The sequence below is a fragment of the Bos mutus genome, chromosome 8, assembly GCF_027580195.1.
Source record: "Bos mutus isolate GX-2022 chromosome 8, NWIPB_WYAK_1.1, whole genome shotgun sequence".
NCBI lineage: Eukaryota > Metazoa > Chordata > Mammalia > Artiodactyla > Bovidae > Bos > Bos mutus.
In genome coordinates, this window is record NC_091624.1 from 101,356,643 (window position 1) to 101,500,821 (window position 144,179).

At 47.3% G+C, this 144,179-nt stretch overlaps 2 protein-coding genes and 1 pseudogene across 6 annotated transcripts; 2 read left to right on the forward strand and 1 right to left on the reverse strand.

Annotated features, from left to right (window-relative positions):
* The first annotated feature begins 7,899 nt into the window (after positions 1–7,899).
* PNOC (prepronociceptin) lies at positions 7,900–43,424 on the forward strand. 4 transcript variants are annotated; one of them, XM_070376146.1, is made up of 6 exons: positions 7,900–8,117; positions 10,963–11,052; positions 13,993–14,069; positions 27,461–27,610; positions 38,079–38,530; positions 43,012–43,424. In XM_070376146.1, exons 1-5 carry the CDS (start codon positions 8,003–8,005, stop codon positions 38,481–38,483), a joined length of 837 nt encoding a protein of 278 aa, XP_070232247.1. In that variant the 5' UTR covers positions 7,900–8,002; the 3' UTR covers positions 38,484–38,530; positions 43,012–43,424. The 4 variants fall into 4 exon arrangements, with proteins under 4 accessions (XP_070232247.1, XP_070232245.1, XP_070232246.1 ...); XM_070376144.1 differs by having other exon boundaries at positions 38,079–38,472; XM_070376145.1 differs by having other exon boundaries at positions 7,978–8,295; positions 38,079–38,472.
* On the forward strand, positions 9,224–9,868 carry LOC102272194 (large ribosomal subunit protein uL1 pseudogene; annotated as a pseudogene).
* Positions 43,425–45,294: 1,870 nt separating the features above from the next.
* On the reverse strand, positions 45,295–94,369 carry ZNF395 (zinc finger protein 395). Of its 2 annotated transcripts, XM_005900070.3 has the most exons (11): positions 94,177–94,369; positions 93,783–93,883; positions 64,264–64,510; positions 62,114–62,346; positions 58,730–58,839; positions 53,564–53,799; positions 52,827–52,927; positions 51,869–52,151; positions 50,219–50,311; positions 49,142–49,245; positions 45,295–48,952 (listed from the first exon to the last, which is right to left on the reverse strand). In XM_005900070.3, exons 2-11 carry the CDS (start codon positions 93,818–93,820, stop codon positions 48,841–48,843), a joined length of 1,557 nt encoding a protein of 518 aa, XP_005900132.1. In that variant the 5' UTR covers positions 93,821–93,883; positions 94,177–94,369; the 3' UTR covers positions 45,295–48,840. The 2 variants fall into 2 exon arrangements, with proteins under 2 accessions (XP_005900132.1, XP_070232104.1); XM_070376003.1 differs by lacking the exons at positions 93,783–93,883; positions 94,177–94,369 and adding an exon at positions 92,961–93,198.
* Positions 94,370–144,179: the final 49,810 nt, after the last annotated feature.

Genomic DNA, 144,179 nt, shown 5'->3' on the forward strand with positions numbered 1-144,179 from the left:
GCAACTAAGCACATATAGGTGTGTAGTGGTGTCTCATCATGACATATGATGCAGAGCATCTTTTCATGTGCTTTTTTGCCATCTTATACCTGCTTGCCTGATGGCTCAGACTGCAAAGCATCTGCCGGCAATGTGGGAGACCCAGGTTCGATCCCTGGGTTGGGAAGATCCCCTGGAGAAGGAAATGGCAACCCACTCCAGTATTCTTGCCTGGAGAATCCCATGGACGGAGGAGCCTGGTGGGCTACAGTTCACGGGGTCGCAAAGAATTGGACACGACTCAATGACGTCACTTTCACCTTCTTTGGTGGAGTGTCTGTTAAAGTTTTCAACTCATTTTTTATCCCAATTGTTTCCTTATTGTTGAATTTTAAGAGTTTTTGTATATTATGGATAACACTCTTTTAACAGATGTGTCTTTTGTAAATATTTTCTTTCAGTCTGTGTCTTGTCTTCTCATTCTCTTGGCATTGTCTTTTGCAAAAACGTTTTTAGTTTGAATGAAGTCCAGGGTATCAGTGCTCCCTTTTATGGATCATTCCTCAGGTGTCTTATCTAAAGTGTCACCTTCATACTCAAGGTCATCGAAGTTCTCTCCCATGTAATCTTCTTGGAGTTTTACAGTTTTGTGCTTTACATTTAGGTCTATGATGGATTTTGAGTTAATTTTTGAGAAGAGTATAACATCTGTGACTAGATTCTGTTTTCCTTTTTTTCATTGGATGTCAAGTTGTCTCAGCACCACTTGTTGAAAAAACTGGGGCTTCGCTGGTGGCTCAGTGGCAAAGAATCCACCTGCCAATGCAGGAGACACGAGTTCAATCCCTGATCTGGGAAGATCCCACATGCCATGGGGCATCTAAGCCCATGTGCCACAACTATTGAACCTGGGCTCTGCAGCCAGGAGCCCATGAGGTCTAGCGCTGTGCTCACGACAAGGGAAGCCCCCACAGCAAGCAGCTTGTGCAGGGAACTAGAAGAAGCCCACGCAGCAACAAACCCCCGGCATGGCAAGCTCACTTACGCGTGTGCGCATTTGTTCAGCCCCACGGTGGTGCGTTCGTTTCTTAAGGCTGGGGTACAGTGGGCGTCAGGGACTTTGTTCTGAACCTGATGAGACATGTTCCTAAGGGCCCAGAACCGTTCAGCCTCCGGGAAATCATCCTCACACGGAAGAGAGGAATCAGATTTTGTTTTTTGAAATTGATTAGGATCTAAAGCCTGAAATAAATATTCATACTTTACAAAAAAAAAAAAAAAACCTGTTTAATGGGAGCAAAATACTTTATAAAAAATAAATTAAAAAAAGAAAGACTGTCTTTGCTCCTTTGTTAAAGAGAAGTTGACTATTTCTACATGGGTCTCCAGATACATTTTTATTTTTATGCTTTTTTTTGTATAGTTTAAAAATTATTTGCTACAATGAACACATATTGCTTACATAGTAAGAAGAAAAAAACTCTTTTCATTTTGGGGGGGAAGACACTGTTTTCTGTTCCATAAGTGGTCTTTCCACCCCTGGAAATTATTGGAATAACTGTGTGGTAAAACATTCATTCATTTAGCAAACATTTCAGTATGAGAAAATTCTGTATTGCCTGCAAAGACTGGCTATATCTTGAAGGTTTTTCTCATCCAAATTTAAGCTTTTTCTCCCTATTTTATTCTGTAAATATTACTGTAACAACATGAAATAAACTTCTGAAAGCAGGGGGGAAAATCTTCATGTTGATATCTTTCTTGTTTCCCCCTAACCTGTGTCCAGATAATTTTTTCAAAAGAAAGACTTCATTGAATTTGTTACAATATTGTTTCTGTTTGATGTTATGGTTTTTTGGCCTGGAGGCACGTGGGATCTCAGCTCCACAATCACAGATGGAACCTGCACCCCCTGCATTGGGAGGTGAAGTCTTACCCCTGGATACCCAAGGAAGTGCCTGTATTCATGCCATTTCATCCAGTCATACTTAATCATCTGGCCTTCCTTTGACTTCTCTCTTCACAATCTACTAACTCATTCACTTAAAACCCTCTGGAATCTTTCATATTTGGAGCATTTTCTGCTTTGTGCTAATTCTAAACGCGTTTTTCAAGCTTCAACGGTTACCCTGTGCGACAGACAGGATCTTGTCTCATTCTTGTCTGGTACCCAGCTCTGAGCATGGTGATGGGCACAGAGGAGGTCGGTAGCCCCCGTGCTTATTGAATGAATGAACCAGAGTATGGATAGCTGTGTTGGCGGGGAGGGGATGGTCTGTGTTTAGACGAAGCACACGTGCAAAGCTAGACAATGAAAATGAGAACGTCTTCCCCTCCCCAATCCTGAACCCTGACTCAGAGCCCTCTGGTGCCTTTTGTCTCCAAGCAGCAGGGAATCCAAGCAGAAAATTCACTATTAATGGTTCAATAAAACATTCAGGTCCCGGATGCAGCCCCATGGAGGCCGAGTGGCAGCCCGTAATACACATGTGCCAGCTCAGGAGGAAGCCCCAAACTCATTTAGTCTTATCTGTCATTAGGACCAAAGTCGGGGCCCCCCCGGGCCAGGCCTGGGGAACTCTTTCCCCATCGGAAGGCAAAGCGGCAGAACCAAGTTTTGGCAAGCCAGCTCAGTGTCTGGAAATTTCCCCTCCTGGAGGTCTGCACTCGGTTTTGTAATATATGACACAAGAGGCTCATCGCCTACCTTTCCCTCGGAGGAACAATGCCATTATCTTCAACCGATGATGCGACTTTGGTTTTTTTTTTTTAGGCGCTGTGCTCCTGTTATTCAACAAGATACATTTTGCAAGTGATTCTGACGGCACCAGCTCCTGTTGCTTGGGGAAAGCTCTTTGATTGTAATGATGGCAGACAGAGCTGGAGGTACCAGCTGTGTGCATGACGAGTGTGGTCCACAGACCACAGGGTGGGGAGATCCATAGGAGGGAGGGAGACCAGCAGGACAAAGTTCTTAGGTAATGTCTTTTAATTGATGGTGAAAACATGGACTCAGAGATCCATTATTTCATTTTTGCAAAGAATGAAAATGAGTTTCTTTTTTAAAAAAAATATATGTACTTATGTATGTTCATGGTGAGAGCTCATTTGCTCAGTCGTGTCTGACTTTTTTTGCGACCCCACTGGACTGTAGTCCACCAGGCTCCTCTGTCCATGGGATCACAAAAAAGTCAGACATAACTGAGCGACTGAGCATGCACCATACACATATACAAATATATATATTTTTTTGAGAAAGAAAATTGTTTTCATTCATAATAGAAAAAATATTTTATATTCTTTACCACTGCTCCACCTGGGAAGCCATATATATATACACACACACACATATATATACACATTTTATATATATATACACACACACACACACATATATATATACACACACACATATTTATATGTGTGTGTGTATATATACACACACACATATAAAATCTGTTTTGTATTCTCCTCTCCCAAAACCATGAAATAGCTTTGGGAAGATAGTCATCTTGTGTGACAAACAGCATCATTTCGTGAAATGGCATTCTGTGAACTTTGTTTGGGGAGAGGGAGGATGAATGGGCCCTCCTCCCATGCGGAGGGGCAGGCTCAGACTGGCTGTGGCTGTTTCAGGCCCCTGACTGCACTGGTGAAAGAGAGATGTGAGTTAATCTAGAAACAGGAGGTGTCATGAGATTAGGAGATTTTCATGCGACACGATTTGCTGAAAAAACAGTAAACTTTCCGTGCAGTTGCTTGACTGTTTGTATGGCTATTTCTGACAGGATTTTGAGGTTGGAGTCATCCTTGGAGGAAGAGCCTCAAGAGGAGAACCCACACACTCTCCTGCTCTCTCTGATCAGTAAGTATTTAGGGGCTTTCCTGGTGGCTCAGTGGTAAAGAATCCACCTGCCAATGCAGGAGACAGAGATTCAATCCCTGATCCAGGAATATCCGACATGCCACAGGGCCGCTGAGCCCGCACACCCTAGAGCCCAGACTCCACAACGAGAGAAGCCACTGCAATGAGAAGCCCACACACCACAACCACAGTAGCCCCCATTTGGAATCTAGAGAAAATCCCATGCGGTGATGAAGACTCAGCACAGCCAAGCATAAACAAAGTTATTTAAAAAGTAAGTAATTAGTGTTAACCCTCCCTTAACACTCCAAAGACTGCCCTGAGTCTATCACTCCTGAGCAAAAAGTCTCCAAGTCTTTCAATCACCAAGACAGAGCACAAATCATCGAGGCTACCATTCCAGGCCTTCCACTGTCTCACCCAGCTGGCTGGTCCAGCTTTCCGTCCGATCGCCCTCTTCTGCCAAGCCTCCTCCACTCCAGGTCACCTGGCCTGTGCACTACAATCCACCTTTTGGCATATACATCTGTCTGGATCTCACCCATCCTCCAAGACTCAGATCAAAAGCTTCCCTTTCAGCCAAGCCTTTCCCACCACCCAAGTGGGAGGGGATTCATCACCCTCACACAGCAACGTATCTTCTGGAACAGTTTTACACACCCTTTTCCACTCTTACAACTCGTCTTCCAAGCCAGACTGTGAGCTCTTTGAGTGCAGGGATTTTTATTATAGCTCATTGAATCTCTTGCCTATTAATATGTGCCTTGTGTGATGAAATATCTGATGTTCAATCAATATACGTGAGATTCGTTGACTTCAGGATGCTTGGCACTGTGCTCAGTTGAAGAGGAACAGGAGAGAGTATAAATGCATCCCTCAGGTGGTTTATGTGCTTCCCAGGTGGTGAAGTGAGTGAAAGTCGCTCAGTCGTGTCTGACTCTTTGCAACCCCATGGACTATACCAGGAATCAAACCAGGGTCTCCTGCGTTGCGGGCTGATTCTTTACCAACTGAGCTATCTGGGAAGCCCTCCCAGATGGTGCTAGAGGTAAAGAATGCCTGACAATGCAAGAGATGCAAGAGACTCGGGTTCAATCCCTGGGCCAGGGGAAGATCCCCTGGAACAGGAAATCACAACCTGAGCCAATATTTTTGTCTAGAAAATCCCATGGATAGAGGAACCTGGTGGACTACAGTCTATGGGGCCAAAGAGAGTCTGATATTCAGCAGCTGAGCAGGCAAGTGGTTTGCAATCCTCCTAGACAGGCAAGATGTGAAACTGGCAGGGAACAGCAGGGGGCGCACCAGGCAACGCAAACTGCAAATCTGAATACAAGCAATTGTCCTGGCAAAGGTTCTGGAAGCTCAGGAAAGGAAAAGGGCAACTTTTAATTAGTTGTAAGGCTTCCCTGGTAGTTCAAATGGTAAAGCATCTGCCTGCAATGCAGGAGACCTGGGTTCGATCCCTGGGTCTGGAAGATCCCCTAGAGAAGGAACTGGCAACGCACTCCAGTATTCCTGCCTGGAAAATCCCATGGATGGAGGAGCCTGGCAGGCTACAGTCAATGGCGTTGCAAAGAGTCGGACATGACTGAGTGACTAACACTTTAATTAGTTGTAAGACGTGGTTGTACTTAAGATGAGCTTGAGAAGCAATTATATGTCATATTATTTATGTGGTGGCTCCCCAGGTAACTCAGACAGTAAAGAACCTGCCTGTAATGTGGGAGACCTGGGTTCAATCCCTCAGTCAGGAAGATCCCCTGGAGAAGGGAAAGGTTACCCACTCCAGTTTTCTGGTCTGGAGGATTCCATGGACAGAACAGCCTGGCAGGTTATAGTCCATGGGGTCGCAAAGAGTCAGACACGACTGAGCCTCTTTCACTTTCACTTGTGGCTCAGTGGTTAAGAATCTGCCTGACAATGCAGGAGACACAGGTTCGATCCCAGGGTCAGGAAGATCCCCTGGAGCAGGTAATGGCAACCCATTCCAGTACTCTTGCCTGGGAAATCCATGGAGAGAGGAGCCTGGTGGGCTACAGTCCATAGGGTTGCAAAAGAGTTGGACACGACTAAAACAACAAGTATTTGTGTGATACCTTAGCATTTTCAAAGCCCCTTCCATTACATTGACTGAATAAATGTTATACCATGTTAGGTATTACTAGACCTATTTTAAAGAATAAGAGGACAAGGTCCTGGAAACAGGAGAGATTCAGCCAGAGTCACATGGCAGGGTAGGGGCAAAGCTGGGACTCAAACTCCGATCTTTGGAGTTCAAATTCAATGGGCCTTGCAGGGCCCCCACTGCTTCCAGCCGTTATCCACTGCCTTTAAATTTTGGATTTAAAGGATTTGGGAGTAAGATAATGAAGCAAAATGAAAATGGCATTATTGGGCACACCGGGGTAGGGGGTAGGACGGGGTAAAGGGATAATTAGGGAGTTTGGGATGGACATGCACACACTAAGTAACACACTTGTTATTTTAAATGGATAATTAAGGACCTACTGTATAACAGTGAATGAAACGCTGGGCACAGAACCAGAATCACGGACAGACTGGTGGTTGCCACGGAGGAGGGAGCTCGGGGAGGGGTGGAGTTGGGGGTTGAAGTGAGCAGACGTAAGCTTTTATACGTCGAATGGATAACAGACAAGGTCCTAGTGTATAGCCTAGGGAACTATATTTGATATCCTGTGATAAATCATAATGGAAAAGAATGGTTAAAAAAATAATGCATATGTATAAATATGTATAACTGAATCATGTTGCTGTACAGCAGAAATTAACACAACATGGTAAATCAACTGCACTTCAATTAAAGAAATTAATTTTTAAAATTAATTTAAAATATTGGGCAAGGGGCTGCATACAGGATAGATTGAAGGGGTGGGGGTGCTGGGAGCCCTGACAAATGGCAATAAAGATGAAATGATGACACTTGATAACTCTCCGAATACAGAGGATAGGGAGAGAGAGAGGAGGGAAACACTCAGTTATAGAGCTGAGCAGCTGTGATGATGAGGTTGTGACGCTGGCAGTGTGGGCGGGGTGCGTTAATGTCCCTGTGGGTATCGAGGTGACATGAGTGAGAATTCCTGAAGGCAGTGAAAACGTGGCAGGCGAGCTGAGGCCTAAGGGCCTCCCCACCTTCGCACCTTGTGCCTAGTTTGGGACTTCCTTGGTAGTCCAGTGGCTGAGACTCTGAACTCCCAAAGCAGGGGGCCAGGGTTCAAACCCTGGCTGGGAAATTAGATCCCACATGTCACAACTAAGAGTTCACATGCCTGCAACAAAATGCAGCACAGCCATCTTCTTATTATTATAATAAATAATACATTATTATATTAAATTATAATAAATCCATCTTTATTATTTATTAATAAATAAGTAAACAACTTGTGCCGAATTTAACAGAGGGACCAGCTCCAGACCTGGAGAAGGAAATGGCAACCCACTCCAGTACTCTTGCCTGGGAAATCCTACAGGCAGAGGAGCCTGATGGGCTACAGTCCATGAGGTTGCAGAGAGTCGGATGCGACTGAGTCTGAGCAGCAGCTCCAGAGGGGGTTTGTAGCATTTATTTATAGAAAGTGATGGAACATAAGCATATGAGAGCCCCCCGCCCCCAGTATTCATATGCTAACCCATGATCTGGAGCCTGTGAAGTGCCTGGAGGCCTTCTTCCTCCTGAGCATGGCAAGATCGCCACATCCCAAGTTCCAGGATACACCTCCTCGTGGGGATGGGACTCTAAGACATGGCCCTGAGAACTGCGCAGGCACCAGGCACATCAAGATACAGCAGAGCAGACTGTCCGATGCGCTGGCAGTTTGGTGTCTGGGCTCACCAGGGCCTGGGTAACCCCAGGGGAGGATGGAACCCACTGTGCACAGCAGTCACCCAGTGGCCCACAGTGACCCTTAGTTCCCTTTCTGGGGTTTCATCCCCCTTATCTGATGGGCACAGTATCATTTCCCCTCGTTATTAATACACATGCCCTCCCCCACACACCAAATTTGTCTGTTGAAGTGCTCATCCGCAGGACCTCAGAATGTGACTGAAGATGGAGTCTACAGGAGGAGGTGACTAAGGTTAAATAAAACGATCAGGGTGGGTAGCGATCCCGTATGACAGGTGTCCTTCTAAGAAGGGATGAAGATACAGAACACAGAGAGACCAGACCACGTGAAGACACAGGGAGGAGAAGACAGAAGGAGAGAGGCCTCTGGAGGATCCCCTAAAGCCCAGCCAGCCAGCCTCCGGAGCAGTAAGAAAACGAATGTCTGTTGTTCAGCCTCTCGGGCTGTGGTGCTTTGTCTTAGCTGCTCGGGTCGACCTATATATCCCATAATCCTGACACCGGCCCAGAATGAAGGCCAGCTGCTCCTTTCTACCCATTCAGAACCTGCTATTGACCTTCAGTATCTTAACATTTCGTTCAAAAAGTAAGAAAATATATCCCATCTCTCCCTGCTCACCCGAACGGCTCTCTCACTTTCGGGCAGATCTGCAGTTAGCACCAGATTATGTACTTCTTCATTCTCTCATTTCTAAGCCACCAGAGTGTGTCCTGTCCCCAAGGCTAGCTTCTCGAGGGCGGGACACCTGAGTTCACCTCCTTTTGGCTCTCCAGTCCCAGCACTTGGCCAGATGTTCTGGATTGTAAGACCACCACAACAGGCTACTTTGCCTTGAAACTGGATTTGCCTAACTCTTATTTTTATTTATTGTGCCAGGTCTTAGTTGCAGGATCTCTGATCTTCTTTATGGCAGGTGGGATCTAGTTCCCCAACCTGGGATGGAACCCTGGCTCCCCTGCATTTTGGAAGCATAGCCCCAGAGCCACTGAACCACCAGGGAAGTCCCCTAACTCTTCATTTAAAACAGTCACTACCACTCAGCCTTCCCTGGAAAACCCTCAAATCCCACTGCTGGGGAAAAGAGGCTGGAGAGAGACAGGAGAGTCTCTTGATTTTCAAAATCCATTTGTGTTTTGATTGAAGGTGTTTGACAGTGTGGAGAGGGTTTGCCCTCTTTGAAAATAGGAAACAGCTTCTCCGTCTGGGACCCTGCTAGCGTGGTTACTAAGGAGACCAATCGGCAGTAGGTGCCGTAATTAATCACTAAATTTCCAGCAGCCAAATCCCTGGAGATGAGAGGCTTTTTCCTTTGAGAGAGACAAGTCCTGGGTGGGTGGAAGGTCGAGGAGGTCATGGTGGGAGCCCAGTCCTGCCTGCCTGCTTCCTCCTGCAGCTCCCACGACTGAGATTTGCCAGTGATTGTTTTAAGAGCTTCTAAATCTGCCTCCAGGCTTATCTGTTAGAACCGAATGAAGAATAGAGCTCTTTTCCAGTTATTGCGGCATGGGGAACCATGAGCAGCAAAGTCTCCCCCGACACCCTCTACGAGGTGGTGCAGGAAGTCCTGCACAGGAACCAGCACAAGCGCCGGAAGTTCTTGGAGACGGTGGAGCTTCAGACCAGCCTGAAGAACTCGGACCCTCAAAGGACAAACACTTCCTGGGCCCCATCAGGCTAAAGTCCACTCCCTGCCCCAAGTTCTCTGTGTGTGTCCCAGGGAACCAGCAGCATCGTGATGAGGCCAAGGCTGTGGATATCCCCCACATGGACATCGAGGCACTGAAGAAACTCAACAAGAAGAAGCTGATCAAGAAGCTGGCCAAGAAATACGATGCCTTTTTAGCTTCAGAGTCTCTGATCAAGCAGGTCCAACGAATCCTGGGCCCAGGCCTGAACAAGGCCGGCAAGTTCCCTTCCTTGCTGACCCACAATGAGAACTTGGTGGCCGAAGTTGATGAAGTCCACGATCAAGTTCCAGATGAAGAAGGTGCTATGTCTGGCAGTGGCTGTTGGCCACATGAAGATAACAGATGATGAGTTTGTGTACAATATCCACTTAGCTGTCAACTCCCTGGTGTCATTGCTCAAGAAAAATTGGCAGAACGTCAGGGCCTTGTACATTAAGAGCACCATGGGCAAGCCCCAGCATCTATACTAACACACAACTTAATAAACCATACTCAACCATCAAAAAGAAAAAAAGATTAGATATATGTATATGTATGGAGAAGGAAACGGCAACCCACTTCAGAATTCTTGCCTGGAGAATTCCGTGGACAGAGGAGCCTGGTGGGCTGCCGTCTATGGGGTCGCACAGAGTTGGACACAACTGAAGCGACTTAGCAGCAGCAGCATACGTGAATCACTGCTGTACACCAGAAACTAACACAACATTCTTAATCAACTATACTCCAACGTGGGCTTCCCAGAAGGTGCTGTAGTAAAGGATCCACCCGCCAAGGCAGGAGAGTAGGGTTCAATCCCCGGGGCAGGAAGATCCCCTGGAGGAGGAAATGGCAACTGATTGCAGTATTCTTGCCTGGAAAAAAATTCCTATAGACAGAGGAGCCTGGTGGGCTACAGTCCATGGGGTCATGAAGAGTTGAACACAACTAAAGCAATTTAGCACATACTCCAATATGAAATTAAAATTTAAAAAAATGAACTGAATGGCTCTAAAGCTTGTAGCCACCTGGCTTGGGCCCCTTGATTGCAAGAGGATGGGGAGCTGGTACAGCCAGAGATGACCTTTCTGCTCCAATGATTTGAGTAAGTGGGTGCTGTCATTCAGAAGAGCAGAGGGCAGCTTGATGCTCCAAGACCAAGTCCCACCTCCAAGGGAAGCCCATGGGCCTCAAGGTCCCATGATTCAGCCACCAAGTGCAGAGGAGAAACCCTGTAAGTGACCCTGAGCACCCAAGTTGCACCCACAAAGTTTGCATCCCTGCTACTTGACTCCTGCTCTTCCCAGAGGCAAGGTTCACACACACACACACACACACACACACACACACTCCCACACTCCCCTCACATCCACAGACACAACTGTGACCACAAATTCCTCTGGGCTCATTCCTGCCCTCCCCTCCAGGTGGTACAGGAAACAGCCCCCCACAAAACGCAGCTTCATTCAACCCAAGGGGAACTTCCAGTTCATTCAGTTTAATTCTTCCATTTGGTAAAGAAGCAAAGAAAAATGCAGAAAAGTTAAGTGACTTTTCACTCTTGCTTTTTCTTTCTCTCCACTTCAAGGGAAGAAGAGTGTTTTGGCCACCCAACACCCAGGGAATAGGAAGATGCTCAAAAGTAAGATGGACCATGGAAGATGTTTTTCAACTTCAGGTAACAGAAAACCCAAGAAAGTGGCTGAAACCATTAGCAATGGTTCCAGTGAACGGCCTCTGTATAGCCACCCCTTTGTCCTCTGACCTTGGGGGTGTCCACCCAACCTGGCTCTGGACTGGCCTTATGGCAGTCCTAGGTGGCCCAGCAGTAAAGAATCCATCTGCTAATGCAGCAGACAAAAGAGACGTGAATTCAATCCCCGGGTCAGGAAGATTCCCTGTAGGAGGAGATGGCAACCCACTCTAGTATTCTGCAAAAGTTCATGGACAGAAGAGCCTGGCAGGCTACTGTCCATGGGGTCACAAAGAGTTAGATGTGACTGAGCACGCACACACAGCCAATAAATGCAGCCAAAGCAAACGGAGTGCCAGCATCAGGCGTAGGTAAACCCCCAGGAATTCTACATGCTTCTGCTTGGTGCTTGCCTGGCTGGGATATACTTACTTGAACTTGCACCCCAGACCATGCCAGACCAGCCTGCTCAGGGGATGAGAGAGACACAGGAAGGATAAGACACTTGGTAGAGAACAAAGGTGCCTCCAGCCAGCAACCAGCCAATCTATAGCCAACTGCAGAGTCATGAGGGCGCCTGAGACCAAGACTGCCCTGCTCCTCCCAGCCTAAGTAACCATTCTGCAGGATCAAGAACCAAATAAGTGGTTTGTTTAACAAATTCTCTGACTTTGGTGTGGCTTGTTAGGAACAAAGAGCAAACCGAATCCTAACATTTGAAGAAAATATCTTGAGTTTTTTCCCTTAGAAAAAGTTAGAAATTGGAAATCCAGGATTGGTATGGCAGCCCAGAGTCATATAGGACCCAGAATCCTTCCATTTTGATGCTCCATCATCTTTAGTTCCGGAGAAGGCAATGGCACCCCACTCCAGTACTCTTGCCTGGAAAATCCCATGGATGGAGGAGCCTGGTAGGCTGCAGTCCATGGGGTCACTAAGAGTCTGACACAACTGAGCGACTTCACTTTCACTTTTCATTTTCATGCACTGGAGAAGGAAATGGCAACCCACTCCAGTGTTCTTGCCTGGAGAATCCCAGGGACAGCGGAGCCTGGTGGGCTGCCGTCCATGGGGTCGCACAGAGTCGGACACGACTGAAGCGACTTAGCAGCAGCAGCAGCATCTTTAGTTCATGGCTTTCATCCTCAAAGCCATCTCATGATCCAAGATACCTGCTGAAGCTCCACTCATCACATTTGTGTTCCAGGAAGGCAGGCAGTAGGGTAAAGAAGGGGCCTCTTCTAGGTGAATTGTTCCCCTTAAAAGAGTTTGCCCTGGAAGCTCCACCCAATGACTGGCAGATTGATTCTCATTGGCTACCCTTGGCCACAAGGAAGGCTGGGAAAGCTAGGCTTTTAGCTGAGCACTTTGGACCTAGAATAAAACCAGGGGTACTGTGTAGTAAGGAAGAACAGGGAAATGGGTATTGGGTAGGCCACCAGCAACATCTGCCACAGCGTGTGTAAAATCAAGCTCCAGGCCCCAACATACATCAGGATGCAAAACTGATCACATGCCATGCTGATTTCTCAGAGCTCATAGTGGTGGCTTTGCCCTATCATAACAAAGTGTAAGATTTGGGCAATAGAAACCTAAGTGGAAAACTGCATATGCCAGTCTCCTGGGCCTTTCTATACAGATGAATGGATGCTTTATTCTTAGAACTTGTTGCTCGTAACCTGGGGCAGATGTTGCTTGCTTGCTCTCTTACTGGCTGTTTTTTTAAAAAATTGAAATATGATTCATATAACAAAGTTCACTGTTTTAAGGCACACAGTTCAGTGGAGGTTTTAGTATATACACCAGGTTGTGTAACATCAGCCCTATCTAATTCCAGAACAGTTCCATCGCCCCCAGAAGAAACCCTGTACCCATTAGCAGTCAGAGCAGATGCTTTCTTTAATGCTTCTGCATCCAGTCTCAGGTCGATGCAAGACCCAGACTCGCTACATGAGAGAGTGCTGAAGATCCTTGCAGCACTAGGCTCGAACCCTGGGATTCTGGATTATTTGTGGATCTTCTTGGGACAGCCGAGGAGGAAGCCATGGTGTAATTCACCTGCAGCTGGGAAAGGAGGGCTGCACACTGGCCTGCAGAATTGAAACATTCCCTGCCTAGGCTGCTATTGTCATTCAGTCTGTAATTCTTTGCAACCCCATGGACTACAGCAGACCAGGCTCCCCTGTCCTTCACAATCTTCTTTCCTGGCAGCAGGTGAATTACACCATGACCTCCTTCTTGCCCGAGGAGCCCTCATGGGCTGACCATGAGCTCTTTTCACACAGAGAAGGGAAAGAAGCTGCATGCTGCAGGGCAGGTGCTCGGGTGGCAACACCCTTATGTGTAGCAGCAGGTTTAAAAGCACTCTGTTGTGAGAGTAAGCTGTTGGCAGAGGGAGTTTCAGATTCAGTTGGTCTGATTCCATGGGAAGAGATGAAGAGTGTGCAGAACTTGCCTTTATTAAAGGTGTCTTAGATTCCGAATACAAAGAGAATCGTGTTTTTCTACCCGCACAGCCATCCTGGGAGGTATTTGACTTTCCCCCTTCATAGGAGGAAACCTGAGGTTCACAGAGAGAACTCGCTCTAATCAGAATCTCAGGCATGAAGTGCTGAGTCTCGTATCTCAGCACCTTCCACTGTGAGCACCTGGAAGGCACCCTTGGGCCCCCCCTCAAAGCAGGTGTGGCCATTCCCTCCAGCGGCCTAGTTGTGGCTGCCTGCGGGGCAGTGACAGCAGGAGGGGACTCATCTGAACTCAGCTCTGGGCTTGTCTTTGTCAGTGGGAGCTCCCCCGACTTCTGCCCACTCCAGCTTCTTCATTCTTCAGGAGAAAAGGTTGCTCAAGGAGACTCCAGGACTGGGGTCTGCCTCGTCACTGTCACCAGGAGGCTTTTTTTTTTTTTTTTTCTTCCTGACTTGCCAGAGCTCCCCGTCAGTCCTCCCAGCGCCTCTGGAAGCAGAGCAGAAGCAGCTGTGGGATCCTGGCTGAGCAGCGTCCAGGTAAAGCAGTGGGGGGGTGGCCTGATGGGGAGCCTGAGATGTCACAGGTCTGAGCACAGAGCCAAGGCGGGCGGGGAACAGCCAGGAGGGACTGTAGGTTCTGCTGCTCGCTTGATTAAGGGGGTCAGCCGTGTGTATGTGTCATCGAGGTGGGCAGGGAAGGGGAGGGCTGTGCGTGTTGGGGGAGGATATATATGCCGGTGTGGCTGACACAGCGGAGCCTCACACCCGGAGGAGCCCGGTTACTGACAGCTCGCAGGTAGGCGACTGCGCGCGAAGCCCTCCGCCCCAAGACACGCTGCTGGGAGCCTGGGGAAGTGGCGGACTGGCGGGCGGGCGGCAAGGCTGTCTCCCCAGCCCCTCTCCTTTGTCCAGTGTAGATGCTGCTGGCCTCCCTTTAGATTATTCATTCATCTTTTCCGTGCTCTCATGGGGGTGAGGGCAGAGGGTAGAGGTGGAGGGGAGGGCTAAGGCTTTTATTCTGAAGAGAGATGCAGAAGAAGAGCTGAACTTGGAAAGGATTGGAAAAGTTTCCATTCTCCAGGTGTGGTCCTCACTTTGTCACTTGTCTGCGGCGAAGAGGTGGTTGTAGAAGTGAGGTTAGGGGAGCGGCAGGCACTGGCGGGGTGGGGCGGGGGCTTGCCTTGCAAGGCAACCCTTCGAAAGCGCCCCCCACTCCCGACCTACCCCTCCAGGCACACTTTAGGAGGGGTTTCTCTCTTTGATGACTTCCTTTCACAGTGAGTGCAGGCTGCTTTTCAACATATCACTGAACTCGATTGCGATTTGGCTTTTTCATCCCGAGGGAACCCTGCTCCCCTCGGCACCGAATACAAATCGCTAGTGGTGATGTGGGGAAGAGTCGGAGCCTGCCCTGGGCTTGACCGGTACCCAGCCGATCACGGTCGCTGTGTGTGAATTCCGCTGTGTATTTCCGAAGGGTTGACCTTGGTCTCCAGTCCCTCATTCTTTCGGAAGTCTGTTCTCTTTTTTGCATCTTTCCTCCTCCTACCCATCTCTGCCACCTAAAGGTTTCTGCTGGGGTCCTGCGAAAATGACGTTCAGAACTCATCCAAACTCTGGCTCTCGCTCAGCCTCCTTTTCCTCTGTCTTTGTGCGTCTCTCTCCCTGTGGGTCTGGCTTTCCCCTCCCACCGCTACCCATCTTTATCCTCCCGCATCTCATTCTGAACATGGCCAAGTTCTGGGGGAATTTCAAGTAAGTCAGGATGATTCGGGAAATGGACTATTTAAAGCAAGCAGCTTTGGACTTGAATACCCTGATCCTGGGTTTCAACATCTGTGTTTCGCTTCCTCGAGCAGCCCATAATTGCCCCAATTATAACCAATAACATTGTTCGGCAGACTAACAAAAGATGAGCTTTGCATGGCATTTGCCAGCAAGCCGAAACTGGAGTTTTCAACATAGAAGGTTTGGGGCTGGGGGGCGGGGGGTGGGAAACGGGTGACTGCCTGGCTTCTCCTCAAAACCTCCCAAGGAAATTGCTGCTCTCTGCCTGCCTGTGGGTGGCTGCTGCAGGCACGCTCCTCTTTCTCAATTATAAAGTGTGGCAGGGAAAAAGGTCTGCACCCTTCCACCGATGATGCTGCAATACCTTTCACAAAAAGCATAAGCGTTCCTTTGGACTAGCTGAGTCTTCTGTGGGGGAGGGTCCCTGGAAAGACTGTCCCCCCAGCCATCACCTTGGTAGAAGGAACAGCTTCCACGGTTCCATGTGCTGCCTGTTGAGGGCGCTCTGGTGCAGCTGCAGGGTCCTTGGGTGCAGTTCCGTCCTCCCTGGCTTTATCAGCTGAAGGCTGAGGGTACAGGGGATTTAGAGGATGCAGATTTAGCATTATCAAAAAAAGGGAGTAATTGCAGGATCAGGTGCAAAGCAGTGTTTCTGGAGCCCAAGACAGGAGCTGTCGCGAAGCTATTCTGTATTCAATCAATCAGGTATTTATTATGCTCCACCAAGCAGGGGTCGATCCATCAGAGGTGATAATAACAGCCTTTACATTCACACAGCGATTTACATCTTAACGCTTTCACACCCATTATCCTCGGCAACAGCAATGAGAGATGGTGTCATTATCTCCATGGCTCAGACGAAGAAACTGAAGCTGAGAGGTTAAATAATCTGTTTCAGGATGTGGCCGAGAGAGGACCGAGCCAGCCTTGCTGGCTCCAGTGCACGGCTCTCTACGAACCTGGGGTGCTCACAAACTAAGGGGGTGGGGATGAAGCAACACACAGTGAAAGAATTCGAGGACGATGCAAGGCTGGGTGTAATTAAGTCCTAAATTTCGTAGTCCAGACAGCAAGCGCTGTAGGAATTTGGAGGAAGGAGCGCTTTCTCAGAGAGTCCAGGATTTCAAGCCGGTCAGGGAAGGAGATAGAATCTGGATGACCCAAGGGGAGAGGGATGTGGAGGTGGCTGCCAGGACAAAGGCACAAAAAGAGGGCAAAGGAATGTACATGTATTGAAACCTACTGTATGCCAGACAGTGAGCTAAACTTATCTATGTCTATTTCATGCTAATGTGCACACACACACACAGTAGGGATGGGAGATCTGGGATGAGTTTTCTATACTTTTATCCATACACAGCGAGACCCACACACACCCCACAAGCTCCAGCTCCCATGAAGGAAATCTACCTGATAAGAATCTGGCTAGAGAATAGGAGTAACAACAGCTTTCATGGCTTGAATGGCTGGGAGCTCATCACACTTCTATTTGAATGCCTTTAGGTCCTCCTAGTCACCAACATGCCACTTTCCTTCTAAACACAAACTAGCTGTGAGATTTATGGCATGCCTATTCGGGGGGCAAGCCGGTTTTCTGGGCATCTTCCTAGATAGTCTATGATCACGTTCGGTGTTGATTTTCTATGATCCCGAGATTTTTCAAATACTGGATGATGCCTCAGTGTTGCAGATACACAGCATCACCAGCTCTGATGGGACTGACTGGGTGAGTGACGTGTGGAGCTGGCCCCCAAGGAGTCTGGGTCTTGGTGAAAATGTCAGCGGATCACCCGCACACACCCAGGGCTCTGCCTAGCCACCCAGGCTTGGAGCCAGCCTCCCCGTAGCTCACTCTCCACCCCTCCACCCAGTCCCCATTCATCCTTTCATTCATTCAGCCGAGAAACGTGCCTGGATTCCTGATGCAAGCCCGCAGTGCTGAGTGCCTGGGAAAACAGACCAGGCAGCTTGTCCTCAGCTCCTGGCCAATGTCACTCACTATTAATGGGTCCAGGCTGGTGGTCTCTGAAAGGGGTGTGTGTGCCCAACAGTCCAGCAGGCTTTGGAAAACACATTGAATTTTTTTATGTGGCTATCTTATCTTTCTTAATTTGCACTTTAGTGGGTATTATAATGTAGGTAACAAATAAATTGGGAAGATTTGCTCAAAACGGTTTGATTGCTTGAGGTATAAAGTTAAAGACATTTGAAGATTATTGGTCTTGGGACTTCCCTGGTGGTGTAGTAGCTGAGACTCCAGGCTCCCCCTCCCAATGCAGGGGGCCTGGGTTCAACCCCTGGTCAGGGAAATATATCCTGAATGTATGCCACAACTAAAAGTCTGCATGCTGCAAATAAGACCTGGTACAGCCAAATAAATACTGGGAGGAAAAAAAGGGTACTAGGCTTCCCCTGTAGCTCAGTGGTAAAGAATCCACCTCTACCTGCAATTCAGGAGATGCAGGAGACAGGGGTTAGATTCCTGGGTGGGGAAGAAAACTTGGAGGAGGAAATGGCAACCCACTCCAGTATTCTTGCCTGGAAAATCCCATAGACAGAGGAGCCTGGTGGGTGCAGACCATGGGGTCGCAAAGAGACACAAGTGGGCACACATGCACACTGATCTGTATCCATTGTTCTTTTGCTGATCTGTATTTTCTAATGTTTTTGAAAGGAAGATTAAGTGATTTTATTGTAAAAGCGATGGGGGAGAAAACATTTATTTTTTATATAGGGAACCACAGGCCAGAATCAGGAAGATCCAAGACAAGAGTGATGACACCTTTCCACCTCTGCGACACCACTGACAGTAAATGCTCCTCTTAGGAATTCCCTGGTGGTCCAGTGATTAGGACTCGGCATTTTCACTTCTGGGACCTGGGTTCAATCCCTGGTCAGGGGGCAGCCAAAATATTTTAAAATAATATAAATAAAATTAAATTTAAAAAATAAAAAACTTTAAAAAAAGAAAAGAGGGGCTTCCCTGGTGGCTCAGTGGTAAAGAATCTACTTGCCAATGCAGGAGACACAGGTTTGATCCCTTATCAGGGAAGTTCCCACATGTTGAAGAGCAGCTAAGCCAGTGTGCCACAACTGCTGAGCCTGTGCTCTGGAGCCTGGGAGCAGCAGCTACTGAAGCCTGCAAGCCCTAGAGCCCGAGCTTCCCAACAGAAGCCACTGCAACATGAAACTCGCAATCGCAACTAGGCGGTGGCCCCCCTGCTGGCCGCAACTAGAAAAAAGCCCTCAAAGCAATGAAGACCTGGCACAGCCAAAAATAAACAAGCAACATTTAAAAAGAAAAAAGAAAATGGGTCCATCTCTGCTCTGAGCCCCAGGTGGGCTGTTGTAACAAATATCTGGCCACTTATAAAATCAAAAATATTAATATTGACCATCTAATCCAACTGCCTCTTTTTGGAGAAGGGTAAACAGAGCCCCAGAGAAAGAAAGGGCCTTGCTCAAGATCCCATAAGAGGAGTTTGGTGGGCTACAGTCTACGGGGTCACAAAGAATCAGACATGACTAAGCACTCAAAGCTCAAGATCCCAAAGGTGAGTGCAGAGCTGGAGCTGGAACCCAGGCCTCTTCCTCCCAAGGCACAGGGCTCTTGTTCATTCATTGCCCACCAGCTCCAGCACACCCGGTCTGTGTGGGGTGGGGACATGCTTAGCCCTCCACCTTCTCTACACCCACCTCCCACTCTCTTTCCAGGTGAGAATTTAGAAGCAGAGGAGGAACCTTTTTGGATGTAAGTCTATTAGAGGAAGAAAAGAAATAAAAGGGATTCAGTCATAACTGGTGAATAAGCAAAAGCTCAATGTAGGAGTCGGGGTTGCTATGGGTTAAAGAAATGAGACGACAAACCCTCATGCTGGTGGGCAATGAAAAACCCCTTCAGGAACTGGGGACAGGCAGCAATAAAGAGGGTGTCAGTGGCAATGACATATTTACACTACCATGTGTAAAATAGATAATTAGTAGGAAGCTGCTGAATAGCACAGGGAGCCCAGCCTGGTGCTCGGTGACGACATAGAGGGGTGGGACGGGGTGGGGGAGAACAGAAGAGACACTCAAGAGAGAGAGGAGATATAAATAATTACGACTGATTAGAGTGTGCCGCAGAAACCAATGTAACATTTAAAGCAATTATCCTCCAATTAGAAAAACAAAAAACAAAAAAAGGTGTATCATGAGAGAGGGACACCCAGAGTTCAGGACAAATGGAGCTCCTTGCAACGAATTTACCTGCAGGAAAAGACAGAAAACCACCAAAATCCTGTTTCTTTTCTTATTTTGGTCACGCAACTTGTGTAGCATGTGAGATCTTAATCGCCCAACCAGAGATCAAACCCATGCCCTTGTGATGGAATCACAGTGTCCTAACCACTGGACCACCAGGGAAGTCCCCTTGCCAAGATCATTGAAACGTCTGATGAGAGGATGAGCTTGGAAATCAGATGGGTTGGGGTCTCAGTTCTGCCACTTCAAGTTATTTCGCCTCTTCAAGCCTCAGTCTTCTCAATTGTAAAATGGGGGCAATAACATTTACCCCATAGGATGGATGCTTACAAAGCCATCAAGACAGTGCCTGGCACAGAGGAGTGTGCTAAATATAATAATAATAATATGATTACTGTTAAATACAAACGGAGACCATCCCAATAAATGCCACCAGAATTTGTCAACCTTCCCAAAGCAGGACCAGCATGTGGAGTTTATGGTTTCCCAGAACATGTTGTAGAGTCAAAATACCTGAGTTTAAGTCCTGGCTTTTTTATAAGCTGGATTATCTTAAGTAAGTTGTTAACCTCTATAAACATATGTTCCTCTCAAAGAGGGGATAATATTAACCCTAGATTATAGGATTGTATTGGGCTTCCCTGGTGGCTCAGATGGTAAAGAATATGCCTGCAATGCAGGAGACCCAGGTTTGATCCCTAGGTCATCCCTAGGTCAGGAAGATCCCCTGGAAAAGGGAATGGCAACCCACTCCAGTATTCTTGCCTGGGAAATCCCATGGACAGAGAAGCCTGGTGGGCTATAAAGTCCACAGGGTGGCAAAGAGTCAGACACGACTGAGCAACTAATGCTTTACAGGACTGTGTAAGAATATAAAACTTTTGTTACCAGCAAGAACATTCATACATGTGGCTGATGAGAAGGATGGGGGGAGATATGCCTCTAGCAGAAAACCTAGTCCCTCTTGCCTTCTCCACTAAAAGCACTAAAATTACAGGCTTTCTCATAGGTCATAAGACAAAACTCAATTAGCTTTTAGCTTCCGCTAAAGCTTCATACGTAATCCTCCAAACAGATAAGCAACTAATTATATTGCCCTTGGAATCATGATTACAAACAAATAGATTAAATAGATTAAAGCTAAACACAGTGGTATTTTATCTTTATAAAGAGTGCTGTGGCTGAAATAAAAGGTAATTAAACATTTCTTTACTCAATACAAGATGTTCAGATGCATACCATCCCCACAAGGAAGTGTTAGCTGAGTTTGGTTCACAAAGTGAAGACAAACCATGTAAAATTTAGACACATTCAGGGAAATCTTATTTACTGACAGTCTCTATTGCACAATTAAAAACAACAATCACAACAAATCGGTTGTTCCCCCCATTTGGCAGGTGAGAAGACTGAGGCTCTCAAAGGTGAAACATGCCCAAAGTCACACAATTACAAAATGCAAAGATCAAATATAAACGTAACTCAGAAATTAATCAATTACTCGTCTACATTGCTCTTGGCATTAACTGACACACAGCTACAAAGAAAGCACACAGATGTTGTTACAATTTCTCAAAAAAGTGTTAACCTAGAACACAGTTGTACAAGGGTTGTGAGGATTACCCAAAGCAACAAAGTGCTGTCCCCTTTATGAGAATATATACTAGTTGCTCAGTTGTGTCTGACTTTTTGCAATTCCATGGGCTGTAGCCCACCAGGCTCCTCTGTTCATAGAATTCTCCAGGCAAGGATACTGGAGTGGTAGCCATTCTCTTCTCCAGGGATCTTCTCAAGGGGATCAACCCAAGGCTCAAAGCTGGGTCTCCCGCATTGCAGGCAGATTTTTTACCATCTGAGCCACCAGGGAAACAAGACCCTTTATGAGAATAATTACATATATTTTGAGCTTTTATTTATTTTAATCTCATTTAAATACCAGAAACCACCTGTAAGTTTGGACTGTGTGGTAACTCCAATTTTTAGGATTCTTTGAATTGCAGAGCAGAATGAATAGCACTGAGTAAAGATTTTTCATTAAACAGTGGCGTCACTTGTTAAAAGTAATGGGTAGCAATCTCTGGCTTTCAGCTTCTTTTACTGCTAAATGCCCACTGACATTCATCAATCTTTCTGTTTCAGTATGGATAGAACTTTGTTTTGCCACACCATACAGCCTATGGGACCTTACTTCCCTGACCAGGGCTCAAACCTACATCCCCTGCCTTGGAAGCATGGAGCCTTTAACCACTGGCCCACCAGGGAAGTCCTGGATGGAACATTGTTACAAAAAAGAAATAAAAACTTTAGCCTCCAGCATCGCTACTCTTTAAACTAATGCTAACTCATAAACAAGGATAATAACCAATCACGCCTCCCCAGCACTCAATTGCTACCAAGTGTTTTTCATTAAACTTAAGTGAAACACTTAAGTGAAACACCCAGGATGCAATTTTAAGATAATATTATTAATCACATACCTTGATTAGCCTGGGGGAGTAGAATAAGAGAACTGGCTGAATTTTAAAAAACGATTTTCTTATTTCTGAAAAATAAATTAAAATTTAAAATAAATAATAGCAAGGGATAGGACTTGGAGGGTTGAGTAGGGAGCTCAGAGATGACACACGAAAGGTTGGTGTACCAAGGATCAGAGTGAGGACTGGGCTAACCACAAGTAGATTTGATAAGGTTTCCCCAAGGGCCAAACAGTTTCCCATGCAAGAAAGGTATGGAATGGAACACATGCTCAATGTCCCAGGGGCTCATCTTTCCTTACCTCATCCTAAAAACCCATTTACCCAGAATTTGAGATAAGGAGTAACAGTCAATCCGCCAGACATTTGCTGAATGCGCAAGTTGCCACATTTAATGAAGTTCATGAAAAACCTCAGCAGGAGAGCATTTCATTAACATCTGTCACAACTTATCAGCTCAGCCTATGCAAACATTACGGATTGCAATTTTGTATTAGGAAGGAAAGGCAAAGGTCCTTTTTCTTCCGGCTTTTCCCTTCCTTCTGTGACGTACGGACACTGCCACCATGTGGCCATAGAGAACATAGCATGCTGAACAAAGTAGACTCAACTGTCTCTCCGCCCAGAATGAAACTGAGTAGAATGAGAAGCTTAAAGGCCACTACCAAATTAAACAAAGGATGTAACCAAGCAGTCCTCAGTTTGAGACCTTTGCTGATATGGTGACTGTTTGGAACTCAAAAGATATATTCTCTTCAAAAGAGCCTATAAGTGGTGATGAGTCTTCATTGCTTGTCTACCAACAGGTTGCACCACTGCAGACTTAGCACATAGCACCATCCCAACCATGCCTCCCAGACACTGGCAACTAGTCTTTTTCCAGAACATGCATGGGGTTCCAGCTTTGGATGGCATCTGGCTTTGCTCTGGAGCAAAACTTGTTCCTAGCCCTCCCACCTGGAGTGGAACAATTAACTACCAGAAACTTGTCAGGCCATGGGCTTCCCTGGTGGCTCAGACGGTAAAGAATCCTCCTGCACTGCAGGAGACCTGGGTTCAGTCCCTGGGTTGGGAAGATTCCCTGGAGGAAGGCATGGCAACCCACTCCAGTATTCTTGCCTGGAGAATCCCCATGGACAGAGGAGCCTGGCAGGCTATAGTCCATGGGGTCGCAAAGAGTAGGACAGGACTGAGTGACTCAGCACAGTGATTTGTCAGGCAGGTCCTGAAGTGGCTTCTATGCCTGAGCATCCCAGGCTCCCAGGGAAGTGGGGGAGCCTCCTAAACACTCCCCAACTCTTATTTGTGAAGAATAGGCACTCCTGAGACACTCCACTGTCATCTATCAGACTTTCTTGAGCACCTCCTAAGCACCTGGCCCTGTGCTGGGTGCTTGAAATTCAGATAACCATAGAACATGATTTCTGCCCTTCAGGAAGTCACAGCCCAGTGGGAGAAATGGACACGTAAGTCCAAGCTTACAGTGTAGAGTGCTAAGTGCCAAACGGCAGACAATAATAGTATTACAGAGTGAAGGCTATGTCCTGGGCTCCTTCTTTGACAAACTTTTATTATACTTGTTCTGTGCTGGGTGCTGTTTTAACTGTGCCAGGTTGATATTTAAAGATATCAACCCATTAATCATCCTATAAGATGGTTACTCTTACTATCCCGGTTTTACAGATGAGAACCTGAGGGGCTGAGTTGCAGATGTGGGATTTTGCAGACCCAGGCAGTCTGCAGTGATGAGAAGATGAGAAAAGACAAATCCCTCCATTAAAAAAAAACCCAAACAAAGTAGAGCTACCATATGCTCCTGCAATCCCACTCCTGGGCATGTATCCAGAAAAAAAGCATAATTCAAAAATATACATGCACCCCAATGTTCATACAGCACTATTTACAATGACCAAGACATGGAAGCAACCTGAATGTCCGCGGAAAAATGAATGGATAAACAAGCAGCGATACATATATATATAATGGAATATTACTCAATCATAAAGAATGAAATAGTGCCATTTGCAGCAACATAGATTATCATACTAAGTGAGAAAGACAAATTATATGATATCACTAATATGTGGAATCTAATAAAAAAGGATACAAAATGAATTTATTTACAAAACAGACTCACAGACACAGAAAACAAACTTATGGTTACCAAAGGGGAAAGGCTGTGGCGGGGGCGGGAGGATAAATCAGGGGGCTGGGATTAACACATACACACTATACTATATAGCACAAGGGACTCTACTCAACATTCTGTAATAACCTACATGGGGAAAAGAATCCAAAATACATATAAGTGAATCACTGTGCTGTACACCTGAAACTATCACAACATTGTTAATCAATTATAAAATTAAAGTTTTTTTTAAAAGAAAACAGGAATCCTAGCAACCCCATCTCATAGGTCTGTTGTGCCTGTTTGACGGACAGGTCTCCAGGGCTCACTTCTTCTCTCCTTGATGTACCTCACAATGCCACACAAACAGAGGAGACTCATCTAACTCAGACCAGGGAGGGCTTCCCCCAGGGGATAACTCCGTATGAAGTGTGAGCTAGAGACGGGTATTCTGGGCAGAAGGAAGAGCAGGGACCAAGACACAGAGGCATGAAGGGACCTGATAGATTTGGAAATTATGTGTGACTCACGAGGACTGGAGGAGATTCAAGGTTGAATGACAGGAGCTGAAGCCAGAGAGCTGGGTGGGAGTTGGGCTGAGTCCCATGGGGGATCAGAGAATTAAAGAATGAGGGAATCATCAGACGTGGAGATGGCTTGGTGGGAGGCTGGATCATTGGGTAGACTAATTAGAGGGTGATCACAATAACCAAAGTAATAAATCTCAACTAAGGTACTATCCCCTGAGATATAGGAGAAAGATGCATATGAGGCATATTCATTTGAAAAGACAGTCTGTTATACAACTTAGCAACTAAGCAACAACAACATTTGAATACATGTTCAAGTTCATTAGCACAGACTTCCCAACCGGTAGGGTAGAGGGTGAACCCTGTAGATGGCAAACATGACCCTGTTTCACCTGGAATGGGCCTCTCTTTCAGAAGGGGCTTCCCTTAGGAAGACAGCCCCAGCAAGGCTGCCTGCTCACCATCCCCTCCCACCCATGCTGTGTTCTCCCTTCCTCTATGTCTTTGCTTTTTGTTTGTTTATCTTTCAGCTGTGCCGTGTGGCAGGTGGGATCTTAGTTCCCTGACCAGGTATCAAATCCATACCCCCTCCATTGGCAGCGTGGACTCTTAACCACTGGACCACCGTGGAAGTCCCTATGCCTTTGGAAAGTCATTCCCTGCGTCTTCTCTGTCCTCTTGGCAGACTCTTTTTGTGATAACTGGAGTACAATTGCTCTACAATGTTGTGTCAGTCACTGCTGTACAATGAAGTGAATCAGCTATAGGTATACATATATTCCATCCCTCTTGAACTTCCCTCCCACCTCACCCCCATCCCACCCCTCTAGGTCTTCAGAGCGCTGACCTGAGCTCCCTGTGCTATACACAGGTACCACATTATCTAGCAATCCCAGTACTGGGCATATGCCCTGAGAAAAGACACATGTACCCCAATGTTCATTGCAGCACTGTTTAAAATAGCCAGGACATGGAAGCAACCTGAATGTCCATCAACAGATGAATGGATAAAGGAGATGTGGTACATATATATATGATGGAAGATTACTCAGCCATTACAAAAACTGGGTCATTTGTAGAGGTGTGGATGGACCTTGAGTCTGTCATACAGAGTGAAGTAAGTCAGAAAGAGAAAAACAAATATCCTATATTAACGCATATATGTGGAATCTAAAAAAATGGTACAGATGAACCTGTCTGCAGGGCAGAAACAGAGATGTGGATGTAGAGAGTGGACAGACAGACACAGGGGAGAAGGGGAAAGAGGGATGAATTGGGAGACTAGGATTGAATATATACACTGCCACGTGAAAAATAGACAGCTAGTGGCAACCTCACTCATTATTCAAAACCCATCTCAGATGTCACCTCAATAACTTAACAAGCATTGACCATTGATTCAGTCGCCATACTCTTGGTATGAAAAGCTTGGATGATGCCCAGGAAGAGCTGGCATGGTTTCCGTGCATGGCCAGTGGCCACGGATCACCCCCCCTCCTCCTCCCACTGACTAGCGCCATCGCACACCTATTTTCTACCTCTGCTTCTCAAACTCTAAGCATGTATACAAATCACCTGAGAATCTTACTAAAAAGACAGATCCAGATTCAGTAGATCTGGGGTAGGGACCGAAATTCTGTTTTGCTTACAAGATCCCAGGAGATGCTGCTGGTCTGCAGACTGCATTTGAATAGTAAGGCTTATACATTGTCTCAGTGTAGTCTAATTAAAAAGTAATAAAGGCCATTATTTGTTTTTCTATGCTGAATACTCAAGGTAAAATTTATATACAAGGAAACACACAGAATCTAAATGTACAATTCAGTGAATTTCTAGCAAACGTATACACCCCTGTGACCTACACCTCAATCAAGAACATTTCACATTTCCAGAAAGTCCCCTCATTCCCCTTTCCATTTAACCCTCCAAATAAAGTTGATTCTACAGGGACCCAAAGTGATGCGGTCCAAGAAAATAGCTTTCCGATGCAGGAGACTCGATCACAGGATAAGTCTAAAGGGAAACAGGAAGAACTGCATTTGTTTGAGGCAATCCTACATAAAGAATATAAATGACTGATCTAACTCATAATCATTGGTGCTATTACCTTAGAATAGTCTCTTTGGTCGTTTTTCAATAAATGACTCCATCTGCCTGGCCCTGTGCTTTGCACAGAATAACAAGGTGAACATATTAGCTCTGTGTGCAGAGAGCTGGCTCCCATCAAGGAGGAGAAACAGACAAGAAACCTAGCAGATGCTTCCCAGAAGAGTGAATTTGGGGCTGCAGGGCATTCCTGGCCAAGGCAGGGGAGGATGAGTCATTCATAAATCTCCTATGTTACACATCTCATACTCTGCAAAACATTTCTTATGGATCTCATTTTTGCAACAGCCCCGGGCCAAGGCAGGTACCAGTGTTTCCCATTAAGAGCTGTGAAAAATGAGACTGGGAGGGGCTGTCTCAAGGCCACAAGTGGGCCTTGCAAGTGGGGCCTGCGGCTCCCTGGAAGCTCTCATACACGTGGAGGCCAGTTGGATAGCAGGAGTAACAGGTGTGCCTGCTTCCCCATCCCCATCCCAGAACCCAGATGTGCCTGTGCGTGAACATCACCCCTGGCAAACAGGCTGGGCCACCTGTGCCCTTGACCATCCAACCCCCATTGGGAAGTGGAATCCAGGGCACTGTGCCCTGGACGAGGGTCTCCAGCCCCTACCGGCCCCCAGAGAAGGGCTGTGCTAACGGTGCCCACCCTCACTTATGTTTTAGCGTCTGGCTTCCAGCTCCTGCACCATGAAAATCCTGTTTTGTGACCTCCTGCTGCTCAGCCTCTTCTCCAGCGTGTCCAGCAGCTGTCAGAAGGACTGTCTGGTCTGCAGAGAGAAGCTCCGCCCCACTCTTGACAGCTTCAACCTCGAGGTAGGTCCAGGAGTTTGGACCCTGTCTTCCCCTCCCCGCCCAGGTCACGTGACTCTCCCAGTGTGGGATGGTCCCTAAGAAACAGACGTGGACTTGAGCAGCTTCTGAAATCAAACCCTGTCATTGTCCCACGTTTCCACATTTGAGTAAAGACCCACCCAGGCTGCTGTTTTGTTCCTATTATTAAAAGCATTCACACTCATTCTAGAGAATTTGGCAAATTCCAAGAACTATGAAAAGAAAAAATTAAAGTCACCTTTAATCTCACCGGTCAGAGAAAAAAATCTTAGTTTTTTCACTTGCTGTTTTATACCAAGATAAGTTTCCCATTATTAGCATTATTTTAAGTATACTTGGCTTAACCAATCCCTCCTGCTGAGCATGTAAGTTGTCCTCCAGTTTTGATGTTATAGACAATTCTACAGTGAACACCTACGTGCTGTCTTGTATTTATTTGAGCACTAAATTTCACTAAGTCAGCTGCTTTCTCCACTGCTTTTATTACTGTTTAAATAGTTATTCCTTTCCTACTAAATCCAATATAACTCGATTACTTTTTCTTTGTAGTCAAGAGAACTCCTTTCAAAAGATGTCATGTTTGGAACTCCTCAATCTTAAGAGTCACCTTTTCCCTCCTGTCCCTTGAGGCAAGTGTACAAATATAGAAACCAAGTACTCACATTGGGCTGACACACAGACATGAACAGACACAGCCCCCTGACCCACCAAAACACCACGCTCCTCCCATGCCACCTCAGTGGCTTTCGAGCCTGTTTTCTGAACAGTAATAACCATGAAATCATGAAGAAGCATCCCGAGAACCCATTCAAATTCATCCATTCTCCTCCTCCAGTCATTGTGGGTTTTCTGAGCACCTACTATGCACCAAGCACCTACTATGCGCCAAGCACTGGGCTAGACCAAGGGCCCCAAGGTGAGCAGACAGATAGTGGGAGAGAAGAACCCACAATCCTTTCCTGAGAGTAATTACTGAGCAATGGGGAAGCAAGAGCAGTGGACCCCAACCTAGTCTAGAGGGGTGGAGGGGGCTCTGGGAGGAACTGAAGCCTCTAAGGAGACCTTAAGATGGTCAAAGAGGCAGGGAGTGAGCCCAGGTAATGAGGGAGGCACAGAGTGGGGGAGGAGCGCACATGCGCAAATGCCTTTGGGGGAGGGGAGTGGCATGTAAAGAATTGAGGCAAGCTGGATTTGGCTAGAACACAGAAGACCCACATGTCTTTTCTGTGCAGGCCAGAGAGGCTTAAAATTTGACCCAAAACAAAACACTTTCCCGTGGTCTCAGTCAACAGAGCAGACCGCTAGTTCACAGGTAAACCAGTGAAGGAGCTGATAAAGGAATAATCTCATCATTGTCACACTCTTGACAAAGACTGAAAGTTGTACACAGTTCCTAAATCACAAGTTTTAACTGCAACCCTATACCTCCCACTCCAAGAAGCATGAAGATATGTGTACACCCATGTTTATGGCAGCATTACTCACGATAGTCAAAAGGTAGAAAAGACTCAAATGACCGACGAGAGACGGATGGATAAACAAAACATGGTCAATGCGGACAATGGAATATTATGCAGCTTTTAAAAAGGAAGGGAATTGTGATACAGGCTACATCATGGATGAGCCCTGAAGATGTATGCTGTCACAAAACGACAAATACTGTAGGATGGCACTTACCTGCAGTTCAAGACCAGTCAAGACTCAGAGACAGAAAGTAGAATGGGGCTGCCAAGAGCTGGGGAAACAGGGAGAGGGGAGTTAGTGTTTAATAAATACCAAGTTTCAGTTTGGGAGAACGAAAAATTTCTAGAGATGGGAGCAAGGGTTGATGGTAACCCAACAAAGTGAATGTACTTAATGCCACTGAGATGTACTCTTAAAAATGGTTCCAGTGTAAATTTGATGGTATTTGGATTTTACAATAGAAAAAAAAGTATTTGGAGCTCAGCTGTAAGGATAACACTGAGTCTGTACTAGTTTGTTTTTTCTTTTTTTCCACAAATTTAGGTAACTTGTTGAGAGCAAACATCATGCCTGACTGTGAAGCACTGTGATGTTCCGGCTCCCGGGACACCTTGACCTTGAGTGCCAATTGTGAGATGACAGAGGCCACCAGGGCAGGTTCCCTCCAGCCTCCTTATTGTCACCTCAGGATCTGTGCTTCTGCTCCTTCTTCTTCCCCCTTCCTGTGTACCACTGATTTTCCTGCTGGAAATTCGTTTTTCCCATCTCCCACTTGCTCTTTCCTTCCCTTTGTTGTCCTGTTTTTGGAAGAGTATCCCCATTTGCAACTTGGACCCCCTCACAGTTGCCTCGCCCCTTTGCTGTGCTTGAGCTCAGTTGCTCAGTGGTATCTGCCCGCATGGGCTGTAGCCCCCCAGGCTCCTCTGTCCATGGGATTCTCCAGGCAAGAATACCGGTGTGGGTTGCCATTTCCTTCTCCAGGGGACCTCCCCTACCCCGTGACTCGAACCCGTGTCTCCTGCACTGCAGGCAGATTCTTTAACGCTGCCCCACCTGGGAAGCCCGCCTTAACTCCTTAGCCAATCTCCAAGGTCACCAGCAGTTCCTAACCACAGAAACCTTCGCCAATGTGCAGGCTTCCCCTCCTCGTCCTCTCTGGTGAACCCTGCCTCTTCTCCACTCTGACTCTTCCTTTTCTGCCTCCTGTTAGAGCCCCATTTCTCTTCCTGCCCCCTCCAAACACAAGTGGTAACCAAGATTCCCTGTTCTTACCTCCATGTCCTTTCTTCTTCCCAGCGTCTGCTTTCCCCAGGCAGCAGGTACACTTTTTGCCTCCTCTCTGCTGGGATCCCATCACTTTCCATAGTTCCTGGGAAATCCGTGCTTCCCTTCCCTCCCCACAGCTCCAAGAACCTGTCCTGCCATCTTGCTCATACCTCCGACTCCTCCCCCAGCCAATAAACCCTTCAATACTACTCAGGAGAGGATGCCTTGCTGATTCCCCACCAGTCCCCAATTGAGCCAGCCCCTAGCACCTTTGTTCTCTGACAATTACTTGCATCTGCTGGGCTATCTCTTAGGTGCTTCTTTGCCAATTAATCTGGGCTTCTCCAGCACACAGTACAGTGTGGCACAGGGCAGTACTCAATAAACAGGTCCCGTGGAAACCGGAGGGCTTCCCAGATGGTGCTAGTGGGAACCCGCCTGCCAATGCAAGAGATGAAAGAGATACAGGTTCGAACCCTGGGTCTGGAATATTCCCTGGAGGAGGAAATGGCAACCCCCTCCAATATTCTTGCCGAGAGAATCCCATGGACAGAGGAGCCTGATGGGCTACAGTCCGTGGAGTCACAAAGAGTTGGACACGACGGAAATGACTTCGCATGCTAGCACAGGGAAACTGTAACATTCCAAGGCCTTTTAGTCTCCTAACAGGTGCAGATGCTTTAGAGGTTTTGCACAGGTGTCTTTCAAAGCCAGGAAGGAATTTGGAGCTAGTTTTTATTTCTCCGTAGCATCTTAAATCTCTGGGATCCGGAAAACACTAAGAAAATGGCCAGTTCCCACTTCAGAGTGATGGATGACCTCTTGCAAGTGCCTGTTGACCCCCAGAGGACCTGGTTGCCTGGGTGTTTCTAGCTTATATTCACTTTTAACCTATTTTTTTTTTTTTTTAAGTTTTATGAAATGCCTAGAATCGAGACAACCACATCTCACTTCCAAATCTTGCAACCCTTGACTATGTCCTCTCTGTGAAAGATGGGAGGACTCAGATATTTAGGCAAGGGTCACTGTCCGCCCCCACCCCAATCCTTCCACCAAATGATGGGATCCCAATATATTCCCAGGACCTTCCGGACCCTTGGCTTCATCAGGAATTTCATTTGTTCTCCCTCCAGGGCAATGGTCCAAGCATGCCTGCCTTTTTGTTAGACTATCATTTTGGTAAGTAAATGACTAGCACACAAGCCAAATGATTGGAAAGTCCTGGGCTTTCAGCTAATTGAGAATGATACTTACCCTACCAGCTTACGAAGAAAAAAGCTAGATTCACCGAGTCATTTTAGTGACCAAGAAGAAGGTAACTCCCAAGAAAGTTCTGTTTTGTTGTTGTAGTAGTTTAGTTACTCAGTCATGTCCAACTCTTTTCGACCTCACAGACTGTAGCCCAACAGGCTCCTCTGTCCATGGGATTTCCCAGGCAAGAAAACTGGAGTGGGTTGCCATTTCCTTCTCCAGGCAATCTTCCAGACCCAGGGATCAAACCCGTATCTCCTGCATTGGCAGGCAGATTCTTTACCCCTGAGCCACCAGGGAAGCCAAGAAAGATCTAGGGAAACTTATTTAAATTCCCTAAAACTCTATTAACAGCAGAAGAGTTACTACTTCTGGTAGTTTCTGTCTTCATTACACAGAAAATCTTAGTAGTTGACTTGCCCTGCTGCTGCTGCTGCTGCTGCTAAGTTGCTTCAGTCGTGTCCGACTCTGTGTGACACCATAGATGGCAGCCCACCAGGCTCCCCCGTCCCTGGAATTCTCCAGGCAAGAACACTGGAGTGGGTTGCCATTTTCTTCTCCAATGCATGAAAGTGAAAAGTGAAAATGAAGTCGCTCAGTCGTGTCTGACTCTTAGCGACCCCATGGACTGCAGCCTTCCAGGCTCCTCCGTCCATGGGATTTTCCAGGCAAGAGTACTGGAGTGGGTGCCATCGCCTTCTCCCCTGACTTGCCCTAGGAGTTCCTAACACATTTTTCTTTTGTGCTGCGCATCTGCTGGCCCACTAGCATTGGCTCTCTGATATACTGGCAGAACCTCCCAAAGCAAATAGGTCCCAAGTGTCTCTTGGTCAGAAGTGGCTGGATTCCTTAGAGGCAGAAACATGACAATCTGAATGAATTGTTTATTTTCCTTCTGTAGGGCTCACTAATCTTTGATCCTAGACATTCAGATGACCCTTTGCTCATTGACTTCCCTCCCCCATGCAAAGCCCAGCTTTACAGATCAATTTGGCATCAATCTGGGACTTTCCAGATGCTCCTCCATGCTGTGTCTGAATATAGCAATGTCATCAGAGTGGGCTGTGAAAACGTGTCCAGCTCACTTAATGGGCCATTAACCCATCTCTGCAAATAGGCTGGTGAGTCCCTCAGACCAGAGAGTGTAGTCAGTAAGCTCATATGCCCATCTGGTGCTACAAATGTTGCCATCAATTTGGATTCCTCATTTTTTTTGCCCCAAAACCTTCTCCTAAATCAGGAATCAAGATCCATTTTTTAGTACCTAATCATCTAACAGTATGTTGAGTCTCGGTAACAGCTATACATCTGGTTTGATCATAGAATTTCATTTCCTCTGATTTACATGCAATATAATTACCATCTGGGCTTAGAAACCCAGGGGCTTGCAGAAGATCTTAGAGACTCTAGGCTTAACAGTTTCCACTCGTTCCTGTAAATGGACAGAGCAGAACAAGGCAACGAGCACTTTGAGGATCCTATCCATGTGAGGACTGAACCAAGTGTGTTCAAAAGTCCTTTTGAGTCCAACAAGTCTACGCTTATGACCGCACAAGTCACGTTGGGACTTGAACCCAGCAAAACCCCAGGATGGAACTTGAACCCACTCCTTTTTTTTTTTTTAATGTGACTGCTCCAGGTCTTAGCTGCAGCACACTGGAGTTTTCATTCTCCCATGCTAGATTTTCATTGTGGCATGTGGGAGTGAGTGTGTGCTCAGTCACTCAATCAAGTCTGACTCTTTTTGGCCCCATGGACTGTAGCCCTCCAAGGCTCTTCGGTCATGGGATTCTCTAGGCAAGAATACTGAAGTGGGTTGCCATTTCCTCTTCCAGGGAATCTTCCGGACAGTTGGATCAATAGCCACGTTTCCTGTGCCTCCCGCATTGGCAGGCAGATTCTTTAGAAAGGAGCCACCTTGGAAGCCCTTAGTAGCAGGATGAGGGATCTAATTTCCTGACCAGGGATGGAACCCAAGTGTCCTGCATTGGGAGTGCAGAGTCTTAACCACTGAATGACCAGGAAAGCCACTGTCTTTTAATTGAAATTGCACACCTGGTCTCAGGACTTAATGAAGCTTAGATTCTTTATGTCTCCTTGCACAAAGAATTCCGTAAGAGAAAGTGATAGGTAAGAAGTGGATTTATTTAGAGATACACATTCCATAGACAGAATGCAATCTGTCTCAAAAGGATAGAATGGCCCTGGAAGAAATACATTTCACAGACAGAGTGTGGGCCATCTCAGAAGGCAAGAGGCCCCAGAATATGGGGTGGTTAGTTTTATGGGCTGGGTGATTTCATGGGCTAATGAGTAGATAAAAGATGGCGGAAGATTCGACTTCCAGTGAACCTTGAGCCTCTTCATATGCTGGCTGTGATATTAGCACTGTGATAAATGACACAACTACAGGCGCCATGAAAGTTCAGAGGCTGATCGTAAAAGATCAAAAAGTGGGCGGTGGCCCAATTCCAGAAAATCTCTACCCCTTTTCCAAAATAACTCGAATAATTCTACTCATTAGCCCATGAAATCACCCAGCCCATAAAAACTAACCACCAGTTTATGTCGTATCCTCTAGGGCTATGTCATTTGATTAGAGGTTTTATCCTTCCCGCTTCCCTCCTATTTCACTTCTACTGACTTTCCCGGTGTTACCCATGCTTTCTGCTTCCTCCTTGACTCTGTAGAGTAGGGTTTCTCAGACTCTGTGGATATATTAAGCTGGATAATTATTTGTTGGGGTGCGGGGTGGGCTGTCCCTTACATTACAGGTTGTTTGCCAGTGTTCTTGTGAAATGGAGCAGGACCCTGGGGGTCCTCCTGGGTACAAGTCCTTTCTGTGTCCCCCAATTCTTGTTTGTAGGAAATAGGTCTCCTTCAGTCTCCTGAACCTGCCCTGAGTTCCAAAGGGAAGTTGCTAATCAGGGAAGGTAGGGGATGCCAAGAGCAGGGAGGAGCAGTCAAACAATAGTGCAGCCATTCTTGGTTCCCCTCAAGGAATATACATAACAATACCTTTGTGTTCAAAGGGCTGACTCATTAGAAAAGACCAGGATACTGGAAAAGTTGGAGGCAGGAAAAGAAGGGGATGATGGAGGATGAGATGATTGGATGGCGGCACCGACTCAATGGACGTGAGTTTGAGAAAACTCTGGGAGGTGGTGAAGGACAGGGAAGCCTGGCGTGCTGCAGTCTGTGGGTTGCAGAGTCAGACATGACTTAGCGACTGAATGACGACAACGACCTTTGAATTCCTCTGTGGGACCTACGGCCCCCACCCAGGTGGATGATGGTAACTTCAGGCTGAGCACAAGATTCCTGGAACATCTGTTACCACCAGCCATTCAGAACAAAGTCACACACCCTGCAGCCTTCACCCCATATCTTGCCTATAAAAACTTCTCCACGAAATCCATCAGGGAGTTCGGGGCTTTTGAATAGGAGTCACCTGTTCACCTTGCTTCACAGCACCCCCAAGAGGAAATCAGGCAGAGAGGGTGGAAAGCAGACGGTGGACTCACATGCTGACCAGATGGAGAGACGGGGTCCTGAGAAGGGGGATTCTGGAGAGGTGCCCAGGGCTCTACACCTGAACCAGCTGGGGAGTAAGGTGATGTTCAGAGAGAGAGACAGAGCAAAAAGATAGACTTGGGGTGGAAAAAAGTAGGAGTGAAGTACTGATATATATGCTACAATCAGTACTTCATTCAAACCTGTTCCACACATACTGAAAAAGTATATCAGAAAAGAATTAAAGTCACCTGCTAGTAACAAACACCTGAAGTGACACCTTTAATAAGATGGAGATTTAGGAGTTCTCAGGTGGCTCAGTGGTAAAGAATCCACCTGCCAAGGTAGGAGACTCAGGTCCTATCCCTGAGTCAGGAAGATCCCCAGGAGGAGGAAAAGGCAACTCACTGCAGTGTTCCTGCCTGGGAAATCCCTCGGACAGAGAGGAGCCTGCTGGGCTACAGTCTGTGGGGTCGCAAAAGAGTTGGACGAAACTTAGCAACTAAACAACAGTACCTGGTAGTCCACCGGTAGGATTTGGGCTTTCACTGCTGTGACATGGGTTCCGTCCCTGGTTGGGGAACTGAGATCCCACAAGCTGAGCTGTGTGTCCCCCGCCCACCAAAAGATGGAGATTTGATTCCTCACACAGAAGTCAGGAGGAGAAAGTGGGAGATGCTCAAGTGGAAGCATGAGCATGACCACATCTTGGAGAAGCTTGGCAGCAACAAAAGGAGGGCAGGGTCAGGGTGGTAAAGGCAAGCAGGAGAAGTCAGACTGAAGGACACGTTTTGAGGATTTGGTGGAACAGCTGTTGAAGTCTGTGATTTAAGCTGCATGCGTATCTCACTACTCAGTTAGAGATCAAGTTGGAAACCTTGCTCATAGAGGCACGTGTACCACTCTGAACACCCGGGTGGGAGTGTTTGCTCCCCAGAGAGCCCCAATGGGGCACACACGCATCTTCTCACATCCTGCACCTGTCCAACCAGAGCAGTAACTCCTGATGCCCTGTAAGCCAGGCACGGGCTCCTTGGTTTGGGGCTGTCTTGGTAGTCCAGTGTTAAGACTCCAAGCTTCCAATGCAGTGGGTGCAGGTTTGATCCCTGGTCCAGGAACTAAGATCCCACATGATGCATGGTGCAGCCAAAAAAGTAAAAATTAAAAAAAAGACTCCAAGGTTTGATGAAGGGCTCTGCAGCTTCCTGCTCACCATGATGTCAAAGTCAGGCTGAAGTGGGGTTTTCATCTGACCCCAAAAACACAGAGAGGAGTGTTCGGGGTGAAGTGTGCTTGGGTGCTCAGTTGTTTCCGACTCTTTGCGGCCCCACAGGCTGTAGCCCGCCAGACTCCTCTGTCCATGGGATTTTCCAGGCAAGAATACTGGAGCAGGTTCCCATTTCCTTCTCCAGGGAATCTTCCTGAACCAGGGATTGAAGCTGTGTCTCCTGTGGTTCCTGCTTTACAGGTGGATTCTTTACCACTTGAGCATCCGGGAAGCCTGCAGCCAAAACAATAGGGAAAAAAAAAAACGTGGAGGCAGAGGCTTCCAGGAGATTCCAATCAGAGATAGGAATGTGGGAGGGAAGGGTTAAGGCCAGGGCCAGTCAGGAAGGTACAGGAACATCATGATCAGGCTGGTGGTCTCAGGCTGGTGGAGCTGGCAGGTCCGATTGTGTTGGACAGTCCCAGATTATCCAACCTGTTCAGGAAGGTACAGGAACATCATGATCAGGCTGGTGGTCTGGACGAGAGGTGGGAGATGCCAGGAGAGACAGAAGCTGCCGGGGTTCCTAGAGAGCTGGCAGGTCCACTGAATTGTGTTGGACAGTCCCAGATTATCCAACCTGTCTATATCTCAAAGGGTCTTAACCACCCCCCCTTTCTACTTTTTTATTGGTGTATAGTTGATTTACAATGTTGTATTAATTTCTGCTCTACAGCAAGGTGACTCAGTTATTATATATACAAATTTTTAAATATTCTTTCCCATTATGGTTTATCCTAGGACATTGAATTTAGATCCCTATGCTATAGAGTAGGACTGTGTTGTCCATTCATTCTGTATGTAATAGCTTGCATCTACTCACCCTAAACTCCCAGTCCATCCTTCCTCCACCTCCTCCTAACCCTTGGCAACCATAAGTCTGTTCTCTATTTGATCCCTATTTTCTATAACTCATGCACTGATAGTGATGATGAATGTATGCAAGGTGAAAAACGAATCACACCAAGGTTGATCTTTACCAGGTGACCTTAGAATAACCATGCAGATTTAACTGCGTGACTACATGCTTTAACATCCCCAGTTTCTTAAATCACTCTGACCTCTCCCAGGCCTGATAAGAGAACAGAATAAAATGTTTCTTTATGGATGAGCTATGATGAGCTATATTTGGCTCCAAAAACCCAACAAAGACTATAACTCTGTTTGTGCATTTTGTTAACTTGCTGGGTTACCTGGGTAACTTAACCTCACCTCTCTGAGCCCCAAATTTCTTTGTGAAATGACAGAGATGGGCCAGTTCGTTTTCTATTTCTTTCCAACTCTGAAATTCTATGAACTTAAGTAACTATATGTAAAACTGCTCCATGGTACTGAAGAGGTGCTTCAGAAGCTCTTGCATCGATTGGTACCAAAATAGATCATGCATGCATGCTCAGTCACGTCTTGACTCTTTGTGACCCCATGGATTGTAGCCTGCCAGGCTCCTCTGTCCATGGGATTATCCCAGCAAGAATACTTCAGCTGTTGCCATTTCCTCCTCCAGGGAATCTTCCCGATCCAGGGATCCAACCTGCACCTCCTGCTTCTCCTGTACTGTCAGGCGGATTCTTCACCACTGAGCAATCTGGGAAGCCCTAAAATAGACAGCAAAAGTACTTGATCTCCTCATTGCCTTGGACTAACAGATGTCCCTGGTCTTTCTCTTTCCTCCAACCTCTTTCTTGGCAGATGTGCATCCTCGAGTGTGAAGAGAAGGCCTTCACCAGCCCTCTCTGGACTCCATGCACCAAGGTCATGGCCAGGGGCTCCTGGCAGCTCAGCCCTGCTGACCCAGACCACGTGGCAGCTGCTCTGGACCAGCCCAGAGCCTCTGAGATGCAGCATCTGAAGCGAATGCCACGGGTCAGGAGCCTCTTTCAAAGGCAGAAGAGGACAGAGCCCGGCCTGGAGGAGGTGGGGGAGATTGAGCAGAAACAGCTGCAGAAGCGGTTCGGGGGCTTCACCGGGGCCCGGAAGTCGGCCCGGAAGTTGGCCAACCAGAAGCGGTTCAGTGAGTTTATGCGGCAGTACCTGGTCCTGAGCATGCAGTCCAGCCAGCGTCGGCGCACCCTGCACCAGAATGGTAATGCGTAGCTGGAAGGGGAGCCCCTCCCGGCTGCACCGTCCACTTCAACCCATGAGTGAGTGGGGCCCCAATGAGCTGGGGGCAAGAAGAAACGTCCTCTACCCTGTCTTAACCTTCCTCCCCGGCGGGGGCAAACATGTTGGCACCCAAACACAGATACATACTCCACACCACTTCCTTCAGGGGTTCAGCTCCTAGGACTGCTCCAGCCCACCTTTTTTTTTTTCTTTCTGGGAGCAAAAATTTTCCTGGGATTTCTCCGAACAGCTCACCACTGTGGTGAAGAGACTGGTTACCATGGGGATAATAGTAGTGTGTTAAGATAACTAATTCCTCTATGGCTCTTCAGGAGCTTAGTTACTATGGGGACAATGAAGTGGACCAAGCCTCCTATCAGGTTGCCATAGAAACCATTCACTCACCTTTCCCCGGAGACTTTAAGGACCCAAAGGACCTGCACTTAGCCATTTGCAGAGTCTGATCTATGTCTGTGATGTTGCTGTTTCACCTTCAAAGATGGCTTAGCTGTCCCCTCCCCTCCTCCCTCTATCTCAAGGTAACTGGCTTCCATGGCAACCTTTCAACTTTCCCACTCTCCCCCAGTCAAGGAGCTCTGGTTAGGAGCAGTTCTTGTTAGGACACTTTCTGTGTTTCTTTCTGCCACACATCACTTGTTCACCTGATCACTTTGGGCTGGTAGGCTGGTGCTTTGCAGCTGATGGCACCTGAGCAAGGTTTTGAGAATCTGGCCCTAATGACCTCAGTCACTTTTAGGAGAGGCACTAAAAGGATCATAATTTTTCCTCACTTTTTGCCTCTTTCCGGGTGCCATTTCTGGTTTTTTGTTTGTTGGTTGGTTTTAATTTTTATTTATTATTTTTGGCTGCGCAGGGTCTTTGTTGCTGCCTATGGGTTTTCTCTGGTTGTGGCGATGAGGGCTGCTCTCTAGTTGCGGTGCACAGGCTTCTCACTGTGGCGGCGTCTTTTGTTGCAGAGCACGGGTTCTAGGGTGTGAGAGCTTCAGTAGTTGTGGAGTACAGGCTTAGTCGCCACACAGCATGTGGGCTCTTCCTGTACTAGGGATTAACCCACGTCCCCTTCCTTGGCAGGCAGATTCTTAACCACTGGACCACCAGGAAAAGTGTCCAGGTGCCATTTCTGTCTTGTGTTTGCTTGCTTGCCCTTCCTCCTACCTCCCTGCCTGTCTGTTCTTACTCCCCCGGGCACTTGTTTATACATGTACCTACAATGCAGATCAGATCATAAATATCAGAGATCCTAACTTACTTCCCAGTCATGACAAACTCGGCTTTCCTCAGCCCATTAACCTACACATAACTTTGAGTGGCAGAGGGAACTAGCACAATGAACTTTTCTGAAAATCTAAGAGAATTCCAAGCATTAAGCATATGTGCCTTAATTCATATGTAGGAATATGATTATCTGCAGGATTTCATCTGAGCTTCCCTGGTGGCTCAGTGGTAAAGAATCTGCCTGGCAACGCAGGAGACATGGGTTCAATCCCTGCGTTGGGAAGATCCCCAGGAGGAGGAAATGGCAACCCACTCCAGTATTCTTGCCCGGAGAATCCCATGGACAGAGGAGCCTGGCAGGTTGCATGCAGTTCATGAGGTCAAAAAGAGTCAGACAGGCTCAGGCGCACATGCGGTATCTCATATCTCTCCTTAAAGAGAGAAGCTTCCCCTAACAGAATGAACTATTCAGTTGGTCAGAAACTTTGCACAAACATTATCACCCAAGTGGGGGCTTTTGCCTGACAGAGAGGCATAAAAGCAAAAAGTTTGTGCATGGGCTCTTTTACTTTGCTTCCTATATGTCAAAGGTAGCCAGATGTTAATAATCCTCCTTCAATGTTTATTAATCCACATGTGAGTCTTGAGCACCCACACTGCAGCAGGAAGGCAGCCCACACAACACTTTGCAGGTAGGCTAGCTTGTTTGCAAAACGCCCATTGCCAAATACGGATATATGTATTCAGTGGCGAGCCAAAGGCTGCCGTGTTTATTTTAGCAGAATGACTAATCTCTGAAGGCCCTGAATTAATCTGCACTGGTTTTGAAGTCATATTCTTGGATCCCTAATAAGCATTCATTTCTCCAAAGCCATATCTACACAGGACGTAATAAAAAATCTTTCAGAAATGGCATGGGCTGAATTCTTCCAAATCTTAAAGAAATTCTTCTTTTTAAATTTTTAATTGGAGGATAATTGCTTTACAATATTGTGTTGGTTTCTGCCACATATCAACATGAGTCAGCCATAGGTATACATATGTTTCCCCCCTACTCCCGCCCCACCGAACCTTCCTCCTAAACTTTAGAGACATTCTTTAAAGGGACCATCAAGGCACCCTGAAGACACATCTAAGTCTGATCTATGACCGTTTACCTTATAAAGAGTTTCAAATCAGTCACGTTAGCAGGAATCAATTTAGTTTTTAGAAAAACTATTTGAGCCCCTATTCAGGCAATTGGTTTTTCTAGTTTTCTATTAAGCCTCCAACTGAGAGGTACTGGAACATAACAGGTAACCAGCTTCTGCCTGTGGCTTTGCTCAAGATATAAAGTTCTTGATGGAAACGCTGGTGATATTAAGCAGCTCATCTGGGTATTATCGATTGCTCTCCTCCTGCGACCATCTTGCTGATTCTTTTTTCTACACATTCATGGCTGCTGAGTTCCCGTGTGGATGTGTATTTATGAGTCCCTTAAGCCTGTCTTTATTTGCCTGTACACACCCCAGCCAGCCCCACACATGCTTGAGATTTCTCCATGGCTCGGGGACTCCTATTGCCAGAGCTGTTCTGGACACCTGAGACACCCAACACCAGCCTATATTTAGAATGCTGGGCGGAACGGCACCACCCAACACATGCGACGTGTGTGTGTGCGCTCAATCATGTCCCACTCTGTGACCTCATGGACTGCAGCCCCCCAGGCTCCTCTATCCATGGGATTCCCCAGGCAAGAATACTGGAGTGGGTTGCCACTTCCTCCTCCAGGGGATAGGACCCATGTCTCCTGTATTGGCAGGCAGGTTCCTTACCACTGAGCCACTGGGGAAGCAAACACTTGGGATAAAGAACCCTTATTCAGAAAGTGTAATGATGTCCTAGAAGGGAGGGACACTGGTATATATGGAATCGAGAAAAATGGTACAGAGGAACCTATTTGCAGGGTGGGAATAGACACAGACTGTAGGGAATGGACTTGTGGACACAGCAGGGAGAGGCGAGAGGTGGCATGGATTGAGACAGCAGCATTGACTATACCCACTGCCATGTAAAACAGCCAGTGGGAAGCTGCTGTATGGCACAGGGAGCTCAGCTCAGCGCTCTGTGACGACCGAGAAGGGCGGGATGGGGCGAGATGGGAAGGAGAGAGGTTCAGGAGGGAGCAGATATCTGTATGCTTATAGCTGACTCACTTTGTTCTACGGCAAACACTAACAACATAATAAAGCAATGACACTCCAATAAAAAAATAACAAGTGGAATAAAAAAAGGGACACTGGGGTGCAGGACCAGTCCTAGAGAGACCTGTGAAGAGTACGCGACTGATCCCGATACCTGCCGTCCATTTTCCTGGCCCCATGCTCCCCTCCTGTCTTCCGCTGCCCCAGACTTTGACTTTCTAGATGGTGGAGAGTGAGCAGATTCATTCCTGGTGAGGAATCAGTGAAGTTAGCACTTGTAATAGAGCCACAAATGAGGGCTCTTTTTAGCCTGAAGAAATGAATTACTATACAGAGATTCCAAATACTGATACCAGGGATAAGAGAACTGTTTCCGGGCAGGAGGCTTCCCCTTTGTTCTCTTGGTTCTGACGCTAGATTATGGGCCAGGGAAACAGGTGTGTAGAGGGAGTCAGGGACCCCTTCTTGCTGCTTTTGGGGATAATTATGTGGCTTATAAAGCTTTTTTAAAAAAACATAATTTACTTGGCCGCACTGTACAACATGTGGGATCCTAGTTCCCTGACCAGGCCCTCTACATTTAGGGCTTCCCTGGTAGCTCAGCTGGTAAAGAATTCACCTGCAAGGCAAGAGACCCCCGTTCGATTCCTGGGTTGGGAAGATCCACTGGAGATGGGATAAACTACCCACTCCAGTATTCTTGGGCTTCCCTGGTGGCTCAGACGGTAAAGAATCCACCTGCAATGCAGGAGACCTGGGTTCGATTCCTGAGCTGGGAAGAACCCCTGGAGAATCGCATGGCAACCCACTCCAGTATTCTTACTTGCCTGGAGAATCCCCAAGGACAGAGGTGCCTGGTGGGCTACAGCGCGTGGGGTTGCAAAGAGTTGGACACGACAGCGACCAAGCACAGCACAGCAGCCCTGCATTTAGAGCACGGAATCTTAACCTCTGGACCTCCAGGAAAGTCCCAGACGATAGTTTTTCTTTGCCTCCTTTCTATTTCTCAGGCACTAGGGAAAATCGAATTGAAGGGACAGAAAAACTGTCAGATTTGCCGTTTTAATCTGCCATTAATTTGTCATTTTATGTCTCTCCAGGTGTCCGGGCGATCCCCAAAGCAGCATGTCTCCAGCCCCAAACCTGCCGGCTGGGCATCAGGACGCCTCCCTCCCCAAGGCACTGAGGCGAGCTTTGCCTCCAGGCTGCCACCCCAGGGTCCTGCCCCATCTGGTTGTCTTTCCCTCCCTGACTCCTCCTGGCCCCTCCCCATTCATGGCATGTTTCATGACAGCCCTGTTGCTACATCAGAGTGTATTTTTGTAATTCCTCCAGCTAACATTTAAACGGCCCCATCTCTCCTTCTCACTCACCTCTTCCCCCTTTGAGGTGGTGGGTTCAAGGAACAGGAAATCAAGCCTGGGGTTTTGACTCGTCACTGCCGTAACTTGTTTGTAAAAGAGCTGTTCTTTTTGACCGGTTGTTTTAAACAGATTTCTCCATTAAACTTCTACTGAGCAAATGGTTAGTAAATGGGTTGGCTGCTTCTTTAACTGAGAGCACAGACTCCAGATATACAGTCAGAGCTGCCTCTCCTGAGAGCCAGAGGCCAAACGCAGGTGACTCTGTTTTATGTCAAGTGTGTCGAGCAGGAACACCCCGACCGTGCTGGGTCCCCAGGTCCAAAGCCCGCTGCTCTGTGATTGGACCCAGCAGGCGGGATGGTGGAGGGGCCAGGCTACTGTACCCCACCCTCAGTTTCTGACTCACTAGAAAGTTGCATCTTTAACAATTTCCAGGTGATGTAGCATTTGCTGGTTTGGGACCCTCTGGATGGGGTCGAAACTAACTCAAAACATGTTAAGATGGGTAATATCAATTCAGCCAAGAAACCTCTGGTCCACCCAAATGGAGTGACTGAGGTGGGTCAAACTTCTATACAGATATATAGGGGGCCGTGGGAAATCAATAGGGAGGGTAAGGTGCTCTGTTGGGGAACTCGGGGCGTGGCGGGGGCGCCTGGTGAGGTGAGGGGTTACTGGAACCCAGTGAGGACTGTAGCTCCCTCTAGTGGTCAGGAGGGAAACAGCCACTCACTGTGCAGGCTGGTACCATCGGCGAGATTGAACTCTCTCCTTTCCAACTCTAGCCTGGCGTCTCCTGTTGGTCAGACCCAACTGGGAGCCAGAAAGTTAGGGGTGCAACCTAACTTTTGGATGCAGTCACAAAGGTGGACCTGGGAGGGTCCAGAGCTGCAAATGGACAATGTCCAGCCCAAAGGCAGTAAACCCCTTTAAAGGAGGGGTGCAGGAAGGCAGGGTGGGGGTGGCGGGCACCGGCGGGAAATCGCAGCGATTCTTAGTCTGTCTTAGACCAAGTGGGGCAAGGACAGGGGAAGAGGGAGAAAGGGGCTCTCTAATCTACACCAAGGGGAGGGAAAGGCTAAGGACAACCTCTCCCACAGGCTGCTGATCTAGACTGACTTTGGCAGAAATCTAGTTCTAGGTCTTCTTCTCTGAGCAGCTTCACACCTCACTGCTGGGTGGTGTGTGTCCTAGAACCCCCTCCCAGGGCAAGACAGAGCTTTCTGTGCCAGCTCCCCTTCCACCCAGGCCAGCTCTGAACCAGCATCGTGGGCCATCAGAGGACACAAAAGCCACGGGTTGACGGGGGTGGGGAGCAGGGTTAGCACGCGTTGCACAAGCAGAAGGTGGCTCCTTCTCTCCGTAGGCACTTGCCGGCTCCCCAGCAAATTTAGGTCCACAGCCGGGACCTTCTCCCCATCATCAACAATGCAAGCAAGAGAGAAAATGGTTACTTTCCTAAATCAAGGAAGTCACTAATGTAAAAAGTAAAAAAACAGTGGTTGCTTTTATGAGGAAAGGAGGAATAGCACCTAGCTAGAGGGCTTCCCCGGTGGCTCAGATGGTAAAGAATCTGCCTGCAATGCGGGAGACCTGGGTTTGATCCCTGGGTTGGGAAGATACCCTGAAGGAGGGCATCGGAACTCACTCTAGTATTCTTGCCTAGGGAATCCCCATGGACAGAGGAGCCTGGCGGGCAACAGTCCATAGGGTCAAACAGTCAGACACGACTGAGCGACTAAGCACAACACAGAGGTACAATGGCAGTTTCTGGAATGCTGGCCATGATCTGTTTTTTGAAGGAATGGTGGATACTTAGGTGTTTGCACTGTAATAAACCATTAAACTGTAAAAATTAAAATCAGAGATTAGGAAGAAAAAAAAAAGAAACTGGTTATCTCCTAGATTACAATCCTAACGCTATTATTTTCCAGATGATGACTTTGGGCAAGTTTTCTAACCTCTGGGCCTCACTTTCCTCACCTGTAAAATGGGAGTGATGAAATGAAAATAAATTAATAAATTTTAAAAATATTTTATTTTAAAAATAAAATAAAAATGGGACTGACAACAGTAATTCCTTTGTGGGTTTATCCATGTAAGCGCTTGGCCAGGTCCCTGATAATGTTGCCTGCTGTTACTATAAGCAAAGGAGTATACACACTTCTCCCCCGGGGCTATTGCTTGCTTAACACCAAGGACAAAGATAATCTTATCCTTTGCAGGGCGAGAGGGCGGAGGGACAGGCACACATCAAATCAGACAATGTACCATTTTATTCCTTATAAAATATATTTCATATTGCTGTAAAAACATTATATTTCACATTTTTAAAAAAATTTTTAACAGTAAAAATAATACTTGGAAGACAGCTGGGGGAAAAGGCGCCAATAAAGACAAGTTCACAGATGGGATTTATCTCCCTCTCCTTTTTTTCTTTTTGCCCCTGGTAAAGTCAGAACCTGTGAGGACCAGAAAGTAACAGGACAGATTTCTTCCGAAAAGTCAGAGTTTCCACATCCAAATCCATTATGTCCTTCAAAGAATCTAGCCTCGGGCCAACTGCAACCTTGTGGATGTTGCTCAGAATGTGTTCTGAAATTACAGGATTGCTTTCACAGCCAGCTTCAAAGTCAGATTATTAAATCTAAGCCATTTTACTCACCCGTTGGTCCTTGTGTTCTGCACCTGTGACCTCACTTGACCACCAGGAAATGGCAAGTCACTCCAGTCTTCTTGCCCGGGAAATCCCACGAACAAGAAGAGCCTGTAGGGCTACCATGAGGTTGCAAAGAGTCAGACAGGACTCAGTGACTCCACCACTACACCACCACTATTCACTGGACTCTCTTCGCACTGAAGCGCAAGCATGGGTGCAGATTCAGTATCATTAAGGCTGCTCAAAGCAGGCACCACAGACTCCAAAGGTACTTCCAAAATATTGGGAATAAGCATAACATCCCCGGAGTAAAGAGTTTCCCAAGACGCTTGCTTTGCCAATCCGTCCTGTTAGTTTCCAAAGCGCACCTGTCGCCTCTTACCTTCCATCAGGTTCTGCCTCCCAGGATGGGCCAGGAAGTAGGGAGAAATACAGAGATGAAGAAAACAGGCGTGATGGTGGGGTCAGTTCACAAACAACCCCCGGCCCTCTGAGAAGAGACGAATGGGACATCCCCAGGACAGACCACACGTCAAGAACCCGCACGACAGCCACAGACGGAGCAGTGGGAGGAGAGGGGCTGGAGGAGGCCACCACCACCGGGAAGGAGGCCGGAGCAAAGGCCGACAGGGAAAGCCGCACCAGAATGTTAAAAAAAACAAGAACCTCAGTTTTGAAATTGTTGCATCAATTTCTTCTCTCTTCCTTTTCTGCCCTGTACAGCAGTGAGGCGACAAGCCTGCCTTACTTAGAGAAAATCTTGATATCCAGTTGTACCTACATGGTCCAAACTGAGGAGGAAATGAAAATAGTGTCTCCAAAGGGGAGACCCAGCAAAGGCTTTGAGTAAGGAGGAAAGGGGAGACGCTGCTGGGCAGAGCTCCCCCCACCCCCGTCTCAAAGGCCCCCTCCTCACACGGGTAGGACCTACAGGTGCACAGGGCGCGAAGCCGGGAGTCAGCTTTGGGAAGCTGGGAGCTTGAAGGAGCGGGAGGAAGAACCCAGCACCTCTTGCTGGCTTGATTTCCAGCTTTACCGAGGGACAGAATTCCACATACATTTTTTTTTTTTTACTAAGTTATAAAAATATACCCCATCACCACCAAAGACACTCATGTGTTAGAGTGCCTTTCCCTTCTGTCACCAAACCCAGGTCACCATCACCCTTCACACCATCATACCCCCTATTCCCGTCTGCCAGTTTCCAACATGCGTGTCACAGATGGAAAGGCATCTATCGGGCTCCTGCAGCCAGGTGAGCCTGCCTGGACGGGAAGGACAGCCTTGCTCACAGCCAAAGCCTGGATGCCGCTGTGCAAGCCCCAGAGAGTTGGCCTCATGGTAGAGTTCCCTGAGCCCCTGACATTTGGGACGTGGGCCCTGAGGAGTCCCCCAGACCAGTCCCGCTCGGCAGAAAGGTGAGGCTTTGAGCCAAAAACATACCCTCCCCCAGCCCTGCTCGCCCAGGCACAGAACCCCCTGCCTCTACTCATCCCTCCTCAACAAAAATGGATTTACGTATTCAGCTCTCAGGTCACGCAGTTCGGGGTCCCCTCCATTCCTGAGGTCTCCAGTAGATGCTAAATCAACCCCAGTTCCCGTCACATGACCTCCTCAGGCCCCCTAACCTCCCCAGAAGACGCCCAACAGGTGTCTGGAACCACGACACCACATCCAACTGACCCTCCCCATCACACTGACGACCCCGCAGAAGCCCCCTGAAGAGTCCTGTCCTGCCTGTCACCTTAGGAAGAAAACCAGACGGTCCCCAAAGGGCCAGGTGAGCCCATGGAGCCACGGGACAGCTCTGTGCCCTCTCACCGTGGCAGGAGCTGCCACCTACCTTTCTCTCTGTTCTCTTCACCAGCCCGGCCCTATGGCCTTGGAGGAACACGGGAAGATCCCTGGTTCCCATGAGGCGAAGAGGGATCTACCTCAGGGCAGGATCTCTCAGCCAAAGGGGGAATCTTTAATCAGAAAGAGGCTCCTGAATACACCGTAAGTGAAAACAAAGTGTTTCTGAGGGGGTGTCTTCCAGAGCTGGTGGGGAGGGGTGGGTGTGGGTTCACTCAGGGAACAGCGAAGAACTCTTGCCGAGTTTTATACCGTCTGGTCTCTTCTCAAGGAAAGAGTGGGCAAGGGAGTCTTGATCTGCCACACTGTACGACGTGAATTCTTTTTAGCCTTTTGGCTCAGCTTCCTGGGGACAGTCTTTCTACAAACCTACGCATCTGGGCTTGGAGAAGAGGCCACACCGTATCTGTTGGGCTGCAACCTGACCTGAGGGACCCCACATCGGAGCAGCTGGCACCAGAAAAAGAGCTTTCCTTGCATTCTGATGGAAGCTGCTGGGGGAGGACAATCTCTCCCTTCTCCTAGATCTGGGTGGAGAAAGGGGGCCGGCTGCACCTCAAAAAGCTCACACATCAGCCCCGTCTTCCCACCCCAGCCTCAGCAGGTCCTGTTCTCTGGGTCATCAGCCAGAAATCTTTTCTCTAAAAAAAAAAAAAAGTAAATCCATGTTGCTCAAAGTCCCTTCTGAAAGAGTGGAGAAAGCAAAGAATCCACCAGCTCAGCAGGAAACACAATGAGCTGTCCCTTCCTTCCATACGGTACACATTAATCCCCTAGGGAGATAGGCTGTGGGGAGGAGAGGAGGGGGAGTCATTTCTTTGGTCTCTGGTTTGCTGCAGAATACCCTTGGTCAGTTTTGGCTCTCTCTTATTTTAGGGGAAAAAAAATAATTTTTTTGTTTCTATTTAAAAAAAAAAAACTAAAACATTTGAGTATTCAACCTTAGCCAATAGAGCCCAAACTCCCCATGTCCACTCTGTAGCTTTTAGGCTTCTGCTGTGGGCTTGGGACCCATCTGCCTGTGTCCCCAGGCCACCGGGAGGGGCCGTGGTTCAGTCCAGGAAGCGCTGGCAGGCCTTCTTCCAGCGGCAGGCGGTGCACCACTGGTCCCGGTGCTCAATGCCGTACACCTTGCGGCACTTCTTAGCTTCCCCGCGGGCTTTCCTACAAGAAGGGTCAATGAGGGGATGGTCACCCGCTGGCCAGCCAGCAAGGGGGCCACCAGGGCCGGAAGACCGACCGCCTCCCTCGCATCTGAGACGTCCCCCACTGGCTCCCTGGGACCAACCCTAGGGACGAGGGGCGGGTGGGGACAGGAGCCCCCAAGGAGATCTCGGGAGAGGACAGGCTCACCTGGTGGTGCTCTGGGCCCGAGGTGGAGACGTGACGATCAGGTGAGACTTCATGGCAGGGGGCGGCTGCTGGGGCTCGCTGAAGCTTAGCGACCGGCTCCGGACCTGGGCACAAGGAGAGGGGCTGTGAGCACGAGGGCAGAAGTGCAAGGCAAAAGGACCATCCCGGGGGACAGCCAGCTACCCCCACCCCACCTGTGCCAGGAGGCCTTCTCTAGAAGGAGATTTCAGGGAGAGGTGAGCAGGGATCAAGGAGGGAGTGGAGGTGGAGAGGCAGGAGCCAGCCTTGAAAGGCACACTGCAGCTAGGGGAAGGGGCTCCAAGCAGGAGAGCCACTTGGCCTGGCCCCCTCGTGGGCTGCCACCTGCAGATTTAGAAGAAGCTACCATACTGGGGCAGAAAGAGGGACAGCACAGCCTCAGCGGCACCTTTGGGTACGTGGGTTTTACAGTGTGCGGTGATGCCTTCCTGCAGGAGGCGTTTCAGACTGCAACACCCTAAGGGTCTCTCAGTCGTATCCAACTCTTCGCAACACCATGGACTGTAGCCCGCCAGGCTCTTCTGTCCATGGGGATTCAAAATAACTTACAATTTATTTCAGTTTGGGGCAAGCAACCTAAGGCGCTGGTCTGCGGTGGCCCGGAGAGCTCTGATCCACCTGCACAGCCCCCCACGCGCCCCTCTCTCCTTTCTCACCCTCCCTCTGCCCCTCCAGCTTCCCCATGTCCTCTCCCTCCTCCTCTTGGCATCAAAACCTTACCAAGCACCCCCAGGGGCTCAGAACTAAACAGAGCACTGATCCCACCTGGCCTCATGATCTTGGCAATAAACTTTATCTTGGTGCTCCTCGCCAGCACGCCCCTCCCACATTCTATTGGCACCTATGACTCTCGGTGGTGGCGGGGCGGGGGGGGGAGGGGGGCGGTGGGCAAGGGTATGAAGACTTTCAAGAAGCTGGGGTGCAGGAGGCAATGAGCTCGGGGGAAAGGCCTCCAGCACGGGGTGTGTGTGGCTGAGCCCTCAGCTGGTTCCAGGGCCCCTGGAAGGGCTGAGGGGCCTGGAGCGCTGGCGCACTCACCGGGGACAGGGAGGAGGTGCTGGAGGGGGCAGCAGCCCAGCTGATGCTGGTGTAGATGTGCGGGGAGACCGGGATCTGGAAAGGCGGCAGAGCCTGTGGAGACAGAGTGCGTTGGCCAGGGCCCAGCTCAGGAAGCTCTCAGGGCCCTCTTCCCACTCCAGTGACCTCATGGTCTGCAGCAACAGCAACCTCACACTAAAAAGTCCTGGGACACCCCAAAATGCTCCTCCTGAGAGAAATAGCAGAGCACTGGCTCTCTGGAGTCGTCTTTGTCTCGGGCTCCAGGCTTTTTTTGGAGCTCCCCTCTTGGAGCTGGTTTACGTGCCAGCCTCATGACTTAATCATCTCCACAGATTAACTTCTTGGCAGCATCATCTACGAAGAACATGCTCGGGGCAGCTCCCCCAGAAATTCAGCCTTGTGAGTTGGGGCACAGGCACTGCGCTAAGTGCCTGCCACCCCTGGGGCAACCGCATGGAAGCAGCGACTCTCCAGGTCAAGGTTTGTTTCTAAAATCACCAACCGCCCTTTCCAGGTCTCATGTCACAGGGACAGCTGGCGGCCTGAAGGGCCACCTGAGTTGAAATAGCTGAGTGACCACTCATGACCACTCATTCTAATGAGAAGGAGAGCTGGCTTGCTCTCTAAAGGCTTTCCGACGGAAAGCACTGCTTCTTAATTACTAACTTGCAAATAAGCCTACAGTCGGAAAAAAACAAGCAGTAGGCATCAAAGGATTTTAAGAAAAACTTGCACATGGCAAACAGAGTCTTCGGCACCTACTACATGCAGTAAAAACCACCCTAAATGCCACCCGCTCCATGACTGCTTTCCCAACCCAATGGGCATAATACCTTGGTCTTTACAGCTATTGTTGCTTAGTCACTAACTTATGTCCGACTTGTGAACTGTACCCTGCCTCCTCTGTCCATGGGATTTCCCAGGTAAGAATACTGGAGCCAGTTGCCACCTCCTTCTCCAGAGGATCTTCCCAACCCAGGGATCGAACCCGAATCACCTGCATTGGCAGGTGGATTCTTTACCACTGAGCCACCAGGGAAGCCTGGTCCTTCCTGTACCCACAACAATTGCTTGTGCCTCCAGTAAGATATTTTAACTACTTATTATAATTAATCGTAGTTACATATTCATTTCTCTCTCCAGCTAAACTGTACACTTCACAAGCTCAAGAATTATATATCTTATTCTATCTGCAAAGCTTATCCTGCAGCTTGACACACAGTATGTATTCAAAAAACTGAGGGCCAGATTATTTAATGTAGTACAGTTCTGAGAATTGGGGATTTGCTCTCGGAAACCCTACTACACTAGTCTATCCCCTCTTATAACCAACAATGGACCAATTCCCCTATCCAAATCTATCAACCTGGTTACTTAGGGATTCAGCCAGATTTCTTAACCACTGGATTCAGCCAGATTCAGTAACCACTCATTACAGTCATCAAGGTACAACTCTGGAATTCCTGTGTTTATTGAGTGTGAAGTCATTTTCCTTATAGAAGCAAGAGATAATTCAGCTGAGGACTCAGCCTCCAATCAGTGTGGTCAGTGGCCTGTGATCAGGCTGACCAGTGACAGGCACGGAATCCCTCATGGCCCCTAGGCTGAGGTCCCAGGGGGTCCCCATACCTGGTATGCATGGTCGGCCTGAATGTGCCAGAAGGAGCCAGGAGCTGACTTGCTGAGAGCACCAGAGGGCAGGTAAGACTCCAGGCCAGGGTGATCCGGGCCTGAGGACTGGGCTTTGGGAGGAGGCGGTGGGGGCAGGATGGTGAGGGGCGGGCTGGTCACGCTGGGGGTCGGAGCCGAGTCGGCGGTGGGGACGCCAGCCGCAGCAGCTTCCCCCTTCATCTGCACCTCTGTGTAGTAGAAATCCTCCTCCCGCTTGAACTGGTCGGAGTCCACGGTGTCCCTGCAGGGGAGGGAGATGCGGTGACAACCAGCGACAAGCTGCCCTGGTCCAAACACAGGGGACAGCGAGGCATGAGGGGGAGCGCCTGCTCAGGGCCACCAGCAGGTCACAGGAGAAGCCCAGAGGACAGGTGGGAGCCTAGGTCCCGACATGGGCTCCCAGGGATTGCACCCTGGCACGTCAAGGGGAATTATTTTCCCTAGCACCGAAGGCTTCTCCTCTGGCCAGATCTGCTTCACACTTTGCCCTGGGTCCTCTCTGGACCCCATTCACTCGCGGTCACTCTCTCCAGCAGGGGAAGGACTATGAGTCGGTCCCCTTGGCCTTCTGCAGCCCCGGCTCCGGCTGTCAGTGCGAGGGGAGCCCCAGCTCCCCAAGGGGAAGCAACAGCCTCTAAGTAACTAACCACCCTCTATGTGCCCAGAACTGAACCATCTTCCTTCCGGGGTGAGAAGACATACCCATCAACAGCATCACCCACCACCGGAGGAGGGCCTCCTTCCCAGCAAAGATCCCAGCAAAGGGGCTGTTCCACGGGGCCCAGGATCAGGGATGGGTGGGGTCCTCAGCCAGCCAGTTTCTCAGAAACATTTGGGGGCGTGGGTCTCGGGGAATCAGTGGGTGGAGGAGGGCTGAAGAACGCCCTAGACAGAGGAGCTCTGCGTGCATACCCACCCCAGGTGGAGGGCTTTCACGTGTCGTTTGATGCCCACGATGGAGCGCAGGACTTTGCCACAGCTGGGCCACAGGCACTTGTACATCACCTTCACCGAGTTCTGGAGGGAAAGGAACAGGGATGAGGAGGTCATGTCCCCCCGCTCAGCCTCACCCAGTGGGGCTCCAGTCACATCCAACAGGACCCAGCAGAAGGCTCAATCGAGACTTCGAGAAGGCTAAACGGGTTCCCAGAGACCAGAAAGACTGACAAACAGGGGCAGAGAGCTGGTCCTGGGGGCCGGCATCGGTCTGCAGCAGAGATGGGGGTGGGCTGGGGGGAGGGGGATGGAGGAGAGGAGATGGGCTGGGGGAGGGGAGATGGGCTAGGGGACAGGGGAAGACCTGACGGAGGTCTCTACAGGGGAGCTGGGTTGGGCAGAGGTGAAAAGGCCAACGATGCGGCATTGGAGAGGAGGGGAGGGCTTCTGGGAATATCAAGAGGAAAGAGAAGCAGCAAAAGAGAGCTGAAATGATGGTCCAGGGCCTGGGACTCGGCTCCCAATGCAGGGGGGCCGGGGTTCGATCCCTGGTTGGGGGGAACTAGATCCCACATGCCACAACCACGATCTGGTGCAGCCTAATTAATTAATTAATTTTTTTTAAAATGGATCACTGAAACAGGATGGAGCCCGAGAAGGCCCGGGAAACCAGGCCTGGCCCCTCTGTGGCTGAGCTTGAAAGCTCAGGCTACTCACCTTTCTTTTTCGGGGAGCTGGTTCATCCAACAGGAAAGCGTCTGGGTCGGTCTCAAATCCATTATCAGTCTGGGGAGAGCCGAAGGCGTCCCCCAGGTACTTGGGGCTGGCCTGGGGGTGGGGGGGCGAGGGGGTGGAGACGCCGCTGCTCCCACTCCAGTGCCCGCTGGTGGTGCTGCTGCCGCTGTCCGACACGTCGCCGCTCTCCTTCCACGGGTCGCAGGCCGTGCGGGAGGCTGGAGGGGAGAAGACAGAGGATGCTCGGTGCCTGTCCCTTTGCTCATGCCAGATTCTGCACAGACAGCCCAGGTCGGGGGCAGGACACTCTAGTTTAGACTCTGGGTTCCTGGGCTTCCCTGGTGGCACAGTGGTAAAGAATCCACCTGCCAATGCAGGAGACACAGATTTGATGCCTGGTCTGGGCAGATCCCACAGGCCAAGGAAGAACTAAGCCTGTGTGCCTCAACTGCTGAGCCTGTGCTCTGCAACAGGAGAAGCTGGCTCACTGCAGCTAGAGCGTAGCCCCCAGCTGCCACAACTAGAGAAAAGCCTGAGCAGCAACAAAGACCCAGCATGGCCAAAAATAGGTACATAAATAAAAATTATTTTCTTAAAAAAGCTGGGTTTCTGAATCTAATGCCGGGTTCTGCTTGCCTGGCTCTGTATTCCAAGGGGGAAAATAAAAAACTGACAAAGTACCCCTTCCCTAACAAACCCCTCCCCTTTCTGGGCTTCAGTAAAAATGAGGAATGGGTCCCTTCATTGCAGCACTGTCTGTGGGTGGCAGACTGCTCTGTTATCAGGGACCCTTCCTGCCACAGCTGTGCTGATCATCACTGACCGCCAGACACGCTCTGTAGCTGTATTTTGTGTGCAGGTGTCCCCCAGTTTTCAAAAGTTCAATTTATACCTTTTCCTTCATATGCAAGACCTGCGGTCTGCCCTCCAAATCCCCAGTTTCCGCACTGAAAATATTTAGGAAAAAGAATTCCGGAAAGATCCCCACAGCAACACTTGAATTTGCCACAGAGCAACGAAACATTTAAACAGCAACATTTAAAAGGCATTTACATTGTCTTTCCAACTACTTACAATGTTGTACACAGCATCTGCCTTGTGTTAGGTATTATAAGTAACCTAGAGATGATTGACAATATGCAGGAGAATGTGCATAGCTTAGATGCCAGTACAATGCTGTTTTACACAAGGGACTTGAGTATCCATGGATCTGGGTATCCGCACGGGTCCTAGAACCAATCCCCCATGAATACAGACTGACAACCTGACATCAGGACCTGTTTTCACTGAAAGAAATCTAAGGAGGACTTTCACTTTATGAAAAAAGGTGACAATAGTTTTCAATGCTGGTTCTGCAGCGAGCTGTTAAAGAGGCAGGGTGCCCCAAACAGTGAGAGTGGCCCCACCAAGCCCCTTCCTAGGAACACACTCAGCATCTCAGCACCAGCCCCCAGAGCTTTGAACTGAACCTGCGAGTATCTGTGCTTTATCACAATGTACTTTGTGCATCCGTTAGCAAGAGGCGTCCTAAGGTAATGGTTTCTTTGCCTTATACCATTTCAGTTTTCGAAAGTTTTCACAGAAATGCCCTACTTTCAGATAGCAGGGGACACCTGTATTAATGGAAAGATAACCTAATCAAAATGTACCTCTCACTTTAAAGGCAGGGGGAGAACAGGGAGAGGGGAGAGGAAAAGCCTCTCCTGCCCCCACCCCGCCCCTGCACACAGACAAACTGGCTGGGTACCACTTGGGAAGTTTTCCCGGGAGTTGAGTAGGATGCAGAGGCCAGGAGAAGGGCTTGTTAACCAGGCTTTCTTAAAAGATGCCTTTTGATAATTTAAACCCAGGTAAGTACATCAAAACCTGCGTGAGAAAAGAAACCATTCAGCCAGCTCTCATAGCTGTCGGGAGGTGAAGACTTTACCAGAGCTGGCTCCTGTTTTTATCCACAGGGAACACGTTTAGAGCAGGAAAGACAAGCTCCGAGAACAGTTCAGACTCATCACGAGATGACAGGAGGCCTGCTTGCCCGACAGGGCCTGAACTCGCTGCCCTGCTCCCAGCAACGCGTCTGAACAGGAAGACCACAGTCAGACCTGTGAAATTTTCAGTTTTTAAACTGCCTCCCTTTGGGTTGCTTTAAGCCCAACCCAGACTCTTCCGTGCCTAGGCCATAAACCTGTACTGACAGCTTATTGACCAGAGACCCATTAATACGTCTTTTGTTACCCAAACATTATTGATCAGAGATGTTTCAGTATTCACTGACGTAACAAATCGGTGGTCACTGGCATTAGGTTCTGCAAAAATTCTTGGGTCAATAATGTGCTAATTTACACCATTTTGTTGTTGTTGTTCAGTCTCTAAGTTGTTTCTGACTTTTTTCGATCCCATGGACTACAGCCCACCAGGCTTCTATGTCTGTGGGATTTTCCAGGCACGAATACTGGAGTGTTGCCATTTCCTACTCTAGGAGATCTTCCTGACCCAGGTATTGAACCTGCATCCCCTGCATTGGCTAGCGGGCACTGGCAGGTGAATTCTTTATCAATGAGCTACTAGAGAAGCCCAATTTATACTAGAGGACAACCTGAAATTTTGATACACAGAAATAGCAAGAAAAGGGGAAAAACCTGTGACACATTCAGGTATGGTGGCCTTGTCCCCAAGCCCCAACTTCCACATGGGCAGTGGTCCACAAGGCCTCCTTACCCTGGATTCTGAGACCATCTACCACATCCCCTGAGGCCAGGATAAGCATCCCACTGCTTTCCTCTCCTCCTACTCCATATTCCAAACCACTTTCAGGCTAACCTAGACACCCAGCATTCCATGTTTCCAATGCAGGCTCTCCTTATTTAAGTCTCAGATGTTAGGAGAAGCCTGCCCAAACAGTGTGGGCCAAATGAACTCTGCCGTCCCTAAGCATCACTGTCAAGTCTCAAAGGTATGACTTCCTGGAAATTGAGAGTTTATGACATCTACACATGAGGCTAAAAATAGCGTAGCCCTTCAGGAAAGAAATCAGGGGCCACCAATGATTCTCATAGGTCCACAAAGGAAACCCATCAGGGAGAGCTGGGCGAAGGGGAAGAATGGTACATCTAGCATCAGAACAGGAGAAAGAACAGGCCTGCCCCACAACACAGCAGTCTTCCACGGAGGAACCACTCAAGTGGCTCTGTGCCAACCCTGGCAAATTGGCACCTAAGGAAAAATACAAAACAAAGCTAAAAAGTGAAACTCATGAATTAACCTGTATCTTATAAGTGAAACAAAGTTTTAGTCGCTCAGTCATATCTGACTCTTTGCAACCCCATGGACTGTAGCCCACCAGGCTCCTCTGTCCATGCGATTCTCCAGGCAAGAATACTGGAGTGGGTTGCCATTTCTTGACCCAGGGATCGAACTCGGGTCTCCTGCACTGCAGGCAGATTCTTTACCATCTGAGCCACTATTGAAGCCCCATGTACCTTATAAGAGGAACATAAATCACTCCACCTTAGATCATACAATTTTCTAGGACAGGGTCCACAGAGATTCTGTACCAGGAAAACAAAGCATTCCCTGGCCACTATACCCTGAACGTCTAAGAAATCCTTGTTCACACCTTCTGCTCTCCACAGGCCCAAGCAGAGCCATCCTAACAACACAGACACCAGGAGGAACGGGTGGTGCGAGCAAGGTTTGGTTGTTGTAGAGACCTCACCTTCCAGACTACATCAACATAATTAGCTGCCAAGGGGGCCTTATCTTCCCACTTACTTCAACAGAAGACCAGAAATATGTTGTTATGGGAAAACACCTTTAACAGACAATAAAAAAATGTTTATCAAAGGGAACTTAAGATATCACAGCATATTATCAGTTAGATGAGTATATGCTAGCACTGGGGTGTGTGTGTGAACATATATGAATGGATTATACACACACACACAGTGTGTGTGAACATATATGAATGGATTATACACACACACACACACACACACACACAAGCTGAGGGGAATTTCAGTCAATGATTTTCTTTCCCTTTATGGTGTTTTCCTGGATCTTCTTCCTGTTGACCAACCTCCTCAATCTCCTAAACTCGTGGAGTTTCCTGAGAACTTAAAACTGACTCTATGGGACTTCCCTGGAGGTCTAGTGGCTAAGACTCTGAGCTCCCAATGCAAGGGGCCGAGGTTCAATTTCTGGTCAGGGAACTAGATTCCTCATGCCAGAACTAAGAATTCCCATGCCACAGCTAAAATTCAGCACGACCAAATAAACGAATAATTTTTAACTGACTCCTCTCCTCCTGTGTTGCTGGTGTGGGCCCCAGGTGTTCACAGAACGGGTGTGTGATGCTCTGCCCCTCAACTGGTGCTGTCAGACTGCAATAGCTTCTTCTAGCAGTCTAGCCATTGATGACAGGCCTTGGGTGAAATAAGTAAATTTTATCGCTTCCTTAAATTTATTTTCTAAGTAGGGAGATTACTTATGAGGGATGCTTTGTAAAGGCCACTTTCCACCTGATATGTTCAAAACTGACTCCATTATTTTCCTATAAGCTTTTAAGAAGCTCAAGATTCAGTTAGATCTCACCAATGAAAAAGTTATTCCCTGGGAGTAAGTTAGGCCAGCCAGATAACAAATTAAAAAAAAAAAAAAAAAAAGGTTCAGATTAACCACAAATCTTGTCAAACTACTAATATTCAGCAACCCACCTTTCTCCCATATTACTCATAATGTATTTGGGGGGTTGTGCTAGCATTCTCTTTTAACTTATAAATGTGTTATGAAGTCTTTTCTATTGGTTTGCATTAAGCAATTAGATTTATTTCAGACTTCAGATCGTTTATTCCACACTAATTTACGAGGCTGAATGAGGCACCTGGAAGGGGGCCGTGAATCAGCTGAGGCCACGAGGGGATCATTTAGTACGTTCCTACCTTTACCACTAAACGTTCCTCTACTGGCCTCGTGCCGCCTGAGTGCCCTGCTCGCTTACTCCCATGGAAGAACTTACTCGGGTGGCCATGAGGTTCAGTCTCGCGCTCAACCATCTTCACAACACACCAGGAAACTTTTCCCCAGAGGAGGAAACTGAGGAGAAAGAATGGAAGCCTCGGCCACACCCAGAACCCATTCGGCCCTGCTCCTCACCAGAAAAGTTGGCCTCGGCCCCGGGAGGACTCTGCACGACAGGGCTGCAGGACAGGGACGTGAGCACCATGGCCGCCATCATCTCGTCCATTTCCACTGCATCCGACTTCCTGGGTTCAGACAGGTGAGAGTCAGAGGTTACTTCCTGACACAGCAGGTCATGTGAGCATCTTACGTTCCTGGAATGTCCCTTCTAGCCCCCTACTCCGATCAGTCCGTGTGTGGTCAAGTAATAGAGTTAAATAAAGCATTCGGACTTCTCCTCATTCTTCATGAAAAGTACTCAGTTCTGAGTGCCACTGATAATACCAGTCAACCCCAGGGAAAGCAGGCTGGGCCCCATCCCACTGCTGACACCCAGAGGCAGCTCCATTCTCCATGGAATTCATTTCCTAACTCTCATTCTGCAGCTTAAAACTAGGAATTTTATTTGAGGGAAAGGAAGACATGCCCAAGCAATGAAATAAAGCAAGGGTATAAAAGACACCTGGCTAGAATTTGAAAGCACTATAATTACCTTCCTTTTCTGGCTTTATATTTTTTAATATTTATTTGCTTATTTAATGTATTTGACTGTGCTGGGTCTTAGTGGCAGCACACAGTATCTTCAATCTTAGCTGTAGCATTTGGGATCTAGTTCCCTGACCAGGGATCAAACTCAGGCCCCCTGAGTTAGGAACAAAGTCTTAGCCACTGGACCACCAGGAAATCTCTATATTTACATTTAAGGAAGAACAATTCCACTCACCAACCCCCTTTCCCTCCCCTCAATATTAGTGATGAGATAATATGATAGCTTCTGAATGTCAACAGAATCTGGCACATAAGCCAATGAGCAAAAAAACTTCAGAAACACTAAAATAAATCTCCCCACAAACCTCAATGCTTTATCCAGCAGAGATCTATGAAATTTTACACATAATTTTCTTAATCCATATAAAGTTACACTATTTGAAAATAAAATGAAAGCCATCAACAAGGTAATGTTAAAGTATGAAAAGTCAGTCTGAAATAAATTTCCAGGTGGCACCTTTATTTCAAAGGACTGTATTATACAATTTATTCGTTACAATTCAGATCCACTAAATTATACGACATGAAGCAGCTAAACCAAGACTAGTAATGTATTATACATGTCAGCGGCCCCCTTTTTGAATAATTATCTGTATTTTTATTTCTATAGATCTATTCTATAGACAAATTCTTTGCCAGGGTTCCACTGAATTCACAATCACAAATGTTATTTATTGCTCTGGTCTGGTCTCAAGACACAGAACGTACCGTCAATAATAGTAACATGTACAGACACACACAGATTGCGAGGTGGGGAGTTCAGCTGCTCACACATCCTGTATAGAAGAATCTCGGGGCTTCCCTAGTAGCTCAGCTGGTAAAGAATCCGCCTGCAATGCAGGAAACCCCAGTCTGATTCCTGGGTCAGGAAGATCCCCTGGAGAAGGGATTCTCTACCCACTTCAGAACTCAAGGGCTTCCCTGGTAGCTCAGATGGTAAAGAATCCACCTGTAATACAGGAGACCTGGGTTCGATCCCTGGGTTGGGAAGATCCCCTGGAGGAGGGCATGGCAACCCACTCCAGTCATCCTGCCTGGAGAATCCCATGGACAGAGGAGCTTGGTGGGCTACAGTCCACGGAGTTGCAGAGTCAGACACAACTGAGTGACTAAGCATAGCACAGCATAGAAGAATCTCACTAGCAGATTTTCTTTTTTAATCTGAAAAGATCAATGTGCACAGAGTATATAACATAGAGCTTCCCTGGTGGCTCAGACGGTAAAGAATCTGTCTGCAGTGTAGGAGACCCAGGTTCAATCCCTGGGTTGGAAAGATTTGCTGGAGAAGGGAATGGCTACCCACCCCAGTGTTCTGGCCTGGAGAATCCCCATGGACAGAGGAGCCTGGTGGGCTACAGTCCAAGGGGTCACAGAGTCGGACATGACAGCAACTAACACAGTACAGTTTGTATTCTCAGAGGAAAAATTCATGTCATAAAGTTCTAAAACAGGGACTTTCCTAATAGTCCAGTGGTTAAGACTCCACGCTTCCAGGGCAGGGGGCAGAGGTTCAATCCCTGATTGGGGAACTAAGATCCCACATACTGTGCAGTGGGACCAAAAAAAAATAATAATAATAAAAATAATTTTTTAAAACTTCTAAAGCAGAGTATACATTTTTCATTCAAAATCAATGGTTTTAAATATCTAGCTGGGGCTCTGTAATCTCCTGACTGAGTCTACTGTCTGTTTTTGCCTGGTTTGAAAGTTAAGAATGGCATAACTTTTTAAAAGTTTACTTATTTGTTTGTTTTTGGCCTTGCTGGATCTTCCTCGCTGAGTGTGGGCTTTCTCTAGTTACAGCAAGCTAGGGGCTACTCTCTTGTTTGTCGGGTGCAGGCTTCTCACTGTAGTGACTTCTCTGCTTACAGAGCGAGGGCTCCAGGGCACTCGGGCTCAGTAGCTGTAGCTCCCAGGCTTAGCTGTGGCATCCTCCCAGACCAGGCATCGAACCTGTGTCCCTTGCATTGTCAGGTGGATTCTGAACCACTGAACCACCAGGGAAGTCCCTGGCTCAACAGTTTTTAAGTGGTTTTACAAATCAAAAGAAGGATATTATTTCTTGACATATGACACATGGAAATTACATGAAATTGAAATTTGAGTGTCCATAAGTTAAGTTTTAATTGGAGCCCAACATGCCTGCCTGTTTAAGTTCTGTCTGCAGCTGATTTCTCAAGATCACAGCCAAGCAGAGTAGCTGTGACACAGACCTTGTGTCCCACAAAGCCTACATAATGTTTACTATCTGGCCCATTCTGGACATGTTTGCTGCCTCCTGATCTGAGCCACTTTTTTTCCTCTCTCATCATGAAAAACTAAGAACTAATTTTAGTTTAAGCAGGAAAGGGAAAAAAATAGCCCTCAGCCAGATGAAGTTATATATATCACTCTTAACAGAGTTACCAGGGCTTCCCTGGTGGCTCAGCGGTAAAGAATCTACCTGCTAATGCAGGAGACTCAGGTTCAGTCCCTGGGTTGGGAAGATCTGAAGGGAAATGGCAACCCATTCCAGTATTCTTGCCCAGAGAATCCCACAGACAGAGGAGCCTGGTGGGCTACAGTCCATGGAATCGCAAAATAGACAAGGACTGTGCGACTAAAACAACAATAACAGAGTTATGGGGAAGAAAAGATGCCCATCTAGGTTTTTTTTCAAGAGGATACCCTCTCACTGTATCTCATCCGACTGGTATCTTCACCAGTAGACAAACATCTGGAGTTCTACATTCCTTCCCCAACCCAAGGCATCCCAAAGCCCCTCCGTCAACACCCACATATCTTTCAGAGCCAAGGTTCTCCCACACAAACCTCTTTGGGACATCAATGTTCCTGGACACAGGCCTGTAGGCTGGCGCCTGGGCTCCCTGCTCTGGAGGTGGCACCTGGGGGATGCGGCCCGGTGGCTCAGCCAGCCACACCTCCTCCGCTTTGCAGCAGATCTGTAACTTCTGGTCCAACAGCCAGACAGTCACCTTATCCTCTGCCCAACTATGCCGCTCCACCAGTCCTGTGGACTCTTGACCCCCGTACCACACACAAACCTGGAAAGAGAAAGACAGCAACCAGCGGTCAGCGCTTGGGAGTTCTCACTCTGTGTGCTCTAGGTTCTGGGACCCAGGAGCTATCTGCCACAAACTGCATTCTCTGACTCATCATTAGTTCATGCAGATGCTCCCGGGTACCTGCTTCCAACCTGAACATCCAGATCGGCCAAAGTGGATCAGTTCTCACTGAAACAAATCTTTATAAATTCTTTAGATGGAGACAGCAAAAGTATCAATTTCTGAGACTTCTTTTTTTAAACTTGGAGTCTATATACAACTAAAGTTGCTATCATCTTAAAACAGACTTACGTTTTCTGTAAGCTTCATGGTAACCACAAAGAAATTAGTAGACACACAAAAGATAAAGAAATCAAAGCACAGGACTACCAGAAAAAAAAAAAAAAAACTCACAAAGGAAGACAACAAGAGAAGAAGAAAGGAAAAAAGGAATTATAAAACAGGAAAAAATTAACAAGATAGCAATACCAAGTCCTTACCTATCACTAATTACTTTAAATGTAAATGGATTTGGCGGATTCATGTTGATATATGGCAAAACCAATACAACATTGTAAAGTTAAGAAAAAAAAAGAATAGAAAGAATAAAAACTCCAAAAAATAAAAATTAATAAAATGAAGTATTAATAATCATTAAAAAAATAAAAAAATAAATGTAAATGGATTAAATTTTCAAATCAAATGAATTTGGAATCTGTATCCATCCTCTTGAGTTCTTAACCTAACTTGCCTCTAAAGTTCTACATATCTGCTGGTTCCCAACTATTGCCTTGAATTGCTCACACCCTGCATTTTTCCCTTCAGAAAATCCTGAGTCTACCTGGGAGCAAGATGGTAGTGATGAAAATGCAGACTTACTGCTTTCAGAGGTGCCTAGCAGTTGGCAGGTTCCCCACCTTGTGGGAAAAGAGGTCTGGACCACACAGGTCTTGAAAGAGAGGCAGAAGGCAGAGCCTCTATTATTATTTAGCTCTTGGGAAGGCAATGAAAGAGAAGCCCACTCATCTGGATCTAGTGATAACACGAGGCCAAAGGGGTCTAGTGATAACACAGAGGAGCAGACTGGAAAAGAGAATCCAAATGGCATTCCAACAAAACAGACACCTTCGTCTTGAAACGTCTCAAGGTATTTCAGTGGTGCAATCTTCGTTGTTGTTGTTCAGTCGCTAAGTTGTGTCCAACTCTTCGCAACCCCATGTCCTTCACCATCTCCTGGAGTTTGCTCAAACTCATGTCCATTGAGTCGGTGATGCCATGCAGCCGTCTTATCCTGTGTTGTCCCCTTCTCCTCCTGCCCTCAGTCTTTCCCCGCATCAGGGTCTTTTCCAGTGAGTTGGCTCTTCATATCAGATGGCCAAAGTATTAGAAATTCAGCTTCAGCATCAGTCCTTCCAATGAGTATGAAGGGTTGAATTCCTTTAGAATTGACTGGTTCAATCTCCTTACTGTCCATGGGACTCTCAAGAGTCTTCTCCAGCACCACAATTCAAAGGCATCAATTCTTTGGCGCTCAGCCTTCTTTATGGTCCAACTTGCAAATCCATACATGACTGAGGGATGCAATTTTCTCTCTCTCATAAATCTGAGCTCCTTTCCCTTGTTTTTGTAAAGTTGTAAACTGGGGCAGATTAAGAGAAACTGAGCTCTGGCTATGCTCTGCACTGAGGTTCTGAGCAGGCCTGAGCCCAGAACTGTCATGAAGGAGCCCTAGATCTGCTAACAATGGCTCATTCTCTTGGGAAGCCTGCTGTCCAAGGGGCTCATACGGCTGCAGGGAAAAGGTCTGCACTCAAGTCAGTGCCCAGAGAGTTTCTGGCCTGTCATTTGGGACACCACTGGACTGCTGAACCCCAGCATGGGGACAGCGGACACTTGTCTATTTGGGGATCAACCTACCTTCTGCCCGGGGTGAAAGGCCACCAGCTGGAGGCCTGAGGTGCCCGGAGCCTTGAGGACTTCCTTAGGCTGCTCCTGGCAGGACGCATCCTTGGAGGCAACAAAGGGCTGGGGAGCTGCCCCCTCCAGCAGCTCTGCCTGAGGCTCCGAGGGTGGGGCAGCCCCAGGTGGTCCCAACACCCGGGCTCCCAGAAGGGACCGCTTGCCGAGGCGCCGGGACAGGACGCTGGCCATGCTGTTGCCTTTCCTGGGGAGACAACGGAAATACAGGTCCTTTATCCGGTATCTGGGGAAGCAGGAAGATGCCCCCCACACAGCTGGAGCCCATGAGTGTCCATGAAAAAAGATGAGACATTTTAAAGTAATTTTTACAATGGTTTTCTTTCTACAAAAGCTAAACACCTGTTTCGAGTAGGACATTGAGAACATCCTGATAAGCAGAAAAACAAATCACTCAAGAAGAGACTTCCCAGAGAAACGCCCATGTTTCCTGGACAGAGTTTCAGGCTTTCTTCTACACAAGCATTTACATACTTGTGTTTCTACAAAAAACAGGATCATGGCTTGGTAAACAGGGAATTTTCACTTATCCTGTGTCGGCTTTACTGTATCATTAAATGTTATTCTACAAAAACTCTTTTGGGAGACACAGCTATGTTTTCTTAGGCTGCTGCATCACTGCTAATTTAACAAATCCCTTTAACAAAGCCATTATGCCTAATGGCTGTACCCTTGGGTTGTGTTACTGAAACTTCTCTGCCCACAGTGAGCATCTTAGCAGCACCTTAGCATACACATCAAGGGTCACTTTCCAGGTCAGGATCCTATTAAGATAGTGTGAAGTCAGAGCAGGGGTCTCCCCGGGTGGCTAGTGGTAAAAAAATCCATCTGCCAATGCAGGAGACACGGGTTTGATCCCTGATCTGGAAAGATTTCCTGGAGAAGGAAATGGCAACCCACTCCAGTATTCTTGCCTGGAGAATCCCCATGGACAGAGGAGCCTGGCAGGCTACAGCCCATGAGTCACAGAGTCAGACATGACTTAGCAACTGAACAACAACTAAGTTAGAACAAGAGGGTGTCTGTGAGATACTCACAGAATCCCACACTGAGCTGGCTTCAAAGCTGCAGACAGCCACAGAAATGAGCCATGGTAACTTTCCTTGTTTTACACTTAAGGAAACTAACCCTGGGAGCTTAAGAGACTTATTCGTGGCGATAAAGCTTGTTGGTGTCAGATAAATGGGATCTGGTGTCCTGACTCCAAACCCAGATTTTCTCACTGCCTCCCAATTGCCTGTACACTGCCCCCTTGTGAGTTCAGGGCTGATAGAAATGCAGGACAATAGGCCTGCATGGACCCTTGGAAGACCACTCCAGGCCTCTGCAGTCACCCCATGATGGGCAGGAGCTGCTCCAAAAACCGATATATTATTTCTGCCTGCTCAGAGGTGTCAGCGCACCCTCCACGGATCATACTCCAGAAACCAGAGCCCTGTCCTCTGCATTTTATGGCGGAAGGGCTAGAAAGGTGACAAGACGAGATGCTTGCTGATGCTCCTTTGGTCAAAATCCTACTGCCTGAGAGGTGGGTTCTAACCACCTGGCGGTATATAAGCCCCAGGACAGGGGTGGTTGAGGGGGAAGCCCTTGACCTTCAGGAGCCCATACCATTCCAGAAAAGAGGAAGTCAATCTTCTAGGGCCTCCGAGAATCAAAACAGTCAACACAGTTGCTCTTGGGAAATCCCACCCATGCTCCACAGCCTGTCTGCTAATAATACAGTTGCAAATATGGAGGAGAAGGGTTTGGCACATTTTTATAAATGTTTTACTCAGAGCTTCACAGGCTAGAATCAGGGAGTATGGTATCTCTATCATGAATTCCCTAGAAAGCAAAGAAGAGGTAAGAAAAAGGTCAAAATCAGACCACCCTACCAGAATTCCTCTCTAGGTATCTAGTGACTTTATATTTAGTAACACTCTATTGGAAAGCTTTACTATGCATGTCATCAAAAGGAAGAAAAACATAAGGAGTAAATTCTTCACCACTATCAAAAAAAAAGCGTCCACTCAGTCATCTTCATGCATCAAGCCAGAAACAAGAACCTCTAACTCTCACTTTAAGCACTGCCAGGTGGCACTAGTGGTACCAATGCAAGAGTCACAGGTTGGATCCCTGGATTGGGAAGATCCCCTGGAGAAGCGAATGGCAACCCACTCCAGTATACTCGCCTGAAGAATCCTATGGACAAAGGAGCCTAGCAGGTTACAGTCCATAGGTTGCAGAGTCGGACATGACGGAGTGACTGAGCACACATGTGCACGCATGCACACACACACACACGTGTGCACAGGCGCACATGTGCACGCACGCGTGCACGCGCCCACACACAGACACACACACACACACACAGAAAGAGTTAGTCACTCAGTTGCATCCAAATCTGTGTGATCCCACAGACAATACTCTATCAGGCTCCTCTGTCCATGGGATTTCCTAGGCAAGAATACTGCATTCCCTTTTCCAGGGGATCTTCCTGGCCCAGGGATGGAACCCAAGTCTCCTGCATTGGTAGGCAGGTTTTTTGTCACTGAGCCACCAGGGATACCCATAACCCGCTGTTTAATGTCGCTGAGCTATAAGCAAAGCCACAGTGCCACTTAGAGACGTCAGATGGCAGCAACCATCCAGAGAAAGAAATAACCCTGCTCTTGACCAAAAAAAAAAAAACCACACACACAAAACACAGTGGCCGCCCCCACTTTCCACAGCAGGAAGTGTGAGGTTTCTACCACTGAACATGAAGAAAGGGTAGTATTTCCAAAATTCCTGGGCTTCCAGTCTTCAGAAGGAGCCTGAAATATTTGGCTCACAGTCTCTGATGACGTTTTTTTTTTTCCTAAGTCTTTATTTTTTTTTAACATAAAGAACACTTTTTATTTGGTTTGTGAAGCTGCACCTTCCAAAGCCTGCTGGATTTGCACAGCTGGTGAACATGCCCACTTCCGGCTTCTTTCCACATGCATTCTTTGGCCTTTCTCCTTTGACTGGCCTGAATTCCACCCTGAAATACATTTTATGATTTGCTTTATTTATAGTGCACTCAAATCTTAATTTTTAAAAGCAGAAGAGAAAGAAGGAAGGGAAACTGCCTTTATTAAATGCCCAATAGCACGAGCTTTCACAAACTGTATCTAATTTAATCCTCAGAACAACTTAAGACAAACATATGGTCTTTTATTTCTGATGAGGAAACTGAGCCACTGCCAGCTTAGGTTGCCAAGGCAACACAACCATGAAAGGCAGTCCCAAGGGACTGAACTCTTGCCTCGTTGGTGTCAAAGGGCATGATACTGCCATCAGTCCAGTAGGTATGAGATGTCTCAAAAGAAAACACTCAAGTTGCTTCTGACCTACATGGTATTTTTTCCCCTAAGTCAGTGAACCTCGATAGGAAAAAAATAAAGCAAAACCAAATAAAACCCAGCTCCCAATCCTGCAAGTTTCTGCCTCCATCTCCTGTGCTTTTTCCTTTCCTTGAAAATCCCTTTTCCACTTGCACCTTAGCTTCCTACCTACAAAATAAAGGTCAGTGCTTTCCTCTGATCTTGTTTAACAGTCCAGGTCATTGTTAATCATTTAGTGGTTTGGGAAGAACTTTATACACATATTGCCCTCGTGAGGGTGCAGAGAGATACGGAATCAATCCCAAAAGTTAAGGAAAATTTTAGCCAAATTTACACTGGGGACTGACAGCATGGAAGTGAAAAAATATGACTCTAGATTAAATGTAGGCTGGGTGGGATGGCCAAGTGTGTTGACCAGCACTGAATCAGGAACACGGCTTGGGAGATAACACCATCCCTCAATTCCTGAATTCCTTCAGGAATTCAGAAATGAACTCAAGCACCTACAGAGGTGTGCCAGGCTTCCCAGGAGGCGCTAGTGGTAAAGAATCCGTCTGCCAATACAGGAGAGTAAGAGAAGCATGTCTGATCCCTAAGGTAGGGAAGATCCCCTGAAGGAGGGCGTGGCAACCCATTCCGGAGAAATATTGCCTGCAGAATCCCATGGACAGAGGAGCCTGGCGGGCTACAGTCCAAGGGTCAGATATGGCTGAACTGACTTAGCATGCACACATGTACAAAGGTCTGCCATGCAGACAGGCAGAGGTGCCAGGTTAATATGGAATTTGCCAGGGGCTTTCCAGGACTGCTTGTCACTTTATACCTTAGATCGAGGGTCCCAACTCTCTCCCAGTATGTTTCTATCAATATAACCACTGCCCCCTTCAAATCTTCCTTCCCTGATCTCTACTTTCTATTCACTTCCCTATTAGTTTCTTTCTTCAGAGCTATAGATGTTCCATATAAGCCAGTCAGTCCCTAACTTGCCACAGAGTTCTGGTACCATAAAGAGAAATCAAGAAACATCTATTTCAGGGTAACAATGACAGTGTTTCAACAAGTAGGCAAATCCAACTTTACAATGCTACATTCTCGAGTTAGGGAAGTCCTTGACTAAAACATAAACTCATGCTAAAAAAGACTTCCTGGCTGATGTAGAGTTTTAAGAGAACCTGCTTGTCTTTGCTTCTCATGCCCTCTGCTGTCCCCCTGCCCCCAGGGTGCGGTTGGCTACCGGAGATGTATTTTGGTCCATGTCCAAAAGGGGTGAGCCCTTTTCCAAGCTCAGCAAACATCTTCTGATGTGCTAACAGCTCTTAATGAGGACATCTGCCATCAGTTTAATAACTGGAACAGACAGAAGAAGAAAACAAACCCTCTCTGTGGTTCTAAGCTGCAAATTGCCATTTGACATGTGACTGTTGCCAGACAACCCCTCGTCTCAGCACATCCACGTGTGTGTGTGCATGCCCTCATGCACAGTGATTGCTCTCTTTAGCCTCCCATGGCAACAAGCTATGACATCACTGAGTAGCACTTGCAGGACACAGGTCATAGAGTCAAACTGATTCATTACACAACCAAAGGGTTTTTTTTGGGGAGGGGTTGTTTTGTTTTCCTGTTTGTTTTTGTCATTAAAGAGGGTGAGGCTTGGAGTAAGACTTCCACATGCCAAAGCGTGGAAGACTGCTGCTTCTCTAATGAATAATTTGGGGACCAAGGTGAGGGGCGTCACTCCTCTGCTGAGATTCCCCACTAAACCTCAGCTTTCTGTTTTATGATCTCCCCTGAGTAACCACTGCACAGAGCAACGATTTGAGTTTTTAGATCTTTGGCTAATATTTTGCATATTGTTCTTAATCTTTTATCAGTGTTGCTATTATGTTCTTTTAAATCTGTAATGTTTTCACTTAATGTCTTCCTTCCATGTGACATTCTAAGCTCACGTAAAGGTCAAAAATGCTGCAGCACACCACATCTTTTATTGCCTAATGGAATTCAGTGGAGAATAGGACAATTCATTGGTCCCAAACAATTCATTTTTCAGCAATCCTTGACCAGGGATGATCTCTGTTGAGAGATGCTGCATGCGTCCACAGCATACTGATGATTATATGCAAATATGTCTGTGGTCCTCACCATCTGAACCTTGCTTGGCAGAAAGAAGCAAGTTGTCATACTTTGTCCTCACTGCCCAAATCCTACCTGGTTCTCAAGCTTTATTTTCTTCTGGGTGCCTTCTCCAGGAAAAGTAAAAAAACAACAACAACAACAAAAAACACCTCACTTCATTGAGCATATATTGATTATTTCTTCCCAGAGGACCTTTTTCTCAGCCTGGTTTTGGACAGAAAAATCTCCAAGAGTAGCCAAGGGCCTGTGCTAAAACATCTAGGTCTCTCAAGTTACACATCAGGCCCTATGACACCATTTTTTAAATGTGTAGTGTGCATTTTAGTTTTTTCATGGTATGAGCTTAAGATCATAGCATTGAGCATATTAGTAATTGATTCAATGCCAAGATTTCTAAATCAGCTGTTCAGAGGATGACCATTTGGATTCTCAAGTCATCTTAGTCGTGTCTTCATCTGAAGGTTTTTAAAAACCGGATTATACTGTCTCAATGTATAACAGTTTAGACTGCTAGTAAAATTAAAATTAGGCGATCAGGACTGGCAGAGATCTTAAAGGCTGCCCATCTCCCCTTCAGGGCTGGATCTTCTCCACAGGATCTCCTGTAACTGAGGGCCCAGCCTTCCCATCATTGAGTAATAGAAGTAACAGCAAAATGGAAGGGGAAAATTAGGGCCCCAAATAGCGGTGCTATTTTCATATCCCAGCATACAGGCTGCAGAAACAGGTCACCTTATCTGGTTACACTGAATTTTCTCCAGCAAACAATAAATGACTCCGATCCACAAATACTTTTGTTGGTGTGAATGCACAAGAGCCATTCTAGTCAAGTAAAAGAGACCATTCGGTTTGCGCTGCCCACAGGGAAGGAAAGGGTTTTCACAGTTCAGCCCAGGAACAACTGTACTTCCTCTTCCTTCACACCTACCTCCTCATCTGCTTACAAAACCAGCAGTGTCCTTTATTCACGGCTGTCATGCATGCACTACTCTGTATGAAACACAGGGCTCAGGGACCTGAAGCTCCAAGGGACTCCATCTCCCCAAGACAGCAAGCCCCTGCTTATCCCATTAAATGCATGATTTTGAACAGATGTTGCTATTCCCATAGGTAAGGAAAGCCCCAGATTAAAAAATAATATGTTGCGCACTTCCCTGGTGCTCCAGGGGTTAAGAATCCACCTGCCAACGCAGGAGATGTGGGTTCGATCCCTGGTCTGGGAAGATTCCACACACCATGGAGCAACTAAGCCCATGAGTCACAACTGCTAAAGCCCACGTGGTCGACAGCCTGTGCGCCACGATGAGAAGCCACCTCAATGAGAAGCCCTTATGTAGCAACAAAGACACAGTGCAGCCAAAAATAAATAAGTAAACATTTTAAAAATAAAATACAGTTAAAAAAAAATAATGTAAGAAATAAGACCTACTACTCACCCTAAAATGATAGGCAGATGTCAAAAGTAAGGGTAGCATTTTAGCGTTTAGACTTGGTTCTAAGAACGTACAGTAAGTCCCCTATATACAAACAAGTTCTGAAAGAGTGTTAGTAAGTCCAACATGTTCGTAAGTCTAACAAAGTTAGCCTAGGTATCCAGCTAACACAATCAGTTATATAGTACTGTACTGTGATAGGTTTATGATATTTTTCACACAAATAGTACATAAAAAACAAACACACATAAAAAAAGAAAATTGTTTGTAATCTGACAGTACCTCGAAAAGTCACTAGTATAGTACAACGGCTGGCACTTAACAGTACCAGGTACATCACTGCTGTTCTTGCACCTGCTTTCGGATGTGTGCGTGCTAAACCGCTGCAGTCGTGTCAGACTCTGTGCAACCCCATAGACTGTAGCCTGCTAGGCTCCTCTGTCCACGGGATTCTCCAGGCAAGAATACTGCAGTGGGCTGCCATGCCCTCCTCCAGGGCATCTTCCTGACCCAGGGATCAAACCCAAGTCTCTTAACGTCTCTTGCATTGGCAGGCTGGTTCTTTACCAGTAGCATCGCCTGCGAAGCCCTGCTTTTGGACATCCTGGGGTTCAAATAAAGACACTGCACTCTGTAAAGTACACAAAACTACCACCACTTGTAGAGGACACATGCACGTGACAGGGCATGCCAGACACGTGAACCGATTTATGAGGCGAAACATGAGAATACACACTTGCATCTTTGAAAGTTCGCATCTCGAAGGCTCGTGTGTAGGGGACTTAGGCAGGGTGTTCTTGAAAACAGGTAGAGCATGCTGTTTAAGGAAGCAGGGATAAGTAAAAGCACGCCTACAAACATGCCAGGCGAGGTGGAGGGCTGGGCCAGCGCTGTTTTCCTACCTGCACGGGGCACGCATGCACGTGTGTACATGTGGGTGCCTGTACTGTGGTTAAACCTGATTCGGCCGTACCAAAACTATGTGAGAGTTCCCGCAGGAGGCAGGGAGATGCCTGACTGCTGACTCGGCATTCTACCCAGAGCCAGCACGCAGGAGGCGGGGAGAACCGGCCTCAGAGCACTGACAGTTCCCTCCAGCGGTTTGCAGAGAAAGCTTCCCTCCTGCACATTAACCCAAACCACCCATGAATGCCTGAATAGCACTCGGGATTCCACGTACTTTGAAACACACATCTGGGGGCTTCCTGTTTTCCCGGACCTCCCAGCAACTCAAGGAAACACGGAGGGACAATTTAATCCCAATTTTATAGCTGAGAAAACTGAGGCTCCTTCAGAAGGCCACTGCTTTGCTGGCCTAGTCAGCTGGGCTGTCTGCAGCTTTTCCTAGTTCATCCCTGGACTCGTTCTCTCATCCCTGGACTCGTTCTCTCTTCCCTGCAAGTGGAGACCCTGCAGCAGGACAGGGGCTCAGATGGAAGGGCTTTGGAGTTCCCTGGGGCCTTTGTGTTGCCTCGTCTGATCCTCACAGTGCTGTGAGGAAGGAAGTGTGAGCTTCACCGGGAAGAAGGGATCTATCAGAGGTGCTTGTGCGTATGCATGCTCAGTCGCTCAGCTGTGTATGAGTCTTTGCGACGCCATGGACCGTAGCCCGCCAGGCTCCTCTGTCCATGGGCTTCTCTAGGCAAGAATACTGGAGTGGGTTGCCATACCCTTCTCCAGGGGATCTTCCTGACCCAGGGGTTGAACCAGTGTCTCCTGCATTTCCTGCACTGGTAGGCAAGTTCTTTACCCTGAGTCACCAGGGAAGTCTATCAGAGGCACTTACAGTTATGAAAAGGGAAAACTGGCAACATAAGAACCACCTTCCCAAATCTAAAGCACAGAGGAAAGAATTTAAAATGCCTCACAGGGACTTTCCTGGTGGTCCAGCGGCTCAGACTCCAAGCTCCCAAATGCAAGGGGCCCTGGTTGGATCACTGGTCATCAGAGAACTAGATCCCACCTGCCGCAACTAAGACCCAGCACGGCCGAATAAATAAATATTTTTAAAAATAAATAACAATTCAAAAACAAAATGCCTAACAACATGGGGCCCCTTAGGTAAGTCCCTGAGTGGTGCACACCCCAGAAAGGGAAGCTGTGTGACTGTGATGCCTGAAATGCCGATCCCGAGACACAGGGGCCCCTTGTGTTCCTGCCTCTCTGAAGGCAAAGATATGCAGGCTCTATTTCTTCTCTGAAGTGGTTAAAGCAGAAAAACCAGGTGGAACTCAGCAGTCATTTGAATGAATAATCACCTACCCTGGCAATCCTAAATAAACAGACTGGGGGTGGTGGGGGGAGGTGGTGCTAGGGGGGTTGTAGGGAAGGTGAGAGTCATCTGGTGACTTTCCTGGCCAAAATCAATAGGTAATAAGAAGGCAGGAGCCCTCTCCCAGGGTGGACAATCAGAGCACACAGGGTTGCAGGTACCCAAGAAAGGAGCCACCTGGTCTGGGGGCTGGGCCAGGAGAGGGGAGCCAAATTTATGGATGAGAAAGCACCACACGCAAATAAGAATGAGCCAAGCAGAAATAGCACCCCACTCCAGTACTCTTGCCTGGAAAATCCCATGGACGGAGGAGCCTGGAAGGCTGTGGTCCATGGGATTGCTGAGGGTCAGACATGACTGAGCGACTTCACTTTCACTTTTCACTTTCATGCATTGGAGGAAATGGCAACCCACTCCTGTGTTCTTGCCTGGAGAATCCCAGGGACGGGGGAGCCTGGTGGCCTGCCGTCTATGGGGTCGCACAGAGTCGGACACGACTGAAGTGACTTAGCAGCAGCAAGCAGAAAAGAGCAACAGGGAAGGGAAGGGCCCCAATACCCCTCCGGAATCCAAGTCCCACCCGGGAGCCACCAGAGCCAAACGTAAGCCAGGACAAAATAAAGTGCAGTCTTGGAAATTACAGGTAATGAGACAAGGAACACGTGCTGTTAGAATGACAGAACATTCTAGTGGCCAATGACACTTAGGAGCTTGCAATAAGAGCTGGATAACGAACAGAACTAGTTTTAAGACCAGAATGGCTGACTGGCCAAGGGAACAGACGTGTCTGGTCAGAAGGACCATATCCCGCTTCCACGGATCAACTGTTTTTGGGGGGAGGGATCGCACCCTGGCCCCCTGTATCGGGAGCTCGGAGTCTTAACCACTGGATCATCAAGGAGGTCCTTCCACGGATCAATTTTTCATCTAAATTTTGCCTCCACTCTGACTCCCCGCTTCCCAGTACAAGTTTCCTGTTTCAGGATGGGGGCAGTTCCCCCACACTGTCACTCTGGCACCTTCTCCTGGGAGACAACCCTTCGCTCCTGGGACTGGAGCATTTTCCCCAAGAGCCGCATGAATGCTTCCCATCCCCCAGGAGCTCTGTGGCCGAGGGAAAAAAAAAAGGCTGGATACACCTGAGTAACTGAAACCGGCTGCTCAAAATGGAACCAGAGAAGCTGAGTCTGGGCACACTGCCAAGGGCACCGCTTCAGGAAAAGTGCTCCAGGCAAGCCCGTGACCCTGGCCGGTGTGACGTCTGGCAACAAGCCACCACCTCAGAGCCTCAGTTTCCTGCCTCACCGTGAAAACTGAGGCCACTTCCCAGTATCCGGAAGGGTCTCCACAGATGTGTCCCCTCCTCTGCTGCCTGATCCCAAACTGGCACTGGGCAGCTAACAGACATGGCCGCCACTCGGACAGCTTAGTAGCCACAGTCCAGCCGGCACCTGGGAACTGAGGTTGTGAAAGGGTGTTCAACCAGAATCAGTGATGCAGCTACTAACTCTAAAGGGAATCAAGAAGCTGGCCATGGGGACTTCCCTTGTGGTCCAGTGGTTAAGACTCCTCGCTTCCACAGCAGAGGGCATGGGTTCAATCCCTGGTCACGGAACTAAGATCTCACATGCTGCAAGACACAGCCAATATTAATATATAATAATATAATATTATATATTTTATATATTTGTATTATATATATTATTTATAAATAACATATAATATATAATTATATATTATAATATTATATAATATTATTTATTATAAAATAATAAAATACTTAAATAATAAAATACTTAAAAAAAAAAGTTGACCATGAGTGAGTTACTAATTAACTGAAATCACAACGGAACTGATTTCGGCAAGCAGGGGAACTGAGAAATTCAACATATTCCACCTAGAGGCCAGCTGGCCATGGGGAACCAATGCCAGGGCTCCCAGCTTTGAGCTCAACACCCAGCTGGCCGGCTCTGCCCTGAGCCCAAGGCAGGGCCCATGTGACTGGCCCCTCACCTGGCTCTCAGCACACAGTTCCAAGTCTGCTCTCCTCCCCCGCCCCTGGCCAAAATCTCCATCTTGGTGGCCTGCCCGGGGTGGTTCAAGGCCCGCTGCCAAGCCTCTCCGAGGCGGAGCGTGACCAGCGTGACCAGCCTCTGTGAGCAACCCTCCCAAATCCTTGGTCCCAGATCCCAGCTGCCTGGATCTGGACATGCGTTCACCCGTGCAGACCCACCCAGCACACAGGGCAGTGCCAGCTCACCGGAAACCCAGGGAAAGGGGCACCACAGGACCCCAGCACCTGCGAGCTAAAATAATCTGCTGGTGCTAAACATATGTGCCAGGTTCCTGCCCATAAACTCAACGGAATAACAAAGGAGCCTCAGCTTCAGACTCTTCTTTCAGAGAACTTTAGGCCTCACTGAGCTCCACTTGCATCTCACACCCAGCTCTTGTTTATTAAAGCACTTCATATGCTCATGAGTGACAGTCAGCGATCTGTGCAATTAGATGAATGGATCAGAATCTGCTTCTTTCAGGAAAAGGCAAAAAAAAAAAAAAAATTCAGCAATCTGAAACCAAAGCCCAGTTTTAAAAAGATGGTTTTTAGGATGAAGCTCATAAACATAGATGACTATGCATGTTAATATTTTCAGTGCTTGACACAGTTAAGTCGAAATAAAATGTTATGGGTCGAACAAAAAAAAAATCTGCTGAGTGACTGGAGGGTGAGGGAGACAAACACGTTTCCTCCACAAAACAGAAAGTCAACCTAAGTGAATACAGTATAGAAGATGGTTTAAATAAATACATTGTGAAAACGGGCACAGTGAGGGAGGGGGCTTGCCCCAGGCCCAACCCACCAAGGAAGTGGCTTTCTCTGGGGTGGCCATTTATGGAATTCTCAGCTTCCCAGGTAGCTCAGTGGTAATGAATCCACCCGCCAATGTGGGAGATGCTCAGTGGTAAAGAATCCACCCGCCAATTTGATCCCAGGGTCGGGAAGATACCCTAGAGAAGGAAATGGTAACCCATTCCAGTATTCTTGCCTGGGAAATCACATGGACAGAGCCGCCTGTCTGTTGGGCTACCGTCCATGGCGCCCCCAAGAGTCGGACATGACTGAGCACACGCACACACATGTCCCAATAACTGTGGGCCTGAGGATGAGTTCAAAGGCTGCAGAGAGATGGAGAAACAGGCTAAATGAGGGGGCATGCCTGTCTGAGCTCAGGATATCCAGGCATCCACTCTTGGATGTTTTTCCTGAAATGGACAGAGGATGAGAGCACATTCGCTAGTGACTGAGCCAAAGTAACAAAGTTAATGTGGACCAAACGGAAGGACCAACGGGCCCACACACATGCACTCTGAGAAAAGAGAAGAATGACCCTGGCATGCGGTGGGTCACCACAGTGGCTGCCCAGCACTGGTAAGCCACTGCTGGCCCCTGGGACCACATGGAATCCCACCCCAGGTCAGGCAGGGAGGCTGAACTTGGGCCACGCAGACAGCTAGACTCTTTTGAGAGGAAAGGCCCCTGGGTGTTCACAAGCCCCCAGATCGCGTCTATCTGCTTCATTAGAACTGTCAGAGTCAAGGGCAAGAGAAACCCAGCATTCTGTCCATCCTGCAGCCTTTCAAAGACTATAGTTGTTCAGGAATGTTCCGAGAGCTATCATTACTCAAAGACAGAAGGGCTGGCCACTGGCTATGTATTTCACAGACTGTGTCTCACTTCATCCCTCACAATAGCCCCACGAGAGAAGCAGTATCACCTCCTCCACTTGACAGATGAGGAAACTGAGACGTGGGAAGGTTGAGCAACATTCCCAAGGCCACAGAGCTAGGAAGTGACAGAACCGTGTATAACTGAGTCACTCTGCTGGACAACAGAAATAACACAACGCTGGAAATTAACTATACTCCAATACAACTTTTTTAAAAAGAAAGTGTTCCCTGGTGGCACAGTGGATAAGAATCCACCTGCCAATGCAGGGGGGCAGGTTTGATCCCTGGTCAGGGAACAAAGATCCCACATGACACAATTAAGACCCAGGACAACCAAATAAATTTTTAAAAAAAGAGAGAGAGAGAGTCACCAAGATCCCCTTCCTAGAGATTCTGATCACCCAGGTCTGAGAGAAAAGCCCAGGAAGGAATGGGAAAAGAAACCTCCAGGGCTAAGTTCAATAAACGTTAGCCTTAAAAAAGGCATCAAGCTCTGGGTGGTGATGAGACAAGACTACAGGGAAAACTTCGCTCAAGGAGGGAAAAGCTGACAGTAAGGCTGAACACTGACAAGGGCAGTGTAATACATTTAAGTGGGGAGGGGAAACAGAAATCATGGAAGAGCTCTGACATAGGGACCTCTGTCTGTGTAGACTGGATTGTCATCCTACCGTTATCACAAAGTAAAACAAACAAACAAATCGTTTTGTCCAGCATCGATGCAAAAGTACTAAACCAAAAGGAAACACGCTACCCACCGCCACCTATAAACTTAAGAGAATCATCCACACACTGGGGACACAGGTGGCTGCCCATGGAGAAAGAACTTGTGAAACCCCAGGACAGTCAGCTCAATGGGCTGTCACGGGGACGGCACACTCAAAGGACCAGAAAGATTTAGGCCAGTGAGCCCTGGGAGAGTCTAGCAAATGAGAGAGATAAAATAGGGTGCCAACCTTGACCGAAGCGGGTCAACACCCCCAAAGAAGGCAATATAAATTGCCTTACTGGGTTTGGATAACTGTGCGAGTGCAATCAGTGGGGGGGCCCTGGATTCAGAACCAGAACTGTTTTCTAACCTCTGCGTAAGAAATCTGAAGGCGAACGCACGTAGGATGATTAAGGTTGCAACGGGACCTTGCCCTCACCAGCTGGGTGACCAGTAGCATCAGCATGCTCCGTTCAAAAAGGACAGAGCCAAGCCCTTCCTTGCCACACACCCTCCTAAAGGCATGGGTTTGGCCTGACGATGACTTTTCCTGTCTTCCAGGAGTTCTCAGAGATCTAGAGATGATGGGAAGAAGGGTAAACACAGAGAGATACACTCCGTCCTTCTCCAAGCACAATGGAACTGCCAACAGGAGTAACACAGACGGTGTTCTAGGTTTTTTGTTTTTTTTTTTTAAAGAACACAAAAATGCTTCCAGAGGCCTGACCCTTGGCTTGCGTGTTGAAGCCACACTTTGTATTCTAAAGATGGACAGAGAACCATCACAGATGGGTTGAAGGTCTCCAGCTAGGGAGTGAACTAGATTTAGAATTCAGCATCTAGGGGCCACCACGGCTGCTCATCCATCCAGTGATTCTTCTCCAACACACAGGTCAAAGTCCTCGGGGAACTAGACCCAACTGACTATGGGGTTCAACGGACTCTCCCCAACACCCAGCTTCCCAGCCAAACTGCATACTCGCACACCCTGGGGCCTGTCCCATTCTCAGAAAACAACTGCTTTGTGTCTGAGCCCACCTGAAGAACTTCTGGCCTACATCAAGCCCAAGCTCAGAACTGACCCTGTAATGGGTCTTTATTTTTTTTTTAATTAAAGTATCAGGACTTCCCTGGTGGTCCAGTGGCTGAGACTCCGCATTCCCCAATGCAGGGGGCCTGGTTCCATCACTGGTCAGGGAACTAGATCCCATGCGCCTCAACTAAAGATTCCACATGCCACAACTGAGACCCAGCGCAGCCAGATAAATAAATACAACAACAACAAAAAAAATTAAAGTACCCTGTTACCCAGCAAATCCCCTTTCTCAGTATCTATCCTTGGTCACATGCGTGACAAGCAGGCATGTCTGGCCATGTCTACTGTGACAGCATTTGTATCAGTAGGGGATTTGGAAATAACTTCAATGGCCATCAATTAGGCTAAATTAAACAACTGTGTGTGTGCTAAGTCGCTTCAGTCATGTCCAACTCTTTGCAACCCCATAGACTGTAGCCCACCAGGCTCCTCTGTCCATGGGATTCTCCAGGCAAGAATACTGGAGTGGGTTGCCATTCCCTTCTCCAGAGGATCTTCTCCACCCAGGGATCAAACCCACATCTCTTATGTCTTCCCCATTGGCAGGCAGGTTCTTTACCACTAGCGCCACCTGGGAAACCCACAAACAACGGTTTAGCCTTCTAAGGAAGGTTATGCAGGAGGTAAAATCAGTAAGACCTATCCACAGTGACAGAGAGTTATCACCAAGATGTAAGGGGGGTGTGGGGAGCACAATACTACTTGCAGCGCACTTTTTTTTTTAGTTCTACAGGTATAATTGCAAGTATGTTAAGCATCTGAGAACACCAACAAACTCGTAACAGTGGTTAACCTCTGGGGAAGGACTGGGATTACAAGTGGTTGTTAAGGAAGATTTGGTTTTGCTCTGGAAGGTTTGCATTTTTTTTTTTCCTACAGAGAATGTGTTCATGTACTACTTGTGTAATGAAAATTGCATTTCACCATGTGATTTTTTAAAAAGAAACCGACCTTGTTCCGTACATCTCAGTCCTATGTTTGGGGGCAATTTCTAACTGAATCTGCCATACAACTCCCTAGGAGGCTGAAAGCAGAGTGGTGCAAAGCAGTGGGCTTTGCAACACAGATCTTTAAGTATTAGGATCCCAGCTCTGTGACTCTGTGGATGGTTCAATTTATACGCCAGTTCAGGGAAGAGACAAGAAAAAAACGAGAAAGGCATGTCAGAGGGCTTCTGGGTAATATAAAGGGATGTCCTAGGAAAGATTTCAGTTGTTCGAGTTGAGCATTCCAGCTGTTCAACATCACACACACTCACACACACACACACAGACTCGCCCATAATGGCAGCTCTCACCCAACCACACGTAATCCACACCAGGGCCCCTAGCCAACCAGCTGTGCTTCAGACCCTTCCATCTGGGAATCAGGATTTTTAACATCAATTCCGATCCCATGGGTTCATGAGAAGGAAGAAGCTGACCACCACATCAGACAAGTTCCAAAATCTCATTTACTCCTGAGGGCCACCTAATCACACAAAACACCGATCTTTTAAACACACACACACACTCTCCACCTCTTCAAAACGCCATGTGAAAAGCCCATAGAAACACAAAAGTCTATTATTAAGGACCCAGGGTCACCAAAACTAGCCTAGGCTCTTAGAAATCAGAGTTGTGGTCCTTCTGGTTGCGGTGAGGATTCACTCAAAAAGGTCACAGGAACACTTCGGAGGTGACAGAAAGGTTCTGTCTCGGGATGCATTTGTCAAAACTGATCAAACGGCACCGTTCAGATCTGAGCATTCCACTGTATGCAAATTACACCTCAATTTAAAAAGAAAACTACCCCAGCACCGGTTCTCCCTGGCTGCAGCAGAACTTCGAGCTGTCCTATGAGATATCTGAAATCTCTGTTGTGCTATGTAAAGTGCACAAGTACCATGGTGACAGTCGCCATAAAAATAGATAACAAGATTAAAATGGATAGAGGACACAGGAATTTAAGAGCGGCACACCAGGAGCAATTCGTGTTCGGCTGAAGAAGAAAAATAGAAAGAGGACAGGGAGGTTTTCATTCCTCCCCCACCACCACCAACTCCCCCGCCCCCTTGCACTTTGAAAAACAGCCACCCCGTGTGGTTGTTTTTACTAAGAGAGTTTTATGGCTTCCTAATACTCAAAGGACAAAAACGGCTGAGAGCTGTTATTTCTTATCGTGTTTTTTGCCTAAAAAAAAAAAAAAAAATCTGATAGCCTAAGTTTTTCCCATACTTACTGTTATGTGGCCCAGGGAACTGATTCCGAGCAACTCAACAAGCACAGTCGATGTGCCATATACTGTGTGAGATCCAAATGATGCTGAGATAAAGGCGGCCTGAGCCCTTCATCATCAAAGGCACAAAGATTTCCCACTTTAGTTCTCAATTACAGAGTTCTGTCTGTACTTTTTACATACACCTAAAACTGACGCCCCCTAGGTAAGCACCCCGAAATTGCTCCACATGAAGAAAGCACTTTCGGGCTTCCCTGGCAGCTCAAAGGTAAAGCATTTGCCTGCCAATGCAGGGGATACAGGTTCAATCCCCGGTCCCGGAGGATTCCACATGCCTGGGAGCAACTAAGCCCATGCACCACAACTACAGAGCCTGTGCTCTAGGGCCTGGGAGCCGCAACTGCTGAAGCCCCTGAACCACAGAGCCCATGCTCTGCAACAAAAGAAGCCGCTGCGATGAGAAGCCCGCGGACCTCGACTGGAGAGCACCCCTTCTCGTCTCAACAAGGGAAAAGCCTGCACAGCCACAAAGACCTAGTCCAGCCAAAAAAAAAAAAAAAAAAAAAAAAAAAAACACTTTCTTGCCTAATACTGATTCTTTCAAATGCCAAAAGGCCGGCATGAATGGCCTGGTGACATAAATCTTGCATTCTTCTCCAAAAGATGAGATAAACCTCTATTCTCCTTGCGGAATTTCTGAGAAACATTTGCTATGTGAGTTAGCCCTGACAGTGCTCCCAACAAAAGAAGGAATCCAAAAATATCAGCAAGAAAATCTAAAATGTTGAACCAGAGTGGATTCTAAATAAACCACATATTTGAGTAAAATTTAGGCAAAATCAAACTTCCACACGGAAGCAACAAACAATAAAAATGTGAAAACAAAAACATTTTTATTCAAATCACACATTTACTAACATAAAATAACATTAACATATGCATTTCTGGAAAATCCCACCCAAAAGTGTCTTTATCTGTTCCTTGTCGTCACTGTCACTAGATCCACAGAGCAGCCACAGTTCAGACTCCTCCCTGGTGTCAGGATGGCATTTAATGTGCTGAGGGTCTCCCAGGTGACTCAGATGGTAAAGAATCAGTCTGCAATGCAGGTAACCTGGGTTCGAGGTTTGACCTCGGGGTCCAGAAGATCCCCAGGAGAAGGAAATGGCAACCCACTCCAGTATTCTTCCTTGGAGAATTCCCATGGACAGAAGAGCCTGGCAGACTATAGTCCACGGGGTCACAAAGAGTCGGATACGACTGAGTGACTGAGCTCAGTAACAACAATAACCTGGTAATAGAAACCTGCCTGGAAAACATGAGGAAGGAGGTAGTCAAGGACACTTTCAGGTCCTCCACAGCCAAGCAGAGGACCCCAGGAGTCAATTAAAGGTCCCCAGCTTGATTCATTCATTATACTGAATACAACTGCCCAATAAACACGTTAGTCTTCCAAATGTCAGCCTGCTTTGTTTATCATTATTTGCCATCTCCACTCCACCTCTGATTTCTTGCTTTTCCTAAAGAAAAAATTCAATTTTCGGCAGTCCTGGCCACAAACTGACTCCTGAGCCACCACTGAATAGTTCTCTTCCTCCTTTCTAAAATGACACCAGCAGATTTCTTGAAAATGTTGGGACCCACTTATTAACATTTTCTAAAAAGCTTACAACAATGATGTTGACCCTAGTACTGTACAATTAGAGGTATATCCCATATTTCACATTATCTTTCAGCTGTGACAGGTCACACAATAACCTAAGAATTGGAAAGGACTTTGGAAGCCAGCCTAATTCTTGTTCTCTTCGACAGCACCCTTAATCCACAGCATTCAGCCCACGCTGGATACCTTCAATGATGGGGAGCTCACTATTCCATGGGAAGACATTTCCACTGTTGGTCAGACCTGCCAGCTAGAAAATTCCTTTTCCAGGACTCCTCTGGTGGTCCAGTGGCTAAGACTTCACACTCCCAGTGCAAGGGTTTCATCCCTGGTCAGGGAACTAGATCCCACATGCTGCACCTAAGAGTTCAAATGTCGGAACTAAAGACCCCTCATGGCAACAAAGATCAAAGATTCTGTGTGCCACAACTGAGATCTGGCACAGCTAAATAAAAAAATCAAATTAAAAAAAAATTCCTTTTCTGACAGAACGGAAATCTGGTCTCCCAGTCTTTACGGTTTAAAGGAACCTTAAAGCTCATCACCTTCCATGTAATCATTCAACAGGTAAGGAATCATGTAAAGCAATCATTCTACAGAGGAAGAATCTGAAGCTAGAGAGGATAAAGTAATTGTTCCATCCATTGGTCATATTCTAACACCAGGAGCAGAGATGAAAAAGTCAATAACTGTGAAAATATCTGAAAGCACTACTGGGTGCCCACGCCCCTGAGCATACTCCTGTCATTCCTAATCCCACAGCATCCCAGGCCCCTTCCTGTGGGTGACGTCTTCTCTGTTCATGTTTTTTTTAAATCATAGCCCCACAGTGGTCCAAATGGCACAAGACCAGCAGAGGCCATCAACACCAGATCCTGGGATTGGACTGATAAATTTCTGATCCAGTTATTAATGGGATTTGAATTCTAAAATAGGGCTTGCCCAGTGGCTCAGATGGTAAAGAATCTTGCCTGCCAAGGCAGCAGAGCAGGGTTCGATTCCTGGGTTGGGAAGATCCCCTGGAGAAGGGAATGGCTACCCACTCCAGTATTCTTGCCTGGAGAATTCCATGGATAGAGGAGCCTTGCAGGCTACAGTCCATGGGGTCTCAAAGAGTCAGATGTGACTGAGCAACTAACACTAACTTCTAAAAAAACCTCATGTCACTCAGGGCTCCCATTCAACTTGTGAACAACAGAACAATCTCAAACTTTTTCCCACATGATCTGTCCCCTCCTTGGCACCTGGAGGACCACTGGGGCTACACTGTGCTTGTCTGTTTGACTACTGGTCTCCCGCTTTCAATCAGATCATCAAATTCAGGTCAGAGACTGAGTCTTCTTTTGTGTCTCCAGTCAGTGCTTGACACATAGCAGGTAAATAACTCAAGATTAGTCACTGAATGAATCATCTACCTTTACCCCATCCTGTCCCTGAATGATACAATGTTTTTTAAAAATAGTGTTCAGGAGAGTGAAGAGACAAACCACAGGCTGGGAGAAAATATTTGCAAAAGACACACTGATAAAGGACTATTATCCATAGCATACAAAGAACTCTTAAAACTCAACAGTAAGAAAGCAAACATTTTAAAAAGTGAGCCAAAAACTTTAACAGATACCTCACCAAAGAAGACATACAGATAACCAAAAAAGCACATGAAAAGATGTGATCACAAGTCATTAGGGAAATACAAATTAAAATGATACCACTACCCACCGATGAGAATGGCCAAAATCCAGATAACTGACCACGCCAAATGCTGGTGAGGATACAGAGCAACAGGAACTCTCATTTATTGCTGGTGGGAATGCAAAGTGGTGCAGCCACTTTGGAAAACATTTTGGTGGTTTCTTCCAAAACTGAACACTCTCCTACCATACGATACAGCAGTTGCATTCCTTGGTATTTATCCAAAGGAGCTGAAAAATTACATCCACATAAAAACCTGCACACAGATGTTTACAGCGGCTTCATTCATAATGACTGCCCATACTTGGAAGCAACCAAGGTGAACGGATAAATACACTGTGCTACATCCAGATAATGGGATCCTATTCAGTGCTATTTATGCATTGGAGAAGGAAATGGCAACCCACTCCAGTGTTCTCGCCTGGAGAATCCCAGGGACGGGGAAGCCTGGTGGGCTGCCGTCTATGGGGTCGCACAGAGTCGGAAACAACTGAAGCGACTTAGCAGTAGCATTCAGTGCTAAAAAGAAATGCTGAAAAGAATTATACTACCAAGCCAGGAAAGGACATGGAGGAAGATTAGATGCATATTATCGAGTGACATAAGCCAATCTGAAAAGACAGCACACTGTACAATTCCGATCATATAACATTCTAGAAAAAGCAAAACTGTGGAGCCAGTAAAAATAAAAGGGGCTACCTGGGGTTAGGGAGAGGGATGGATGAATAGGCAGAGCACAGAGGATTTTAGGGCAGTGAAAATACTCTATGTGATACTGTAACAGTGGATACATTTGTCCGAAATCGGAATATCCTAATATAAACTATGGATTTTGGGTGATTAGTAATTGTCAGCATAGGTTCATCAGTTACAACAAATGTACCATCTGATAGGGGATGCCGATGGCTGGAGAGGCTGTGCATGCGAGGGGCAGGGAGAATGTGGGAAATTTCTGTATCTTCCTCTCCATTTCGCTGTGAATATAAAACTGCTCAAGAAAATGAAGTATATTTTTAAAAAATATATGGTAGTGTTTTTCCCACTGTGACATACATACATGCTATAAAAAATATAAATAGCAAACTTAAAACGTTAAAAAAAAGTCACTCAACTTGTCTATCTAGAAGTAACCAATATTAGTATTTTGATATTAGAATTATTGGAATATTTCCTTCCAGTCATTTTCTACGCACTTTTTTAATTTTAAGATTTGAAATCATAGGGGCTTCCTGGGTGGCTCAGTGGCAAAGAATCCACCTGCCAATGCAGGAAACACAGGTTCGATCCCTGATCCGGGAGGATCCCACATGCCTTGCAGCAACTAAACCCGTGTGCCACAACTATTAAGCCCACGTGCTGCACCTGCTGAAGCCTGCGTGCCCTAGAGCCCATGCTACACAAGAAGCCACCACAATGAGAAGCCCGCACGCCACAGCGAGAGGAGCCCCCGCTCGTCGCAATGAGAGAAAAGCCCACGGGCAGCAACAAAGACCCAGCACACCCAGAATAAATACAACTATTTTCAAAAACTTAAAAAGATTTGAAATCATACTGTAGATACTCCTTAACTTTTCGCAGAAACATCTGCCCATGTTATTTTAAAATATTCCTAACCATGATATCAATGGCATAATATTCCACTATGAAGACACACCCATCAGAATCACTTATGGATTACTTCCTGCCCAGTTACACTACTGGACATTTACGTTGTTTCCAATTTTTCATTACAGTTTAAGAAAGAAAAAAAAACAACTCTAAATAATCTCTGTGTACAAAGCATCCTGTACACCTGCAATGTGGTCTCCAGGAGGGGGATTATCTTACCAGAATGTATAAGTATTACAATTCAAATTTTAAAAACTAAATCAGGCTTTACATTTATCCCTCTCGGAATTTCTTTTCTAAATTTGAGCCCTCATTCTGTATATCTCTGAATCTTGGTCTATCTACTAAATAAGCAATTCCTCCCACCTCTACACTGTCAACAATGTTGACAAACACACCTTCTGTATCTTCACCCACAAGGATGGAAAAAAAATGTTGAACAGCTCAACGCCAAGAATAGAACCCTATGGCACTCATTTCTGGACCCCTTTCCAGGCTGACTCAGAGCCACTAATTAACAGTTTTTGCATACAACTGTCAAATTAAATTAATACCACCACCCAGCCCACATTCCACCACTTATTTAATATGGACCATCCTACCTAAAGAAACTGATAAATACTTGCATGGCTTCTCTGATGTAGTAACCAAACTGTTATATAAAACAGGAAATGGGGGACTTCCCTGGTGGCCCAGTGGTTAAGAATCCACCTTCCGACGCAGGGAATTTGGGTTCCAACCTTGCTCGGGGAGCTAAGATCCCACGTGCCGTAACTACAGAAGCCCTCGCACTGCAACTGCTGAGCCCACGGCCGTTCTGGAGCCCACACAATGCAATGAAAGACTCCGTGTTGCAACTGAGATCTAACGTGGCCAGTAAATAAATAAAATGAAGATATAAAGTGAAAGAGGGGCACTGGACACTTATTTTTAAAAAAGCAGGAAATGGGTTTTAATTTGATATGGTTCGGCTGACTTCTGGTTATCCTTGCATCCTATGGTGACATATTTTTAAGCAATTTGGTAAAAAGTATGTCAGTTTTGACTTTTTTTTTTTAACAAAGACTGCATTTTAGGGGCTTCCCTGGTGGCTCAGTGGTAAAGAATCCACCTGCTAATGCAGGAGACACGGGTTCAATCCCTGGGTCTGGAAGATCCCACATGGGGCGGAGCAGCTAAGCCCGTGCACCACAGCTACTGAACCTGTGCTCTAGAGCCTGGGAGCCTCGACTGCTGAGACCACACGCGGCAACTAGCGAAGCCCACTCTTCCTACAGCTCTCGCTCCCCAACAAGAGAAGCCACCACAGTGAGAAGCCTGAGCACCACAACTAGAGATGGCCCCCGCTCACTGAAACTAGAGAAAAGCCCACACAGCAACAAAGACTCAATGCAGTCCTCAATAAATAAATAAATTTTTTAAAAAAACTGTATTTTAAAATAGTCAAGCCGCACATCTGTAAAAAGCAGAGTGGTTCTTGTTCAGTCCCTGTCACCTGCAGCTTCCCCCAGGGAAGGACTATCAATCACGGGTGGTTATGGACCCACTAGTTTTCTAGGAATCATTTGCATTCATACCTGGTCTTGAACCAATTATTACAGGGTCATTACGCATCCTGGGTTATCAGTCTCTGGATCCTGGAAGCCCACCTCCGAGACCATCCTAGGAAGGATTTAAGAGAAGAAATGACACCGTCTCCTCACCACTCCTTTATTATTCACTCACAGAACCAAAGCTCCTGAGAACCTAATGTCAAATGGCACTTGGCAATTGTGACTCACATCTCACCAAATTATTACCTCAACATGGTTCCCAGAAAGGACGTGCCAGGAGTCACCATCTAACCAGGCCAGCCAGAAGTGGAAAGGCGGAGGACTGAGAGATCCTGGGGGTCACTAGAAACCGGCCTCACCAGAGAATATAGTCCAAGGCCATCTCTGATTAGTACCATTCCAATCATCAGGAAAATATTTCAAAGTGCCAGCCGGCAGCAACTCAGAAAAGACTACTGACAAGCCTCAAACAAGTCATCTGCACACAAAGCTCTCAAATTCAGTGTCACACTCCTACCTGAACCCTCCGACAGCGATCCTAAATTCCCTCCTTGGCCTCTGCGTCTCTTGGAAACTCAGATCACAAACCCAAAGGCCTGCAGAGCTGAGCAGGGAACTGACATCAACTGGATTAAAGCAGCGGAGAGCAGGGAAACCCAAATGTCTGTCGGCCCACCCCGCCAGGGTGGTGCTGTCTCCCATCTCCAGGGGCCAGCCACCACTCAGTTGCACAGGCCGGCCTGATCTGACTTTTTACGAGAGTTCCAACTTCAGAGGTTTTTCTGGACTGCTCCTGATTTTTGAAAACCTTTGTGTGGCAGAAAACCTCCCAGGGACAATCCCAGTCTGCAAACTGAACACATTCTTCAGGCCTCCTGTTTACAACCCCTCCACTACCCTTTGATCCTAACCAACCTTTCCAGTCTGACTGCTCCCTCCTCTCTCACAAGGACCTCTTCTGCACACTGTATACACCCCTAACCCCTGGCCATGGGCCCCCACCTGCGCAGCATCATAGTGATAAACCCCCCACCTGTGAGGCACCATGAGACACCACAAAGGAATCACCCCAGACTTCCTTCCCTATTTCAGAAGTTTTTTCCAAGTCACACAAGCATAGCTCCTTCCCTTGTACCCTGTGGCTACTTATTTTTCATCTTGGCATTTCATCACCTTGCCTTGCTCCTTAATCACAGGCGGACCTTATCTCTCATGGAGCTTGTAAACGTTCAGTCCCTTCCTCATGCTTCCTTCCACCTTCAGCACTAATCAGGGGCGCTCTGCACAGAAGCAGTTTACTCAATACTTCTTCGATGTGAAAATGCTCTTTAACTGTTTTCCTAACTGTGGGTTATGATCCATTACAGACTCGTTAAGTTGACTTGGTGGAAGACAATAAACATTTGTAAATGAAAAACAATAGAATAGAAAATAAAAATATCAGGATTGAGATTGACATGTACACACTGTGCTGTGCTGTGCTGAGTCGTGTCCAACTCTCTGTGACCCCGTGGACTGTAGCCCACCAGGCTCCACTGTCCATGGGATTTCCCAGGCAAGAATACTGGAGTGGGTTGCCATTTCCTCCTCCAGGGAATCTTCCCAAGCCAGGGATCAAACTCGTGTTTCCTGTGTCTCCTACGTTGCATGCGTATTCTTTAGCCACTGAGCCATTAGGAACTAACAAGGAGCTACCATATAGCACAGGGACCTCTATGCAACACTGTAATGATGTATATGGGAAAAGGATCTAAAAAAGAGTGGATGTATGTATATGAATATCTGATTCACTCTGCTGTACACCTGAAACTAACACAACATTGTAAATCAACTATATTCCAATAAAAATTCATTAAATAAAAATATCAGAGGTGACTGCACCAAGCAAGAGAGGTAGTACTCACGAACTTAAATTAGGTTTTTACATACATGATTGGGTGTACTGGTTCATGATGTAAATTTTTTTTCTTAATGTAGGTCATGGTTGAAACAGCGTAGAAAACACTGTTCTGTAATCAGTAGATTAGTTCCACCAGTGCTCCATGCAACCTTTTTTTTTTTGATAGTCATATATTCCCTAAAAAGAAAAAAATCCAATGGCCACCTCTCCCCATATGAGCCAGTCTGCCCAGCTAATTCATTGATCCTGCATCTCAGAAGAAGAGGGAGACTAAGTAGCTGCAATTACATTGTCACTCATTCTGCAATTCTGTGCAATCATATCCTTCAAATTCACCAGCCCTGGGATGTTGCAAGTTGAAGCTTGGGGAATTTGTTCAGTAAATCACCCTTGCTCAGCCTTGCAACAGGAAAGCAGAGTTCAGAGCTCAGGAGAAGCACCCTCTGCAGACAGACAGGCGGGTGGCTGGCTTCCTGGGACCTGGCTAGGGCTCCGGTTAGCAGGAGGAACCTGTCCCTGGAAAAGGCACTATCCGAAATTAGGGTCCAAAATTTCCTCCTTCCTCTTTTAGATCATCTGGCTGTCCCCTCGTCTTGTTGCTCCCCCCATGCACACCTGCAGTGGGACACCAGGACTAGACTGAAGGTCTCTGTGGAGAGCAAAACTCAACATGTTTCAAAGTCCAGCAATTTATGTGCTTAGTGAATTCCATTCTAGTTCCCGCCATTCTCCACTCCCTCTCTCCCAGTTAGAAGAAAAAGTGTCCCATATTCCTTGGAGCCTCAACTGCTTTGCTAACTTCAGGTTCAGGACCAGGTGATGTCATCTGAATAGCAAGACAGAACAAAGCCTTCCAACTCAGACCCTAGATCCCCTCACCAACATCCTCTACTGCACCCCCCATGACCACAAAGACACTCATCAGAGTGCCTTCCGTCCCCCAGCTCCAGCAGCCCTTCCCACCCTATACACCCTGGTTTCCCACCAATCTCAGGGCTGCAGTTGCTAGCAGGACACCTATGTTTCAACTTCTTAGCAAACAAAAGAAACTTCTCCGCAGCCCGAGTATCAATTACTTCTCTCCAAAACACACATTTCCGATTTCTCCAGTTACCAAGCACAGCAGTTCCAAGGCCCTGGCGTGTAATCAATTTCCACAAAGAATTAATTTGCATTCATCTCCTCCTTCACCCTGCCCCTGTCAACAGATTATTTAAACCATAATGCTTCTAAAACTCATCCACTTTTGCATTTCCAGTTATCCCAGTCCAAATCCTGGGCATTCCACAACTGTAACATCCTACTGATTTGTCTCCTAATATAACTTTTCAAAGGGCTTCCCTGGTGGCTCAGCAGCAGAGAATCCGCCTGCCAATGCTGGAGACTCGGGTTAACACGGGTTTGATCCCTGGGTCAGGAAGGTCCCCTGGAGGAGGAAACGGCAACCTACTCCAGTATCCCAGCCTGGAAAATCTCCTAGACCGAGGAGCCTGGAGGGCTACAGTCCACAGGATCCCAAAGAGTCAGGCTAAACAACATTATTTTTCAAAATCTTTCCAAAGACCCTCTCGTGACATCACTCTCTGGCTCAGAAACCTTGACTGTCTCCCCAGTACACACAGAGTAAAGTGCAATCCCTCAACCTGGCCTTCTAGGATGTTCACAACCTCAATCATCGTCCTTCCCCATCTTTACTCCTATTGCTCAAGAAACATCCCCTGGTCTGACCAAGGACATCTCCTGTCTCTCAGCAGAGTCATGTCCGTTTGCACCTTGTGGCCCACCTCAAGGGTCTCTGGGAAAACAGTTCTGTGATTCCTACCCTATTCCTTCTCTGAACTCCAACAGCACCTATTCTACACTTTGCAGCTTGACAGGTAATCGTGCCCTGTCTTGATGCCTTACTTCCCATGCTTAAGTCTTTCTGTCTCCACCCCGAATGACAAACCCTGGAGGAAATCATCTCCTGTATCTTTTACATCCTCCTTACTGAATAGCTGTCTGAATCTCTTCTCCTCCCATATGCAATCCCTTTCTGACCTCTCACACCTGTTACTTCTTCCTCCCCTACCTCTGGCCTTTGCCAGAGTTATTTTCCATGTGCATAACTGATTTCATAACTTAGGACTCTAAGTCCAGTCCCAGCTCTGACCTTGCCTTTGACAGTCCCCCTGTCCCCCAGCATTTAGTCACTCAGGCAGTCAGAGTACATTAATTTGAACTTGAGCTCTCAAATCACTTCCACCTTTCCTTGGGTGCTGTCTGCCAGACAGCCTGGCATGGTGCTGAGAAGGCCTGCAGTCCCCCAAAGGTACCTGTGGAATTGAACTTAATTGCTGTTTTCTGGTGTTTCCAGTGTCCTGAGACCCGGAATCTCTGTTTACGCAAAACCTTAGGAGGATGTCAAAAAGGCCTTGGATACCTGTTGATCACTCACTTGCAGGCAAAGTGCACCATATGGGGTGTAAAGAACGGATCGGTGGCCTGCAGGTAACCCCTGCACCTGGCTGCCTGACATCTGGAGAACACTCGCCTGCGGGAAGCTCTCCAAAGTCACCGGGCATTGGCCAAGGCCATCTGAAACCAAGAGGCAACGGAACCCCCTCGTCCCCTGGCAGGTGGGCGTCTTTAGATTTCTGAGTCCGTCCTAAAGTGAAGGCGCTGAGCTCCGAACTCCCAGGCAGGGAAGAAAACGCTGCCTTGGAAATTGTTTGCACATGACAAACTCCCCGTCCAGGCCCCCACCCGGGCACCCCACAAGTCCACAGTGCCTGCGCCCGGGGCTGCCGGCGAGGACAGGCAGGGTGAAGGCGCGCAAAAGGAAGCAGGGGGGTGGACAGAAGGGTGGGGGCCAGCCCCCGAGGTGGAGGGTGTGTCGCGCCGCGCGTCCCAGAGCCCGGCACTCGCCCGCCCGGCCGCTCGGTGGAGCGGGCAGGAACGCGCGGGGCGCCGGAACGACTGGGCCGGCCGCCCAGCCGGAAAGGGTCAGGGAGGGGGCAGGTCACCCTCCGGCGGAGAGGCGACTCCGGACCGGCGCTCAAAGTTGGGGAGGGGATTCCTCGGCGAGCGTGATAAACAAGGCGGCGCACGCGAGGGAGGGAGGGCGCGCAGCCACCCCCCTCCCGGCCGGCGCGGCACTGCCGCAGCGCCCCCGCGCCCCGACCGGCGGCGCCCGCCTCCCTGCCCTCCGGCCCGGCCCCCGCGGGCGTGCAGAGCGTGGGAAGTTCCCGGGCCGCCCCCCGTCCCCAGGCTGCAACGCCGCGAGGTCCTCGCGCAGCTCACCTCGCCCCGCCACGAGTGGCGGCACGGGCCGGGCAGCTCCCCCTCGGACAGCTCGGCTCGGTTCGGGGCTGCGGCTGCTGCGGCCCCCGCCCGCCCGGCGAGGCCCACCGCCCCGCTCCGCTCCGCTGCGGCCGCCCGCCCGCCGAGGCTCCGTTCGCGCCCACCTGGCCGGCCTGCCCTCCCTCTCCGGGACACTGCGCTCACGTACGCGGCCGCGGCCACAACCCGGCCCGGATTCCCAGCCCGGGAAGGGAGCGGAGGCGCGCACCAGCCAGCGAGCGCCGGGCCAGGCTGGAGACACACCCCCTAGCCGCCCTCCCCGCGCGCGCCCGCCGCCCGCGCGCCTCTCGCCGGCCACACGCGCCCGCGCCGCCCCCGCGCCGCCCCCGCCCCGACACCCCCGCCGCGCGCCCGGCGTGCACACCCCGGCCGCCAGTAGACAGTGGGCGCTCAATAAGTGCCCGAGCGACTCCTCGCGCACATGCGCACTTGAACCTGACCGAGTGGTGACGCCCCCGCTTCCCCCCACCACCACCCCCAAATCCGACCCGGCGGCTGCAGCCCCGAACCAAACTTGAGCGTTTGCCTGTTTTCACTTGAACCGCCAACCGAGCCAAAGTTTCTCGCTGTTGTTTTTCCCAGCCGAGCTCTGGGACCGGCTTCACCGAGACAGGCCGAGCTCGCCCCAAGGCGGGAAAGGCCGCCAGCAGGCTCCGAGCGCCGCCGACGGACGCTGGGCGGGGGCAATGGAGACCCAGGCCGCGCAGCCCCGGCCCGCCGAGCGAGAACGAAAGGCCGGAGGGAGTGAGGGTTGCAACCAACCTTTCCATCTTCCTTTGCTTTAATGTTTTCTTCTCCATTTTATGACATTTTACTCGAGCTCACTCGTTTGTAGTTGTAAAGTGAGGCGTTATTTACTGTTTCTGGAATTAGCAGGAGAGAAAGTTAACTATTAGCTTTCAGCCCTTATGTAAACAATACCAGTTGCTTTTGGCACCGTTAGGCTCTGGCTTTTGTGTAATTTGTAACGAGGAGAATTGAAGCTGTTCCATTGTGTTGCTCTGTGTTTTTCAGAGATAAGACCAAGAGCCACAACGGTAGTGAAGGGCCCTAGTGCCTGTATGCGTGGGCATATAGATTCATATTCAAATAAATTTAAAGGATAGAAGAAACCAATCCCCTCCCCCCAAAAGTTTTTAAATATTTTTGGACTTACTTGTTGAGTTTGCAGTCAGTTCACCTTCAATTTGAAGTGTACTGTTTTTCTTGCAGTGAGACGGTGGGGAGTGTGCAGGACAGGACTGCAGGCTTTGCAGTCAGACAAGCCTGGTTTGCAATCCTGATTTTACTGTCGAACTAGTTTTATGCTTTTCAGCAGGGTCTTTTCTCTATCTGAACCTCAGTTTCTTTATCTGTAAGATGAAATAAAAAACATGGGTACAGTGCCTAGGTCACACCAAAGAAACACATTTAAATATTCTTTCCCTTCCCTCATGGTCCACCATTTGTTAACATAAGAAAAATCTCCTTTAAAAAACTCCAAAGTCCCTAAAGGATATCAGTGCTCAACTAGGGGTGACTTTTGCCCCCAAGAGACATTTTGGCACTGTCTGGAAGTATTTTTGATCGTCACAACTGGGGGTAGTGGTGCTCCCAGCATCTAAACAGGTATAGGGCAATGCTACTGCTAAACGTCCTGGAAGGCACAGGATGGCCCCACACCACAAAGAATTACCTGGTCTGAATTGTCAATACTGACACTGTTGAAAAATCCTGCTATAGGCTAATTCGGCCATCAAACAATTCACCAAAGACTGGTTCCCCCTTTTCCTTCTTATCCTCAAGGAAACATTCTTTTTTGTTCAAAAGAAGAACAGAAAGCAAAGCATTTGGGGGATCGCAGCAATGATATGAGTATGCAAAACATCCCCTTAATGGGAAAATGCAGATTTGAATTTTACTTTTTATTATTAAAGGAATAGTCTACTTCATGAACAACCAATGTGTGCACCCTTATTAGTAAGGTATCTTATGATGTATTATGTATTACTACAGTTCACGAATGCACTTCCCAGGTGGCCCTGTGGTAAAGAACCCGCCTACTAATGTAGGAGACTCAGGTTCGATTCCTGGGTCAGGAAGATCCCCTAAAGGAGGGCAGGGCAACCCACTCCAGTATTCTTGCCTGGAGAATCCCTTGGATAGAGGAGCCTGGCGGGCTACAGTTCATAGGGTCACACAGAGTTGGACATGAAGCAACTTAGCACACACACACAGTTCATGAATAGCTTTCGGTTCTGTTTCCATTCCTCTTCAAACCATAGGTGCTTACTGACTTTTGTAGATTCACCTCTCTGCCAAGTCCCTCACCGATCCTGACATTTATAAAATAGTCCCTGCCCCCAAGGGACAGCCAGCCTAGTTGGAAGTAAATGAATGCACTGGCAATAATTAAGGAACAATACAAGATAGCATATAATTAAGCTTTAATTGCAGCACCCAGACCAAGGTAGTGAGGAAACTGAGTCCAGCAACACCAGGTGCTCCCTGGCTGAGGTGTTCTGCCAATGTTTGTTGAATGAAATGAAAATAGTAAACACTTTTGACACCAGATAGCACTCCAGGTAAATTCTATTCCAGTCTTTTTAAACTGCTACCCTTTGTAAAGGGATTTCGGTGCCTGGCTATGAGTTTATTTTTCTTAAAACATCCAGTTCAAACTTGTAACCCAACCTATATATTTCTGAAAATGATTGAATTTTAATAAAACGGAAACAATCATTCATTTGACAGCTATGTCAGTGCCTGCTGTGTGCAGTGTGAGCCACCGGTCTCTAAATTTGCACAGAACCCAGAGCTTGTTCTGTTTGAGACAGGCCGTCCAAAGGCATGTGCTCTCTTACTGCATATATTGAATGAATATCCCCTTTGACTGCAGGTATGTACTTGTCAGTATGCATTCCAGAGTTTTGCACATTAATACAGACTCTGAACTTTCCCTCACAAACATCCGTTCCCAAACACATAGCCAGCACTCGGTCTCCTGGCCCTGTCCTGAACACACCCCATAGCACACCAGACACAAAGCAGGATGTGCTTAGAAAGATTATACTGGTTGGTTTCCAATCTTGGCTTCCTCCCCTAACCCCAACCACCAGCAGTACCCCCAAAGTAGAGCTTACCCTCCCTGGAGGCTGTCCCATCCGAGAACTGCCCTTCACCCTGCTTTCTCCCACAGCTTGGCCCGCTATGAAAATGTAGGCACCTGGGGACTTCCCTGCTGCTCCAGTGGTTCAGAACCCACCTGCCAATACAGGGGACATGGTTTAATTCCTTGAACCTGGTCTGGGACATTTCCACATGCCTTGGGGCAACTAAGCCCAAGCACCACAACTACTGAACTCTGGTCTACGGCCTGTACTCTACATCAGAAGCCACCACAATGAGAAGCCCAAGCACCGCAACTGGAGAGTAGTCCCACTCACCACAACTAGAGAAAAGCCACTCACAGCAACAAAGACCCAGTGCAGTCAAAACTAAACAAATACAACAAGCAAACATTAAAAAAAAAGTAGTCATCTGGTACCTCCTCCCCTTCAAAGTCATTAGCTTCTCAGAGCTGTTAGAGCTGTGCTTTGTGCTCATTCATGTCCTACTCTTTGTGACCCCATGAACTGTAAGCCCACCAGGCTCCTCTGTCCATGGGATTTCCCAGTCAAGAATACTGGAGTGGGTTGCCATTTCCTCCTCCAGGGGATCTTTCTGACCCAGGGATCAAACCCAAGTCTCCTGCATTGACAAATGGATTCTTTACCACTCATTAAACTGAGGTTCAGCAAAGCAGACTTAGGACTTGTCTCTTATTTCTCATATTATATGTACACATTCATAGGAGATTTTCAGGGTGAATCTGAAATTGCCACCGTCTCCCATCACCTGATGACTGTTTCCAGGCTTGCCTCCCTCCAGTCCATGCTTTTACACCAGCCTCTTTCTTCTGCTCCAGACTCCTCAAAGGCTTCCTGTAGCTTTTATAATAAAGTCCCAGCGTTGCTCATTAAGATCCTTCCTGGTAGGGCTCTTAATTAGTTCTCCAGCCACTACTTGCCTCTCTCTGCCTCCACCCCCTTCACTCTGCACTCTATACACACTAAACTGAACTTCTGTCCTTTGCCAGAAGAGACTTTCTCCTTGCTTGACCCAAGCTGTTTTCTCCACCTCGAATACTCTCCGTCCATCTCTCTCATCTCTTTATCTTACTATTCCTGCCCATTCTTCAGGAGTCAGCTTAGATAGCACTTTCTCTGGCCTCCCCAAGGCTGGATTACCTGCCTTTCCTTTAAGTCCAGTGGCACCTCTACTCACCCCACCTTACCCTCAACACTGCATCATTCCGAAATCTCCATTCCCTTGTCCTAATCTCCCATAAGTCTGAACATTCTAGGGACTTCTCTGGCAGCGGCTAAGACTCCATGTTCCCAATGCAGGGAGCCTGAGGTTGATCCCTGGTCAGGGAACTAGATCCCACATGCCATGACTAAGGGTTCGCATGCTGCAACAAAGATTGAAGGTTCCATGTACCGTAACTAAGACCCAGCACAGCCAAATAAATTAAAATATATTTTTTTAAAGTACCGAACATTCTATGCAGACAAGGAGTGTGTCTTGTCTCCATGCAACACCCAGCATTTGGCAGAGTACCTGGCATGAGGTGGGCACCTGATAAACACTGGTGAATAATGAGTTGCTTGTTGAACTTTGGGGAGTGACTAGAGCTTTTCCATCCATAGTCCAGGCAATTCCTAGTTGGAAGCATGCCTCAGATGCCCAGAAGATGTCAGGACTGGTGAAGACTTTCTAACCATTTATTAATATTTGGAACAGGATGCAGCCTATAGAATGAACTCAGTTTTGGGGTTCCACCAGAGCCCATTTGATACTTAACGTGGCTTCGTGAACACCAGTGATCTACTTGACACCTCCACTTGGATGTCAAATAGTATCTCAAAGGTCCATGTCCAAAGTCAGACTTCTAATTTCCCTCCCAATTGGCTTCTCCTCATTCCAGTAAGTGGCAATTCCATCCTTGTAGTTGCTCAGGAAACAAAGAGAAAAGCAAAACCTTGGAGTCCTTTCTTTAATCCTTAACTCCTTTTATTTTCTTATACTCCACATCAAACGCACCAGAAAATCGCTGAAATATATCCAGAATCAATTACATTTCCCCATTTCCAGCCCTCTTTCCCTAGCTGGACCACCATCTCCCTGAGTTGGATTTCCAAAATAGACTCCTATCCACACTGGCAGGCAGATCCCCAACCACTGGACCACCAGGGAAGTCCTCTCCTTGCTTTTTTGGTTGCCTCTCTACACTCTACTCAACACCACAGCAGCCAAAGTGATCCTTTGAAAACCTAAGTCCAATCATATTACTATTCTGCTCAGAACCTTCAACTGCTTCCCACTTCCCTCACTACAAGGTCTCCAGTCAACACTCTGGCCCCAAAACCTACCACTCTTCCCTGGCTCTCCCAATGCCAGCCACACTAGCCCCCTTGCCCTTCATGAGACCCACTTCCAACTCAGCCTTTTCAAAGCTATTCCTTTGGGCTGGACAGATCTTCCTCCAGGTATCCACATGAGCAGCTCTGTCACTTGACTCAGGTCCCTACTCAAAAGCATTCTAATGGGAAAGACATTCCCTCCCTCACCTATCTAAAGTAGCACCACCCAACCATCCCTTGGCCTAGCTTTATTTTCCTCCTTAGCACTTATCACCACCTGACAGGCTGTCTCCATTCATCGACTGTAAGTTCAAGGATAGTAGAGACTGTCGTTTTGTTTATGTGTCCCCAGCTTCTAGAACAGTGTCCATCATATTGTAGGCATTCAGGAGATAATCACAGGACCTCCCTGGTGGCACAGTGGTAAAGAATCCGTCTGCCAGTGCAGGGGACATAGGTTTGATCCGTGATCCGAGAAGATTCCACATACTGAGGAGCAGTTAATCCACATCCGAGAAGATTCCACATACTGAGGAGCAGTTAAGCCACATCCGAGAAGATTCCACATACTGAGGAGCAGTTAAGCCCATGAGTCACAACTACTGAGCCTGTGCTCTAAAGCTCTCAAGCTGCAGCTGCTGAGCCTGCATGCTGCAATCACTGAAGTCTGCATGCTCCAGGGCCTGAGAGCCACAGCTAATGAGACCCTGTGCCAGAACTACTGAAGCTGTGCACCCTAGAGCCTGTGCTTTGCAACAAGAGCACTCACCACAATGAGAAGCCCATGCTCAGCAACTAGAGAGTAGCCCCTGCTCACCACAACTAGAGAAAGTCCAAGTGCAGCAACGAAGAGCCAGCACAACCAAAAATAAGACAAATAAATAAATGATTTGTTTAAAAAAAGAAACAAAGAATCATGAATCAAGGACAGGTATTCACTACTTTAATCTGACTCATTTGAAAAGACCCTGATGCTGGGAAAGATTGAGGACAAGAGGAGAAGGGGACAACAGAGATGAGATGGCTGGATGGCATCACTGACTCAATGGACTTAAGTTTGAGTCAACTCCAGGAGTTGGTGATGGACAGGAAGGCCTGGTGTGCTGCAGTCCATGGGGTTGCAAAGAGCCGGACACGACTGAGTGACTGACCTGAACTGAGTCTCTTGGGAATACCAGCTATATACCATCAGGATACCAGCTGCTCAACTGCTCTGCCACCCTGCTTCTCACCCACTTAGACCAGGGACCTCTGTTACCTCTATGCTACACAGTTTGAAACTGGGCTTCCATACCTCAACCTCAAACTAGCTATGAGTTTCAAATGAAAAGGGTAATACTGCCGATTTTGCGACTATAGCAGACTTGATCCTTTTCTTTTGGTTGAGAAAATGTCACAATGTTTCCTAGTGACAAAAACTCCTATTTTAAGCTTTTCAGGTTAAAATGTATAAGACTTAGGAACTCTAAAGAGAAAGTCACTTGTAGGGAGGCCTGTGGCAATTGACATCTTCTCTCTAATCTACCCAATTTGTAAGGCTTTCCTGGAGAAGCTGGGCTTTGTATTTCATTGAACAGAAAGGATTGATAGGTTGCAAGTAGGCTGTTCAAAGTTTAAGGATACACCTGGAGTAGTTGCTTAGAGCTACACAGCCACGTTGTTGTTGAGTAGCTGAGCCGTGTCCAACTCTTTGTGACTCCATGGACTGTAGCCCACCAGGCTCCTCTGTCCATGGGATTCTCCAGACCAGAATACTGGAGTGGGTTGTCATTTCCTTCTCCAGGGGTCTTCCCAACCCAGGGATCAAATCATGTCTCTTGCGTCTCCCACATTGACAGATGTGTTCTTTACCACTGAGCCACCTGGGAAACCCCTGCACAGCCATATTTTTGAGCAAACAAGCCCCCGCATGTGTGAAGCTACCCACAGACACACCCAGTCCATAAACACCCAGATCCCTGCTTATCTCTTCCCAACTCTGAAACTAGGAATATGAGCAGGAGTACATATTCAAAGCGGGGAAGAAATGAGCTGGCTTTGGGAACACAGACCAGAAAGCCCTGTGACTCTGGGTATGAAAGAATGTGTAAGCCCAGGCAGGCTCTCTGTGCACATCTGGTTTTCCCTTTTATGCTTCTGTGATTTCTATGACACAGGAAATCCACTCTGGAACAACCCTGTCTGCTTTCTAGTGAGTACATAAAAAATGAGGATTAAAAGTCTGTTTATCTCACTGTTGAGGGCAGGAAGATAAAATCCAGAACAGTACCGATTTGGGGGTGGACCAAGTCTGGCTTCATTCTCCACTGTGCCCCAGGGGAGATGCTAAGTAACTGAGACCAGAGGAATGAGAGGCCAAGCAAAAAAATTCTGCATAGGCTTAAGATTATCTAGGCATGGCTCTCACTCTGAAGCAGACCAAGTACAGGAAAATACCACGTGGTGAAAAAAGCAGTTCAGTCAACTCAACCAACATTAATACTGTTGGAACTACTCTCAGTCTCACTGGGAGCCCTTCTCCATTTGGCTTTCACAGTGTAACCTTTGTAAAAAAAAGAGAGTCTTCTCATAAAAGTCCTTAAAGTGGGCAGAAGCAGCCAGCTTTCTCACTCCATGAGACAACACAGAGCTGTTTAAGAGAGGAGCAACATTAAATCAAGTGGGAAAGGACAGGAAAACTTAGACTCCGAAAGGGAGAAAGAGGACTGGGTCCCACCCCAGTGGGGGTTAGGGGTGAAGTTATCTCACGCCCTTGATAACAAACATGACTAGAAAAACAGATTGGGAGAAAAGAGAGATCAAGCAAAGGCCCAACAAGCAGTAAGAAGCCAAGAAGTGCCAAAAAATTGTGTACTGTGAATGCACACCCAGGCCACTCCTTATTTTAGTTTCTTAGGTTCCAATCAATGATAATTACTTTTCGGAAATTCCCCAGTCCAGGACTCTGAGCTTCCACAGCAGGGGGCATGGGTTCGATCCCTGGTTGCAGAACTAAGAGTCCACAAGCTGCCAGATGCGGTTAAAATTAAAACAAAAAACAAACAAAAAAAAACAGTTGTTACTTTTTTGCCCCATGTTGCTCTGAAGCCTTTTGTTTGTTAGTTTTTTCTGTGCCAGGCGGCAAGGTCCCTGACCAGAGACCCAACCTGTGTCCCCTGCAGCGGATGCCTGGAGTCTTAACCACTGGACCACCAGGGAAGTCCCAAGCCTTCTACTTTTATTTTCCTTCCCATGGCAGTAGTACTCCATCCCCTCCCCAGCCTCCCAGAGAAGGGGTTGCTGCTGCTGCTGCTGCTAAGTCCTTCAGTCGTGTCCAACTCTGTGCGATCCCATAGACAGCAGCCCACCAGGCTCCCCCATCCCTGGGATTCTCCAGGCAGGAACATTGGAGTGGGTTGCCATTTCCTTCTCCAAAGCATGAAAGTGAAAAGTGAAAGTGAAGTCATTCAGTCGTGTCCGACTCTTCGTGACCCCATGGACTGCAGCCTACCAGGCTCCTCCGTCCATGGGATTTTCCAAGCAAGAGTACTGGAGTGGGGTACCATTGCCTTCTCCAGAGAAGGGGTTAGTGGCCTTTTCTCTGGAGAGTTCACCAGAGTTTCATTTTGTTAAGCTGTTAACCTTCATCTCCTCAAATACCAACCATTCTCTTCACTAGCCCCACGTAAGTATTCTGCCCCTCTTCCTTATTCTTCTGTGAGACCAAACTCCTGCCCAAGACAGGTGTGTCTGCCGCAACCCAGATTACCCAGATGGTTAAGAATGGCTCAGGGATGTCCCTGGTGGTTCAGTGGCTAAGACTCTGAACTCCCAATGGACCCAGGTTTGATCCCCGGTCAGGAACCCAGATCCCACATGCCGAGACTGAGAGTTTGAATGCTGCCACTAAGACTGAGCTCAGCTAAATAAATTAATTAAAATAAATATTAAAAAAAGAGAGAGAGAGAATGACTCAGAGCCTGGCTACCTCCTCCAAGGCGGAATGATCATCTGGGAATACCACAGTTTTGGACAAGTGACACGCAAAGGGCACAGGAAGATCTGAACCCAACATACATTTCATGGGATGCCAGCACCACAGAGCAGTGGGTCAGGCTAACAACCTGCACAAGGTCACACCACTGATGTGCTAACTAACCATTGCCCAGGACTGGGGGTGATGAACTGAATGACTTCTTAACAAACAAAAATGAAAAAAAGAAGATTTTTGTTTGTTTTAGTCCATAAATCCGTATACCAGTTAGACAAAAACCCCAACTATAAAAGTCAGTTTTAAAAAGCAATTTAAAGGCTGCCAGTCATTGGATGGCAATTTCTGGCTCTTCCGAATTAAACAGCAGACCCTGTTCCCTATTTGTACCAAACATCTTACTGTATTTGCAGTCAGCACAGTTTTGTACATCCTTCACAGGTTGGCCTCTATCATGACCTGATGGGATGTTCAACTTCATAAGACCAGTTTCTAAATCTTTAGAGGCTAAAGGAGATTGACAGACACTATTGAATTCCCGCTTGTTTTCAGCATAGATTGCAAGATCTGAAACTTAGATTCTCCTCCAAATTTAATTTTTTCAAGTTGAAATCATTTATGGACAGAAAGTTTCTACTCTTTCCATGTTGTTGTTGTCGTCACTCAGTTGTGTCTGACTCTTTCCAACCCCCTGGACTGCATCACGCCAGGCTCCCCTGTCCTCTACTATCTCCAGGAGTTTGCTCAAATTCATGTCCATTGAGTTGGTGATGCCATCCAACCATCTCATCTTCTGAGGTCTCTTTCTCCTCCTGCCATCAATCTTTCCCAGCATCAAGGGCTCTTCCAATGAGTCAGTTCTTTGCATCGGGTGGCCCAAGTATTGGACCTTCAGCTTCAGCATCAGTCCTTTCAGGATTGATTTCCTTTAGGATTGACTGGTTTGAGCTCCTTGCTGTCCAAGGGCCTCTCAAGAGTCTTCTCCAACACCATAAATTGAAAGCATCAGCCTTCTTTATGGTCCAATTCTCATCATAGACCTCTTTCCATAGACCTGCCTAAACTAATTTAGATGAAAGGAGTGAACCTTCCTGATCTTTGGTTTTCTGAAGTCAAGCCAATACTTGCCTGTGAAACCCATAATCTTACCTTGATAATATATGCATATAATCACCATAGGGATTCTCTTAATCTACAATTCATCTAGGTTTAGGCCACATCCTGCCTTAATAATCCTAATATATTAGAGTAGAAATCCTGTGAGTTAACAAAATCCTGTTCAATTACCCTTTTGCATTATCCACCTGGGAGCACTCCAGTTTGCCAATACTTGTTTTCAACATGGCCATTCACAATCTTCTCATTTATGAATTGTTGAACCACCAAATCTCAACCTTCTCCATCTGACAGTGTAATTGATTGCCTCTCAGATCACCCCTGACAAGCCTGAAATTATTCCCGAATACAAGAGAAATGGCTAGTACCTAGGTTTTCAGCCATTTAGCATCCAAATGTGGGAGTGAAGATCTGCCATATATAGGAACCAGACTTCTATCCACTCCCAGACCATCCTAGGGTTTTTGTTTTATTTTTTTAACTAATTAATTAATTAAATTTTGGGCTGCCCTGGGTCTTTGTTGCTGTGTGTGGACTTTTCTGTAGCTGCGGCGAACTGGGGCTACTCTCTAGTCGTGCTGTGCTGACTTCTCATTGCAGTAGCCTCTCTTGTGCAGCACGGACTCCGGAATGCGCAGGTTTCAGTAGCTGTAGCATGCGGTCTCAGTAATCGTGGTGCATGGGCCCTAGAGCACAGGCTCAACAGTTGTGATGCTCGAGCTTAGTTGCTTCACCACATGTGGAACCTTTCCAGAGCAGGGATCGAAACGATGTCCCCTGGATTCTTAACCACTGGATTCTGAACCAGCTAGTCCATCCCTCTGATATTTCTCTTCTTCCTTCATGGCTGATCTCCTGATCCAAACCAATCACCCAAAAAGAAGTTTGGAAATTCACTAGCTGATAATCTGCTAAGCTTCTTTGACATGAGTACTAAGAGCCAAAAATGACTGGGAAATCATTACTATAATGTACTTTAGCATCTGCTGACCTCATGGCCAACATGCTAACCCACCACTTGATAAATAATAGTTCTCACTGTCACTCTGATTTGCTACTGGGAAAGGTGCAGGAGGTGAGATGTGATATTACTCTCAGTGAGCCAGAGAGGTGATGAAATGCAGAGGACAGTCTTATGAAACCTGGGTGACACAGCCAGGAGAAAAACCAATTCAGTTCAAAAAAGCCTTAAAAATAATGCAAGTCTTTGCTGATATTTTCTTTAGGAGGAAGCCAAGGAGGAATTTCATCTCATCATACACAATGAAACTTTCCAAAATCCTCTTTTCAAGCTTCTGTCCTCCAATTTCTCCTCCTTCTGTCTTCCACTGTCCTCCCCTTGTTCTCTTGTCTCCTTATTACCCCCTTCTCCTCTTTCTTCTCCTTCCTCAAGTGAAGAAAGAGGCTTCCTGAGTTTGGTCTCTTAACTTTGTCAGAGATCTGGCAGCTGACTGAGCCAGCCAAGAATCCTCTCCCTTGAAATTAGGGAGTGGCAAGGGATTGGTACTGTATACATTTAAATTTTAATGTTTCTCTTTTCTTCGTCTCATGACAGCAGTATTAGTATCAGATCAGTTCCAGGCTCTCTAGGGCCTCCACAGTTTTATCCCCAGATCCTTAGAGCAGCTGACAAAGGATGGGAAGGAGGATTCTTCCCTGCTGTCCTTGGGCCACTGACCAGCTTTTATGTTGCTCCTCAAAAACTGACCACTACCCTTCCAACACTTCAGCTTGAACCCACTAATACAGTACTTGTTATTGGACCCACTCGTTTTCTTGACCATTTCACTAAAATCCTTCTAATAATCTCATCTCAAAAATCTCAATCTTGGGACTTCCCTGGTGGTCCAGTGGCTAAGACTATGTGCTCCCAATGCAGGGAGCCCAGGTTTGATACCTGATCAAGGAACTAGATCCCACATGTCGCAGCTAAGAGTTCGAATGCCACAACTAAAAGATACCCCACATGGAACCCACGACTGAAAAAAGAATGGCATGCTGCAAGGAAGACTGATGACCCCAAGTGCCACAACTAAGACCTGGTGCAGCCAAATAAATATATAGATATTTAAAAAAAAAACCCTCAATCTTATCCTCTCCATGATTCAGACTGTCACACTAGCCCAGGGTTAAATGTTATCTACCCAACTCTGAATTCAGGTTTGTTGGCTGGTGTCCTGTTCACCATACAATAATATTGAGGAAGAATTCTATTTTCTTTTGTTTACCCATATCCATGGGACTCACATTTGGTATGACTCATGGGAACTAGAACGCTGAAGAAGTGATAGTTGTGGCCAGCACCCAACTTCCATTATTTTCTGAAGGATAAAGAAATAATAATGTGCCAAACTTATTAGTCAAGCTTCTCTTTGGAGGCAAGTGACAGGAACTCAATTCATGCTAACTTAAGCAAAAAAAAAAAAAAAAGAGAGAGAGAATTTGTTGGCTCACTGAACTGGGAAATCCAGGAGTTTGGACTGGCCACAGGCACAGCCAGACCTTAAGTTTAAACAAAATTGTCAGGGTGTGTACTCTAAGTCTCTCCTTTCTGCTTGCCTCTTCTTAGGAGTCCCCTTCTTTCCTATCTCAAAATAGCCCCCACCCCCAATAAAAACAGCTTCCTTCATACACTTGGGAATCCTGTTGCTGGCAGCTACCAACTATGACATCCCCATTCAGCAACACCAGCAGAAAACAAAACTCAGTATTCACATATTCGTTCCAGGGAGAGCTTCTAATTGATTCTGCTTAGTTAAAATGCCCCACTTTGGACTACTGCTGCCAGAGGGATGGTTTACTAGGCTTTCGAGGCTAAATCAAACCACAAGCAATAGAGGACTGACGTCCCCAGAGGAATAAATGCTGGAGAGAGACGTTACACGTCTCCACTACAGAAACGGGAGGGAGGGAGGGAGGGAGGGGAAGATAGCATTTGGGAGTCAAAGGACTCTTGTTCCTCTGCCCGTTTATCAGTTGGGTGATTTTTGACTTGCCACTTCTTTCTGAGCCTCAGTTCCTCAAGTATAAAATGGTTATATGGTAGTTACTAGTTACAATATTAAACGATATGTTACAGTGTCTCTGTATGGTACCAGGTGATCTTTCAGATAATGGAAAACTGACTTAGTTGAGGAAGGCATTGAAACGGTGTCCTCGGTCCTCTTAATTTTATATGAATACATTTATAGAGCACATTTTACCAAAGGCTTTTTTCACCTACCGTACAAATTGCAAAATGAAGTTCAAGAGGCTGCAATGCCTGGACTATAAGCCGAAATTAACTTATTTGTGCAACTGAGGCCCCACGCAGACCCACAAAATACATGACGATCCTGCAACTGAATCATTTCCTGGACTGAGAAGTGGCAGAGACCCGCTCCGGGACAAAACGCACGCAGGCATCCACCTCTTAAGGCAGCGATCCCTAGGAGCACGTCCGCACAGCCTCTCCTCCGGGGAGGGGAGCCCAGTCTAGGTTTAAGGAATTTCAGGGCCGAAAGGACTGCCGGCGAGTGAGTGAGTGAGTGAGTGAGTGAGTGAGTGAGTGAGTGAGTGAGTGTGTGTGTGTGTGTGGGTGTGGGTGTGGGTGTGTGTGTGTGTAGAGGGGGCGGTGGGGAGAGAAGGAGAACTGTATAGGTTAGGAAATTAGAAAAACACACCCTCCCCAAACCAACAACAAAAACAAAGCTGTGCTGGGCATCTTTGGCTAGACCCTTCCAGGAACGCTGCAGCCTTGGCACCTTCGCCGCAGACAATCCCGCCGTCCGCCCCTCCTCCGCCCCACTCCCGCTCCGGCGGCTCGTAGATCCAGCTCCGCGTTTTCCCGGCTGCCCTCCCGCCCTTCGGGTTAAAGCTCCCCCGCCAGGAGTAAACAAGTCTCCGACTGGCAGCCGGTAGGACCGGCCCCCTCGCCCCGTTTCCTGCGCCAGCCTCAGCAACAGGCCCCGCCCTTAGCGACAGGCCCCGCCCCAGGCCATCGGCCCTTCCCCTCGAGGCGTCCGCCGGCCCTAGCCGGGTCCGGGCGGCGGGCCCAGTCCCCAGTCCGCCCCCGGAGCCTCCTCCCTGGGGACCCCGCGGCCTGCCAGTCCGCCCGCGCGCCCCCAGCCCAGGCTAAGGGAGGGTGCGTGGCGCACACGTGACTAGTGTTGTGGGCGGAGCCTGCGCGGGCCTGGGCGCCGAGGGCGGGGGCGGGGGGGAGGGCGGACCCGGCCTCGCCTCCCTCACTCCCTCCAACCCGCCTGGGCCGCGGCCCGCGCCCGCGCCTCCTCCGGCCCGGCTGGGGCCCCGCTTTGGCCCCGAGCCCGGAGATCGCTGCGCTAGGCCTCCCAGTGACTTTGCCACTGTGGCTGCTCCTCCTCGCTCAGCCTCCCTGCGCAGCCCGGCCGCTGGGCTCGCCCCCGACTCCTCGCCCCCAAGTCCCCACTCGGCAGAGCCTCTCAAGTTTCCTGCCCCGTCTGCAGCCCTGCGTACTCACAAGCCTGCACGGACACACCGCCTTCCTGCCTCCACCAGCGGAGACGCCCTCCTGCACACACAGACCTGATTGTACAGTCTTCGCACACTTCTCCATTCATCACCGCTCCGTAACCCGAACATGAGAGGGATCCGCTAGCTAGCTCACCCAGCCCACCTCCCTTCCCTTTCTCTTACTCTGAAGGTGGGGGAAAACCTGAGGTTCAAAAGGTGAAAAGATTTCCTAGAGCCGGAGCAAGACCAGACCTCCGGGTGGCCAGGGCCTTTCTGTCTGCCCTGATCCTTGCCTGCTATTCAGGGTCAGATTGACTACCCTGAACTGGTAGTTCCAGCCTCGGTTATCAGTTAATACCCTTTAGATCTTCCTCTCCCCCGGGGAAAATGTATCTGTCCTCTACCTCCTGTCTGTCTCAGGGTAGCTGAGGAAATAGATCAGAGCTGGCAGAATAGAAAACCTTTATCGAGAGACAGTTTGGGCCAGAGGTTGGAAGAGAAGACTTGGAGGCAGACAGCCTCAATTCCAGGCCGAGCCCTTCCTCCTACTAGGTGTCTTGGGCAAGCCATGTGACTTCTGTCTGCCTCTAGCCCCTCATCTGTAGATGGAAGATAATGTGAGGATGAGCCAAGTTAATATAGAAAGAGGTAGAACTGGCGCTTTGCATATAATAAAGCCATCAAAGAAATTACTCTGGGCTAGTCATTGTGCCGGGTTTCTTAATGCCTTATCCTCTCCTGGTGCTTCCCCTCTGGGTATTGCAGCCGGATTAATTTATTGGGCCAGGCTCAGCTTTGGAGGAGTGCCCAAGGTGGGGTCCTTGAGTAGGGGGAAAGCTGGGATTCAGTGCAGTGGGGAGACAAAGGCCACTGCTAGATAGAATGTCAAATACTCCACTAGTTTCTGACCTTTTAGCTCCTGACCCTTCATTCAGTTAATTCCACAAGTGAGTATGTGCATCTAATCCTCCCTTGCAAATTTCTTGAGAGCAAGCTCTGTGTTTTGGTCTCGTTTTCTCATCCCAAGTCATCAACAAATGCTTGGATTTTTTTTTTTTTTTAATGAAATTATAACTTGCGTATCACTGAGTTGGGGGCTTGAGGAGAGGGTCCTAATTTTTAAGAAAAGGGGTTAAGAGTTTCCCTATCCAGTACCCTGACTTCTGAGTTAATTTGCCCTGGGGTTACACAGAAAGTTAGAAACAGAAGCCAAGTCTCTGCTTTCAGTCTGATGTTATTTCCATGACACTGCACTGAACTTACAACGCAATTGGAAGGAAAAACAAACTCCCTAAAAGCTATAAAACAAAATAAGGTAGTGCATGGTTAATTCCTGACTGCATGGTTCAAATGGGAGGTCTGCAATTCCCAGGGCCTGGGATCAGTCGGAAAATGCTCCCTGCAGGAGAGGGCACCAGTCTTAAAAGATGGATAGGATCCAGGACTGTGAAGAAAAGAGACAATTCCTGGCTTTCCCTGAGGCCCTGGTGGTATTTAAAGACAGTGAAGAAACCAGTCTGGTTAGAAGACTGGTTTGGGTTGGGTCCCGGGGAGCAAGGGGGGTGTCAGAAGGTTAAGTTGAATCCTTTTTTTTTCTTTTGGACACACTGCTTGCAGGATCTTAGTTTCCCAACCAGGCATTGAACCTGGGCCCTCAGCAGTGAAAGCAGAGTTCTAACCACTGGACCCGGAGAAGGCAATGGCACCCCACTCCAGTACTCTTGCCTGGAAAATCCCATGGACTGAGGAGCCTGGAAGGCTGCAGTCCACGGGGTCGCTGAGGGTCGGATACCACTGAGCGACTTCACTTTCACTTTTCACTTTCCTGCATTGGAGAAGGAAATGGCAACCCGCTCCAGTGTTCTTGCCTGGAGAATCCCAGGGACGGGGGAGCCTGGTGGGCTGCCATCTATGGGGTCACACAGAGTCGGACACGACTGAAGTGACTTAGCAGTAGCAGCAACCACTGGACCTGCAGGGAAGTCCCAAAAGGATAAGCTGAGATTTCAGGAAATTTCAAATACAAGGATAAGGAGTTTCGACCTTGGTCTGTGGATAATTGGGAACCCCTGAAAATAGACACCGAGCTAGGTGCTGCACCAAGACGAGACACCAACCAGATATCTGCCAACTTGGTCTGATTTGCATCTTTCGTAGACAGTTGCTTGCCATATATGCACATTTATTTATACCCACACAAGAAGGAAACTCCACTCACCAGTTCGTCTATATTTGTTTCGTCTCCAAATGTACATGATATCTGTGTGGGAACAGAGGAAAGAGAGGGAGATTCAGAGAGTTGCATGCCTGCTGTCGAGCAGACACTTTCATCTGTTGATATCTCAGACATCCCTGTGTGTAACCCTCATAGTCTTGTGGGCTGTGAGTTTTACTGCTGCCGTAACACCAGAGATGGTGAGTGGTAAGTGAGTTACCCAGATCACAGAGCTAGGAAGTGGTGGAGCCAGAAGTCAAACTCAACTTTGATGCTGAAGCCCTTTCCAGTCCCCTGAGAAGGCGCAGGAGCTGTGTTCCCACTCTCAGTTTCCTGCTTAGAGAGGTCAAGTGTGCAGATGACCCAGCTAGACTCACATTTCTAGGAGTGCTTTCTCATCCCGTTTTCTATTTTTATCTTTCCAGGCTTCCCCAGTGGTTCAGAGGTAAAGAATCCGCCTGCAGTGCAGGAGACTGGGATTCAGTCCCTGGTTCAGGAAGATCCCCTGGAGCAAGGAATGCTACCCACTCCAGGATTCTTGCCTGGAGAATCCCGAGCACAGAGGAGCCTGGCAGGCTACAGTCCATGGGGTTGCAAAAGAGTCAGACATGACTGAGCGACTAAGCAACAACAAAATGCTTATCTATTCTTACCTTTTCTAGTCTTATTTTTAAGATCAGAACTCCTCTTTGAATAGGCTTGGCAAGCCTTCCACCCAATTTAGCCCTTGACCTAATTGTGCATTATTGTATGTACAGAGGGCTCCAACAGTCATATAAGCTTCAGGCCAGATAAAACCTGGGTCAGCCTCATCTGGATGACTTAACTCAGTTATTTAAAGTAACTCAAGTTACTGTCTGAGACTTAATTTCCTTGTCTGTGTAGAAAACATCCTAGACTCTGGTGTACCAGCTGAACATCTGTTGACACATAGGACTAAAGATACTGAAGTAACTTAAAGAGCCCGATCTTTCCTCACCTTAGGCATTAAAAAAAAAAAAACAAAAACCCTAGTGGATCCCAAAAGACACATGTATCCCATTGTTCATTGCAGCAGTATTTACAATAGCTAGAACATGGAAGCAACCTAGATGCCCATCGACAGATGAATGGATAAAGAAGTTGTGGTACATATACACAATGGAATATTACCCAGCCATATAAAGGAATGCGTTTGAGTTCTAATGAGGTGGATGAACCTAGAACCTATTATACAGACTGAAGTGAGTCAGAAAGAGAACGATAAATATCGTATTCCAATGCACATATATGGAATTCTGAAGAATTTATTTACAGGGCAGCAATTAAAAAACAGACATAGCAAATAGACTTATGGACATGGGGAGGGGGAGGAGAGGGTGAGATGTATGGAAAGAGTAACATGGAAACTTACATTACCATATGTAAAATAGATAGCCAACGGGAATTTGCTGTATGGCTTGGGAAACTCAAACAGGGGTTCTGTATCAACCAAGAGGGGTGGGATGAGGAAGGAGACAGGAGGGGAGTTCAAAAGGGAGGAGATATATGTATATCTATGGCTGATTCATGTTGAGGTTTGACAGAAAACAACAAAATTATGTAAAGCAATTATAAAAACAAAAAAACCTAATGGATCTATTTATCAAGCAGTTAGGTTCAAACAATTTTTTTTTTAAATTTTAGCCATACCGGGTCTGTGTTGCTGCAGGGTCGCGGGGGGTGGCTTTCTCTAGTGTGGGCTACCCTCTAGTTGGGGTGCCGAGGCTTTTCATTGTGATGGCTTCTCTTGCTTTGAAGCACAGACTCTAGGGCATGCAGACTCAGCAGTTGTGGCATACCAGCTTGGTTGCTCCATGGCATGTGGGATCCTCCTGGACCAGGGATTGAATCTGTGTTCCCTGCATTGGCAAGTGAATCCTTAACCACTGGACCACCAAAGAAGTCCCCACCTAAATCCTTGTTCAAGGTTTGCCACAGCATTATTATTCAGCTATGTGCCTGTGCTCAGTCCCTCAGTTGTGTCCAACTCTTTGCAACCCCATGGACTGTAGCTCACCAGGCTCCTCTGTCCATGGGATGTCCAAGGCAAGAATACTAGAGTGGGTTGACATTTCCTTCTCCAGGGGATCTTCCCAACCCAAGGATTGAACCAACATCTCTTGCATCTCCTGCACTGGCATGCAGATTCTTTACCACTGTGCCATCTGGGAAGCCCTTGTCACTCAACCATTTACAGGAAATCTTCCTGAAGTTGCCCTTCCTGCTGTCTCTCCAATCTAGGTCATGGCTATTTACATGACATTAACAATACGAGGAATAATGGTGGTTTGTTGGAAGGCCAGGGCTCCAGTTCTAGATCTGTCTGAGAGCTCCAATGCCTTGACCATAAGTTTCTCTTTCCAAAATTCCTTCTAGCTTTAAATATGTACGGATCTACACTCAATCTTTCTCCTGAGCAACCTGAGCAAGTTTTTTAATGAACTTGACTTTCAGTTGGCCTTAGAAGACTGCTGTTGTTCAGTTGCTTAGTTGTGTCCAACTCTTTGTGACCCCATGAACTGCAGCATACCAGGCTCACCTGTCCTTCACCATCTCCCAGAGCTTGCTCAAACTCATGTCTGCTGAGTCGTTGATACCATCCAACCATCTCGTCCTCAGTCGTCCCCTTCTCCTCCTGCCCTCAGTCTTTCCCAGCATCAGGGTTTTTTCCAATGAAAAGGGAAATATTTCTTCTGTTGTACATATGTTGGATGCTAGGAAGCTGCAGAGTGTGCCATCTTCAAGTCAAATAAAAATCCCATTTTGAGGGAAGGAGAGGGTGAGACAAATTGAGACAGTAGCACTGAAACCTATGCATTACCATGTGTAAAATAGATACCCAGTGGGAATCTTCTGTATGATGCCAGGAGCTCCAACCCAGTGCTCTGTGACAGCCAAGAAGGGTGGGATGGGTGGGACTGGGTGGGGCGGGGGGGCGGGGAGGTTCAAGAAGAAGGAGACATATATGTACCTATGGCTGATTCATGTTGATGTATGGCAGAAACCAACACAATATTGTAAAGCAGTTATCCTCCAATTAAAAATAAACAATTTAAAAAAATCCCATTTTACATCAGGCAAATTTATGAAAAGAGGGAAGAAAAAAATAACAAAAAGTCTATGCAGGGGGGCTTTTGGGGTGATGGAAATGTTGTTTCTTGATCTGCAAACAAGTAACTGGGTGTGTTCAGTTCAGGAAAATTCATTACACTGTACACTTTTGGTATTTGCATCTGTGTGTGTGTGTGTGTGTGTGTGTGTGTGTAACACTTTACAAAATGGGAGGAAAGCAAATTGCAGAACTGAAGCAATATATGTTACATAAAAATATAACACAGTGTTTTTAAAATTAAAAACCAAAAAAATCCTGACAATAAACTGTAAAGATGTTCCTGTGTTGTTTGTGATAGGGTTTGTTTGGTTTTTTTCTTAATGGTACATAGTATGCTGCTGCTGCTAAGTCCCTTCAGTCGTGTCCAACTCTGTGCCACCCCATAGACAGCAGCCCACCAGGCTCCCCCATCCCTGGGATTCTCCAGGCAAGGACACTGGAGTGGGTTGCCATTTCCTTCTCCAATGCATGAAAGTGAAAGGTGAAAGTGAAGTCACTCAGTCGTGTCTGACTCCTAGCCACACCACGGACTGCAGCCTACCAGGCTCCTCTGTCCATGGGATTCTCCAGGCAAGAGTACTGGAGTGGGGTGCCATTGCCTTCTCCGGTACATAGTATTCCATATAGTACAAATGCAAAATAGTTTTTGTTTTGTTCTGTTTTTATTTAATTTTTTGGGCTACACTGGGTTTTCATTGCTTTGAGCGGTCTCTATCTAGCTGCGGTGAGCAAGGGCTACTCTCCTGTTGGGAGCACGGGCTTCAGCAGCTGTGGCACACGGACGCAGTAGCTGTGGTGCACAGGCTTAGCTGCTCTGCAGCATGTGCAATCTTCCTGGGCCAGGGATCAAACCCATGTCCCCTGCATTGGCAGGCAGATTCTTTACCACTGGATCACTAGGGAAGTCCTGTGATAAGGTTGTAAAATAAATTTTAAATCATTTGAAAGAAGAAATAAAATAAACCTCTTGCCAGCTCTCAGGAAGCTTTAAGACTTGGGCCAGGAAGAGGGAGGCTCTGTTCCTTCTGCATGAAATAGTAGAATTTTTGAAAGGTCCTCCTTTGTCCCTGCTCTTCTCCCTGTCATACTACTGAGGGTCAGATGCTGAGCCAGTGCAGGCCCATTATGGGAACTCCCTGGCAGTCCACTGGTTAGGACTCTGTGCTTTCACTGCTGAAGGCCTGGGTTTCAATTCCTGGCTGGGGAACTAAGATCCTATAAGCTGGGCAGCCTGGCCAAAAAAAAAAAGAGAGAGAGAGACAGTTTATTAGGATATTCTGCAGAATTAGTACAAGCAAAATTCACATTGCTCAAGAATTCAGGATTAGCTATGCAATCATCCTGAAAAGCCAGGAGACAGAAGTTTCTGCTCATCTCAGGGCACTGGTGGATTACCCGTGCTCATCTCCAGAGCTTGGAGTCAAGGAAGCAACCAGTCTCCAGAGGCTGCAGGAAAGAGCACTGGCCACCCGTGTCCTGGCCTTTGCCTAGCCTCAGTGACTCAAGTAGCAGAGTGACCAGAACACCGCTTCTTTAAAATGATGAGTAGAGGGGCTTCCCTGGTGGCTCAGTGGTAAAGAATCTGCCTGCCAATGCCGGAGGCACGGGTTCAATTCCTGATCAGGGAAGATCCCACATGTATCGCACAGCAACTAAACCAATGAGCCACAACTGTTGAGCCTGCGCTCTAGGGCCTGGGAGCCGCAATTACTGAAGCCCACCCACCGTAGAGCAGAGCCCATGCTCTGCAACAAGAGAAGCCACTGCCTGTGCCTCACAACTAGAGAAAAGCTTGAGAAGCAACAAGAGCCAGCACAACCATAAAAAAATAAATTAAATGATTTTAAAAAATGATGAGTAGACACTGGCAAGGAGAAGGCAATGGCACCCCACTCCAGTACTCTTGCCTGGAAAATCCCATGGATGGAGGAGCCTGGTAGGCTGCAGTCCATGGGGTCGCTGAGAGTCGGACATGACTGAACGACTTCACTTTCACTTTTCACTTTCATGCATTGGAGAAGGAAATGGCAACCCACTCCAGTGTCCTTGCCTGGAGAATCCCAGGGATGGGGGAGCCTGGTGGGCTGTCATCTCTGGGGTCACACAGAGTCGGACATGACTGAAGCGACTTAGCAGTAGCAGCAGCAGACACTGGCAAAGGTCTCTTCTGGCTTGATAATTCAGTCATTTTGTGATTTAGTGATGCTAAGAGAAGCGTTCGTTGTCTTAACGAAACTGCAAAGAAGTAAACAACACATCACTCCAGAAAGAATAGTGAAAGCAGTTTTTAAAAACATCACAAGGCCAGGGGCCCAGATGGGCGATGCAAGGCAAATATATGTATATAACTAACGTCAAAGATGTTAGTTTGAGCAGGCTCTGGGAGTTGGTGATGGACAGGGAAGCCTGGCATGCAGCAGTCCATGGGGTTGCAAAGAATCAGACACCACTGAGCGACTGAATTGAACTGAACATCAGAGATAAGGCCAGAACAGGAGGCTCCACCAGCAGCAGCAGGAGTGAGCTGAAATTATGGGGCTGGAAATACAGGCCAGCTTAATGAATAGGACACGGGAAAAACACATGATGACACATGCGCACCCAGATAGAAGTAAACATGCAAAGTGGGTTGCTGCTGCTTTTCGATTCCATCAGCGCTGTGCTATGATTGGGAAGACCTTTTACACAAGGGTTTAGAATTTCAGGGAAAGTGCAGATCTTGTTCATACTCACACTCTCTGGTGGTGCAAAGGGGTAAAGGAGAGAGCGACAGATTCTATCTGTTACAGAGTGTCAAGGAATCAGACAAACCACTCTGACTTCAGTGTCCTCAACTGTAAAATGAGGGCCATGCATAATAAAACTTCCTCAAAAGGTGATTATGATCTACCTCTCAGAGCATGCAAGCTCCTGCTCAATAGAGTGACTAGTATTACTTATTCTATTATTCGTTGTTGCTAAATCCTTAAGTCCTGTTGACTCTTTGTGACCCTCAAGGACTGCAGCCGACCAGGTTACTCTGTCCGTAGGATTTCGCAGGCAAGAATACTGGAGTGGGTTGCCATTTCCTTCTCCAGGGGATCTTCCCAACCCAGGGAAAAACCCTCATCTCTTGCATTGGCAGGCAGATTCTTTACCACTGAGCCGTATTATGAAGCTCCAGAAAGTCACTCAGAGTCCCTTTAGCCACTCAGATTTGGGGAATCTAGTATTGTGACTTGCCAAGCAAGTCCTGCATGGAGAGGCACTCCAGTTTTGGAGAAGAAGGGATTTTTTTTTTCCTCTTGGCATTTTGAATTCACCTTTATTATAGCTCTTATCCATTTAAATGTTAATATTTGTGGGATGAGGTTAGAGTGAAATCACTTGTATGCACAATGTTGTTTGTTTTCTATTTTATTCTATAAGGTTTATTCTCTAAGGTTCCAGCAATATGGGACTTATTAAAAAATTATGTATGTATTTATTTTATTTTTGGCTATGTCTGGTCCTAGTTGTGGCATGCGGGATCTTTCCTTGTGGCACGATGCAGTCTCTTCAGTGGGGCGCTGGAGCTGTCACTGTGCACAGGCTTAGTCACCCCGGGGCATGTGGGATCTTAGTTCCCAGACCAGGGATTGAACCTACATCTCCCACATTGGAAGGCAGACTCTTAACCACTCAACCACCAAGGAAGTCCCTATATGGGACTTTTAAAAAAATTGAAATGTATTTGACATATAACATTGTGTAAGTTGAACTGATACATTTACAATGTGATTACCATTGGAGCATTAGCTAGCACTTTGATCACATCATAAACTACTGAATTTTTGTGGTGGGAAGAATTAAGATCTAGTTTCTTGACAAGTTTGTTTATAAAACAATATAGTTGTCCATAATCCCTGTACTGAGCCCTAGATCTCCAGGACTTATTCATCTATAGTTGCAAGCATGTATGTATCATTACGGTGGCCCAATGGTAAAGAATCCGCCTCACAATGCAGGAGATGCAAGAGACTCAAGAGATGTGGGTTCAATCCCTGGGTGGGGAAGATCCCCTGGAGTAGAAAATGGCACCACGCTCCAGTATTCTTTCCTGGGAGATCCCATGGACAGACGAGCCTGGTGGGCTACAGTCTGTGAGGTTCCAAAGAATCAAGACATGACTGAGTGCACACACACACACACACCCTTAAACAATACCTCCCCTAATCTGCCACCCCCCAGACCCTGGTAAACACCATTCCATTTTTACCAGTTTTTTTAGATTCCACGATATCTTACGGTATTTGTCTTTCTCTGTCTGGTTTATCCCACCTAGCATAATGCCCTAAAGACTGAATTATGTATACCTGGTATCTTCTTTAGCCATTCATCCTTCTACCTGTACTTAGGAAGCAGAGATTTCTTTTCTTCCCCCCACCTCCCTACCTTTGCCACAGGGCTTGTGAGATCTTAGTTCCCCCACCAGGAAATGAACAAAGTCCCCAGTAGTCTGGCTGGAACCCAGGCCCTTGGCAGTGAAAGTTCCAAGTCCTAACCACTGGATGGCCGGGGAATTCCCCCCTCCCACCCACCACCCCAAATTCTTAATAGGAATAATTACTTAACACCTGCACTTTGAGGCCTGATCCCAGGGGAGCCTCTGCATCTATTAGCAGGCTGCATCCTGAGTATTTCGGTATACTGTGAAGGAAGCTTACCTGGAGGGAGGAGGGCAGCAGCGGTCTGAAAGAGAGAATTCCGGCTGATTGCTCTTTCATCTTTAAGATAACCCATTGGGTGGTATCCATTCAAAACTTCAGGGGAACAGAAAATGGTCGGGAAACTGAGAATCAAGAACTGGCCAAAGTCCCCAAGTAGTCTGAATGTCTGAGTCCAAAAGGCTCTGAAATTTTCTTCACGTTTTTAATGAAAGGAGGCACGTGGAGCAGAGGTTTGGTGCCTAGGAGAGACCGGGTTACCTACTCAAGACCTCGGAGTCTTTCTCTGATCAGTATGCATGGGTGTAGTAAATCTGGCCATTCATTCAGTGCGACTGGAAATATAAAGTAGCACAGTCTTTGTGGAGAACAATTTAATATTAAGAATCAGGAACTTTAAAAATATTTTTATGCTTTGAATCTTAAAAAAATACGGTTACATTTTGCTACAGCTGGACAGTGTTAGCACAGAACCATAGAAACGACGTGTTCATGGATATGGGAAATATTTTCAAGCTATTAAACACAAAAATCAAGATACCCCAAATAATTTACAGAGAATTATCTATTATGTAAAAAGAAAAAAATACATAACCTCATGTGAAGAAATATCCCCAAATGTCAATTGTTTGCTTGTGGTTAGTGGAATGATGGGTACTTTTTCTTTTTCCCTCTTTCTTTTTGGTCTGATTAGTTACACTTCTGTACTGGGCCCAGTTTATACAGTAAGTACATTTTACTTTGATTATGTGGTGGCAGGCAGAGGTTGAAGCCGACCTCAAATCACCTTGGGTTCCTTCCCAATTCTTTGAATCAGGTTAATTTCCTCCTGGTTAATTTCCCCCTTTTAAAAGCGTGGAAGCCTCCGCAGGGCCCTTTAGAGGAGCTCAGGGAGGCTGGAAAGAAGATTCGAAAGGGTGAGGCGCAGCGAGGAAGGCGGGCTTCCGCGCGTTCCTGCCCCGCCATCAGCGCCGCCCGGCGGTCCTGCCCGGCGCGTCCCGACTCGTTTGCACCCAGGACGCCCCCAGACCGCGCGGGGCCACGGCTGCCAAGACCCTGGGCGGCCCGACGGCCCCGCTCTGCCTCGCCCCAGGCCCGGCGCCCAAGCCCCGGCCACGGCCGGCGGAAGCGCCCGGGCCCAGAGGCAGCGCGAGGCCCCTCCCCGCCAGCTCAGCCTCCAGGCGCGCAGGGCGGCGGGGGCGGCGGCGCGGACGTGCCCGGCCCCACGGAGGCCTCCCTGCGCCGCCCCAGGCGCGCGGCCCGCGGGCGGGGAGAGCAGAGGAGACGCGGGGAGGGAACGAGAGGCCAGGCAGCCCCGCAGCCCGGACGCGCTGCCTTCCCCGCGGCCTGCGAGGCCTCTTTGTTCCCGAGTCGTGCTCGGCCGGCGGATGGGACTCGCGTCTAGTCCTGCGGACTCTACCAACCAGATCGATCGTTAAGGTCCGCTAAGTCCTAGACTCCAGACAAGAATTTCAGTGGGCACTTGGCTTGTCCTCAGCCAGTCCCCTCACCTTCGCGGCCTTAGCTGTCTTTTCATCGACTTTGCTCCTGTCCCGCTGTCTGTCCAAGGCTAATTCTACCTCCCCAAGGGCCTTGAATTCACTTTGGCCCTGTCTGTAAATCCATACTCCCTTCCCAGCTTCGATAATCTCCTTCCACCATACACTACCCTCTGACAACACAGGTGTCCAAGGCTAAGTGAAATTTCACCTGTGCCTTGCTCCTGGGACAAGGTACCGCTCTATGCCTGCTCAGATCAGATTAGATCAGATCAGTCGCTCAGTCGTGTCCGACTCTTTTCGACCTCATGAATCACAGCATGCCAGGCCTCCCTGTCCATCACCAACTCCCGGAGTTCACTCAGACTCACGTCCATCAAGTCAGTGATGCCATCCAGCCATCTCATCCTCTGTCGTCCCCTTCTCCTCCTGCCCCCAATCCCTCCCAACATCAGAGTCTTTTCCAATGAGTCAACTCTTCGCATGAGGTAGCCAAAGTACTGGAGTTTCAGCTTTAGCATCATTCCTTCCAAAGAAATCCCAGGGCTGATCTCCTTCAGAATGGACTGGTTGGATCTCCTTGCAGTCCAAGGGACTCTCAAGAGTCTTCTCCAACACCACAGTTCACTATGCCTGCTACTTACAAATATTCCCAAAGGAAAGAACAGTTGGGGGTCACTCAGAAGCAGCTACATAAATTTGCAGGGTCCCTGGTGGCTCAGACGGTAAAGAGTCTGTCTACAACGTGGGAAACCTGGGTTCGATCCCTGGGTCAGGAAGTTCCCTGAAGAAGGAAATGGCAACCCACTCCAGTACTCTTGGCTGGAAAATCCCATGGACAGAGGAGCCTGGTGTCCATGGGGCCCAAGAGTCGGACACGACTGAGCGACTTCATTTTCATTTTCACTTTCACTTTCACTTATGAGGGACCTCATACTTAGAAAGAATTTCAGATGGGAGGGAAGTTCAGGAGGGAGAAGACATAGGTAAACCTATGGCTGATTCATGTTGATGTTTGGCAGCCTTAGTTGCTCACTCGTGTCCAACCCCTTGCGACCCCATGAACTGTAGCCCGCCAGGATCCTCTGTCCATTGGATTTTCCAGGCAAGAATACTGGAGGGGGTTGCCATGCCCTCCTCCAGGTTTGGCAGAAACCAAACCAATACGGTAAAGCAATTATCCTTCAATTAAAAATAAATGAAATTAAAAAAAAAAAGAATTTCAACAGCATTAAACCAAGCCTTTGACTCTTCTAAAGGGCTTCCCAGGTGGCTCAGTGGTAAAGAATCTGCCTTTTAATTCAGAAGATGCAGAAAATGTGGGTTTGATCCTTGGGTCGGGAAGATCCCCTGGAGTAGGAAATGGCACCCCACTCCAGTATTCTTGCCTGGGAAATCCCATGGACAGAGGAGCCTGTATGCTACAGTCCATGGGGTCACAAACAGTCGGGCATGACAACATGCACGCACGCACACAGGTTATATACCCAGGATGTTGGCCTTGGCAGTACCCTTTACATCCTCAAGACTATGCCCTAACCACTCCCTGCCCCCATCCTCACCATCCTAACTACCCCTCCCCGCCATGTTTGTCCAATGCATACAAGAAAGAACAGAGAATGTGTTCATTGTGGCTAGTTGTCAGAACTAGGGTTCCTTTCCTTGGTCAGCCATCTCCTTTAACTTCTTTGCAGTACTCATGTGGCTGATGTCTCTTTTCCTTATGAAACCCCCTTTCCTTTGGTTTCTGTGATGCCGCATCATTGGGTTCCCCTCCCTCTCTAATGCATTCCTTTAGGTGCTTTGCAGGCTCCCCTTCTCCTTCTATACTGCATCTGTGCACGTTCCTAAAGGTTAGTTCCCCAGTTCCTCTTCTCTGATTCCCTTGGAGAACTTACCATTTCAATCATCACCTTTGTGCATGTAACTCCCCAGCCTTAATCTCCAGCCCAGATTTCCCTCCCAAGCCCTAGTCTTGCTCTTCTAACTCTTAGGTATCCCGGCAACTCAAATGTCACAAGTCAAAACTTGAATGTTGGGAATTCCCTGTCAGGTGGTTAGAGGGCTTCCCAGGTGTCACTAGTGGTAAAGAATCTGCCTGCCAATATAGGAGACCTAAGAGACTCGGGTTCCATCCCTGGGTCGAGAAGATTCCCTGGAGAAAGGCATGGCAACCCACTTCAGTATTCTTGCCTGGAGAGTCTCATGGACAGAGGAGCCTGGCAGGCTCAGTCCATAGGCTCAAAAAGAGCTGGACAGGACTGAAGGGACTTAGCATGCACGCATGCCTGCAACCAGTGGTTAGGACTCTGAGCTCTCACTGCCAAGGGCAGTGGGTTTAATTTCTGGTTGGAGAAATAAGATCTCCAAGCAGCGCAGCAGGATCAATAAATAAACAATAAAAAATTGGGAGGGATTTCCCTAGTGGTCCAGTGGCTAAGATGCCATGCTCCCCATGCAGGGGTCCTGGGTCGCCTGGTCAGGGAACTAGATCCCACATGCCACAGCTAAGAGTTCTAGTGGTGCAAGTGAAGACTGAAGCTCATACATACCTCAATTAAGACCCAGTGCAGCCAAATACATACATATTTTTTAAAATAATAATTAAAAAAATTTTTAAAGTTGAATATATTCTTCTTTGCCCCTTCTTTCTCTCCCTCTTTCTTTGTAAGAAATGAACAAAAATAAGCCAAACCTGGGACCCGTCTAAGTGCAGGGCCCGATACAATTACACAGCGGCACTGCCACAAAAGCAGCGCCCTTTCATAGAATCTCTTCACAATGTATTTTAGTCATTAGATAGGAAACTGGCAGATACAGATTAAGATCAAACCATAAAGTCAACATGACAAGCAATGACATAAATCACTTTGTTGATGCAGTGAGAACACAGTCACTTCTGTGACAGTCCGATCAGAGACGTATCGCCGGGGTCTAATACGGAGGAAACCGTGCACAAACCCAAACGGGAGGACAAGCCTACAGAATGGCCTGTAATATTAAAAAATGTCACAGCCGTGAAAGTAAAGGAAAATCACAGAGCTTTTCAAGATGGAAGGAGATTTGAGAGATGTAATAGCTGAGTGCACTTCGTGGCCCTATACTGTGCCCTTTGCTTAAGAAGGGCATTATATTGAGACAAGGGTGAAAGTCTTATCTCGAATATCTTGTACTATTCTTTCCGTATAAACTTTTTTTCTTGTTTTTTTTTTGGCGGGGGAGGGCTGCACTGGATCTTCATTGCTGTGCTTTGGCTTGTCTAGTTGCAGTGCTCACACTCAGTAGCTGCAGTGCACGGGCTTAGCTGCTCTGCAGCACATGGGATCTTAATTCCCAGACCAGGGGTCAGGATTGAACCTGTGTCCCCTGCATGGGAAGGTAGATTCTTAGCTACTGGACCAGCAGAGAAGTCCCTCTTTTGGTATAACTTTTCTCTAACTTTGAAATTATTGCAAAAGATAAAAAAAAACTTGCCATTACACACCCACCTCCAGATTAGCTTCTCCTCTAGGTATCTGTTAATAGCAGCAACCGTCTCCCAAGTGCCCGAGTTCAAAAATTTTGAGATCACCGTGGATTCCTCTCCCCTGCTGCTCTTTACCCCACCAACCAACCACTCACTGCTGCTCCTAAGTCACTTCAGTCGTGTCCGACTCTGTGTGACCCCGTAGACGGCAGCCCACTAGGCTCCCCCGTCCCTGGGATTCTCCAGGCAAGAATACTGGAGTGGGTTGCCATTTCCTTCTCCAATGCATGAAAGTGAAAAGTGAAAGTGAAGTCACTCAGTTGTGTCCGACTCTCAGCGACCCCATGGACTTCAGCCTACCAGGCTCCTCCGTCCATGGGATTTTCCAGGCACTAAGTGCTGTTAATTTTAAAAAAAAATATTGTTCACAAGGACTTCCCTGGTGGTCCAGTGGCTAATACTCCGTGCTCCCAATGTAGGGTGCCAGGGTTCCATCCTTGGTCAGGGAACTGGATCCCACATGTTGCAACTAAGAGTTCCCATGACACAACTTAAAAAAAACAAACCCGTTTGTAGCAACTAAAAGACTGAAAATCCTGAGTGCTGCAACTACGATTTGGTGCAGTCAAATAAATAAATAAAAATGAAAACAAAAAAATATTGCTCACATAGCCACCTTTTAAATTAAAGTTCCATTTTTGTTTGTTTGTTTGAATGACATTTCTTTCCTCACATAATTGTTTTAGGGAGTGCCTGTGAAAAGAATGTGTATAATGTAAAGCAGGGTAGATTAGATAGAAGGTCCTATTACTTCATCTCCAGTCTGGATTACTGCTGTTTACTGCTGTAATCTCCTAACTGGTCTTCTTGTCTTTGGTTGCTCCCTTCAACAACCCAGTGTGTATATGGTTACCAAAGTCATCTGCCTAAAAGCACACCTTTATCCTTGCCGGGCCTTACTTCCCACAGCTGACAGTGGGGCTTAATCCATTTTCTCTGGGAAGTCTGATGTGCCATGAGCTGAACCAAGGTGGTCTGCTCTTGTGACCCTTCCCCAATTCATAGAGAAAAGAACACTTAATGGGTAGAATTTCCTCAACTTGTAAATCCCCCCCGCCCCATTTGTTTTTTATAGTAAGGATCCAAACTCTTATCTGCTAGCATTGAAGTGTTAGTCGCTCAGTCATGTCTGACTCTTTGCGGCCCCATGGACTGTAGCCCGCCAGGCTCCTCTGCAATTCTCCAGGCAAGAGTACTGGAGTGAGTAGCCATTCCCTTCTCCAGGGGGGTCTAACCCCTGAAGAAGACCCAGGGATCGAACTGGTGTCTCCTGCATTGGCAGGCAGATTCTTTACTGTCTGAGCCACCAGGGAAGCCCATCTGCTCGCATTAACTGATGACAAACAGCAAGTAAATAATAAAAGATTTGGCAATTGCAGGTCATATTTATTTTAACAGCTTGGTTTTCTCCCAGGCACTCAGGCTGGTAGTTGCGATCATTACAATGTTAAAGATATGGTCTTTTTCTTTCTTAAAAATTGTTTCTCTTTGGGATGATGGAATGAAATATATCAAAATTTCATCATAGCACATTAGAGAAAACACCGCCCTCCCAAGTAAATACTTTGGCCTCTTCTTCAGAGTTTATTCAACCTTATCACTGCTACTCCCCTTCATGAATCCTTGACTTCAGAAAAAGTTTTCTAATCTCTGTTCACATTTGCTTTTTTCTTTCCTTCTTTGCATAAACAATTTTATCTCCCTGGAACTCTGTCCTGGCCCACGCCTTGCATATAAATCCCATCCAGCCTTAAAGGAACAAATCAACTCTCTACTTGGTGAAAACCTCTAAAATCATAATAATCTCTTGTTCTAACTCACAATTGTATGTTGCTATGAAAAGTGCATGGGAAAAAACCAGAATGGTATACAACAGTGTTCTTCAAACATAAAAGAACATAAGAAATATCCGGGAATCTTTTTAATTAAAATTATTTATCTATTTGGCTACACTGAGTCTTAGTTGCCACATGTGGGATTTTTTTTTTTTTTTTAAGATGCAGCATCTTAAAAAGGGATCCCCGTAAAGGGATCTATAGTTGTGGCATGTGAGATCTACTTCCCTGACCAGGGATCTAACTCGGGCCCCCCGGCATTGGTAGCAGGGAGTCTTAGCCACTGGACCACCGGGGAAGTCCCTCCAATTGTTTCTTTTCTGTAAGAAACCTTCCTGTTACATTATAGTTCCCTTAATTGCAAGGATCCTGTTCACCTTTAGAATCCTTTATGGAATCTCAAAGAGAAACAACTTTTCTAAGTACAAAAGGATGGTATCTTTGTTAAATACACTGATGACAAGTGGATGGGGGCTCATGAAAAACTCAGTTATTAGTGTTTCAATGATTTATCAAGGGAGTAAATAAATAAATAAGTTGGGCTTTTCCACAAGACAATCTTGTAATAGAGTCATCATTCTCAACTCGGGGTGCATTTTCCTCCCAAAATTCTAGATCACCTTACGCACCCCGATTTTTATGCACTCTCCCAGAATCATCAGCACAGAGTCATAAGAGTGTCATATCCCCCTATTGGGGTTGAGAACCATCATAACAGGAATTGAAGGAGTTGGTGGTATTTGTTAAGATAAGGTTATTTCAGTCCTACTGGGTTAGAACTGCGCCTTTCTGAGAGTATATAACTTTTTAGTTCTTTGACAACTGATGAGTAAGGGAGTCTGCTAGACAAAGTGGGGTAGAATATGCTGGGTCTAGGAGTTAACCTGCGTCTCCACGTCAGCAGGCAGGGCAGACCACCCCGACAGCTCACCCGCTCTTGCACAAGCATTTCTAGACCACCTGAGCTTTCACTTATGTGCGATGGTGCACTCAGGAGAAGGCAGAGCCTCTCATTCCCAGCTTCTGCCAATCAATGGCACCTGTGTATTTTTCCTTACAGTACACACACTGTTTTTTTTTTTTTTTTTGGCCATACCGCTCAGCATGTGGGATTTTATTTATTCATTTATTTGGCTGCACTGAGTCTCAGTTACAGCACTCAGGATCCTAGTTCCCTGATAACTGAACCCGTGCCCCCTTCATGAGAAGCGCAGAGTCTTAACCATGGGCTCCCAGGGCAGGCCCCAGATTATTTTTTTCTTATTCCTCACAGGTAGGATTTTTGGGGAAGTAAATCTCTTCCTCTGTAAGGAAACTGAGAAATTAAATGATCCCCCCACCTGCCCACAACCATGAAGCCGAGTGGAGCAACCCTATCAGAAATGCCTAAGACCCCCCCCGCCCCATCTCGTGTTTAGGAAATAAACGAGACAGCCTCAGCGGCTGAGTGTGAGGTGCTGGCAGAACATCCAAAGCACAAACACCCTATAAATCGGGGGAAAAAGAGGATGACGTGAGGGACGGTGGCTGTCCTCTAGGAGAGATTTGGGAGTCGTCATCATAATCGGGTGAAGCTGACAGAGCTGAGCACCTCTCAGGCAAGACCTCAAGAATGTCCACGGAGTCAACAGAAGGTCACTGCAGATTCAAGGAACAGACCACAATTAAGGCACGGACCCCGTGGACTATAGCCTGCCAGGCTCCTCTGTCCATGGGATTTTCCAGGCAAAAATACTCCTGGGTTGCCATGCCCTCCTACAAGGGATCTTCCCAACTCAGGGATCAAACCTGAGCCTCCTGCTTCTGCACTGGCAGGTGAATACTTTACCGCTGAGCCACCCAGGAAGTCCCATGAGTGGAATGAGCACCCTTATAAAGGAGACCCCAGAGGTGAGGACACAGGAAGGAGCTATGGGGTCTGACCAGACACGGAATCTGCGGCACCTTGATCTCGAACTCCAGCCACCAGAACTGGGAGGAATAAATGTCTGTGGTTTTTAAGCCCCTTGATCCACAGTATTTTGCTTCGGCAGCCCAGACTGGACTGAGACACCATGAGAGTAAAATTGCCACGAGGTGAGGGCTGAGACCGGGTTTCCTAGTTTAAGGAGAGGAGGGAGGTATTAAAGAACAAAAGAGAGATACACATGGAACTTGCAAGAAAGTGTTTAGTGAAATGAAGGAGAGGAATAGGGCTGAGTCCAGTGATAACGGTGTAAAGACGAGTGGTTACGTGTGGGGTGAAGCATGTAAGGCACCCGAAAGACACTAAACTGAGATAGTGTGGTCCCAGCACCAAAGTGGACGGAACCAGGAGCCCAGATGGGTGGGACACTGGTCATAGCAGGGGCCATGCTCAGAAACTGTGGCTCTCTCCCTCACCAACATGCATGATACACGGTCACGAGGGTCTTCACTTCTCCAAGGCACCTTGGCAAGAGATAAGGCTGTACGTGAAACTGGGCTTAAAGACACATCTCTCTCTGTCCCTTTTTAAAATTAATTCTTCCATTTTTAAATGTTATGTTTTAGTAGAATTAAGTAGATTCATATTGTTGTGCAACCTCCAACATCATCCATCTCCAGAACTTTTTCATCTTCCCAAAGCGAAATTCAGTATCTATTAAGTACTTGGTGGGACTTCCCTGGTGGCCCAGCCATAAAGAATCTGCCTTGCAATGCAAGGGACGCAGGTTCAATCCCTGGTTGGGAAACTAAGGTCCCACATGCTGCGGATCAACTAAGCCCATGCACCGCAATTAGAGTCTGTGCACCAAATCGAAAGATCCTGCGTGGCACCATGCAGATTGCATATGTCGCAACTAAGACCCCACACAGCCAAATAAACAAATAACTTAAACGATACAGTCTTGGTTTTAAAAATAAAAACAAATGCTTGGTACCCCTGGTAACCCCCATTCTACTTTCTGTCTCTATGAATCTGACCACTCTAGGGACCTCCAATAAGTGGAACCACATGCTGTCTTTTGCCATCCACATTACAGCATGTGTCAGAAGTGCTTTCCTTTTTAAGGCTTGATACTGTTCCCTCGTATGTTACGGGCTTCCCTGGTGGCTCAAGAATCTGCTTGCCAATGCAGGAGACCCAGGTTCAATTGCTGGGTGGGGAAGATCCCCCGGGGAAGGCAATGGCAACCCACTCCAGTATTCTTGCCTGGAGAATCCCATGGACAGAAGAGCCTGGCGGGCTACAGTCCATGGGGTCGCAGAGTTGGACATGGCTGCGCACATGTTGCACTGCATTTTGTTTATCCATTCATCTGTCAGTGGATACTTGGGTTGCTTCCGCCCTTTGGTTATTGCAAATAACACTGCTATTAACATGGGTGTACAAACAGCTCTCTGAGTGGCCGCTTTCCATTCTTTTGGGAATATACCCAGAAGCGAAATTGCTTGGATCGTATGGTAATTCTATGTTTGATTTTTTTGAGGAACCACCATACTGTTTTCCATAGCAGTGGTCGTTTTACCTCCCCCCCCCCCCAGCAACACAGGAAACTTCCAATTTCTCCACATCCTTGCCAACACTCGCTATTTTGTGTTTTTAATAAGAACCATACTAATGGATATAAAGTGGTTGGTTAGTTTTTTTTAATAAATGCTTCTTCCTTAGATTATAAATTCTTCAAAAATTATGTGAATATTAGTTTGATTCAAATGGAATCGAAGGCTTGAGCTGAAAGAAGATTTTCCTAAGTGTGGCGGTGTAAATATTCAAAACTCCCCCAAATTAGTTTAAAAACGTTTCTATCAATGTCTGTCCTGTCTCAGGCTCCAAGACCTGAACTCAGATCAGTGGGGAAGGAGCGCCCTCTTGTGTCCTTTCTCTGCCAGTGTCAGTGACTAAAGAAGGTAGTGGAGAAAGGACCGTTTCACTCCAAGGACAACAAACGCCAGTCACGTATCTACTGGGTAAAAGAACTTGTGAAAACACGGACAGAGTGAAACTAGGGTCTTTTAAAGAAATCCCAATCTAGAAGGGGTAGAGGAACAAAATACACGCAGAAATAACAATAGAAGGCTATGCAAAATGGATGGATTATCTATTAAGACTCTGCAGGAATTCGGTCAAGAGTCACATCAAAATACAAGTGTGGCTGGTTACACAGGAGCTCGGGTTGGCTCTCGGGTTTCTTTTAAGGCTCCAGTTCTAGAAGGTCCCTGACCTAGGAGGGCAGCCTCCCTGTCGGGACCCCTTTCATGGCTGTCAGTTTTCCAGAGTCGCTTCGGAGGTTTAGACAAGCTCGCTGTACACTCCCATCTTTGGGAGGGAGGCCCTGGAGACTCCTTCTGTGGTCCTTTCTTTCGTGTAGTATCCTGCTCATGCCTACCTGTCTCTTGAGTTTCATCTCCTTCCCCCAACCCTCTGGGCTTCCCTGGTGGCTCAGATGGTAAAGAATCTGCCTGCAATGAAAGAGACCCAGGTTCGATCCCTGGGTGGGGAAGATCCTCTGGAGAAGGAAATGGCAACCCGCTCCAGTATTCTTGCCTGGAGAATTCCATGGACAGAGGAGCCTGGTGGGCTTGCAAAGAGTCAGACACGACTTAGCAACTAACACACAATCCCAACCTCCCTAAACAGGCTGTCGATGGGCACACTGTCTCCATAGCCTTGATGCTCACAAAGATAATTATACAGAAAGTACGGCTTTCAGAGTTTTGCGGGTTTCATCACTGTGGGGACCAGTTACAGAGGATGAAGATGCTCTCTTGCAAACCTTGCTCCATCAGGCAAGCAGCCTTCAACTGGCCTCTTAGGGCCCTGAAGGAGACAGTCCTTACCTTGTCTGCATCCTGCTGGACTGCTAAATAAAGACAGAATCAAGGCATGGCAGTACATGGAACACATATCCAACTGGGTAGAAACTAGGGAACTCACTGGTGGAAAGAGCTGTTCTTCAGAGTCAGACACAGGTGGGTTTTAATTTTTTTTTAATATATCTTTTAAAAAAATTTACTTATTTAATAATTTTGGGCCATACCCTGTAGCGTGTGTGATCTTAGTTTCCTGACCAGGGATCAAGCCCACACCTCCTGCACTGGGAGGTGGAGTCTTTTTATGTATTTATTTTGGCTGCACTGGGTTTTCACTACTGCATAGGCTTTTCTCTAGTTGTGGTGAGTGGGGGCTACTCGCTAGTTGCGGCGCACACGCTTCTTACTGCTGTGGGTTTTCCAGTTGGGAAGCGTAGGCTCTAGGACGCACAGGCTTCGGTAGTTGTGTTCTGCGGCTTGTGGAATCTTTGCCGACCAAGGATCGAACCCGTGTCCCCTGCATTGGCAGACGGACTCTTAACCACTGGACCACCAGGGAAGTCCCCACAGCTGGGTTTAAAGCTCAGCTCTGCTGCTCTGTGTCTGTGGCCCCCAGGGCATGTTAGTTTATCCCCGTTCAGCAACTCTGAGATGGGAATAACAGTCCTCACCTTCCTCTCTGGTAAGATTTTCGTGAAGCTTAAACAAGACAGAATACACAGACCTTGAGGAAGTATCTAGCGTCATAAATGTCCCTCTGCTTCCCCCTCTCACCACAAACCTCCTCTCCAACCTGAGCACGCCGAAAGTCTCCTGGCTGCATGGGCCGGAGACCTCTGGGGCAGCTGCACAATAACTGAGATTTTAGGTCACCAAGAGCTGTCTGGGAAGCAGAAGAAAGGCTGCTTTGTTTTGTATTCTCACGCAGGGTGCAGTGGGGAAGGTATTTCCAAACCGTCTAAATTACTTCCCAAGACTTTTTCCAGTTGCCCAAGCCAGCAACCTGGGAGTCATCCTTGACTGCTCCTTCTCTCTCACCTCCCAAACATGTATTTCTAAGGCCTGTTACTCCTCCTTAAGACATTGCAAATCCTCCGGGTCTCTCCATCTCCCCACATCGTTTTACTTTCGCTCTCCATCGCTGTTCCCTGAAAAACCACCACAGCTTCCTGAGTGGCCCTCAATATCGTCCCTCTTCCTCATCACCCAGCAGATAGAGCTCTTTCTAAATGCAAGTCTCTGGGGATGATGGGAGAAGGTGGGACATTGGGACTGACACTTATAAACTACTGATTTGCATGCACACCTGCTAAGCCCCTTCAGTCGTGTCCGACTCTTTGCGACCCCGTGAACTGTAGCCCACCAGGCTCGTCTGTCCGTGGGATTCTCCAGGCAAGAATACGAGAGTGGATTGTCATGCCCTCCTTCAGGGGATCTTCCTGAATCAGGGATTGAACCTGTGTCTCTTAGTCTCCTGCATTGGCAGGCAGGTTCTTTACCACCAGCACCACCTGGGAAGCCCCACACTATGATACTATATATAAAATAGATAACTAATGAGAATCTTCTATAGAGCACAGGGGACTCTACTCAGTGCCCCGTGGTGACCTAGATGGGAAGGACATCCAAAAAAAGACAGCAAGGAGATCCAAACCAGTTAATCCTAAAGGACATCAACCCTGAATATTCATTGGAAGGACTGATGCTGAAGCTCCAATACTTTGGCTACCTGAAAAGCCAAACTCACTGGAAAAGACCCTGATGCTGGGAAAGATTGAAGGCAGGAGGTGAATAGGCTGACAGAGGATGAGATGGTTGGATGGCATCACTGACTCAATGGACATGAGTTTCAGCAAACTCCAGGAGATGATGAAAGACTAGGAAGCCTGGTGTGCTTCAGTCCATGGGGTCGCAAAGAGTCAGACACGACTGAACAATAATATGTACAGCAAAGTATATAGCAGAAACTTACACAACATTGTAAAGCAGCTACACTCTGATAAAAATTTAAAAATAAAGTCACACTGCAGATTACAGAAAATAAATAAATATTACAATAATTTGCTATAGGAAAAAAAAATCTGGTCTCAGCAAGTTGCTCCCCTACTTAAGATCACTTACTGATTACTTGCTTCCCTGGCAGCTCAGTTGGTAACGAATCTGCCTACAATGCAGGAGACCCTGGTTGGATTCCTGGGTGGGGAAGATCCCCTGGGGAAGGGATAGGCTACCCACTCCAGTATTCTTGGGCTTTCCTGGTGGCTCAGGTGGTAAAGAATCTGCCTGCAACGCAGGAGATCTGGGTTCAGTCCCTGGGTTGGGAAGATTCCCCTGGAGGAGGGCATGGCAACCCACTCAAGTATTCTTGCCTGGAGAATCCCCATGGACTGTGTAGTCCACGGGGTCCAAAGAGTCAGACACGACTGATCAAGGAAGCACAGCACAGCAGCACTGAGTACTCAGCTAGCTCCAAAAGAAAGCCTTACCTCCTGAGCATGGCTCGGTTCCTGTTTGGGCTCCTGCCTTTTTTCCAGCTTTTTTCCCATCAGCCCTGCTGCAACCCTCCTCCTCCATGCACCAGCTCTACTGTACTATTGACACCTCTACATATAAGGCTCAGTGACCCCGAGCTTTCCCGGATGTGGGATTTTTAGTGCTAAAACCAGGACAGCCCCAGGCAAACCAGGATCCTGGTCACCCTAGTTCTGTGTATCGTCTTCCTCAATCCTGAATGCTCCCCCTTGTCTGTCCCACCCCGTGTTTACTATCCAACTCCTCACCTCTGTTTCTGCTTGCACATCACTTCTGCAGCCCCCAGGGAGTGGTTTACTTGTCCTATCTAGGCGCTCTGGGGCTTCCCAGGAGGCACGGAACAGAAAGTGACAGTGTTAGTCGCTCAGTCGTGTCCTGACTCTTTTGTGACCGCATGGACTGTAGCCCACCAGGCTCCTCTGTCCATGGAAATCCCAGGCGAGAATACTGGTACCCATGCCCTCCTCCAGGAGATCTTCCTGACCTGGGGATAGAACCCAGGTCTCCCGCATTGTAGGTGAAACTTTACCATCTGAGCAACCAACGGTGCTAGTGGTAAAGAACCCGCTGCCAATTCAGGAGACCCAAGAGATCCCTGGGTCTGGAAAAGGAAATGGCAACCCACTCCAGTGTTCTTGCCTGGAGAATCCCATGGATAGAGGAGTCTGGTGGGCTACAGTCCATGGGGTCTCGAAGAGCCGAACATGACCAAGTGACAGCACAAATGCTCAAGTTCTCCTGGCAGCGACCACTGTGTTCGAAGAGCTACTCTGTCTCTCTTCAAGTTATAAACTCATTAAACAATGAGGCTTTTTTTTTTTTTCCTTTTACCTATAATCTCAGAGCCTAGTGGAGATTCTGGTGCACAGTAGGTGTGCAATGAAGTTTTCTTGATTTAATGACTATCAGTATCAAGGTATCAAGTGTCATCTATTTCATAACACTACGCAGGATGTTATGGACTGAATGTTTGGCTCCCCTCCAAAACTCATATGTTGAAGTCTTAACCCCCAGAGGGGCTGTATTCGGACGTGGGGCCTTTAAGGAAATGCATGAGTGTGTGCTAAGTCGCTCAGTCATCTCCAACTCTCTGCAACCCCATGGACTGCAGCCTGCCAGGCTCCTCTGTCCATGGGATTTTCCAGGCAAGAATAATGGAGTGGCTTGCCATTTCCTCCTCCAGGGGATCTTCTTGACCCAGGGATCAAGCCTGTGTCCCAATGCAGGGGGCCTGGGTTTGATCCGTGGTCAGCAAACTAGATCCTACATGTTGCAACTAAAGATCCCACATCCCACAACTAAGCCCTGGTGTGGTCAAATAAATTAAAAAAAAAATTCAAGTAACGCTAAATTCAACACTACACTTTTAAAACAGTACATGCAGATTGAGCCTATTCCTGTTACACTCACTCTATCTGTGTAGCTCTCTATCCATCCTTCTATCTGTATTTGTTATAATGGTGTTCACCAATTGTGGATATTTGTAGTATTTCTGTGACTATAAAATCAGGATGATTTGAACTTAGGGAAAAAAAGAAGAGACACCAAGAGATCGCTCTCTCTCCCCCTCCCTCCATCCCCTCGCTTTTTCCCCCTGCAAAGTCACCCAGGAAAGACTGTGTGAGCACACACTGAAAAGGCAACCCAAAGGGAGCTCTCAGCAGACATCCACCCTGTCAACACTGGGTCTCAGGCTTCCAGCCTCCAGAGTGGTGAGAAAACAAATTTCTGTTGTTGAAGCCACCAGCCTATGGTATTTTGTTATGGCACCCCCAGCGCGATAACACAGAGGACGTACCCAGTTCATATAACCATGCTGGGTGCAGTAACCATTGATGGGTGCGGTCACACAGGCACTCTCCTGAGGCAGAGAGCTGCTTTCTATTCCGAAATAGTTCCAGTAATACTTCCCATCCTATTTTAAGAACATAAGTGTTCAACATGACAAGATTGACAAACCTATTTTTCTATCATTCTGCTTTACTTCTGCAAACAAGTATCTTAGAATAGTAACTTCTGGGACTGGAAATGGTTACATGAATACTTGGTTCAGTTTTGAATGTATGACTAATATTTTTTGCAGCTAAGTAGCATTTTCTGTCTTCCGATGACACTTTAAAGCCCATTTATGTTACCTGAGTATGCATAATTAATTCCTCCTTTGGAAATGTCTTTGTTTTCTCCACTGAGCTGGTGATTCTTCATCGTCCCACTCAAATTCCACCACTCCCCTCCCACCCCTGGCCACATTTGTCAGCCTGTTCCCTGCCTCAAAGCCTGACATCTACAAGCTGCAGCCCCCAGGCTTCGCTGTTCTCAGTTCCTGTTTCTCAGGCTCTTGACCAAGGGAAGCACTATCAGAGTGTGAAGGGAGGAGTGTGAAGGGTGCGGAGAGAGAGGGGTGGGTCTTCTCCCTCCCTCCCTGCCAGAGCCTGGTCTCCACCATGGGTGCCTTCCTCTGTCATACAGCACCCACGCTGGGCGGCCCCTCTCCTATGACCACAGCTCTGGATGGGTTCTAGGAATAGCACACCCTTTCTCTTTTGTTTCTCCAGGCCCAAGGATGATAGAGGCTTCTGCTGTTAATAGTTCCCAGTGGCTTCTCCATTCGTCTTGATTCTTTTTACCTTGCCCACAGTGTGAGTTAAGGGTTGAGTTGTAACCCCTGCCCCCATTCCTATGTTGAAGTTCTAACCCCCAAGACCTCAGAATGTGACTGTCTTAGGAGAGTGTCTTCAAAAAGGTAATTAAAGTTAAACAAAGTCATACAGGTGGACCCTAATCCAATCTGACTTGTGTCCATATAATAAGAGGCCCAGGTGGCACTAGTGGTAAAGAACCCGCCTGCCAATGCAGGAGACATAAGAGATGTGGGTTCGATCCCTGGGTCTGGAAGATCACCTTGGAGGAGGGCATGGCAACCCACTCAAGTATTCTTGCCTGGAGAATCCCATGGACAGAGGAGCCTGGCGGGCTACAGTCCATGGGGTGCCAAAGAGTCGGACATGACTGAGCAACTTAGCATATACACAGTAAGAGAAGATTAGGACATTGACATGCAGAGAAGGAAGACAGTCTGTGGGGAAGGCAGCCGTCTGCAAGCCAAGGAGAGAGGCCTCAAAAGAAACCAACCCTGCCCACATCTTAATCTTGGACTTCCCAGCCTCCAGAAAATAAATGTCTGTTGTTTTTAAGCCACTCATCAATGGTGGTGGTGGCTTAGTCACTCAGTCGTGTCCAACTCTTTGTGACCCTGTGGGCTGTAGCCCACCAGGCTCCTCTGTCCATGGGATTTCCCAGGCAAGAATACTGGAGTGGGTTGCCATTTCCTTCTCCAGGGCATCTTCCCAACCCAGGGATCAAACCCAAGTCTCCTGCATTGCATGCTGTTTCTTTACCTCTGAGACATCAGGGAAGCCCACTTATCAATGGTACTTTTGTTACAGCAGCCTAAACGGACTAAGGCTTTGTTACAGCAGCCCCAGCAAACTATGACACCATGGTCAATCGTCCCATCACTAAACCACTTGTGGAGCCCTGGGGATGTGCTGGTTATATCCTTCTCGGACCTGGTCTCACACAGCCAACCTCACCAAGGACCCTATCATATGTCCCTTTATCCACTCCACAGTATCTATCATCACATTCCTAAGTTTATAAATATGTCAATGTTTGTGCTGTGAATACCTGTTCCTGAAATACTGCAGGACTTACTTTCACAATAAGGTTCCTAAGCTGTTTCTAAGCGAGGAGCCAAGTGACATCCAAGTCTCTGTGTAGAGCATCTTGTCGTTTTTGGAAAAATCTTTTCACATTTTTTACATCAGCTGCTGCTGGAAGGCCTGGGGTGATGACTGAAGTCCAGAGAGCCTCTGGAGATGCTGTGTGAGAGTTTTTGTTGCTGCTTCAGTGGCTGGGAGGCCCAGTGGCTGGTGAGGAAGCCAAGCAAGGTGAGCTGGAACGTGTAGGGAGGCCCTGGGTTCTGCATTTAAGGAGATCTAGGGAGGAAAAAAGATACCGCTAGAGTGAGAGTTGTTAGAACAGCAGAAAAAGCTATCTAATTCAACTTATTTAAGGAATATAAAGGGCTTCCCTAGTGGCTCAGTGGTAAAGGATCCACCTGCCAAGCAGGAGATGTGGGTTTAATTCCTGGGTTGGGAAAATCCCTGGGAGAAAGGAATGGCAACCCACTCCAGTATTCTTGCCCGGAGAATTCCATGGACAGAAGAGCCTGGTGGGCTACAGTCCACAGGGTTGCAAAAGAGGCGGACACAACCTAGTTACTAACCAACGACAAAGTAGTATAAAACAATTTTATAAAATCATAGGACGGGATGGGATTTATTGAGACGTCCCAGTTTTACCACCTTCCCCTCATGCACCCCTCAAGTATTGAGTTACTCCTAATAAATACATTTCTTTGTCTCCAAAGCACTTTCACAACCACATTTCATTTGAGCCTCAAGGAAATTGTGTGAGGTAGATAGGGAGGTATTAATGTCTCCATTTTACAAATAAATGAAACTGAAGAGCAGGTAGTTGAAATGCCAGCATTCAAGGAGCTAAAAAGTGTTAGAGCTGGGCCTGGAGACTCGTGATCCTCAGACCAGGTGGGTATTGATAGAGTTCCCATCGTTTACCCTCCCTGCTAATCTGGGCATGCGCACTAAAGACTGATGTCACACGTGGACATTCCATCCAAAACTCACAGCGAGGAAGGACTTCTCAACATCTGGCCGTGAGCAGAAAAGGCAGAGGAAGGGAGAGAGTGAGAGAAAGACCTAATACGAGCTGAGTTTACAGGGAGCAGGAAGGGGCACATGCACTCTTATCTCAGCCCCAACTGGGCAGAGCAACACAGGAGAGCAAGCAGATGTACAGAGGCTGAGCCTCTCCGAACACGGTCCCCCTCCTGACTCCATATTCAGCTGGCAGGCCCCAGGAGTCAGGTCATCCGTTACCTCCCTCTAATGCTCTGATGGATATGTTTGCAACACACAGGGTTTCCATTAATCTGGGGAAAGTCCTACTTTAGGCTTTCACTGAATCTGAAATTGCTTCAGCCATGACTGCTGTCTCCAGTGAACTGGGTCCCTCTTCCTTCCACAGAGATGCCCCACACAGGCTGCTCTCGCCTGCACCCTCCACCTGCCTCTCTCTCTCTATATATATTTAAATTGGAGGATAATTGCCTTACAATGGTGTGGTGCTCTCTGCCATACATCAATATTAATCAGTCATAATGATATATATGTATATATCCCCTTACCCTCTTGAGCCTCCCTCGCCCCGCATTCCACCTCTTTAGGTCATCACAGAGCTCCAGGTTGGGCTCCCTGTGCTATATAGCAGCCTCCCACAAGTTATGAGCATACATGGGGCTTCCTTGGTGGTTCAAATGGTAAAGAATCTGCCTGCAATGAAGGAGACTCAGGTTTGATCCCTGGATTGGGAAGATCTCCTGGAGATGGGAATGGCAACCCACTCCAGTATTTTTGCCTGGGAAATCCCATGGACAGAGGAGCCTGGCGGGCTGCAGTCCATGGGCTCTCAAAGAGTCAGACACATCTGAGTGACTTTGAGAGTGAGTGAGTGTATATACATCAATGCTACCTTCTCAATTTGTCCTAGCCTCTCCTTCCCCCGCCGTGTCCACAAGTCCATTCCCTACATCTGCATCTCCATTTCTTCTCTGTAAATAGGTTCATCAGTACTGTTTTCCTAGATTCTGTATATATGTGTGGTGCATGCATGCTGAGTCACTTTGGTTGTGACTTTGGTCATATAGACCCCATAGACTGTAGCCTGCCATAATGCATATCATACATGCATTAATATACAATATTTGTTTTGCTCTTTCTGACTTTCTCACCTGCTCTCTTTACTCCTTCTCTACATCTATCCTTGGAGGCCCACCTTCTCCAAGAAGCTTGAGTGTTTCAACCCTCAGGGATTTTTGTCTCAGCTGCATTCCTGAAGCCATTATCATACAGACCCCCAAACTCAGCACTGAACATATGCTCTTCAGGACTAGTTCTCTGATGAGATGTCAGCCCCTGGAGAATCAAGCTGGAATCCCACATCCTACTGAATCTATGCTCCTGCTAGTAGATCCATGCATGTTAGCTGTGACTTTTCTGGGAAAGAGTAGGCAAAACTAGGGTTAAACACAGCCAGTCATTGGAATCCAAGAGGAAAGGGGGAAGGAGTGGGAATTAATTGTCTTCCCGTGTTGGAAGTTTTCACTGTTGTTTCAAGATCCGTGTACAGTGAGCATATTCATGTTGCTCTAGGATTAGCACAAGGTAAAAGAACAAACAGAAGCCTTCCTTTGTGCTATTTTAGGAACAAGGAAAATAAAACAATACCTTCCAAATGGAGGAACAGCCTAGCTTTCTGTGACACAAGAATGGGCTCATAACACCTCGGCTGTAACCGTTTCAAATGGAATCCTATTATAGTGCAGAGTATATTTATCCGTGTTTTTGAGGAACCCTTTCTCCTAAGTCCCCCCAGAGGGAGATCCACAGGCCCAGGCAGGCTCCTCTCAAACTCTCCTATTCCACCTTGGCAGGTCCCAGGGACTCCCCCGCCCCACCACCTCTCCTCTTGGTAATTGTCACCACCACCCCAAGCTGTCAAGTTTCTCACCCCTTCCTGAGGGGCTCTGGAAACTGGTCTCTTTATGCCCACCTGTTGGACTGCACCTCACAGGCCTACAAAGCCTGCATTTGCCCAGCTTCAAGACTGATGAAAGCCTGGATTGAGCAACAGAGGGCTTCCCCGGTGGCTCAGCGGTGAAGAATCCACTAGCAATGCAGGAGACACAGGAGATGGGGGTTCGATCCCTGCACCAGGAAGATCCCCTGGAGAAGGGAATGGCAAACCCACTCCAGTATTCTTGACCAGAGAATCCCATGAACAGAGGGACCTGCCGGGCTACAGCCCATAAAGTTGCAAAGAGTCAGGCCTGACTGAAGTGCCTTAGCATGCACACATGGATCAGGCAACAGAGACATCAGTGGTTTGACAGATGGGGAGCTTCTGTGTCTGAAGCAAAGTCCTGGAGCGACCTCCCACCCTGTGCAGCATACACCTTCAGGACGTGGCAGCAGTCTTTGCTCCTGGTGGAGGGGGAGATTGCCAGTTACAGGGGAGTTGATGTCAGATGGGCTCATCGATTACCAGGGAAACCAACAGAAGGGCACACACCTCACCGCCCCTTTGATAAGAACAATCACTAGCTGGCGCCCAAGGCAAGTATGTAGGAAGGCCAGAGTAAGTGTAAATGAAGCAGGCACTGGTCAGGCAAGGGACGGACAGAGAGCAAGGGAACAGCCATCTTGAGTGGGCTAGTCAGCCACCACCCTTCCTGGTTGTCCCTGAAAAAAAGCTTATAGACCCTCTTCATTTTAAGACTTTAATGCCCATCATGACAAGAGGAAAGACAAAATATGGGGAATTACATGCGTGTGTGTGTGTGTGTGTCCAGTGGCTAAGCTGTGTCTGACTCTTTGCAACCCCGTGGATTGTAGCCTGCCAGGCTCCTCTGTCCATGGAACTTTCCAGACAAGAATACTGGAGTGGGTTGTCATTTCCTCCTCCAGGGGATCTTCCTGACCCAGGGATCAAACCTGTATCTCCTGCATTGGTAGGTGGATTTTTACCACTTGAGCCACCTGGGAAGCCTGAGGAAATATACAGGTACAAATCTAACAGTCTTGAGTTTGGTCCAGAGCATCTGATGATCTGGTTGAAATAACTGGAAATTTCTTTTATGTCAACATTGGGTGTTGTAAGCAGATAGGGGAGGGGGTCCCTGAAGAAAGAGAAAGACATTTGGTCCAAACATTTGACCTCATTTTGGTCCAAGACATTTTGTGATCTAAGCCTGGCCACAATGCTTGCCCTTAAACAGGTCTCAGTAATTAATGATCTTAAGGGAGAAAGGACTGCAGGCACGAAGGGAAAGCAGTCAAGAAACAATGGGTCTAGGACTCCCCTGGTGGTCCAGTGGCTAAGACTCCGAGCTCCCAATGCAAAGGGGCTGGGGTTCCATCCCTGGTCAGGGAACTAGATCCTGCATGCCACAACTAAGAGTTTGCACGCCCCAACTAAAGATCCTGCATGCTGTATGATGTGGCCATTGAAAAAGATTGGTCCACATTAAAAAATATATACCTTAAAAAATTTTTTAATAGAGAAATAGAGGTGAGCAAGAAATAATCAACACAGCAACAGGCCTGTTTTTGTTCTTCATTTGTCTTTAGCTCTGGGGTAAAACCATCAGTTGTGGGGGAAAGGCTAAGCAGAAAATTCTAGCCAGGGTTTTGGAATTTAAGTCCAAGATTATATATATATATATATATATATATATATATATATATATATATAATATACCATTCAGCCTCCCAAATAGGTGGTATAATGTCGGGTTGTGCCGCCAAATGTGCACAGAACATAGAATTCCTATGGTTCTTTGTTAGTAGGGACTATGAATTTACATTTCAAAGCATCCATGTCTGAAAAAATTGGCTTCTAATGTAGTTTGCTGTAAAAAGCCAAACTATTTAGTACAAAGGGTTATACTCATGCACATACATATAGACTACATATGCACACATATATATTTTTTAAGAATTTTTTTGATGTGGACCATTTTTAAAGTTGTTTATTGAATTTGTTACAATATTGCTTCTGTTTTTTGTTTTGGTTTTTGAGCAGTGAGGCATGTGGGATCTTGGTCCCCCCATCAGGGATTGAACCTGCAGCCCCTGCATTGGAAGGCACAGTCTTAACCACGGCACCACCAGGGAAGTCCCTTTTGTTTAACTCTTAAGTAAAAACAAGAAGCCATTTGGCCACAGTCTAAATATTCAGGGAAAGAAGTAAGTAGAATTACTCCTGTTGGAAATGCCACATTAATTTATTATGCATAGCATGATCAAACAAGAGGCCACAAGACAGAACAAGCAGACTATGCTCTTTCAGAGGTAAAAGAGAAATGCAAAGATGCTAAGTCGTGGTCCTTCCTGAGAATTAATTTTGCCCCCAGGATTCTTAGCAATTAGGTCTTTTCATCTTGGAGGTATCAGAGGCAAAGGAGGGCGCACAGCACCAAATCCATGGCACAGAGTTCAACACACAGTATTCTACCTGGGGACGTGGAATCAAAAACCCAGCACTGAGAAGGACACAAGATTTACACAGACATAAGATTTATGGAGGCCATGCAGGAAAAAGAAATATATGGGGAGGGGTTGGTGGTCCATAAGAATCATACCACTCTGGATGCAACCATTTTTCACACAGCAGAAACTGAGAGAGAAGATAAAATTTACAAAAAGAAAGACAAAGAGGTAAAAAGTGGGAGGGGGCTCATCCTGGCCACCTGGTCCAGTGGTTCAAAAATCTGCCTTCCAATGCATGGTGATCTGATGTGATTCTGATGGATGAGGGTTTGATCCTGTTGTTGGAAAAACTAATTGTCAACAATGTCCCAAATCACTGAGTTGCTGAAACTGTGGGATCAGGCACTGAACCTAGGCTGTTTCAGGCCAAAGGGCTTGGTCAGCAAAGTGAAAAATAAGAAGGTGTTTTGAGGAGAAGAACTTTTCTCTGAAATAAATCCTGTTTGCTTGCTACCATAAAAAATAAAAAATAAAAAAAAAAGCCAGGTCTCTCAGACTGCAAAGCCCATATTCCATTAAAAAAAAATACATTGTTGTTTTGCTCCTAAATTTTATTTATTTATTTGGCGGCTTCACGTCTTCACTGTGGCATGTGGAATCTAGTTCCCTGACCAGGGATCAAACCCAGGCCCCCTACATTGGGACTAGTGTCTTAGCCACCGGACCACCAGGGAAGTCCCCCATATTCTTTCTTCCAAATGGAATTCTCAGGAATTTCATGGATTGAACTACGTAATTAAAAATCTCTCCTTTAGATATTTTTAGCTCTGCACATCCAAACCAAACACCTATCTGACAGATATGTCAGAATTTGAAAGAAGTCTGTTGAAGACTGCTTGCAAGAAAACCACTGTATAAACTATGTTTTATAAATTCTTCTGTTTTAATTAATCAGGTTTTCTAAAGTTTGAAGGAAAAAAAAAAGGAGACAGAGACCAGTTTTTAATGATTAAGAATTAAGATTCATGAATACACTGGATTCTTTTTTGGTATTAGGGGAAAGCAGAGAGTGAATGTGGTGGGAAACTATGAGGGTCCAGAGATTCAGACTTTAGCCTGGAAGAGACATTAAAGAGGTATTTTAGGGACTTCCCTGGTGGTCCACTGGCTAAGACTCTGTGCCCCAATGCAGTGGGTGTGGGTTCAATCCCTGGTCAGGGAACTAGATCCCACACGCCACAAGGAAGATTGAAGATCCTATGTGCTGCAACTAAGACCCGGTGCAGTGAAATGAATACTTAATAAATAAGATAAATATTTAAAATAAACCTGTTATTAAAAAAAAAGATGCAATTTTAACTTATTTTAGAAATAGCCTGACTGTCTGCCAGTCAACAGCAGAGCTAAGGCCAGAACCTGGGGTTTCCCAATGCTTAAACCATTGTTCTTTCTTAGATGTGAACCATGAATTGCTTTAGAGAATACTCCTTTCTCCTCCTCTGTTAATCCAGATAGGGGGAAAAAAAGTGAGAAAGCTTAAAGACTATTAAAAAACAATCAGGACATTAAGAATCAAGTTATCCTGGAAGGAGGTCAAGATGGTAACCACAGAGGCTGGAGTTAAGGGGAGGAGCACCAGGCAAGATAAGGTCTTATCTAAAGCAATTAGAGTAAGCAGGCAATTAGAAGCTTTTGTTACTTGTATTTAGCTGAACACTGTGAACAGAAAGCTTTTTGAAATCCTTGGCTAAATCAAAACCTGGAAAGTGAGGACTTCTAACCTTCAAGGAAAAAAAGTTGAGCATGAGACAAAAAGGTATTTGTTTTTATACTTAACTTGGTAGGAAAAAAAGAAAAACAAAAAACAGACAAAAAACAAGATGTCAGCTCAGCTGGGTCCCAATTCCAGCCCTGGGAAGCCCAAAGCCCACCCCTCTTGGTTTTATTTTTAAGGATAGCATTTTTCCCCCCTCCTTGGCCAAGCTCAGTGTGTGGGATCTTAGTTCCCTTACCAAGGATTAAACCTTCACCCCTTGGAAGCGTGAAGTCTTAACCACTGGACTGCCAGGGAAGTCCCGCCCTCCCCACCTTGGTTTTTGTAAATAGTCCTGAAGGGCTTTCTTGGTTTCTAGTCTACTGAGATCTTGCTTCCATGTGTAAATTGAGTATAATTTTCTAAAGAGATGGAAAGCAGGCTTTTTACATCCGAGTAATAGGGAACAAATTTGATTGGGAATGGCTGGGTTACCATCTAACACTTTGATTTTCCCCTGCCCGGGCTTAGCTTCCCTCCATCCGGCTGGCTTTTCTTTCCTGGTCTTATTTCTTTCCTCTCCGCCCTCTGCCCCCACTCCCCTCTAATCTCCAGCCTGGCAGGTTTTCCCTCTCCTGGAGTCCAGGTGCTTGTAGCATTTGCTCCTTAGTGGCTTTCCCCTAAGGAGACAGCTCCCTCCTTCTTCTTCCCAAAAAGGAATCATGGGGCCAGCTGTTAAGATTTTTTTAAAGTATTTTTTTCATGTGTTTACTCAAGATGGGAAAATCTCTGAAGTTTAAGGTGGCACCTGGCTGTCCCGTGGTGCTTATATTTTTTCATGGCTTTGTTCTGTCTGGAATTTTATTATAACTAATGATGGGACTTTCTTAATGGTCCAATGGTTAAGATTCTGGGCGTCCAATACAAGGGGTCAGAGGTTCAATCCCTGGTCAGGGAATTAAGATCCCATGTGCCACATGGTGTGGCCAAAAAGCAAAACAAACAAACAACCACCACAACAAAAAACTAATGGTAATGAACATACCTTGATGTTTATATAATTTTAATAAATCA

Bases quoted from the DNA above. Each gene is read 5' to 3' on its own strand.
- PNOC (XM_070376144.1), top strand. From the start codon at position 8,003: ATGAAGATACAGAACACAGAGAGACCAGACCACGTGAAGACACAGGGA. The intron at 14,070-27,460 runs GTAAAGCAGTGG...CTTATGTTTTAG, and splicing joins CCTGGCTGAGCAGCGTCCAG to CGTCTGGCTTCCAGCTCCTG. The intron at 27,611-38,078 runs GTAGGTCCAGGA...CTTTCTTGGCAG, and splicing joins TTGACAGCTTCAACCTCGAG to ATGTGCATCCTCGAGTGTGA.
- ZNF395 (XM_005900070.3), bottom strand. From the start codon at position 93,820: ATGGAGAAGAAAACATTAAAGCAAAGGAAGATGGAAAG. The intron at 62,347-64,263 runs GTAGGTTGATCC...TTCTCTTTCCAG, and splicing joins CCTTTCACCCCGGGCAGAAG to GTTTGTGTGTGGTACGGGGG. The intron at 52,928-53,563 runs GTGAGTAGCCTG...CTTTCCCTCCAG, and splicing joins CAGCTCCCCGAAAAAGAAAG to AACTCGGTGAAGGTGATGTA.